The 120,511-nt window shown below is 39.6% G+C and overlaps 17 protein-coding genes and 3 pseudogenes across 31 annotated transcripts; 9 read left to right on the top strand and 11 right to left on the bottom strand.

Moving 5' to 3' along the window:
- The first annotated feature begins 14,937 nt into the window (after positions 1-14,937).
- Positions 14,938-20,722, top strand: LOC116211643 (respiratory burst oxidase homolog protein D). Of its 2 annotated transcripts, XM_031546106.1 has the most exons (12): positions 14,938-15,089; positions 15,299-15,909; positions 16,341-16,503; positions 16,686-16,734; positions 17,195-17,308; positions 17,427-18,239; positions 18,353-18,448; positions 18,546-18,661; positions 18,756-18,858; positions 18,963-19,036; positions 19,380-19,936; positions 20,248-20,722. In XM_031546106.1, the coding sequence occupies exons 2-12, from the start codon at positions 15,306-15,308 to the stop codon at positions 20,355-20,357; spliced, it is 2,799 nt and encodes a 932-aa protein (XP_031401966.1). In that variant the 5' UTR covers positions 14,938-15,089; positions 15,299-15,305; the 3' UTR covers positions 20,358-20,722. The 2 variants fall into 2 exon arrangements, with proteins under 2 accessions (XP_031401966.1, XP_031401965.1); XM_031546105.1 differs by having other exon boundaries at positions 14,949-15,909.
- A 2,553-nt stretch (positions 20,723-23,275) lies between these two features.
- LOC116210626 lies at positions 23,276-25,618 on the bottom strand. The gene is made up of 2 exons (XM_031544573.1): positions 25,186-25,618; positions 23,276-23,940 (listed from the first exon to the last, which is right to left on the bottom strand). Exons 1-2 carry the CDS (start codon positions 25,488-25,490, stop codon positions 23,463-23,465), a joined length of 783 nt encoding a protein of 260 aa, XP_031400433.1. The 5' UTR covers positions 25,491-25,618; the 3' UTR covers positions 23,276-23,462.
- Positions 25,619-26,280: 662 nt separating this feature from the next.
- Positions 26,281-29,919, bottom strand: LOC116210625 (calnexin homolog). Its single transcript, XM_031544572.1, has 7 exons — positions 29,710-29,919; positions 29,525-29,626; positions 29,352-29,421; positions 27,373-28,499; positions 27,212-27,283; positions 26,977-27,090; positions 26,281-26,714 (listed from the first exon to the last, which is right to left on the bottom strand). The coding sequence occupies exons 1-7, from the start codon at positions 29,902-29,904 to the stop codon at positions 26,574-26,576; spliced, it is 1,821 nt and encodes a 606-aa protein (XP_031400432.1). The 5' UTR covers positions 29,905-29,919; the 3' UTR covers positions 26,281-26,573.
- A 501-nt stretch (positions 29,920-30,420) lies between these two features.
- Positions 30,421-32,156, bottom strand: LOC116212490 (probable 3-beta-hydroxysteroid-Delta(8),Delta(7)-isomerase). The gene is made up of 4 exons (XM_031547122.1): positions 31,875-32,156; positions 31,433-31,579; positions 31,232-31,340; positions 30,421-30,821 (listed from the first exon to the last, which is right to left on the bottom strand). Exons 1-4 carry the CDS (start codon positions 32,035-32,037, stop codon positions 30,551-30,553), a joined length of 690 nt encoding a protein of 229 aa, XP_031402982.1. The 5' UTR covers positions 32,038-32,156; the 3' UTR covers positions 30,421-30,550.
- A 1,309-nt stretch (positions 32,157-33,465) lies between these two features.
- Positions 33,466-34,720, bottom strand: LOC116212491 (probable 3-beta-hydroxysteroid-Delta(8),Delta(7)-isomerase). Its single transcript, XM_031547124.1, has 4 exons — positions 34,469-34,720; positions 34,244-34,390; positions 34,041-34,149; positions 33,466-33,807 (listed from the first exon to the last, which is right to left on the bottom strand). The coding sequence occupies exons 1-4, from the start codon at positions 34,623-34,625 to the stop codon at positions 33,537-33,539; spliced, it is 684 nt and encodes a 227-aa protein (XP_031402984.1). The 5' UTR covers positions 34,626-34,720; the 3' UTR covers positions 33,466-33,536.
- Positions 34,721-35,717: 997 nt separating this feature from the next.
- On the bottom strand, positions 35,718-37,214 carry LOC116210403 (annotated as a pseudogene).
- Positions 37,215-38,259: 1,045 nt separating this feature from the next.
- On the bottom strand, positions 38,260-41,159 carry LOC116212482 (annotated as a pseudogene).
- On the bottom strand, positions 40,591-41,313 carry LOC116212285 (light-regulated protein, chloroplastic-like). The gene is made up of 3 exons (XM_031546847.1): positions 41,141-41,313; positions 40,873-41,041; positions 40,591-40,731 (listed from the first exon to the last, which is right to left on the bottom strand). The coding sequence occupies exons 1-3, from the start codon at positions 41,311-41,313 to the stop codon at positions 40,591-40,593; spliced, it is 483 nt and encodes a 160-aa protein (XP_031402707.1).
- A 493-nt stretch (positions 41,314-41,806) lies between these two features.
- Positions 41,807-44,308, bottom strand: LOC116212481 (inactive leucine-rich repeat receptor-like protein kinase CORYNE). Of its 2 annotated transcripts, none has more exons than XM_031547114.1 (2): positions 42,931-44,308; positions 41,807-42,431 (listed from the first exon to the last, which is right to left on the bottom strand). In XM_031547114.1, the coding sequence occupies exons 1-2, from the start codon at positions 43,812-43,814 to the stop codon at positions 42,122-42,124; spliced, it is 1,194 nt and encodes a 397-aa protein (XP_031402974.1). In that variant the 5' UTR covers positions 43,815-44,308; the 3' UTR covers positions 41,807-42,121. The 2 variants fall into 2 exon arrangements, with proteins under 2 accessions (XP_031402974.1, XP_031402973.1); XM_031547113.1 differs by having other exon boundaries at positions 41,807-42,446; positions 42,931-44,300.
- An 875-nt stretch (positions 44,309-45,183) lies between these two features.
- LOC116212480 (ADP-ribosylation factor GTPase-activating protein AGD3) lies at positions 45,184-54,372 on the bottom strand. The gene is made up of 19 exons (XM_031547111.1): positions 53,744-54,372; positions 52,153-52,229; positions 51,470-51,570; positions 51,133-51,203; positions 50,456-50,518; positions 50,015-50,059; positions 49,471-49,536; positions 49,309-49,356; positions 49,124-49,219; positions 48,991-49,032; positions 48,304-48,519; positions 48,044-48,175; positions 47,727-47,951; positions 47,552-47,638; positions 47,135-47,473; positions 46,848-46,984; positions 46,662-46,755; positions 45,986-46,461; positions 45,184-45,901 (listed from the first exon to the last, which is right to left on the bottom strand). Exons 1-19 carry the CDS (start codon positions 53,786-53,788, stop codon positions 45,787-45,789), a joined length of 2,475 nt encoding a protein of 824 aa, XP_031402971.1. The 5' UTR covers positions 53,789-54,372; the 3' UTR covers positions 45,184-45,786.
- Positions 54,373-57,985: 3,613 nt separating this feature from the next.
- LOC116210791 (trihelix transcription factor ASR3) lies at positions 57,986-61,995 on the bottom strand. The gene is made up of 3 exons (XM_031544846.1): positions 60,998-61,995; positions 60,707-60,748; positions 57,986-59,226 (listed from the first exon to the last, which is right to left on the bottom strand). Exons 1-3 carry the CDS (start codon positions 61,737-61,739, stop codon positions 58,931-58,933), a joined length of 1,080 nt encoding a protein of 359 aa, XP_031400706.1. The 5' UTR covers positions 61,740-61,995; the 3' UTR covers positions 57,986-58,930.
- Positions 61,996-65,565: 3,570 nt separating this feature from the next.
- On the bottom strand, positions 65,566-68,076 carry LOC116210790 (golgin subfamily A member 6-like protein 7). Its single transcript, XM_031544845.1, has one exon. The coding sequence runs from the start codon at positions 67,503-67,505 to the stop codon at positions 65,895-65,897; it is 1,611 nt and encodes a 536-aa protein (XP_031400705.1). The 5' UTR covers positions 67,506-68,076; the 3' UTR covers positions 65,566-65,894.
- A 6,020-nt stretch (positions 68,077-74,096) lies between these two features.
- LOC116210641 (protein MEI2-like 4) lies at positions 74,097-82,732 on the top strand. Of its 6 annotated transcripts, none has more exons than XM_031544599.1 (15): positions 74,097-74,622; positions 75,179-75,365; positions 75,518-75,563; positions 77,482-77,796; positions 78,250-78,659; positions 79,000-79,158; positions 79,277-79,393; positions 79,479-79,627; positions 79,796-79,893; positions 79,982-80,389; positions 80,643-81,297; positions 81,439-81,523; positions 81,629-81,697; positions 81,788-81,967; positions 82,084-82,732. In XM_031544599.1, exons 2-15 carry the CDS (start codon positions 75,288-75,290, stop codon positions 82,246-82,248), a joined length of 2,934 nt encoding a protein of 977 aa, XP_031400459.1. In that variant the 5' UTR covers positions 74,097-74,622; positions 75,179-75,287; the 3' UTR covers positions 82,249-82,732. The 6 variants fall into 6 exon arrangements, with proteins under 6 accessions (XP_031400459.1, XP_031400458.1, XP_031400461.1 ...); XM_031544598.1 differs by having other exon boundaries at positions 74,098-74,503; positions 79,982-80,392; XM_031544601.1 differs by having other exon boundaries at positions 74,098-74,622; positions 77,488-77,796; positions 79,982-80,392.
- A 1,040-nt stretch (positions 82,733-83,772) lies between these two features.
- On the top strand, positions 83,773-85,356 carry LOC116210643 (octanoyltransferase LIP2, mitochondrial-like). 2 transcript variants are annotated; one of them, XM_031544606.1, is made up of 2 exons: positions 83,773-84,099; positions 84,499-85,356. In XM_031544606.1, exons 1-2 carry the CDS (start codon positions 84,096-84,098, stop codon positions 85,203-85,205), a joined length of 711 nt encoding a protein of 236 aa, XP_031400466.1. In that variant the 5' UTR covers positions 83,773-84,095; the 3' UTR covers positions 85,206-85,356. The 2 variants fall into 2 exon arrangements, with proteins under 2 accessions (XP_031400466.1, XP_031400467.1); XM_031544607.1 differs by having other exon boundaries at positions 83,777-84,088.
- A 783-nt stretch (positions 85,357-86,139) lies between these two features.
- LOC116210642 lies at positions 86,140-90,279 on the top strand. Of its 4 annotated transcripts, none has more exons than XR_004157536.1 (6): positions 86,140-86,363; positions 87,111-87,618; positions 88,653-88,766; positions 88,912-89,127; positions 89,200-89,270; positions 89,760-90,279. XR_004157536.1 is itself a non-coding variant. In XM_031544605.1 (6 exons), the coding sequence occupies exons 2-6, from the start codon at positions 87,160-87,162 to the stop codon at positions 89,843-89,845; spliced, it is 855 nt and encodes a 284-aa protein (XP_031400465.1). In that variant the 5' UTR covers positions 86,140-86,363; positions 87,111-87,159; the 3' UTR covers positions 89,846-90,279. The 4 variants fall into 4 exon arrangements, 2 of the variants coding, with proteins under 2 accessions (XP_031400465.1, XP_031400464.1); XM_031544605.1 differs by having other exon boundaries at positions 89,003-89,127; XR_004157535.1 differs by having other exon boundaries at positions 86,141-86,363; positions 88,912-89,270.
- Positions 90,280-92,627: 2,348 nt separating this feature from the next.
- Positions 92,628-97,052, top strand: LOC116210640 (ethylene-responsive transcription factor ERF113-like). 4 transcript variants are annotated; one of them, XM_031544595.1, is made up of 3 exons: positions 92,628-93,466; positions 95,479-95,880; positions 95,961-96,548. In XM_031544595.1, the coding sequence occupies exons 1-3, from the start codon at positions 93,322-93,324 to the stop codon at positions 95,990-95,992; spliced, it is 579 nt and encodes a 192-aa protein (XP_031400455.1). In that variant the 5' UTR covers positions 92,628-93,321; the 3' UTR covers positions 95,993-96,548. The 4 variants fall into 4 exon arrangements, with proteins under 4 accessions (XP_031400455.1, XP_031400454.1, XP_031400453.1 ...); XM_031544594.1 differs by lacking the exon at positions 95,961-96,548 and adding an exon at positions 96,585-97,052 and having other exon boundaries at positions 92,629-93,466; XM_031544593.1 differs by having other exon boundaries at positions 92,664-93,466; positions 95,479-96,548.
- LOC116212556 lies at positions 96,544-96,696 on the top strand (annotated as a pseudogene).
- A 7,161-nt stretch (positions 97,053-104,213) lies between the features above and the next one.
- On the top strand, positions 104,214-107,506 carry LOC116210639 (ethylene-responsive transcription factor ERF113-like). Its single transcript, XM_031544592.1, has 2 exons — positions 104,214-104,605; positions 106,696-107,506. The coding sequence occupies exons 1-2, from the start codon at positions 104,461-104,463 to the stop codon at positions 107,226-107,228; spliced, it is 678 nt and encodes a 225-aa protein (XP_031400452.1). The 5' UTR covers positions 104,214-104,460; the 3' UTR covers positions 107,229-107,506.
- Positions 107,507-110,704: 3,198 nt separating this feature from the next.
- LOC116212284 (protein MEI2-like 4) lies at positions 110,705-115,597 on the top strand. Its single transcript, XM_031546846.1, has 11 exons — positions 110,705-111,225; positions 111,402-111,560; positions 111,679-111,794; positions 111,880-112,029; positions 112,198-112,295; positions 112,384-112,754; positions 113,048-113,250; positions 113,396-113,480; positions 114,976-115,044; positions 115,150-115,314; positions 115,433-115,597. Exons 1-11 carry the CDS (start codon positions 111,124-111,126, stop codon positions 115,595-115,597), a joined length of 1,683 nt encoding a protein of 560 aa, XP_031402706.1. The 5' UTR covers positions 110,705-111,123.
- Positions 115,598-117,376: 1,779 nt separating this feature from the next.
- On the top strand, positions 117,377-119,137 carry LOC116210637 (octanoyltransferase LIP2, mitochondrial-like). Its single transcript, XM_031544589.1, has one exon. The coding sequence runs from the start codon at positions 118,301-118,303 to the stop codon at positions 119,003-119,005; it is 705 nt and encodes a 234-aa protein (XP_031400449.1). The 5' UTR covers positions 117,377-118,300; the 3' UTR covers positions 119,006-119,137.
- The last annotated feature ends 1,374 nt before the right edge of the window (positions 119,138-120,511 follow it).

The following is a 120,511-nucleotide window of genomic DNA, read 5'->3' as shown; positions in this document are numbered from 1 at the left end:
ATTCGTGCCCGAATCGTCAATCTATTTATAAGTCCTGTAAAGTTTGGAATTTGGATGATTCTAATGTATCTGTACTTCTACATATACAACTTAATGACCCTCTATATTACTATTATCACCGAAGAAAAAAAAAAAGAAATTGCAGTTATTACGTGTGTGAGACCAATTCGAACTATGAGTATTTGAAAGAAATGATTTGCACGCAATAATTATTTGGTGACTGCTGATATATAGTAGCTAGGATCCATATCTAAAAATATGGCAGATACGAGAGCGTTCCAGCTATATGTCCAATGGAGGCCGATGAGGTGCTGAAATATTTATCAGATCCTTGGGGGTTGTTGGGATATCATATGTCACTATTAGTCTATTAACATCTTCGACCTCTACTATATCCCTCCTGGCTTTTTCCCCTTATTTATTCATTTATTTGTTTATATATTTAATAAATATATAATGTAGTAACAAGTCAAAGATTGCATTTTCGTTCACCCCAAGGTCCCCTAACTGAATTATAAAACACAGCCAAAATAATAATGCCTCGAATTTTTATTATAATATTTTAGCCCACTTTGGTTTTACGATATATTGTCACTCTCATATATATATAGTTAAAAATTACTTGTCACATATACAAAGGTGTGGATATATCATCCCGAGCATATTATACTAACATATTTAAAAATGTATATGTATATATGTTGGAATGGTGTGAAAGTTTTGTGTATATGCAGTATAATAATCATCCACTATTAGTTCATATCTGATGTGAATTTCTCTTTTTTCTCGCGTGGAGATTTTCTTTTTCCTATTTATATGGAGAAAAATGTTTAAATAAAATATGAATGGGTTTACACCATATTAATTCATCTTACACTAAAAATCAGTACTGTCCCGAGTTGATTTGGCGAGTTTTTTTTCTTTGCTGGATAAATATTTCATTAGTGAGAATTAGCAATTACATAGGCCGGTGGATTTAGGTTAGAATACCTTTCAAAAGTACAAAGAAAATGAAAATTTGATTTTGAGCCAAATTGGCTCAAGTCATGGGTAAGGGCATTGTCATCCCTAGGGATCCATGAGCAACACCATTCCGAGAAGTTTTTAAGGCTAGTAATAATATCCGTTACTGTGGTTCTAATCTCCCATGACGAATTATGTGAGTGCAAAATGGCATCTACGAGTATCAAGGTGTCACTTTGTAGCCAAATCTCTGTCATTCCTCTTTCCGTAGCTATTGATGGGACGAGGAGGGCGGCTTGAGCTTCTACTTGGAGCGGCTTGTCGTCATTGGAGATATGGAATCGGGATAGTATCGGTGAGCTATTCGGATGTTATATGATTCTCGAGAAGCATGCTCTGTTGCTATTTCAGGCTGCATTTATGCTGATAATGCTCCAATCCGGTTCAGTGGGTATTCGCGAGTTGACTATTCATGAAATGGTGGGATCTCTCTTAGTATTATTTCACACATGTTTCTTAATTTGTCTCGAACTTGTTTCCTAAAAGTAGCTGGTCAATCAGTTCATCCTCTTATATATATAGCACACTTTTTGGCAAAATAAATACCTAATTTGTTTTCACTTCTACTTGATGCTGAAATATGAAATATATATGGAACTTGTTCTAATAGTTTTTTTTTGAAAAAAAAAACAATTATAGTTAGTCATCTTCTCCGTAAATTGGTTCGATGATGACACTAAATTCAGCACCATATATATCTACAAAAAACAACAATTAGAGGAACGCCTTAGGAGTTCCAAAATTTTAGAGGTATAACCGGTAATTTCATGATATATATTTCAGTATACATTAAACAATCTCTCACTCTCTCTCTCTCTCTCTCTCTATATATGTATACATATATAAATAAAATTTGGTCAAAACTTGAGATTTTGTAAATATTCGACTGATGATTAGTGTCAATCAATGACTTGTAAACGTTATGATCTCGCCGTAAGAAAATATATTCCGACCCAAGCTTCGCGGAAGAACAGTAATTGTTGCCCCCTTACTTTTGACTTAGGCGCTTATTGTAGACGTTATATAGTCGTCACAGTTATTACTATATACTTTTTTTCCAAGTAATTCTTTTATTTCTTAAAAAAATAATTCTTTTATTTATTTAAAACCCAATTTCTTTAGAAAACATAAGTCTCGATCTTCATGGTAATTAAACTGTCAACACCCCCATGAGACTCCCACTTCTCTCAACATCAGATACCACCTGAACCAGATAATGTAGCTTTCAAAGCGCATATCAAAATTTTAAATCTCAAATGTTTTAATAATCCAAATTAAAAGTGGATTCTTAATTTAATTTACAATAAAATGAAAATCACAGCTCTAAAACCGAGTTAACCTACTAATTTCACTTTATACATAAAATATATGCAAAAGGCTGTCCACATATATATTTGTAATTCGGCCAATTCGTTCGACGTACGATAGCTTTATACCAGGCCAACCTGGTGTTGGGATCATCCCCCTCATCCCTCCATCAATGGCCTCCACGTGAATTCTCCATTTATTATTAATTCCATTTCTTCCCCTTTTAAAAATTTTTTGGTAACGAGGCGGAGGTCCGATAGTTTATTAGCTGGGGCAATGTTATAAGACCTCTACGACATTCCCAAATAACAAATTATAATAACCACATTCTGTAATGATCAAAATAAACTATCCTCAAAATAGAAATTGCTGGTGAGAGGAAGAGAGTGTGAGTGCAATTTCGTAGAGACTTATCGGGCAACGTGTTCTCTACTCACACCTCATTAAGCCTATCCTTGTGATACATGATCATTCCCGCGGGTAGGACTTACGTAAGTCCACATTTAAAGATGGCTACTCAATCACGGACGATCAATCGTTCAGTCATCTGATGCTATGTATCGTAGGGGGTGAGGACATTGAGATGGAGTAGACGATGATGAACACGAACACTCTCGAACTCGGATAAACACAATCTCTCGAACTTGTAAAAGGAGAAGACTTCAAGGCCCGTAAAACGATTTCTGAAGAGACTTATTCATCCGCTCACAGAGTTGTTAAAGGATCATGACAAGATTCTCTTAGGATACAATGAAGTTTCAAAAATCTCGACTAGTAATATTTGAAATTTCACACACTCTCGCTCGTATTTCTCGGAAAAGATGAAAATGATTTCGACAATGATTTCTAGCACAAAAGCCTTATATTTATAAAACTCAATGAGAACAAATCGAAAAGACACTTTTGTATGGGACATATACCATGGAAGAGGCACCTGAAAAATAACCATGCTGACCGTACAGACATAACTGTACAAACGGTCAAACGTCGGTTGACCATACGGACAGTCAACTCTTTGATCACAACAATTTTGTAAATAAATTTTCAACCAATTAAACTCATGCCAAATTACACAAAGTACCTGTTTTTTTTTATCGAAATGCATACACAAACGAATTTGCAGTCTAATATTAACATGTATATGGGGTAATCGATCAGGAGCTCAATATGATTGGCTTCAAACTGGTGTTGAGCCGGCCAAATACTGTGCATGAACAATATACGATGTGGTCCAGTGGGGTTGATGCCATGATTGATGCGAAACGTATGTTAGGAGTTGAGACCAAAAAGGAAAGGGGAAATAGAGGTGACTGATGCATACAGTTGGGAGTGGAGGGGTCCGATGATTCGGCCAAAACATGTGGGCAATTTATGAAGGTTTCAATTCTTCAATTTGGTTGGCAGAATGGGGAAGAAAATACTGAAGTTGACGTGAAGCTTAGATTTGAGATTGGCTGAACCTCACGTAGCGCAAGATCCCCTTCTTCCATTATATTAAATGTCTCTTCTGCCGATTTCTCTTTTTTTTTTTTTTTTTTTCTTTTCATTTCCATTATTGAGCTGTCCAATTTGCTTGTGGTTGATGCAGCAGTGGTGCCAAATCGATCAAACTTGTTGTATGCAGTTGTGTTATATTGCTCATGTTAGCTGTCCCGAGGATACCGAGTCGAACCCCAACAATATTGCCCATGCAATAAGACAATGCATCTATACATATATATTCGAGTTTCAGAGCAATAACAGATGCGTGAATGACTTCCGCTGATGCATGTGAAACCGAAAGGAAAGGTTATGCGTAGGGGCTAAAGTAAACTATAAAGTTAAAAGGAAATTAGGTTTGATAAAATGTCCCATACAAACTGAAATACTTCGACGAAAAAAAAATTGAAATACACCTTTCATTGTAATTTTTATTTTGGCCAAATCCAAGAAAAAGCAGTCGTGTCATACACATGCCCCCAAGTATAGGAATTGGACATGTAGGCCATAAATTATTGGGCCATTTAAATTTAGTTAAATATCTCTTTAGTTATATATGTATGTATGTATGCATGCAGCATGCATGCATTTGGGTTATTTACAGGAAAAAAATATCCATGCAATATAATTAAGTCTCCACTTGCATGAAAAGGAAATTATTTTGATGACAAATATTATGTATGTCAGAAAGGCCAATTGAGAACGAAGATTAGCTTTCCTGGTCGAGGACGCAGATACTGACGGGACTTGAAACCCCAGACTTGGATATGCCATAGATGGGTTCCAAAAAAGGGTATAATTTCTAGTATTTTTCTTGGGATTAATAATCAATTAATGTACACCGAAAAAAAAAATCCTTATCTTTACTATGCATTGGAATTGACTATACGAAATTGTAGGAAGAATAATTAGCCACGCCAAGAAAAGTACGGCACAGTTAATTAAGATCAATGGAATCCACCAAAAAAAAAAGAGATAATCTCAGGACTAATCTATGGGTTACATACAAGCATGCGTATACACATAATTAAGAGTCGGTCGAAGAACCATAAAAAGTAAAACGATGTTATTTTAGAGGGACATTTATTTTTATTATTGACCGAGGAGGCATGTAATCTGCTTAGAAAATCGGTCGCGTCTCAAATTGATATAATTCGCAATGCTACAGTGCATCGGATGTTGCTTTCTGTCTTTTTCTGGGTCGGGCACTTGGATGTAATTCGGCCTTCTTGCTTGTAAAGGCCAAATAAAACCAGCTGGAAGAATTCATGGGATGCAGCTAATAAGAGGGAAGCTGTGATAATACACAACTTGTTGGATTCATTAAGCCCAATTTGGCTTCTACTCGACAGTCGAGAACAGCTTTGAAGCCGCGCCTGTCTAATACAAGTTACTATATCAAACATATATTAACAACAATGAAATTCATATAGGTCCAACATGCATCTTTCGGTGATATGTACCAATCAAGGACGTACTTAGGTTTGGGTTTAAGGGGGGCGAGATTCTTATGGGAGCGAACAATAAGATAATATTTATAATTAGAGGGGACGGATATTAACTTTATCAAAATTCAAAGAATTAAGATTTCGCTAAAGCGTGAAGATTTTAGGAAGCGACTGCCCCTCACCTATGGATCCATCGCTAATTGATGGTGTTAGTAGCTCAATAATTAAGATCAATATGAGTAATGAGAATGCTTATACGAAAGAACTGATTAAATTAGATAATTAGTCAAGGCAAGTTCCAAAATGAAGGACCGATTATCTCCCATTTTTATATTACACCACCCGGTATTCAAAAACCCAATTTTAAATATAACTAGATGAAAGACCAATGCCACGGGGAGGCTAATTATCTCTAACAAAAACACATTGTACAATTTGTCTCGAATCCAAATTACAATTGAGGTTTTTGTACTTTTCCCCATTTTTTATAGGATTGTTAGACTTCCTTGAGTAGAAGAATTATGGAGTTTTGTGAATTATGAACCATTAGACGTCCATATGAATTAAGACTTTTGGAATTCTCGTCTATGTAGACTTTACAACTTCCCAAATTAAGTTACGAGATTTTTGGAATTTCACTAATTGTGTGTCACCACTTTATTGTGCCATTTTTCGAAATCTCATATATCATGACTCGAAAAAGTCATTCAACCAGAACCTAGTCTTGTTCTGAGTGGCATCACTTTATATATGGGCGTGGCTTTTATATGTGTAGATGTAAGTGTGATTCTTCTTATGGGAAGAAGCCTCCAATATTCCATAAATAAAGATCAACTCAAAAGGCCTCCGAGCACCCCAAAAGAAGTCCATTAAGAAACCAATTCCTGGGTCCATGGACTTACGTCTAATCTGGTGGGTCCTAAATCTAATCTGAAGTTGTGGGCCCGTGGACTTACATCCCTATTGTGGGCTTACTGGTATTTAGAAGCTGACAGTACTCAGAAAATCTTAAGCCCACATAAATTGGACCTTGGATTTCGTGTTTCAGTCATTGTTTAATTTTGTTTTCTTATGGACGCTTCTCCCTTCTCTATGGGAACGGCGTCGTCTGTTCCCATCAGATCAATTCTAACTGGAGAAAGCCTATAGTACAAAAAGTTGATCCAACCACGGGGTGGAGACTGGTTATTGAGGGGACGGTAGAATTTTCCCGTACCGACATCAATATTCTAAAGCGAGTGGGAAATATTTAAAAAGGAAAATAATTTTACGGTTATGCATGCTCTTGCAGAGTTTGTCAATCCCAATGTATATTTTTTTGACTATGTCTCGTGCATGTGCGTGAAATAAATCAAATCTCAATCTGCAAATTAAACTCGGCCCCAAAAAAAATATTATTGTGATTAATGCATTGGTCAACGCATCCACGGCAGTGCGAGCGGTTGACTATTGGAACGGTAAAACCGAAAAGTTAAGCGGCCGTTGACCAGAAACGACACTTTCCGGGAAATATAGCCTCCATGTTTACATGTCCAAAGAAAAACCGGTTGGTGCGGCCGAATAAAGAAAGTTCTCCACTCAAGCTGATACTTACCTTTTCTTAGCTTAGAGGGGAAAAAAAAAAGGGGATATACCGCGGGTTCGCTAGCATTTCCATCTCCGCGTAACGTATCATAACCGATGTAGAGTGATTCCGATAATGAATTTCTTTCTTGGCTCGAAGGCTCGAACCGTATGTGTACATATATATATAGACAGTATCCCAGTAGTGTCAGTTGGTGATATATCCAATAATATCATTTCAGATGTGGTAGATAGTCCATCTATATGTGTAGAAAAGAGTTGGCAAATCCAGCTGTTGTCATGCTTCAAGCACACGGTCAAAAGTAATTGCCATGCTTAGATCTCTGAACACGTTTATCCAAATGTAAATACTTGAAAGATGTAATAAATGGATATATTACCATATTTAGATATATATGTATATATTCTTCTTTTTTAGCAATAATTTCACCATAAGGGGGGAGAGAGAGAGTGAGTGGGGGAGATTGGACATTTCTTCTGGTTTCCGCGTGGAGATTCCTCATGCGGGGTGTAATTTGAATCCGCGTCTTCGCACATTTTGCGTTTTAAGAGAGGAGGAGGACATATCCGCACATGGGGGCTTGGGTCAACCCTTTCTCATTTGCTTGAGGAGAAAAACATGTGGGGCCCCAACACGCTGCTGATTAGATAATTTTTTCCTCATTTCTTCTTCCTTATTAATGTTGATCAATTTCTAGCTTGTTATCATTAAAGTGATGATTAATGATGAGGTTGCTGTTTCAATTCAATGATGACTCTCTTCATCTAATCCTTCCCACAAGCTAACTCCAAAATTCCCTGATATTCACCAACCGTGGTTTAAATCAAGCAGTTCAACGCTTTTTTCCTCAAGCAATTGTTATTTTTCAATGTGAACAACCCTCTAGTGAAGCGATCCGGTTCAAACTTGAATTAGTCGAGACCCAATTGAACTTTCGGATACTGGCTAGTACACTCCAAGAAGAAAATAAATAAATAAATAAATAAATACATGTACATATACGTCGTACCATTGGTTTTTCAAAAGTGTAATTAGGTGGGGAACTATCTTATATCCTCGGTGAAAGAGTGATGATGCCATTACATACGTGCCTAGCTGGTATCATATGCATTCTCGAACTAGCACAACCATATACTATGTCTCAATTATGAAATATTCCAGGCAATCATTTGATGTTACTTCAAAGATATAATATATGCAAGTAGTCGTTTATTAGAAAATTAGGTTTATTGAAACCGTGCATTGCGCGAGTTTTATGGAAAAAAATTTATAGCACAAAGTTAATTAAGAAAATGATAAATAATATGAATTTATAGTTTTTATTGACATATGCAAAACTTTTATTTTTCATTCAATTCATAAATAAAGAATTTAGTTATAAATTCATGCATCATTTAAATTATCAATCTTATATTTATGAAAGTAATCTTAAATTCCTAAAAATTCAAAATCTTTAGTTTCTATTTATTGAAAGAATGATAATTATAGAATCTTTACAATTTTATAATTTTAGTATTTGCTTGTACTATTCTTCTAACATTACATAAACTAAATTTCATGAATTTGAATAATTTTAGATGAAATGATCCAATCACTTCAATGAAAGATTTACTTAATTAATATTTAATAAGAGTAGCTATATAATACTTTAATTTTTTTAATATAATGAGGTTAATGTAAATAAATTGAGAATAATATACATTTAATAATAATAATAATAATAATGTATATATAATTGGCTTATATATATATACATATCTTCATAAGAATAATTTGTATTACATTTATTTATCATACAAAAAAATTTCAATGTAAAATGTTTTTATGTTAATTAATTGAGTAAATCCTTGCAATTCCATGTATTGTGTAGAACTAACATATCTATAATTAATTTTGTACTTATTGAAAGTAATGCAATTATGTTTATATGAATTAATTATATAAATAATTACAGTTAAATTAATTTCAAACATTTCCTAATTTGACCATAACATATTTCATACTTTACGATTTTACCCATATTTATTAGCTTGTAGTCAAGTTTATATAATATATAAATTATATTAATCTTACAACTAATTAGCCTGCCAAGATTGAAAAAAAATGGATGGATAATTACAAGCCCAATATATATATATTGTCGGTTACAATTGAGGTCTATTGGTCTAATACAATGAAATAAAAACCCTAATATCAAGAGGCGCAAGTAGTTCCACTGAATATCGAACATGCAACTTCTTATTTGTAGGGCGATGGTGTGCGCTACTACGCTACATCCTATTTTTCCCAATATACATACTTGATTGGGATGGAAACGGAAACTACAACTATCTTAATTAAGAACTCCTAATCAAATGTATTAGCAAATGCAAGGGTTTAAAATCGCGGAGGTTTTCGGTTGCTTTATCTTCTCTGATTTCAGTAAAGCAAACGTAGTTCTATATAGGAGACTATGCGGATAGACACGAGAGATGAATACTCTTAGGCGATCGTGCTTTATGTCTCATCGCACCAATTAAGCAGAAGCAGCATGTGTTTTGAAGAAATCATATCAAATCTTTGAATTATAAGCATAACTGTAATTAGTCTTTGAGCGTTTTGATGTAATATACGTATAATATATATATTTCTTCTTAGACAATAGCGCCTTGTAACATACATACACGACAATATATACATAGATTTCCCACAAAGTTTGTTCTTTTCAATTGAGCTTTTGGCGGCATATATATGTATTTATTATGCATATATATATATATATTTATTATGCATACATATATATTTATATATTTATAAAGCGCTTCCGCAAATTAATATCCTTTTGTTATATATTCTTCGATAAAGACAATTGGGTTTTGGTTTCTTTAGACAAATTGGCTTAGGAGTCAAATTTTGGGGCCCATGATGAATGCATTGCACCCATTTTCTCTATGATCGATTTTGATTCCATGATAAAATAATATACATATACATATATATATATATATATATATATATATATATAGAGTTAAGCCACTCCAGCCACCTTCTAGTAAATTTCAGAAAATAGTTCCATGTATTTCCATTTGTTCCTTTTTTTTTTCAGTTTGAAAAGAAAATCGAATGAAGCATAAATGTGATAGCCTTATTTTGATAAAACATGAAGTTTAAACTCGATCTATCAAACCAATGCTCCTACGTTGATATCTTGCATTCATGTACATTTTATTTTGAATTTGGTGTAACTTCTATTGCCGAGGATCCCATGTCTCAATTGTAAAATTAATCAGCTACGATCAATGCGGGTCAAAATTTTCTCGCAAGAAGAGCAAATATGTGCGGTTGGCTCAAACATATCCTAATTACCCATTTCAACGGGGAACTTTTTTTTTTTCATTTTTATTTTTTTTCCTCTTTGCGCAAATGATTAACAAAGTATCGATTTGGAGATGCAGGCCGAATATAATGTTGAAGGCAAAGAAAGAATTGTGTTGTGTCCGTGTGGTCTACTGCCTAGGGTTTTGGATAAATTATTAATTAGTACCACCCATTGCCACCTACCAACCTTTTTTACCCCGTCGGCTTTAGAACCCCAAGCGCCCATAGAATTGATTTGTTCTTCAAAAACCCAACATTGACATATGTATACCTCTCACCAAAAAGGGGGGGAAAAAGTCCAAAATGATATCTCTAGTTTTAGAGATGAGAAATTATACCCGGTCGTATACCCAAAAGGTCCCTTATATGTCTGAGATTGTAAAAAATCTACAATGCGTTTGTTTTCGGAGTTAAAGTCACGAATTTGTGATTGTGATTGTGATTGTAGAAGAAGACAAAAATATATGGGGCTCACCAGTTTGACTTTTGAAATATGAAATGAATGGAAGGTATAGATAATTAATTATAATGAGATTATATTTTAATAATATATGGGGTCCACCAATTTGACTTTTGAAATGTGTGTTTTGTTGTGTAGTGTTTTGAGTTAAAGTTAAAGTTAAAATCTTAAATTACGACTTTGAAAACAAACGGAGCACTAATATCCGAAGGTACAAGGAATATTTTATTGTGGAACCATAAAATTTTTCATTTCAAATTCTAGATCATATTACATGTTACTTAGTTCTTTAAATTTGATGTATGGATACTGAAACTTGTATCGAACCTTTTCGGTGGGCTCGATTTGTAGCCCTTTTTTTTTTTTGCCCCTTTCATCATATTCTATATGAAAACCTCGGGTGAAATACGTTCATATTAGCTTCCTTTAAATAACATTAAAATTTGAAGTGCCAAATACATATATATGGAAAGTATATATCGAAGAATTCATGAGTCCTCCACCAGTGCTTGACCACAATGATGTTGACCAACAAATTAATTAATTATGTAGGGACAATTAAATATGTTTTTTTTACAACAATTAAATATGTTTTTTTGGGTAATCACAAAAAATATGTTTTAATTCCACGAAGAAAGTCCCCAATGATTGTTAGTTGCTTACGGATAAAATGACGTCAGAATTTTTTCTTGGTCATATTTCTGGTCAGTTTGCCGTGCTTAATTAGTTAAATATATTTCCAGCAAAAAAAAATAATTATATAAATAAATATAGAGTTTTTATTCTTCCATATAAGATAATGGGAATGGTTAACAGAAAACCCTCAATGTGAAACTAATTACATATGTCATTGTCGGAAGAGAGAGGTAATATGCTAACCTACCCTAATTTGTACATTGTACTCAATATGATTTAATAAGTGCGCTCTGGCTAGGATATCTATTTAGTAGCTATTTTTTGCGTACCGAATCACGTCTTGTTTGTTATATTACTGCGAATCCTTAAATTTCAAAAATAACGGGTAACTCTCTCTTTATCATATATATGTTATGCTATTTGGTCGAGAATTGGACAGTACACCAAAGGACTCATAACTAGACCAATATTTGTTTCTAATTTAATTTTTTTCGGTAGATTAACGGGGTCAAGGTACAGAGAAAATCAAACAGTGCAGCAACCCCCGAGATATCTTCTAACAACGAGTGACCTAAGCAATTAGGAATAGAAAATAAAGAATGAACGCCCACAGGAAGAGAGACGGTCCATTGAGCTAACCAATCCGCGCACGAGTTCCCTTCATGGAGAGTATGCGGAATTAGCACCTCCTAATCACGTGGAATGAACCTCTTAATGTCCCCCACCAAAAACCTGAGCAAAGGATTGCAAGTCATCTTCCCCTGAATTAAGTCCTGCGCAATCAAAGAGTCCATCTCGAGAACTAGTTTCCGACAACCAGAGTCCCAAGCGATACTCAGCCCTGTGAGGATGCCCCACAGTTCTGCCATCATCGACGAAGCGATATCGATGCTTTGCATAAAACCGCTTACCCAGTTACCTCTCTCGTCACAAATAATACCTCCCGCTCCGGCTGAACCCGGGTTCCCACGTGAAGCACCATCCGTTTTGAGTTTGGGAAGGCCATCATGAGGTCAACATTGCGAGAGAAAGAGCTATGGGATAGAATGGACTCCTGCAGAGATAACATTAAATGTGAGATTAAAAGACCTTGTAAGCCCACTTACATAGGTGACCAGCGACCTGCTTGAACCGAACCCGAGATAAGGTGGGCTAGACGCTCAACGCAGAGAACAACCTACCCATAGAGAAAGCATCCGTCAGACAACCGAACCTGCATGAACGATGACGTAATGTTTCTAATTTAATTTTATCCTGGATATATATAACGTAGTCTTTTTCCTCTGTCGAGTGTTTATATATATTAATTGTATAATTTACAATCAACAATACGGGCATGGCACAAATAAAACGGGATATAGGACAAAACGTTGTACGTAGGAAATGCATGCAAATCTTAGCTTTCCATGCACTTAGTTAATATCAGCAATTAAATCTCACAACTCAGGAGCCAACCGGTTTGTTGTCTTCTCAAAGACCACATATATCATAGTTCAAATGATTTGATGTATTAATATGTTATCCATACGTAGGAAAACGACCAAAAACAAGATATTTAATGTTATGGAAGAGGTAGTAGCGAAAATCTCTATATATTAGAATTCAATAAATTAGCACAACCCACCTAACCGGTTCCATAATTAAACTGTTCGATTAGGACTGCCTACATTTTAATGATTCGATTGAGACAAACTATTCTGCCAGATATCGAGGGAGTCTGTTAATTCAACATGTGCGAGCCTTCATATTGATTAGAATGAGGAGACGGATCTAGGAGTTTAGTCCAAGCTAGGGAGTGAAAGGTAAAGACTTAATAATATCGTAAAAGCAAGGAATGCGAAAAGAGATAATTTCATAAAGACAATGACAAATTTGACATAATACATATGAACAATTGATAACTTTTTTCCGACTCCAAGGGGGCGAATCCATCCTTGATCGATTAGAATGATCAATTACCCAACGTTCGAGCCTCTCTGTTTTTTGTTTTTCGGTTGAACGTTACCACAGATCCTAGGACTAGGAGTCTTGTCTAAAATATTAGTTAATTAGAATGCGCTATACGTTCACGGGTTTATAATCTTAATCAATTTATAAAGTCGTTGCATTCACAACATATATATGAAAATTCACACAAATGTACAAGTCTAGTCAACTTAACTTATGTATATTCGGACGAGTATTGATATTCCTGCTTGATGGTGATGACTATAAGATATCTAGGATGTTAACAAAAGTTGAATCTTAAAATCAGTCGATATACCCAATGAATTAAATTATGCGATCTTCTTCCATCGATCCAGAGACTAATTGATCATTCACTTATCAACGGTGAATTGAATTTTAGGCAAAGAAACATATAAGTTCAGTATGATATGAACAAATTCATTCGAATAAATAATATCAAGATGGTTAGATAATTGAAGTTTGTTTTTTTTAAATAAAATCTCGAACTGCAGTTGACCCTACTCGAATTAAATTAGTCGGAACCTTCAAACTTTCAGATTTAATGATAATAAAAAAAAAAGATATAGACGTCAAGGGTTGTCCTTTCTTAAACATGCGGAACACTTTTAATCATGTTATATAGACATCAAGGGTTGTCCTTTCTTACAGATGCGGAGCACTTTTAAGCATGCTAATACCCTTAAGCAAATATTCGGTGAGTATTACTCAGCTACTTAGCTATATAACATCCAATTAAAATGCCTAAAATTGAAGAGTTAGCCTCACAACGGATCCACAAGTTGTCACTCACAATCTTTTCATTGGTGATAAATGAGTAACACTATTTATTCAATACTGTCGGTGTCCATTATATTGCTAGCTATTTGTACATTATTAATGAGCACAAAAAATGCTATGAAAAGGACAAAGCTATATGTCTTATCCAAATTTGAAAATCCTCATCCAAAGTTTAATTATAATATCAACCCAATTCTAGATTGATTGTATATCATTTACTATAAGACCCTTATTATAAATATATATCATGTTTAATAATTTAATTAGATTTGTGTATGCATTGCTGTATATATATTGACTTTCAAACCCTCAATTAGCTCTTGTAAGTGGGTCTTTGAATATATAGATGTACCTATTTTGTTTGTCTTTATTTACATGATCAATAATATTCTATATCTTTTGAAACCTTCTGTCATTGATATTATCATATAAAAAAAATGTCATGAACGGTATAGTAGCAGGAACCTTCCCCCTCCGGCCCTTCCCCCACCGCAATTTCATTTTTTTTCCCACATAAAAAACCGACATAAACAATTCCAAGATTATATGATTGCAAATATTTATAATATTATATTACAGAGTGTATATATATTTCAGTAAATATTCTTAGCTCGTTAGTTTATACTAATTTTAGCTCCACTGATTACTTGTCTCGACTAAAATGTTTTCACTGAGTTTAAAGTCGTCGCAACACATAAAATTTGCCACGATGGACATTGTTTGTCAACTGAATCATATTTCATGATTATATATATATATATTTTATAATATAATATGTGTATTTTTCTTTACCCAAAAAAAAAGTGTATAAATTATTACGTGATAATGACTGGGTATGGTATGGTTCGTTGGCGATGTATAACCTTCCCCCTTGACCGGCAATGGCATCCCTTTCCTCCAACTTTCTTATGTTTTGATCTCTTCTCTCCATTATAAACTCAGCAACGACTGACTCTCTCTGTATGTCCCCTTCATACGAAAATATATAAATACAGAGCCTCCCTTTGTTCTGAGGAGGACACGACACGAAGCTCAACTTATTGGGGAGGTGCCTAACTCCCTCTCTTCTCTTCTATCTTCGATTCCATTCGGTTCGGTTCAGTTCGTTCAATAAGCACCGACTAATCTACTCATCATACTCCCATATATCCTCTTCTTCCATTCCTTCATTCTTTTTTCAATTCAGTCAAACCAGCTTGTTTCCTTAGATTTGGATATTTCCCGGACTGACTCGAACGTTCGGTTTGAACTGGGAAGATTCGACATGAGGAGTGAAGATGGAACGGGAACCTACTCCGACACGAATTCTGACACGGAGAGCATGGCCAGCGACAGATCGGCCTTCAGCGGCCCTCTGGTGGCCGGCAAGAAGCCCTCCAAGAAGAGCGCGAGGTTCAACCTCCCTGGCGGCTCTGCAAGCAGGCGGGCCAAGGACGATGATGAGACGTACGTGGAGATCACCCTCGACATAAGGGATGACTCTGTGGCGGTGCACAGCGTCCAGGCTGCCGGCGGAGGCGGAGGCGGTCCTGGCCAGGGGATGGAGGACCCGGAGCTGGCGCTGCTGGCGAGGCGGACACTGGAGAAGAAGTCGTCGTTTGGGTCGATGCTGTTGAGGAACACGTCATCTGGCATCCGGCATGTGTCGCAGGAGCTGAAGCGGTTAGCGTCGCTCTCGAGGAGGCCGTCCGCCAGGCAGTTTGACCGAACCAAGTCTGTGGCCGCCCACGCCCTGAAGGGCCTCAAGTTTATTACCTCCAAGACTGGCGGCGGTGCCTCCGGCTGGCCCGCCGTTGAAAAGCGGTTCAACCAGCTCGCCGCCCCCAGCAACGGTCTCCTACACTGTTCCATGTTTGGTGAATGCATCGGTAAAGAGCCAAATCACTGTCTCTCTTTGTCTCCATTATAGTCTTTTAGAAAAGAAAATGAATTATTCTTTAATTTGTATAGCTCAGAAAATAAATGTATTTCTATTTTAAGTAAAAATACTATTTTGTTTTTCTATGAAGTTTCCCTTTTCAGTAAATGGAATGGAATTATTTATATGAATTTGAAAAAAAAATTCCAATTGCATAAATACAGATTACATGTAATGTAATAACTTTTTGCATTTTATAATTTAAATGTATTTACTGGAAAAAAGTGTAAATATGTATAATAAGAGTAATGAACTGACCCTGTGAATTATTATTTTTCATGGCATTAGATCTCCAAAATATTGCCTGTTCTGATATATATTATCTGAAATTATGACCGATCAAACGTATTTGTTTATTGGGAATGAAATTATATAAAACAGGGATGAATAAAGAATCGAAGGAATTCGCTAACGGGCTGTTTCGTGCACTCGCGCAAAGGCGGAACATCTATGGAGACTCGATCAACAAGGAACAGCTCAGAGAGTTCTGGGAGCAAATTGCCGATGAAAGCTTCGATTCTCGACTTCAGACCTTCTTTGACATGTGAGACTACTGGCTCTGACACGTTCTAAACCTAAAACGACCACGAATTACGAGTCAATTGTTTTAATTTTTCAATAATTTCAGCAATGGTCAACCGGCCGGCTGATTGAACTAATAAAGTCTTTTCTTAAACTTGATTTTCGTTAGTTATAAATTAATTAGATTGAGTAATAATAATGCAGGGTGGACAAAGATGCAGATGGAAGAATCACAGAAGAAGAAGTCACTGAGGTAATGTAATGGAAATGAGCTGTAACGATAAATTTGGTCAAACATGACGGCAATTTTTTTAACTGATTAAAATCAAATAAATCTTTAAAAAAATCACAATTAACCAAAAAAAAAATTGAAAGACAAAAAAATAATTGTCAAATAATTTGAAGGATTTAAGGGTGCATTTGGATTCAGAGTTAAAGTAACTTTAATTTTGATTGTGGAAAATGACAAATGAGATGTGATTATGAATTTAACTTGGAAAACGTGTGTTTTTGTTGTGTAGTGCGTTGAGTTAAAGTTAAAGTTAAAATTTTTTAATTGGAAAATGTGTGTTTTTGTTGTGTAGTGTGTTGAGTTAAAGACTTAAAGTTAAAGTTAAAGTTAAATTAAAATTAAGTGTTTGGAAATCCAAACATGACCTAAGAGTTTTTGAGATTGTTTTTTAATTGAGCTTTTTATTTTATTAATTTTGCAGATCATTAGTTTTAGTGCCTCGGCCAACAAGTTGCACACCATCCAGAAGCAAGCCAAGGAGTATGCAGCTCTCATCATGGAAGAGCTTGACCCCGATAATGCCGGTTACATCATGGTACGTGCCCGACTTCCGAAATTTCTACTGTTCACGCCATGCTGATGTCCTCATTCTTTCCCGCTAACCATCCTGATCGGCTAATTATTTGAAATTTCTTTCTTCTGTATGTTAATAGGTCCAGAACTTGGAGATGCTGCTGCTGCAGGCCCCAAACCAGTCGGTCCGAGTGGGGGATAGCCGGGTCCTGAGTCAGCTCCTTAGCCAGAAGCTGAAGCCGACCCAGGAGACCAACCCGCTGACAAGGTGGTACAGCAAGCTCAAGTACTTCCTCATGGACAACTGGCAGCGGGTGTGGATCATGATCCTCTACCTCGCTATCCTCGGCGGCCTCTTCACCTACAAGTTCATTCAGTACCGGAACAAGGCTGCATTTGGGGTCATGGGCTACTGTGTCTGTGTGGCCAAGGGTGGGGCGGAGACGCTCAAGTTCAATATGGCCCTCATCCTTCTCCCCGTGTGCCGGAACACGATCACTTGGCTTAGGAACAAGACGAAGCTGGGAGTCGCAGTCCCATTTGATGACAACCTTAATTTCCATAAGGTGATCGCCACGGGAGTTGTTGTCGGGGTGGGCCTCCACGGGATATCTCATTTGACATGTGACTTCCCCAGGCTCCTCCACGCGACCCCGGACGAGTATGAGCCGATGGAGCCATACTTCGGGAAGGAACAGCCGCCTAACTATTGGTGGTTCGTGAAGGGGGTTGAGGGCGTGACAGGGATTATAATGGTGGTGTTAATGGCCATTGCCTTCACATTGGCGACTCCGTGGTTCCGGCGGAACAAGCTCAACGTGCCCAAGCCCTTCAGACGGCTCACTGGGTTCAACGCCTTCTGGTACTCCCACCACTTGTTCGTGATCGTCTATGCTCTCCTCATTGTTCACGGGATCAAGCTCTACCTTGCCAAGAAATGGTACCAGAAAACGGTATGCTAAGTCCACCGTAGTATCAACTCAGCATATTGATTAAACTTACTTCTAGCAGTATAAGGTAAAGCTTTTGTTTTCTGATGGTTTCGTTCGGAATTCCTTGACTACAGACATGGATGTACTTGGCGGTGCCCGTGACGCTCTATGCCTGTGAGAGGTTGATAAGGGCATTCAGGTCGAGCATCAAGCCTGTGAAGATCCTGAAGGTGAGTAAAAGAACTGGATCCTGCTATCACGTTTCAATGCGTGTCAAATTCTTGACACCAATGTCAACTGATCATGGAAATACCGGGGAATGCACAGGTCGCAGTATATCCCGGGAATGTACTGGCACTGCATATGTCGAAGCCAAACGGGTTCAAGTACAAGAGCGGGCAGTACATGTTTGTCAACTGCTCTGCTGTCTCTCCATTTGAATGGTGGGCTTCTCATCTTCTCTTGCAACAATGTGATTATTCACACACCATTATTTTTATCTTAACTAATTGAATATTATGACATCTGAACGAATAGGCATCCTTTCTCCATCACTTCTGCACCGGGAGACGATTACCTAAGCGTTCACATTCGGACTCTTGGCGACTGGACAAGGCAGCTCAAATCCGTGTTCTCTGAGGTTCGCAATCACCACTTAAGGTTTTCCAATATGAATACATCGAGGCCGTTATATAAATTTGCTTGAAACCATTTCCCTAACATTGTCGGATCTGAAAATTTCAGCTGTGCCAACCTCCGCCCGTTGGGAATAGTGGTATACTGCAAGCAGACTGCAATCAAGGAGGAACTCTTCCAAGGTTAGTGTCTGTACTGTTCTGTTCTGTTTTGGCTGCACAGAAAAGATAAATCCTACACATGAAAGATATTCCTGGAAAGATATGCTGTTTGTTCTCGGTGGTGAATGGGGTTGTTCATATCCGTCGAAAGGGACAATGGCAAGCTCCCATTATTGAAATTGTCAAGCATAGACAAAGCATATGTGCGATGAATTATTCGCAAGGGTAGCCACTAGGAATTATATAATTCAGGTCACATAGTTAGGCAGTGTTATCACTTTCCCTCATCTAATCATCGATGAAGGAGATAATATATATCATATCAAAATGGTTGAGACGATTTATTTTGAAAAATGTTCTGCAGCTTTCCGAAGATATTGATAGATGGTCCCTACGGAGCACCAGCACAAGACTACAAGAAATATGATGTAGTCCTTCTGGTGGGGCTCGGGATCGGGGCCACGCCGATGGTCAGCATTGTGAAAGACATCATCAGCAACATAAAGATCAAGGAAAAGGAAGAGGAGAGCTTGGAGAGCTTGGAGAGCGGGATCGAGAGTGGGAGGGCCGGTTCGGTCATGAACCACAAGCCGAAGAGTGTCAGCAAGGGGTTCAGGACCCAGAAGGCCTACTTCTACTGGGTGACCCGTGAGCAGGGCTCATTCGAGTGGTTCAAGGGGATAATGAACGAGGTGGCAGAGATGGACGAGAAGAGGATGATCGAGCTGCACAACTACTGCACAAGCGTGTACGAGGAAGGGGATGCAAGGTCGGCCCTGATTGCAATGCTGCAGTCGCTCCACCACGCCAAGAGCGGGGTCGACGTCGTCTCTGGGACCCGCGTAAAGTCCCACTTCGCCAAGCCCAACTGGCGCCAGGTCTACAAGAAGATCGCGCTCCACCACCCCGAGACTCGAGTTGGTTAGTATACTCTAAACCACTAAAGCCTCTCCTTTTCCATTCCAGAAAAGACTATAATTCATAGGAAGAATCAATCCGGAAACCTCATGATCCTAACCGAAAGTGTAATGCCATTACACTGAACCCCTTTTTCCAACTACTAAAGCCCTTATTGCTTCCTACCTAACATGTGTAGTTTTAGGTGACCAACACGGGAGAAAACTAATCAACCCATGATGAGAAAAACAATAATTCATCTAATTATCAAAAAATAATATATGTATATTATAATCACTAATTTTTTTCCCCCAAAAAAAAAAATGAAATTGCAGGAGTCTTCTATTGTGGGGCACCGGCACTAACAAAGGAGTTGAGACATCTAGCCTTGGATTTCTCACACAAGACATCCACAAAGTTCGATTTCCACAAGGAGAACTTTTGAAGGAAACATTAACACCTACCTACTACTAATTGTATTTACGTTCTTAGGGTCATCAAGTACAAATTAATTATTTACTTGTTCATACATTTATAGATCTTTGATATACACTAGTTTGCATAATGTAAAGGTGTATGATATATAGAATTTCTTACACTTGAAGAAAGATGAGAGTTCTTTTTTTATTTTTATTTTTCGTTTTACGCTATTTCTGTCAGCTGCAAATTGTAATCTACAATGAGCGAGTTGTTAGTTTGGATTCGTCCTGTAAATCACACGGCAGTGCATCTGTTTTTGGGATGCATTACCGCTCTTGAGCTGTACCGGAAAGTATTAAAGTAATAGTTGAAGAAGAGTATGTTCTCTTATGTTTACAGCTCTGTTTTTTTTTTCTTTTCCTGGGCATTCACGGCACAAGCTGCTCTTATCCCTGAACAGATCGATTAGTTTACGCCAAACGAACGGATCCTAAATTTGGAAAGGAGTGCTTATTCCCCGTTTAATACATACAGCAGCTCGAACCAGAAACTTGGAAGAATTTGATTACGGAAAAGTGGGAGAACGTATTATAATTTGTCACTTCCGCCATACTTCTTCGATTTTTAGAGAAAAAGGTAAACTGTTTTTCGACCAAAATGGATCCAAATCCTATAAATCCTATACTTATCTACATGTCGGCATCTGCATCGCATTGAAATGCAGTTTCTGTATCGTACTCGTGTCTATCTTGAGCTTCGGCCACTTCTTCTCCCCATCAACACCGAAAGCGAAACTCCATGAGTGGAACTCTTAGATGTAATTTGACATCCGAAGTGGGAAAAGATCAACAAGCACTTCTCCTCGGTAGTTAGTGGTGGTGGATGCATGGACCACGTTGATGACCCTGAATGATTCGAACTCTTGACTTCTTGCGGCATGGAACGGGACGCACTTGGAGATTGTCGTTGGGGCTGGGCTAAAACCCCGTGGATCCTAATGATAGATCTTATGACCTGGAAAAGGTCTAGGGGCAAATGAGTCGGAGATGGAAAATTCAAAAGGCTCGAAAAGTGCAATTCAGTTCACGAAGAAAACACCGGGAAGATCCATAAGTGATCTTTTCCTCCAGTAAATGATTGCAGATCAAGTAACAAAACAAATCAAATCCTTTTGTTCAACCAGTTAAAGAATCATCATCCAAATTCCAAACATAAGTGCTAAATTCTTAATCGGCACTAATTTACAAAGCGACACATTATGAACATATTCCTTCGTGCCAAGCAACTGTTTCGTACCGACAGGGACAACTGCATGCTGCCGTGTGTTGAAGGTGTGAACGATCGTTACATCCGTATTTCTACATCTAAAGAATTAGACAACCTCGACTTTTTGCAGTCAGTCTCTGAAATGATCCACTCTATTGTGAAAAGAAGGCAGCTGGAATATTTCATGCCCTTATAACGTGTCCACGGGACAAGTCGGGTCGACCATGGAGGGATCCCCCTTAAACCACTGCAAGTGTAAACCTACTGCTTCCATGATCAGTAACATCAGTTATGTTCCAAGTCCTACGTAATTGGCCCAGAAAGGGTTGTAGAAGCTGGGAAACAAAATCAACGTGGAAAGAGTCGAAATATACTAACACCAAAAAAGTGAAAAGAAAGAAGCAATTCCATCTTACCCAAAGTCAATCAAGAAAAAACATTTTTGGCAGATTTTTCGCATGTAAAAGTGCAACTTTCTTCTTCTATTTCAACGTGGCTTTTGTTACGGTCCTGGAAGTGGACGGGGCCATGTTCCATTGCATGAATGGTGAGGGTATATCTCTCAGGAATGAATATTGAGGGCGATCCGATGGTCCCTTTCCCTCCTAGGACCGTAAATAAGTCGGCTGTAGTACGAGTTGTCGCATCGAAGATGTGGTAGGTGGCACTAACTAATCCACCTAGAGCAGTCGGACAAAATCTTTGAATTTTCATAGAGAAATTTCAAAATGAGTTGCCTCAATTCGTCAAACGCCACCCACAATAACGTTCGTGTTTGCTTCAATTTTCTCTTCCTGCTTCTCAAGTTGCATTCAATGTATTTTTGGTGAAAAATTCAGAGTTCATTCAAGATTTCAGAACATGGCATGAACACATAGAAAACCTTCGTATTTTCTTATAGTCCGACCGACCTAAGGAAGTCAACTCTATTTAAGTTCTTCAATGTTCAAAGTCATAAGTGGGTGAAAGAGAGTCAATGACCGGGAAAGCGTCGTCCCGTGTGGAGTGCTCATCCGCCAAACAAGATTTCATTCCATTCCATCCCTAACCGTCGTAACCAAGACGGACTGGCCGATATGTGCTTACAGCTCGGTGTTTATGTCTCAATGAGTAACGAGTCTTTAGGCTAGGTGTCTACATCGACAGACGCAAGTCTCCTGAACCTGCTGCGTTTCCCGTCCGGGAGTACTTTCACTGTTGTTGGAGAATTGGTGCCATTATTATTCAAAGTCAACCCTTATTTTATATGCAATTGTTCTAGAATATCAGTGCCCTTATTATTCAAAATCCCACCTCGGATTGTCAAGTCAAATTTTGGGTCCAAGAGAGTTCAAGGCATGGTGAGCGCAAGTCCTTCCAGCATACATTTCCTATTACGGTTCTTTATGGGTCCCACCCGTCCGATGATTAGATTATGCTGATCCAACTAGACTAGATTATGCTAATCCAACTAAACTAGATTATGCTAATATATAGAAGACGAAGAAAATGCTGCTTCCTGTTCACACCCAGTCGACCTAGATTGAATCAGAAGCAAGAAGTTTCCCATGGATGTTTGACAACATGAAATCGACCGATCTATTATCCATGGAGCGGTGATACTCTTAATGATAGCAATCCTAACCGATTGAATGAAAGCTATTGAGCTCGGCATATTAGGCATTTGAGACATGGAAGGAAGGCCGAATTGTTAATACAAGACCATTTCTATATAGAAGATCAGATCAGACCTATGGATTCATAAACAGTGTAGCAATACATAATAATCAATGGGGGAAAATAATGAAAGAAGGAAATCTTCTTGTATGCTAACAAGAAGAGAGTATCACGCCATGGGGGTTAGCCTTTACTATGTTTTGCAGTTTCATTCGCTCTTCCTTCTGTCCTTACTTTCTTGCTGGGATGAGCCTGGAGTGTTACTCTGGTCTTCACCGGACCTGGTTCCTGAGGATTCATCAGCCACGATACCACTAGAGTAGCTCTTGATTCTCAAAGAAATCAGGATGCTCGATAATATCCCGAGAAGAGGAAAAACAAAAGACCAAATCCGGGATTTACTGGAGCCTGAAGCTCTGGTCACGGCAGCACCAGCTAGGCTCCCGATGGATGTGTTCTGTAAGATCATTGGAAGGCAACCAATAACTGTTGGAAGCAGAAAATCCAGCACAAACCCCACATTAGTAGCTGCCAGGGCGTAGTTTATGACGTAAGAAGGGATAGGCGAGAATCGGGCGAGAAGCACAAATTTCCACCCATCTCGTTCCACTCCTCTGGAAAGCATGTGGAAGTACTTGTTTCTTTGGGCCCATTCCATAGCCGAACTCGAATTCCTGAACACTAGCCTGGAGAAAAAGCAATATTAGGAAAAGTCGCTTAAAAGCATGGACAGCAAATTACATAACAGTTGAAACATGAAACAATCAGTGATCTATGCCAAAGACATGAGGCCTTATCCCACTTTCCCAGTTCTTGGATGGTTAAGAACAGGAGTGGTTGATCTCCTTAATTTTAACTCTTTGGCAAAGGGTAGAAGCAGACCTTTCTTTCAGTTTCATCAACTGCAACACATAACAACCTAGGAAACCAGTACAGTCTTAAGATGCAAAATGCATAAACTAGGTACGGGCAACCTATATCAACTGCTAAAATAATTGTTTGATATAAGGTGAACATACCAAAGGGAAATCTTCAATAGCAAAAAAATTGCCATGAAATAAATAGGAAAATCAAGCTGATATGGCATATTCGTGAAACTTGTTCTACTTCCATATTCCCAAATACGAATAGCTTTGAACAACCTCGACAGCAATACTGTCAGGACCGTAATATATACTTTGCCCCTGTATATGTATCACTTTTTCCATTTTAAACTCTTGCATAAATGTGCCTGTCAGCGAGTGATCCTCATACCGGCATTAAATCTAGGTTAGTTGTAAACTGTCACAACTCGAAAACTTGGAACTCCACTTATGCAGCCAATCTAACATTTATCAGAATCCTCTGCTCCTAATAAGCAGATTCAAGAGTAAAACCACCGAACTAACCCTCGAGCTTCTTTTCCAACAGGAAAACCCAATTCACCCATGCCCTTTCTTCCTACGTACGTATTAACTCTAACGATCCTGCTGCTGAATAAATACTCAACCAATAATAAACTTTGCCAACAGACTCTCATCGAGATTCATGACAGCCAAGCTCTTCACAATCGACATAAGCAAGGAAGCATCCAAGAGCTACATTATCAAGGGATCCTCTTTTTTTTTTTATCATCCTATGGGCATGGAATCTTTTTAAAGATGACACAGATCGCGTGCCACTGAGGAAAGAGTTCCATGACATGACTAAATCCTCATCACGAGACAAAGAAACCACCCTGTTGCTTCTCATCAATGTTTAATGGAGTAATACACGAGAGCAGCAGCGAGCTCAAGTGATCTACATCTCTTACATCTGGCATTTTGCAAGAACAGGCGATACTTTACTCCTAAAGCAAAGCTAACACTAGACCCAAATCAGCATCACGAGAAATCTGGCATCAGTCTTGAGCAGCTCAGCACTCACAAGAGAATGAATAACAAAGGGCGAACCTGCCGATCCAGAAGGAGAGGGATGCGCCTAGCACCTTGGCGGCGAAGACGCAGAGGACGGCGGTGAAGAAGCCGAAGATGAGAGAGGCGCCGGCCTCGAAGAAGACGGCGTAGGGTAGGCAGAGGGCGAGGGTGAGGGTGTGGACCGCCACGTAGACGGGGATGGCCCAAACGCCCAGCCTTTCGGACATTTCCTCGAAAGCTTTGAGGGCGGTGTCCTTGTCCCATCCGTAACGCCTGTTGGCCTCACTCGCCGCCGCGATTGCCCCCACCGCCGCCGCGATCTTCCACCACCTGCCTGCCATTCTCCTTCGCCGTGCTTTTCCAGCTGCAGCTGGGCGGGTCCAACACGACACAATGGACAGGGACGTACGAGAGGATGGAAAGAAATCAACGCTTTGACTAAGAGAGAGGGTCCTGTCCTGTGCTTATTCGATCTGACCATTGGCCCACACGGACCCTCACTCTAGGGCCTATTGGACCTCTCCGGTGACCCAATTTTTATTGGATAGGCCGAAAGTGCAACTGTTTTATGGGCCAGTCTCACAAACTAAGCACCATATTCTCTTTCATTTGTCTTTACCGTTGTTCGGTGTCTCAGGCCGAGACAACACAATCGATCTGCTTCCTTCTGCTGGCTGTCGGCAATCCCCATGTCAAGATGTTGGTGAAGCGGTAATAATCAATCAATGCATAATCAATATCTTCAGTCGGCAATCCGCGTGTCAATATTTCGATGCAGCGCTATCTCCCGTTTAAATTTTGATGCGGCGATATCCCCATTTACGATTGATTCGTCACACACTTTTTCATTATAGCTGCCGGACACTCTTTCCTTATAGCTGCCTGACTGGCCCAACCGGATGGAAGAAAGATTATTATGTTTTGCAGCTAAGCTTGATGGCTATAGATCTGCAAGAGATGATTCTGGATTTGGTTTTGATTTGCATTAAATCGGTATCTGTCCGGTACTTGATTTATTCAAAGTTCAGATGACAAAATATGATCGTAGAAACTCCCAGCACTTGATTGATGCATTAATTGTTCGTAGTGGTCAGTTGAGACTTTGAGATATGTCAACCAATGAAATACCCGTCGCAAACACAATCAAGATCTAAACATTTGAAGAATATTGTCTGAGTCGTAAATTCAGGTGTACATCAAATTAGATTAAGCAAAATACAGTGCAGTGCAGAGTAAACCACTAATGAATGATGAGTTGCTCTCAACCCTAACAATATAAGAAAACAGAACTTGGAAGAAAGCAAGATCTTCCGGAAAAGATTGTGCTGCAGCTGATTTGCAGCACTAGCAGCTTTGACTAGTTCTACCAAAAATTTCGACATATACGATCTCGAAACATGTCCACTGCAGAGCAGTTTTGTCTTTCAAGTTTCCCTCCTGGTGCTCCTTCTACGAGGGGCATTGCCTTCCTTCTCGCCCTCGTCCTCGTCCTCCTTTTCCACGCTGCTGCCCTGATCATCAGAAGGCTGGGCAGGTGTCTCGGTTGGCTCAGCAACACTGCTCACCTGCAGGTTTACAAGAATTTAATCATATCGAACAGAAGGAACACATCTTTATCAAGTAAATCCTCGTTTAAACCGACTTTTCAGAGTATCCTTTTCACCCAGTTATTCAAAATGTTGATTCGTTGCAGGTCTCAGATCCATACCAACTGATGAGGTGCGATAGAATCTCATGGTAAAGCCAGTGTAAGCTAGAATTCCCCTCTTGATAAGTCGAGGGCATACATTTTGCCACCAAAAAGGAAGTACATTAAAATAACATTACCTTCTTTTTGCCACCAAAGAGGATCTTGAAGAACACCGACAAGATAACAACAGCTACAGCAACGAGAACCCCGAGTGTAATGTTAGGCTGACTCTCAGCCTTCTCGATGAGATCCTGCATGCAACACACCACACTTTGAGGAAATGTGTTCCATGACACAAGCAAGAACAGAAACTTATTATTTAAAAGAAGCTTAGATTAGGAAAATTCCTGTATAACAGGTCTGCTAACTGACCAGAATCTTAGGTTTGTGTGGCTCCAAGAAGGGAAAGTCCGCTATCTTGTAGAGGAGATCAAACACCTTCTTCTGCAAAAGGTAAGCTCACATACCATTAGCTGTCTGCTAACAACTAGCGTAGGGGAGTAATTGGAAAAGAAAGTGAATTGAGTGCTTACGTGTACGCCTGTGAGGCCATCTGAACCTGGGGCCGCATCCTCCTCCTTCTGCTTCTCCTTCTCAACTTCAAACTTAGGCTTCCATGCTGTAGCTCTATACGACTCAGCAACCTTCTCATCACTGGTGATCAGAATATTGTCGAACAGAATACCATCTTGCATGGTCCAGATCTCAATACCCACAGCAGCTATAGGCTCAAAATCGGGTTTGTCGAGCTCAAAGTAGTCTGGGTTGGGGATATCCCGAGGCTTCCAGATACCCTTGTAGTTCGGGTTGTCAATCATAGGAGCATGCCACTTCCCTTTGTAAGCAGGGTTCCTCTTCATTGGTCTCTTCCACTCTCCACAACCAGGACCTGTCTCACACTTGGGGTTGTCGATCTTCGGTGCTTCCCATTCACCATCTTCTTCATCATCCCAGTCCTCGGGCTTAGTAGCCTCAGGATCATCTATCTCCTCAGGCTCATCATCCAACCAACCCTCAGGCTTCACAGCCTCCTCATCTTCGATTTCCATTGGGGCGTCCTCATCCCAATCATCTGGTTTCACTGCGTCAGGATCTGGGATCTTTGCCCTCTCGTCCCAGTCCTCTGGCTTCTTGTCATCAGGATCGGGGATTGTCTTAGCTGGTACAAGGGCAGGCTCAAAATCATCAGCCGAAAGGAAGTTTGCCTTCTTCTTCTCTTCCCCATCAACCAAGATTCTCACTTCATTATCAGGTGTCAAGATTGCAGTGTAAACATGGGTGAGTTTGTCGAGAGGCACAGAAGGTGGGTACTTGAGATGATTCTCGACATATTCTCCAGTCTTGGGGTTTTTGTGCTTCAAGATGAAGTGAACCTTGTTTGTGGCACCACATTTGTCAGGTCCAAACATTATGGTGTACGGAGACTCATTGTTGAATTCCTTGGGCTTCCACCCAGCTTCTTGAGGTCGGAGGTACTTCAAATAGGCACCCCCACATTCAAGACCATTCTGTAAGCGGACCTCATATTGTAGAACAACAGTCCCATCCTTGAGGCTGTAGTTCTCATCCAGCTCTTTCACTATGGCATACTTCTTGGCCTTCTCACTGACAAGAAGCCCATAATCCTCATGTCCCTCACTTTTGGAATGTTTCCATACACCTGAAACAACAAGAGCCCATAGATGTTATTTACCCATCGAAGAATGAAATAATTATCATCAGACCCACTATTTGTCAGCAAAGAAAGAAAAAAACACGAGACAAGCTTATATACGAACAGCTTTCATTAAATACCCAGGTCGGACAGGCAGATGATATATAATTTTTTAATTATTACACAGAATCACAAACTCCAAACAGATAATTAAATACACTACGTTCAGTTCGACAGTATTAACTTAATTCCATCACGGTTTTTATACATCTCATACAATTACAAAGAAATCCTCCCTAATTTGGGCATATAAGTAGCATGAGTAGAATAGGTGAGATTATCAAACACGCAACCCGAATATAAACAAGTCCTACCAAACCGCCCACATGATTATTCTCATCTCTTTTACCATATTTCATTCCTTTTCCTATGCATTGTTCTTGAAAATAACCGCGTTCAATTACTTTGTTTTGAATGGGGTGACAATAACATGCTATTTTGGAATGGGCTTTGAGCATCAGCTCGACATTTCACCATCAGACGCGTCTCATATTCCTACTCATGAAACAAGTGCATCCATGGAGATCGAAGACCAAAATAACACAAGATAGAAATTTGCAGACAGTCGAGAGACAGCTTCAATGGTGTTTATGTGTCTGACTAAAGTGCAACAACACACATTTGAAGCTAATTTCCATTAATACCAGACAATGACAAGAGACAGCTCATATAATGTTTATTTGTCTGACTGTGTAGAAGATGGCAGGAACATACATATGAAGCTCATTTCCATAAAAAGCACAGCATCTCACGTGTTACATTACGACAATGCGCAAAAGCAGAACTCTCGTTTCTCACCTTCGTAGTCCTCCTTCTCAGACACAATCCACCGTCCCTCGAGCGATTCATCAAAGGACTCGTAGAAGATCTAGAACAAAAACACAAATTACATCAGATCAAATCCACAGAACCCGACGAATGCAAGAAAATGCAAAGACACAGGATCGATCGACGCGAATCAGAATGCGTACCACATCAGAGGCGCGGATCTGGAAAGCTAAGCAGCTCAGCACCAGCAGTATCGCGGCAGACGCAAGTCGACCGATCCGCCTCCCCTCCATCGTGAACACTTCCTGAAACAGGAGAACAAGAACGATCAGATGACGGAATCTCGAGCTTCAGCTGAAGATGGAAAGAGATCCGGCGAGGAACTCACCGTCCGATCGAGCAGCGGACGAACACCTACGAACTTTCTAGACGTAATGAGATGTTTCTGCGAGAGAGAGAGAGAGAGAGAGAGAGAGAGAGACCCACTGGCCGGCCTCGGTTGGGTGAAAGAGGTGGGGCGGGAACGTGGGATTATATGTTGCGGGGAGCATCGACGTTGCACGTCACGGAGCTGACTTGGCATCTTTTTATTGGTCCTTATTGCCGAATCGACGTGGCGAATAACAGATTGGCAAATCGTATCGTATACGAGAAAGATAAAAGGGCTCTAGGAAGAGAGGACTTTTGACTTTTGACTTTGGGGTCGGATCTAGTCGTCGGCCCAAAGGAAGGCCAGTCCAATGTGTAGAGTTGTGGTCTGGGCCAGGCCCAATTGTGCGCCTTTCATAGAGCAGTGATCTGACCATCTCATCACTTGCCATTTCATTGCTTTTAGGTGTTGTGCTTAGAGCGTAATTGTCCAAAGAAAGTTATGGCTCTATCGGATTGGCCATCTCCGGTTCAAAACGAAGTTGTTCAATTCCCAACAAAGCATTCCGAGTTATCATCAGGTCACGATAGTTCTTTCCATTCACAAATTGCATTGCAGAATCAAAGTCGGTTGGGAACTCGCTCTGCTAAAGCACCGAGAAGGTGCTACCACTAAGTCACATTAAGCAGAGTTTCTTCGTGACAAGCAGAATAATGAAGCAATCAAAGAGATCACAAAGGAGAGGTTAACAATTCATTCATAAATCTGTCTGCATAAATTTTCCTTAAGTTAACAAAGTCGGAGAAAATCATGGAATTTGAAGTTACATGAACTCTAAAGAACTCCTGATGCCTGCTGCTCAGCGACTTTTAGCCTTCTTTTGGTTTTGGGCTTGGAACTTCACCGCTGCACAGATCTTCTTCCAGCATCTTACGGATATGATTGTTGGGATCAAGACCCAGAAGGAATTTGCAAGCACATAGTACGCGTAGTAATGGAGTTGGCTCGTAGCGAAGTTATCGCCTTCCAAAACTGCAGTAACAAAGTACACAGCAGTTCCATAAAGTTGCCCGAGAGAAATGGCGAACTGTAGGAGGTAGCTGTATGACTTATTAGTAGCTATAGCATACCTGCCATGAATTAGTAATTGAGAAAAATGTCAGCAGTGTAAGGAGCGTACTCGATGTTGAAAAAAAAAAAAAAACAAAGCGGGAGGGGAATGTGAGAAGTAGATGCTACTAGATCCGAGCTTAAATTTGAAATGCATAAATGCTTCGTACATCATTCATATTCCAGGAATAATCTGAAAACGGAGATCTGCTAACGGTGATTAGTGTATCCTGTCTAAACCTATTCATATGCATCAATGATGCCATGCTCAGTACAGGGAAATGAGACATCTTCAAACGAAATAGAGGAATTGACATGGCAAAGTCCGTTGCTTTGCACAAAACATTTTCTCAGATAGCAGAATGAGAATTGAAACAGTTACATTCAGAATAATGAAGTTCAGATGACAGGTAGTCGGTAAAAATCTTACACTGCAAGGATGCAAGCCGGACCTTCAAAAACTGCAGTCAGCCCTTCAACGGAGACAACAGCCGAATCTCTAGCGGCATACCTAGAATCACCTTTGCTGTACTCCTTCCCTGCCATTTTGCAAGCTCATAAGGTTCAGACAGATAGTCGAGTTGCCGGACATAGTAATTTGAAAGGAGGATGTGAGGAGAAGACAGCTTACAAACTTCTGCGAGGTAAAAGCCGGAAGGGTTCTTGTAGAACTCCGGGGAGAAAGCAAAATAGCCCTCGAGGATCATGTGAGTGAGGCCCGTGAAAGCCCACCAACACATGAGCAATCTATCGACTGTCGATCTCCTCGGCGACCCTCCTGCCACGATTAACGAATGAAAAGATCCAATACAATCAAATGTTTCAATCTCACACACACACACAACTGACAACGCCAGATCCAATTCCTCTAACTGTGAGCATCGTATTCGATGAATTCGCACAAATCTGCAAACGCCAACACGTACATGGACGAACACTACACCTATCATGGAGGAAAATGGGATTGCCCAGCTCAAGCCTCAATCACTGACATTTCTCACCGACCATATTGGCGATTGTTTCAGATAGAATCAGAATTAGGGCTACGTAGTGGAAGAGGCAGTGAGTAGTACCGGAGAGGAGCCAAATGAGGGAGGCGACGAGCAACGACGACCCGAGGTAGACGCCCACGATGGTGGACTGGGAGAGGAGGACGGGGACGTAGCCGGGGAGGTTGAGATCTCTGGGGACGTAAGGGTGCGGATGCTGAGCGGCGGCGGGGGCTGCTCCGTCCATCTTCTTCGCCTCCGAAGTCAAAGAGCGATGGAGTTCACAAAGAGTCAACAGAAACCGGAAGCTTTCTGCTTGGAAAGAGTTTGAAACGGATCGACCATTGGCTTTGATTGAATCTGGTAGCCCAAAAAAGGTAACGATTTTTACATGGAGGGCGAACGTACGGTAAGTCGGAGTCGAGGTACATAATCCCGGTGTATATGCACCGGATGCATTGAAGTAAGTCTCGAAGATTGATCAAGCTCGTTTACGGGACTCCATGACTGTCCACGCCAGAAAATCGAGAAATTCCGGGACTATGCTATTCCTTAGATGATGAACGATTTTGGATCGTTGAATTGTTATTGAATTTCCTTGCTTACAAAAGTTGCAGCTAATAAGAAATTTTCAATGCGTTTGGTTTTAGAATTAAGTACAGTTGAATTTTGATTTTAATTGGATTATAATAATTGTGTTGTTGAATTATAAAAAAAAATGTGAAAAATTAATGAATATTTTAAAGAATTTAGTATTAAAAATTAAATTAAATGGTTAAAAAAATTAAAGAAAATAAAAAAATAATAATTGTATTATTGACTTTTATTGTGTAGTGAGTATAGTTAAAATTAGAGTTAAAATTTTAAAAATCGACCCTAAAACTAAACGGGCTATTTGTAATGGACACGATTTGAATATGAAAGAGGGAGGACTAGTTAGCTATTCGGGCCGACAAAAATTCCGGTGTCTTGTCTTAGAAAGCGCATCCAACTGCTTCAACGTCTTTTCATTACTTTCAAACACCATCGAATCCTGGGGGCCCGAGGCCATGCTCGAATCCGGTCCCCTTGGCATTAGCAAATCAAAAAATAAGATTGCTTTAGGTAGAGAGGACCTTTGACTTTAACTTTGGCGTTGAATCTCATCATGGGCCGAGAAACCCAACAGGTCTGATGGGCCCTCTGTGGAGAGGTGAATGGGCTGGCCAGCCCAGGTGCTACTCTTATAGAGCATTAAAGAATTTGCTCTATCAAAGTTTAGCGCTTTCGTTTGGTTTTACAATCAATTTTTAACTCAACTCCACTTAATTTTACTTATCTTCAATTCAATAACATAATTATTAATTTTTTCTTTTTCTTCAATTTTTTTAACCATTCAATTAAATTTTTAATACTAAATTCTATCAACTATTCATTATTTTTTTCACAATTTAATAACACGGTCATTACAAATCAATTATAATCAAAATCCAACTCTACTTAACTCTAAAACCAAACACACCTAGCTTCCTAATCACAAATCACGTTGCATTGCATCGTATAACCAATGTTCGTCGGGAATTCAGTTTGCTAAAACACTGAGAAGTTTTTTATTTTATTTTAGATCTGGGAAGTTACTACAACTTTTAGTCACATTCATGACAAAGAGAATAATAGAGATCATCCAAGGGAGGGGTTAACAATTCAATCAGAAAATCGTGGAATTTGAAGTTACATTAACTCTAAAGTAATCCCGACGTCCCGTGCTCAACGGATTTTTGCCTTTTTCTGGTTTTGGGCCTGGAACTGTACCGCTGCACAAATCTTCTTCCAGCAATTTACGGATATTATCGCAGGGATCAAGATCCAGAAAGAATTCGGGACCAGATAGGAAACATAGTAATAAAACGGGCTCGCTGCGAAGTTATCGCCTTCCAAAACTGCGGTAATGAAGTACACGGCAGTGATGTAAATATGCCCGAGACAATTTGCGAACTGGAGGATGTAGCTGTATGGCTTTTTGGTAGCTATAGCATACCTGCCATGAATCAGTCATTGAGGGAAACGTGAGGTTCTTCAGCATCTGAAAAAGATGAGGCAAGATAAGATATGGTTTGCGAATGCGAGAAACGGATATTCGTATAGTCGGCCCTGTACATCAATCATGTTCCACGAATAATCTAATAAACGTGTTTCTCCGAGAGCAAAATGTAAATGAAATAGTTAGAACCGAGCAATGAAGTTAAGATCATCGGTGATCGAAAATCTTACACTGCAAGGATGCAAGCCGGACCTTCAAAAATCGCAGTCAGCCCTATAATGGAGACAATACACGGATCTCTAGCTGCATACCTCGAGTCACCTCTGCTATACTCCTTCCCTGTCAGTTTGCGAGCTCAAAGGTTCATACAGATCGTCGAGTTGCCGATGTTGTAACCATTAACAAGGATCTTTGTGAAGGAAGGGGAGCTTACAAACTTCGGCGAGGTAAAAGCCAGAAGAGTTCTTGTAGAACTCGGGCGAGAACACGAAATAACCCTCAAGGATCATGTGGGAGAGTCCAGTGAATGCCCACCAGCACATGAGCAATCTATCGACTCTCGATCTCCTAGGCGATCCTCCTGCCACGATTAACAACGGATGTGAATGAGCCAATTCAATCACGACGCGCCGGCGAAGAGGTAGAAGAGTAATAATACCAGAGAGGAGCCAAATGAGGGAGGTGACCAGTAATGCCGCGCCGACGAATACTCCAAAAATGGTGGAGTGGGAGAGGAGGCCGGGGACGTAGCCAGGGAGGCTGAGGTCTCTGGGGACGTAAGGGTGCGGATGCTGAGCGGCGGCGGGTTCTCCCATCTTCTTGGCCTTCGAAGTCAACAGCAATGGAGTTCACGGGGAGTCAACAGCGATGGGAAGCTTTGGGATCGAATGATATCCAAAATTGGTGAGTTGGAGATTCCTGATTTGAATTTTAAAGAACAATTTTTTTTTATTTAAATGGAAGCGATCTTGCCGAGAAGTTGTTGGGTGATCTTATATTATTACGTAGTGTGAGGAGTCACCAATTAAACTACGCGAAATAAAAAAATTAGTACTAATCACTTGAATAATTATCATAATTATTTTTCATTAAATAATTTCTAATAATTCTTCCTCATCACATACAGGATCATTTAAAATTTTCTCAATCTTGCCAACCTTCCGATTATTCCAAGCACATGTAGCTCGAAAGCGGCGCTCAAAGCACGCTATCATTTGCACATACTCCGGTAAAATTGTAGTACAACCAAGAACAACTAAAAAGTACAAAAGACCAACGTGGGTTGGTCCCTAAACAAAAGAGTAGGCCACTGCAATAACTGCACTAAATTAAAGTCCTTTTTATGCGTATAAATACACCCCATAAATTAAATTAAAATATATATGAGGTGAGTTTTATTATAGCAAAATATTATTTCTATAAATATATCATTAACTCGTGGAAATTTTTTAAAGATCAAATTTAATTTATGCCTATAAGTTATAACTCAAATCCACTAGTTTTAAAAAAAAATCGTATCCAAAATTTAAAAAATAAATCAATTCTTTTCAACTGAAAAAAAAAGAAAGAAAAGAAACAGAAAAATCAATGTACTAATCAGTCACTTCTAATGAAATCTTTTGTTGAAGGGGTGCAGTGCAAGATACATTTCAATTTTCGTGATTCGTTTTTGTGTTGCGAATGTGTACCCGTGATTTTTTTTTAAAAAAAAAAAATTCTACTTTAATCTTATATTGAATCCATATTTTCAACCCCGACGAATCCCGCCGTGATCCATCATCCAAAGCCCATATTTATTTAATGATTTTGATTTATTTATATTATTATCTTTTTTACTGGAACCATAATCTGATAATCAATTAAATAATTATCTGGTATAAACAAAAAAAATAGTATTTTCATCAGTGTGCATCAATTTGTAATTTTATATACACATGTCTAACGAGAGTTTATAAGACTCAAATATAGAATCTTATTAGGAAGAAGAAATGCCAAGCCACGAAGAAACATGCCATCCACGATGAACATTGAACTGGAAATCCATATATATATAATTTTCATCAGTAAATGCGACGACAGACTGTGATCCCGTCCCCTACCGCAAATTGTGATATATCAACTCGTGGGTCTGCTGCTATCATTTTGTTGAAGTCGACCGTGGCCTGCCACGCATGCCTCCTCGTCGTCTGAATCGAGGACGGATCGGGAAGCACAACCGTACCACCCCAGAGGGTGTTGTCGTAGACCATCAAGCCCCCGACCCTCACCAGTCTCATTAGCCTCTCGTGATAGTTCTTCAGATTGGCCTTGTCGGCATCCACGAAGGCGAAGTCAAAACTACCTTCATTCTCTTATAAGCGGAAACCACAAAAAAGAAAAAAGAAAAAAAAGGACACATTATATATGAGCCGGCTCGGACATAGCCGATGTCCCCCCCCCCCCCCCCCCCCCCCCCCCCCCCCCCCCCGACTCTGCAGGCCTGGGATATCATCTGGTCTTTCTGATTCCAATTATGGCAATAGGAGTTAGGAGGATTCTAAATTTAGGTATCCAGCTTGCTTACATTTTTTAGCATCAGATCAAGAGCTGGCAAGGCCTGAGACTCGATGAACTCGATCTTGTTCTCGACATTGGCCCTCTTGATAAATGGGAGACCGATGTTCTTATGCACTTCTCGGTCCACGTCAATAGTCAATAGCCACGACCTTTCCATCTTTCGGGATGGAAAGGGCAGTGACGAGGAGAGAGTATCCCGTGAAAACACCGAGCTCGATCGTCTTCTTCGCATTCGTCAGCTTCAAGAGCAACTCAAGGAACTGACCCACATCGGGCGAAGTCGACAAGTAAGCCCTGCATGGATATTGAAATCAATCGGTCCTAGGCCCTAAATAAACTCTGTTTCTAATTGTTATAAAATCAAAACAAGAGATGTTTATAACTTTATATGTATGCTTCGTGCGGGGAAGATCGATAGGAGGCGAGAGAGTTACTGGGGATGGTGAGCGGTGGCATCCCTAAGCTCCTTGAGCAGCTCCGCTTCTCGTGGATACACGCTCGTCTCCAGTATATACTGCAAAAGCCAAATTGAACCGACTAATTACTGTAACATAAGACTACACGCGCGAGTACGGCCAAAGGTCGAGAACTAATATGCCCGAAATACGAGTATGGGGATTGGTTAGACATACCTTGTAGAGCTCATGGCTCTGCAGCAGCCCTGATGGGCCGCTGTACTCTTTCTTCGCCATAGCTGCAGATTCCATTTCCTGTACACACATATACTAATGAACGTACATGATGAAGTTGACTAGTGATTAATCATATAAAAAGTGATCTCAAGGCGAGGCCCGCCAAAGATATAGAAGGATTGCCGTTGGAAGGGAGTTTAATTACGCTATCCGGCCCTAATAGCAGCCGCTTATATAAATTCATTTTTAAGTAACACAGCAATTTTATTTTATTTTGGTTTAGGTCAGGTCAGTGATGCGCACGTGTTTAATTAGGAGTCAAGAGTATTAGGTAACGCAGCTAAACAAGTCGTTAACTAGAAAAGCGGCAACATTATTAGTCGTTACTATGCTAGCTGCAGAGTTCATCGGATCGAAGATCAGGGTGAGAAGCCGGACAGACTTGGAGTCTGACCCAGTGATACAAGCATCCATTACATGTTACAAACTCGGTGAGGTACGTACAGTATTACTAGGATACGATGGCCGGATTTACGGGACATGTAGATGTAGTCGATGGATAGACGTTCACGTTAATCTTCCAGCCAAAAGCTGCTGCCTCAGCAAGTATTCATCAGACAGACTCAACCCTCTGATAATCGGTCACCGCAGAATTCTCCTCTGACATGGAAGTCAGAGCTTATATCGAGCCCGGCCCGATCCAGTATCGTCATAGAGTTCAAATTTATCATGTCCTCACCTACCCATCAAACAGAAAACTCGAGCTCAAGCCTATACCCACGAGATTACTGATTTTTAATGAGGAATTATTTAAAAAAAAAAAACTGAAAAAACAAAGACATCATAAAGGTTTGCATTCGATTTAATCAGCAGGACTTCTCGTGCCTCTTCTTTTAACTTTTCATTTTCCACCTTAAATCTCCACTCTTATAAAAGAAAAAGTAAATTTCTTTTTTTTCTGGATCATAATTCTAAATCTGCGGTTACTTTTAAAATGTGAATTCTGAAGTGATTCATTAGTGCTACGACAATGTCGACATTTGCCTCTCCCACATTAATAAATGCATATATATATATATATATTTGTATTGTTAATGGGAGATTATGGATTAGTCCAATAATAAGAAAAGCGAAATAAAGAGAAATAAAAAATTTTCAACGGCCATGATCGAATTCGATTTTTTTATTTTTATTTCGAGTTGGTGACCTGTACTGTACCATTACATTAATTAAGGCTTGTTCTTTACGTTAATGTGATGACTTTTTAAATGAAGAGAGGTCCATCATATCCATTATCTATTTTAATGTGGCACGCCATTGACCAAACAATTTTGATAGGTTATATCTTCAACGAATGCTGAATATGATCAGAATTTCTCCTTCTATGCATATAATAGGCTAAGGCGTGGTCCACGAACATCGGCTCAACCGTATATCTACGGTTTCGCACAGGACCAACCTCAACAAGCAAGGCAATCCTCATAAGATGTATGGAGCACCACAACAACCTGGCAGTCACTTCAAAGAAGCTCTCGAACATCATGTAGTAGTCGACCAGTGCCCGACTTCGCAATTAGGCTACGAACCAGCTGCGGATCCACCTCCAACACATGAAACTTCTGAGTCCGAGCGACCAGGCTAGTTGAAGGCTCGCGATGACCCCCCAAACTTAAAGCAGAAACAGAGGAAGCAAATGTAATACTAAAAAAATTTAATTAATGACTTGCAATAATAGGTTAGGACATAGCATGACAGATAGATCTGCTTTCGATCGGCATTTAATTAATTACTTGGATGCACTTGGCTACGTTAGAGGAGAAACTTTCATATTGGTTTGCTGAATATTGGAAATTTATTGTCATTTATGAAGTTGGGCGGAACCGTGATTCTGATTTATGAAGGCTTTTTGACTTAAGAAAGAGGAGTTTGTGCGGAGGCACCCGCCCTCGCTTAGGAAGTAATAAGTCTCAGGTTCGAGATCTTACGCCATAGGATTGTCGTACTTGTAGTACTCTCGATCTACGCTATCGTTTTGTTGAACTCGGCAATGTCCTGCCACGATCGCCTCCTTATCAGCAGAGCCGAGGATGCATCGGGAAGCACAGTGTTTCCTCCCCAGAGGGTCTTGTCGTAGACGGTCACGCCTCCGACCCTAACCTGTCTCATCAGCCTCTCGTGATGGTTCTCTTGGTTTGCCCTGTTTGCATCCACTAATGCAACGTCGAAACTGCCTTCGTTCTCTTGCTGCCATACATAGATCAAAGTTTGCATTGCGTATCAATTGTCATAGAACACTAGGGAAGATTGCCAACGGACTAACCGTGGGCCGGAGCTGAAGTGATGCCTGATTTCTCCGGGCCCGGCTCAACCTCGTCCCTAGAAATTAACATTTTTTAATCGGAAACAAACCGCAAAAAAAGAGGAAGAAATGCATAATTGTTTCAGAGTTTGTGTTATAGGGCCGGGCCGGTCGGACGTGATCATTGTCAGTGCCCAGCCGCCCCACGAATTTCAGGCCACCACAGCTTTATTTTTGCCTGAGGGAGGCCCAAATTTATTTGATCAGGTTATGTGCACTAGAGCATAGGTAGGACAGTAGAAGTTTAGTCGCTCAATTACACTTTGTAGCAGCAGATCAAGAGCTGGTAAGGCCTCAGATTCGATGAACTCGATCTTGTTCTTGATGTTAGCCCTCTTGGTAATTGGGAGACCAATGCTCTCGTATGCTTCACGGTCCACACCGATGGCCACAATCTTCCCATCTTGCAGGATGGAAAGGGCAGTTACGAGGAGAGAGTATCCCGTGAAAACACCGAGCTCGATAGTCTCCTTTGCATTCATCAGCTTCAAGATGAACGCTAGGAACTGACTTGTATCAGGCAAACTTGACAAGTCGACTCTACATGATTGTATAAAAAACTTATAGGCTTATATATAAGGTTCATGCTGGGAAGCTCGGTTGGGCGAGAGATTTACTGAGGATGCTGTTTTGTGGCCGCATCCCTGAGATCCTTAAGCAGTCCCGTTCCCGTGGATATACAACTCTCTCCGGCATCCGCTTCAAAGGCCAAATACAAACCGATTATGATAACATACAAGCAGAACCAAAGGTTGAAAAATATGCCCAAAATACGAGAATGACTAATGATAGTCATGGCCCTGCAACTGCCCTGCTGGGTAACCCTGCTACTTCGCCATAGCTGCAGGTTACTGGCAGCAGGGGAGAAGATATATACATATGTATATATACAATGATTATGTTGATACGTGACTAACTATACATGAAATAACTTCCAACTAACGCTTCAGTTTTGTTTGATTTGGGCAAGATAAGGTCAGCGATGTGTGGTTAGGAGCGAAGAACGTTAACTACAAAGTATAGCAATCTTATTTGATTGGCGCCCTCTTCAATCGTGACATGCTACGAACTTCATCAGATCGGATACCAAACTGAGAAGCGAGCACCCTTCATTAACTCAGTCAGGTACATTATCACATGAAAGCCAGATTTACAATACAAGAAAGCCAGATCGACAAGAAATATGTAGCACATAGACATTCGCGTTAATCTCCCAGACTATAAGCTGTTGACTCAGTAGACTCCCTTTTGATAGTCGGCCCCGCAGAATTCTCCTCCGAGATCATCGCAAGCTTCTCCGGGGAACACCCTGCATATGCCAGATACAGCCACGTAAAGCATTAGACGCGTAAAATTTTCACTAAAAAGCTCGAGCTGATAAATATCATGAGTTCAATCATCTTATATACCCAAAATATTCTTTATATTTTTCCGATATGGGACAACCACTCTCAAAAAGACCCTTTCTACTGTATCAAAAGCTAATCAGCAAAACCATGAATATGGGGGAGTTACAAGCATATACGTCTTAGGGCTGTTGTACTCGTAGTACTCTCGATCTACATTTTCTGAGGCAGTCCTTGGCTCGTTCCCATCGGCTTCTGGTGTCAGCTTCACTTCCGGATACATCTCGGCAGCACAGGCGTCTCCTCCAATCGTCTCGCAAGCCTCTGCTGGAAAAACACTGCACAGAGTTCCATATAAAGGACCAAAACCCGAAAGTGAATATCCTGACGTGGTGTGAACCGAAAATATTGCAGGACTAATGAAATATATGACTCACGAGGTGGTGGAGCTATAGTCAACCGCGGATGGGTCGTTCGAGCCAGCGACGGCCCTGATGGTTGGGGGTCGGGAAGCTCTTAACCTTGGAATGGACTTCCATGGAGATGCCAAGGTTTTAGTGGGTTTTAGCAGTGGGAGAGGTTGCGAAACAGAGAAAATTGCTGCCTGCATTTTTGGTTTTGGTGATGGGGTTTGATGAAACTTTGAAATTGCAGTGATGGGGTCGAATTTATAAAGATGATCGTGTTGGGGGCATTGAGGGGATAAGGTGGGAAGATTTTTGTGGGGAGCGGATAAGGTCTGCTTCTTGTTTGACTGGAAATTGTGGTGGGTGAAGCTCTGAGAGGGATTGATGAGCTTGGACCTTCATGCTGTATCCATCCATGTCCATGTGCACGGAAAGATACATATGAAATTGATTGGATTGTGATGGGTGAGCAAGTAAAATTGCAGAGTAGATTTGCTAGCGATCTGCGTTTCGGCTCATCCTTTATTTTCTTATATGGTCACCGGAGGTCTAGAATCGTCCTCTTCCTTTGGGTTGTCGCCATTCTTATGCCCTTCCATGAGGTTGAAATGAAACTCTGGCAGGCTATTCGAATTTGCACTGGGTCGAACAGCGGGAATATATCCAGACATAATAGTTCCTTTGAGAAGATCAACATTAGCAAGAGTGATGCTGACATAATTATAGAAAGGGTTAGAAACTCTGCAAAGATGAGTTCAGCAACGGAAAGACGATCTGCAGGCAAAACTAAGCTACTCGAACAGCCAGCAGCATCTTGTTCTGAGGCATTCCCGAGCAGCTTACAATATGAAGCTCCTGATTAGTGTGTTAGGGAAGAACCTGAAACCAAGACTGACGAGATAGTCGTGTCTCTTTGCAAGCTTCACAACAGCAACTTCCCATTGATTCTGATTTCGAGAAACTCCATACAAGAGGACCACGTACTACAGTTACTAATGTATACATAAATCTTCAGAAACTATGTAGTTGGGTTAGCATTGGGACGAGCTCGTCACTGGAAGGCCGATCGGCGGTCTTATCTGAGAGGCAAACAACAGCTATTCTGATGGCCATCAGCATCTCATCTTCCTTGCCCTCTTCCCCCAGGATGCTCTTGTCCAGTGCCTCGCGGGCCTCCCCTGCCTGTTGAAGTTCGCGAAGCCAACTTCCCATGCTCCCGTTTTGCCCAGTTTCCCCAAAGAATTGATCTGTTGGATCTCTACCAGTTAACAGAAAGCCCAGGATCATCCCAAAGCTGAAGATATCGCTCTTGTCGGTACACCTGTTTCGTCCAACACTAACAAAGATAAAGATCAGTGTAGCCGCTGGTATCACGCCTTGGATGAAAATGTGAACAAAAGGAGCTGTTTTATGGTTCCATGGAGGCTCCATTTCAGTAAAGCATTAAATTGCAAAATTTCGGCATTCTATCTACACGAATGATCTGTCGGCAGATCGCTAAAGGTTTTCACATGGTAACCTGGATTTGCAACAAGCACATATATTTGAGATCAACTGCCTAAATTCTCTAAGTAAATTGGGAAATTTCATGCTAACCACAGCAAAATAGCCAAAAACATCGAGCATATATAAGCGAACAGTTGTAGTGTTTAATTCCTATATCTATTGCTTTGAAACAAGAACCCAGATCGAACTTAATCACCACAACTCAAAGGAATTAGTGCAGATTCCGCATAGCATGTCGTACAAGTCGGAATAACATGCCACTATCAGCTTTGACACTTAAAACCTGTGAACATAGACACAGATACGGCTAGTACCTGGAATTCCGGAAAATCTCCGGCGCGCTGTACTTAGATTTAATTTTATCCAAGTCGGGCATGAGTTTAACCAATCCACAGTCAGCCAGCCTCGGCTTAAACTCTCTATCCAACATCACATTCGTCGGCTTCAGATTGAGATGAAGAATCTGAGGCTTGCAAGTGAAGTGAAGGTACTGAAGCCCCTTGATAACCCCGACAGCAATCCGAAGCCGAGCGTCCCAGTCGAGCTCCAACTGATTCTCCCTAACCCTGTTCATCACATCTTCTAGACTTCCACAAGGGGCATAGTCATAAACCAGAGAGAAACTGTTCTGCTCACGAACATAAGCACGCAGGCTCATCAGGTTCTCGTATCTGAGACCGGCGAGAACTTCGAGCTCCCTCTGGATTCGTCTCTTGACGGATTTGCCCCGCATCCCTGGGGAACAACTTTCGAATGGCTCGAGCCGCTTCACAGCCACGGCGAGCCCATTATCGAGGACGGTCTTGTAGTACCTTCCGTTCGGGCTCGAGCCCAGCAGAAGGTTCTCATTCGCAAGGGCCGCCTGTAGAGTCTTGGGGGAGATTCTCGGGGAGAACACGACGGGGCCTTTGAGGATGGGGGTTCGGTTGAGGTAAAGCACCAGGCCCCTAACGAAGCAAGCACACAGGAGGACACCAATCAGGCCCGTCAGCACTCCTAGAGCAATGCTGAGCACGATTCTCCGGAGACCGAGCTTGAACTCGGGCACCCGCGGCGGAGCAACAGGACTTTCAGCATAGACTCGCCGGAAAATGCGATCATGACGTTCCACCGGGGGCAAGTCCAAGCACAGAACAATCAGCAGAAAAAGAGGTAGGGCTCTCGTGGAGACATGGGCTGTCAACTTTGGATTCACCATGGGAAGAAGAAAAGCTGAAATGATGCCCCAAAAGGAGGGGAAGTATTGAATCCGTACGACGACCTCTGGCGGCGAGGAAAGGCTTGACCTTCAAAAGGACTAACAGAGGGGGAGGGAGGGAGAGAGAAGCTTCGGGTGGAAGACGCAGAGAATCATTCTCATTCCGTCACCCATTTGTCGATGGAATGGAACCACGGAAGATGCAGACATTCCATTCAACAGACAGGAGAATGTCATGTACACCTTAAAGCTCCCTCCTTTCTGTGAAGCAACAATGGAACCCACAGCTCGTCCCCCCACAAGACAGTATCAGAGTAAGCAGCCGGCAAGACACTTGGTCGGCATTTTCTTCACCTCCCAATGGAGAAGAGGAAGGATTTCAACTGTTAGGGATGAGATGATGAAGACTCTCTCTCTCTCTCTCTCTCTACTGTGAAGTGTGTGAGCTTCCTGGGTGTCTGATTGGAAGGGACGGAAACGACCGCATGACCCCAAAAACAACAAAAGAAAAAACAAGACAGGGACTCGCTCCCTTCCTTCCCGCCCTTCTGACCAGATGGGGCCCGCGGGGGAAGGACATAGTGGGGCCCACGTCCACGTTGGAGTAATCTGCAGCCTCGTGTCTCCGTCACGGGGCCGAAAGTCGAAACATGGAACAGCGTGATGGGAAAGGGACAGGGAGATCGTGACCGTCAGATGGTGTCGGGCCGCAAAATCTCGACTGTCGGATGGGAAAGGGGAAACCCTCCCGCTGGGGAGTCGTGCGTGGTCGGGTCCTTGGTGTTAGACAATAGTTCCCTACTAATTGAGAAAAGTAATTAAGTGGTAAAGTTTCCTCTTTTTCTTCCTTTTTCCTCTCCAATCGTATAATTTCATTTCATTTCATTTGCTTTTGTTTCATCAACCACTTTGCCACTTCGATATCCACCCCCCCCCCCCCCCCCCCCCCCAAAACGGTCCATGCAAACATCAGATCACACTAAAAGATTAATTTTATATTTATGATTACTTTGGCAGTTATACTTCAGCAAGCGTGAAACACCCGCACCGGAGATGCCCTCTTCTATGTCAACAGATTCTATAATGATTTATCTTTGTCATCCAAAAAGAATAAGAATCAAGTTAGAATTTGGTGCTAAAGCAACTTCATTATCGTAACGTAAGAGCCTTCCAATTTGAAGAGGCAAAGGCTGATCCATATCGATGGACTCACTCAACCGTGTAAGATATTGATAAAAGTAATTGTGCACGTTCCCGTCCGATGGAGGGAATGTACAGAGCGGAAAGTATAGCCCGCATGAGGTTGTACCAGTGAAGTCGCTGATTCTTTCGCGAAATTCCTAGGAAGAAGAACATATACGCAAAAGAGATGGAAATTTCTGCCGGAAATGCTCCGGTAATGAGTCATTCATAGACAAACCCCCCTTTGCCCTCCAAAATCATACATGTAAATTATCATATATAAAGGAGGAGTTCCATCAACATAACAAAAGCTTCCCATTCCAAAATCACCTAAGCAAGGAACTAATCTACATACAAACAGATGATGACCTAAATTACAACTTTTTCACAGCTACTACCTCGGGGCAAAGGAAGCAAACCGCCAATATAAAACGAGCAACAACCATATAACTGAAGGCCACCCCCAGCGGTCTGGAGCTTTGGTTCCTCTGGTACTCCGACTTGATGAAATGGGAAGGGGGGGCGATTCGTTTTAGATTACAAACTCCTTGGGACTATAATTTGCACAAATAGCAAAGCCTGTGGGGCAGGCACACCTACCTACCACTCATCCTCTCCAAAATCTCATATTGCCTTCCACAAGTCCCCGGCTAACTTGGTAATCCTTTTGCAATCCAATGGAATACAATCATCATTTAAACCCGATAAAAGAAAAGGAGAAAGTACCTTTTTTTTAGACTATGGAGATCTCATGTGCTTGAGCTTTCATTAAATTATCTTGGAAAATATGTCATCCATTTGAATCGGATAGAAGGGCAAGAACTTCGCTGTCTGTGAAGTTCGAATCTGCTGCAATATCGAGGGCAGTTTTGCCTTCTCCATTAAGCGCTTGAGCATCAGCTCCCCTGCAATTTTTATGACCAAGACATGAGCAATGGCAGAGAGATTGGAGACTCATGACAATGAAGGCAGCGAGAAGATGGATTCACCTCGAAAGAAGCAACTTGGCATTCATAGCCTTGCCCTTGATGGTGCAGCGGTGCAGCGGCATATTGCCTCTTGAATCGACAGCATTCACATTCGCCCCGTACTGCAGGAGGAGCTCGAGCATCCCAATGTCCGCAGTTTCACATGCAAGGTGAAGAAGTGTGCACCCATCTAGATCATCCAGGGAAAGACCTTCACCAGCACTGCCAAAGTTGAGAGGGCTTGTGGAGGACCTCTCTGTACCTGGACTATAGGTGAGGCCATGCCCCGTTGGCTCTTGCAGTAGCATTACTTTGGCAAGGGTCAACGAAGAGCTGCTTGACGCTTGCTCGAAGACAGCATTGACAGGTGCTTCGGAGTTGACGATGAGACGGTACACTGCTTTCTTGTCATTAGAACGGACAGCATCCCAGAGCTGCTGTGCAACTGATTGATGCTGACTGTCTTTTGGCTTGCGGACAAATAGCTTTTCCGCATACTGTGAAGCAATATATGGCAAAAAATGGTTAGGGAAAAAAAAGGAACTAAGAAGAATAATCAACTAGACTGTCTAAGTCTAATCTGCAGAGGTAATCCTGGCTGATTTAGTTACTACAAGCTAATTATTGACTAAATCGTGGGAATTAACTAGTAAATGTAAGAGAAGAGCAGCTAAAGCAGTTCAAAAATCTATTGTACCTTTGCGTGGATGAACTTCTCCTTCACCGAGATTGCATCTGAAGGATTCGGTTTGGTAATAAAATGTAATTGTGGCTTGTTGGACTCATATAACCTTCATGGATAACATTAAAATAAACATGAGAATTTTGCAGCCCTCACCAAAGGAAAACTGCATTATCTTTCAGAAAATACAACTTTCTTTACCCTGATGGGACCTGAAAAGCACTTCTAGACTGCAATGATTCCTCCCATACGGAGTTAGCAAAGGCATTACCCAGAGCCTGAAACAAACTTATCACAGAAGGCTCCCACACTTTGACGTCCAGGGTGAGCGACCTCACCTGTAATTACAATAAAAAATAAGAAAATAATATAAGCTCTGAATTTTACAAGTCAACTATAGCTATTACATTCAAAGTCTTGAGTGAAAGCACGACTGATTATGAGGAATCATCCCAACAACATTTAAGCAATCAAACCAAGTCACTTGCCTTTGAGATGTGCACACCAAGGTTACGATGAACACCAGAACATTCAATGCAAACAAGAACTCCGAGATTCAGGGATGCCCAATCCGGTTCAGGAGCTCCACAATCTGCACACCTATCATTCCCACATACTCTTCGCAACACATCGATTGGCTTCTCATGTTTGAGCGAAGACCATTGCTGTTGTGAATTTCTTGAAAAGCGTTCATGATGTGTCGTGCCAATGTTTCTCTCGGATGCAAATTCTTCAGCAGCAGTATGATCGAAGTCGGAACTTTCGAAAGAACTACTCTCACTGGCAGAATGATGATGACCACTTCCCAAATGGCCAGCAGTAAGACTCTGGAATATAATTCAATGTGAGTAATGTATTCAAAATAAAGATATGTGATGAAATTTATGAAGGTCTCTGAGAATCACCCGCTCAGGTGTCTGAGAGCTTAGTAATGAAGCAATAACCCCGGTTATTTTTTCAATCCAATCCATCTGATCTAATGCGCTCTCTGCCTGCACTGACAAGCTCCAATAAGCAATTCTAAGGCTCAACTGCAAAAACAATCAAGCCATGCAACAAGTCTAACAATTATGACTATACCTGCAGGGTATAACTTTTTGTTGGTGAAATGATCCTAAAGCAAAACCGCAGGTCTGATTGGTCAGCATCGACTTTTATTGTTGATGTAAGCAGGTTCACTGTGTGGTGAGCAACTGATTTCTCATCATGTAATCCTCCGTGATAATGAGAAGAAAGCCAGCGACTTAGCAACCCAGATCCAAGCTCTGAACTGTGGCGCACATTAGAAAGTTGAGTAGAAGAACCCTGAAAATACATTCAGAAATTAGAATTTAAATCATTTCTGAAACACATAACAGAATCATTTAACCCTCACCAAAACTAGCATAACAACTTACAGATGGTTTTATACACTGTTTACGATAGTAGTATAGCATTCCTCGGCTATCCAGCACAAAGAACCTCCTTTTCCAGTCACCTCTCAAATTTGACGACCGCTTTGAAAGATAACCTTGGCGGATTGTCTGAACCTGAAAATGGTTGATCCTGGTATTAGGCCAAATTGAGCAAACAAATAAAACTCGAGGCAATCAAGATTAAGAAAAGTATCCAGTAAACTCTTGTGAGTTCTTTCACAATAAAAATAGATTGATTAAACCTTTCCCTTTGCTGCAGATTGCATGACAGCCTCTATCATTTTGTGAGAACTTCTACCAATTGCATGCATACCCTCTCCGTTTGGAGATCCATTTGGACCATTAGATGACCACCTACTCTCACGATCAATCTGCCTTTTGTACTCCTGCATCCTTTCATTAAGAGCTGCCTGCTCATAGTTGGACCTTTCTCGAGACTGCTGAGCATAGGTTAAAACCTGCCATAAATAAAGCAACAACCTTATAGGTATTAATTTCTACATTCAGACAAATATCGAGAGTTGAGAAAATGAATAAACTTACATAGATCTGTCAGATATATATATATATATTATCATATATGAAGCTTTTAAGAGTAACATGACAATATAGATTCATGACACTTCAAAAATTCATCTCTTTCACACAAAATGCAACACCGACAAAATAACTAATATTTGGATAATGCATGTGCCATAACAAAGATTGGTTACATCAAACAAAAATGAACTTTTCTAACATCCTGTGAAGATATGACCTCTAGTCTAGCAAATGAAGTTAAACAGAGGCTGTACATCCAACTTATGGCCATTAAAGGCAAATTACAGCCATTGAAGGACATTCTCAGCCTGTGAGATTAGAAAAGGACAAAGTGCAGGAAGGATGATATAATAAAGGGAAATGCCATGAGGTGTTTTATGGTAACAAACCTGATTAATATAGGGCTCCATCTGATGCAACAGTTCATAGCCCTACAAGTAAAAGAATGAGATAAGTATCTATGTAATTCCTGTCCATAAAATGGTGCTGATAATAATCAAAAAGCCCTATTGTGTTGTTCACCTGTTTGAAGTAACGGAGATGTGCATCCATTGTTCCACTAACAGCTTCCAAGAATTCAAACCTTTTTTTAGCTTCAACATTAGATAGAGCAGTTACCTGGGTAGAGATGGATCAGAATGGTTAAAAGCTAGTGATAAGCATATAACCACATTCAAACTAAGATTATATCAAAAGCAAAATGTTACCAGATTGAAACGAGCTTGTTCAAATGCAGACCTTGCATTGTGAAGTTCCTGAAACAACCACGTTATCCATATTTCTATTATAACCAAGCTTTTTTTGGCCACTATATTATAACCAAGGTCACTCTCATAAAGATGACAGAAGAAGTGCATGTATGTGCTTACCTCCTCTAAGACAACTGCCACATCAGTTTTTGTTCCTTTTCTTAACGAAAGAAACTTCTCACGAGCCTGGCACGACATAACAATTTGAAGTGAGACTGGATTTAACTCAAAATCACATAACTTCATTAAAATCTTTGAGGACAGAACCCTCCCTAACCCTAACGACCATGGTAACATCTCAAAACAGCTGAATAAATTATGAACCAGATCATAAATATAAAGGAACTGTCGTTTCAAACTCTATTAAGTTACAGATGCATAGGAAGGCATAATCATCAAATGAAATTAATAATAACACAAATAAGAAGAAGTTAAGCGTCCAGAGCTTGACGTGCAAAAGATTTAATTGATATGATATTACATAATAAAAGGTTCAGGTCATAATTATTCAACAATAGTACCACTTGATATATTTCGACATGAAGCCGCAGAAAACCAGCTATAGCCAAATGATAGACTTTGAACAGATGGAGATTTCATCTAGGACAGTTACATGAGGATTGAACTAATTGCTGCTAGATTGAAAATAAACAAGGGATTACACCTGATCATAGAGGAGGCTAGCCTTGTCAAAGCGTTTCCGTGCTTCCTGCAAATAATCAAACTTTTAGCAACTGAAAATTTTTGGATGAAAGATATTTAATTTCAAGTAGATATTTTTTCCCTCTGTCAAAACGCAGGTCAAAAGACCAAAACTAGGGAGACTGGTATTCACGACACATTTAGCCACCAATTTGAGAATACAAAATTGTGGTCTCAAAGTCGGCCAACTAATCAAAATTGGGTACAGCCATGCCTTTAATTACAAAAAAAAGTGCAAGAGAAGAAAATGCACAAATTGGTTTGGCCCAATGAAATACACGTGAACAAGCCCCCATTTATTTAGCCACAGCTGGGTAGATATGTCACTGTTATAAACATGCACGTTGTTTCCATCATATTTGACTAAACATGTCCATATGTATCAACTGCCCAGTGTATTTACCTTGACATCATGCAAATCCATGTTCACAAACTGCAGTAACCTGTCATTTAACATATGCTCAACCTGAACCAAAGAAACGAAGAGAACACAACAAAAAGACATCAATTAGTACACATGACAGAAAAGTTTGTAGACACAAATATCATTGAGATGGTACGTTCATCAAGGTCCATAGGTAAGACGTTCCAAACCAGAATATACACTACAATTCTAAGAGCTATAGCCTTGAGTATTAATTCCATCTAACGATATGACTATTAAGACTGCAATTGTTGTAGAGAAAAGTTGACAGAAGAAGAGTTGGAACAGTTCTTGTCTGCATGTAACACTTGATATTATATCTTAAGGAAAGATCAATTAGAATTACTCAGTGTGAAAGCACAGAAAAATTTTGGATTAGACTTCAAATTTCACATGCCATGGAATATCACCACTGTTTCTAAAATTCAATGTGCTCGATAATCTAGAGAACATACTCTGAGGGAAACAAAATTCAATGTTCAATACGGCCTAGGTGCTGCTATTGCATCTGTATGCAATTCAATATACGATAGCAGTTTAGACACATAGGCATCACGATTCATGCATGCTATAACTCTCACGTACATACCAACTGAATTTCCACCCAGCAAATACAAGATTATATAAGCACTTTTACAATGTCAAATCCAACAGACCTGTGACCGCAATACTTCTTTGTACGTCCCAATCTCCCTCAGTGCAATAGTAAATTTGGTCATAACTGGGCCTACAGAAAGAAAGCACATTTTCAATGAATAATTAGATATTTATTCCAGGAAAGAATGATTGCAGAAAAATCTGAGACATCCAAATGAATCCTCTATTTCTGCGAGTTGTCATTATCCTTCCTTTTGTAATAACGTGTAATAACCATCATCACATGACTGAAAAAACTTTATTTGAAAAATAACAGAGTTCGTAATTATTGAGATGTTAACCCCTGCATTTTTATTCCAATTAACATATTAACATATCAAAACAAATTCATCATACCTCCAAAGGCCACACTAATGGGATCATTATGCCCTCCACCGAAAGTTTCCAGAGCACTTGCAAATGCAATATCCCCATCGTATCCCTCACCAAGCCCTTCCCTGCAAATAAACAAAATGTAAATCAATCATCCCTCATAAACTCGGGAATTTGGAACAGCAAAGTATTCAATATCCCATGCACTGTATCTATGCCTTAAGAGCAATGCAGGAAGAAGCATCACCAAGAAGATCTAAAAGGAAATTCAACAAACCTCAAATCTGGACAAATGCAAGGCCTCCTACAATTCTGCTATTAACTACTTGCCCAATGAAAATTGTAGCCTTGTATAATATTAATGCTAAATTTAAATGATTTATTGGCAAGAGACGCGAAAAATACTGAATAGGTTTAGTAAAATCAGTGTATTCTCCAAGTAAAAGCTGAGCAAGTTGAAATGAAACAACGCAAAAATCTATGCAAGAAACAAAGCATCACTTATATGAATGGACAACTGCATGCATAAGAGATAGAAATATCAGATTAAACATAGTTGGACAAGCGCTGCAATGTGAAGGTTGGATTGGACAAAAACATTGTAGTGATATCTACAGTGGTCTATAACTTAAAGTAATTGTGGAAATCATATGGAAAGAAATATAATATCATGCTCTAAACAATAGATGAGAGAAATGCAACCATACGTGTATTTTCTACAGCCTTTGTAAAACTTCAAACTCCGCTCCCGCAGTGATTCAGCACTTTCTTCCAAGCATTGTATCTGTTTCATCAAATAATATTTATAAAAAAAAAACCCTCATAAATTAACTTATCCAAAAAAAAAAATCATAAAATTCTCAGCAAGGAACGCAGCCTGAAGATAATGACTATATGATACAGAAGAATTTGGGAGAATAACGTGAACAGAATCAATGAAATTTTTATCTGCGAGTTTCAGGTGCAAAACAAGGCAAATAATTGCCGCATAGTACTCCCATGCTAAACTAGTAAAATTGAATAAAAAGAATTTACTTGTTGGATAACTTCAGAGTAATTACAATAATGAATCATATGATAAAACTAGCAAGTGTAAATCTATCCTTTTATATACAGATTCAACCCTTTCGGTGCCATAATCTTTTTTTTTTTTGATGAATTAGGGAGGTGCTATAATCAATTCAACAGAGCCTTTATCGACCAAAACGGTTTGAGTATGGGAGCCATTCCATCATCAAGGCAACAAATTAGGGAGAACACCAGAAGAAGCTTCACAAATATTTACTTTGAGAAAGCTTGTATTCTCAAAGTTCCACAAACAATGAGATATTAAAAGATGCTGAGGCCATTAGAGGTGCAAGACTATATAAGATTAATTTGGATTTCCTTATAGTAGTAGGCTTCCCCCACCATTCACCTATCAGCCAGAATGGTCTTAGTAGTCAACAAACTTTTACTAACTGTACTTACACTCAAACAGCTATATAAGATTAATTTGGATTTCCTTATAATAGTAGGCTTCCCCCACCATTCACCTATCAGCTAGAATGGTCTTAGTAGTCAATAAACTTTTACTAACTGTACTTACACTCAAACAGCCATATCTCATTGCAAATGAAATATTTAGATATCAAGGGAACCTCTATGACAAAAAGAAGAATAGAACAAATAAGAACGTATTGTCGGGTGCACTTGTCTCACAAACAGGGCCGGTAAAATACCGCAGCTTTGTAAATATATTTTCTTCTTCTGTACCATGTGATAATCTTAGAGAAGAGAGTAACGATGACACATTCCAGAATAAACCATTCACACTGCTTGATGAACTACACCCAGTTCACTGGAGCTACAAGACCTACACCAATTGCCAATTGACCATATGTGAAGCTCGCATCTAGAGAGCCCGGCAAAATTGATTTATAGCTACAGAACACAGCAACAAGCAAATAGGAAAGCGGGAATTCACTGACAACAAAGAAAAAAATAGAACTTAAGGAGTTGTCATAAATATGGAATGATTGAAAAATCATGGCAGGTGAAGATGATGACTGTCGCTCATTCTGAGAGAAAATGGAGCTTCCATAAATGGCTCTCATGTGCCTTGTCCAACTACAGTGATACCGAGACTGGAATAATTTTCTTCCAAATTTTCCAAAAAAGCAAACCTAACGTCAACAAGTAATTAGCTCAATCGGATAAAAACAGGCTGAAGAGGGCGAATTTTTGAAGAAGGAAAGAGCCGGTCGGACGACAAACTCTTTCCACTTCAAAATGTGAAACGCAGAGTGAGACAAAGACCTGCTTGCGGAACATAGGAGAGTCATCGAGCTTAGCGAAATGCATTGTCGCCGCAATTCTTCGTCTTATACGCCACGAGACGTCAGAGGAGCGTCACATCAGTAGTCGATCATTCCCGATTCGAGCTACCACAGTGAGGAAACCAGTCTTCGCCGACAAGATCTCACGGCAGGCCGTCGATCGCACCGCACGGCACCTCAACAACCGAATGCAAGCTCAAAAGGGACCTCGCACGAGCACTACAATTTGCACCAATGAGGGACGCGTCCACCTCAATCCCGCACCACCGGACGCATGACAGCTCCGAATTCAGCTGCGAAACCCTAGAAGACGGAAAGGAGCTGGAATGGCGGAGCCAGAAAACCTAGGAGGAGCAAGAAGGAGGACAACAACAACAGCAACAGGACGGGAGGAGGAGCTGTTCGCGGGCTCGATCGGGATTGTCAACAGCGCATTGGAGGTAGCTCAGCTTCGGGGGGGAAAAGGATCGGTCAATGGGCGAGTGCTCATTTCGCCATCGTCATCAAACCTGAAGATGTTGAGGTCGAGAGAAAGGCCATTAATGGCGTACGGGGAAGAGAGAGAGAGAGGGACACACACACACACACAGACATGGATAAAAGCAAAGCTCTCTCTCTAATTAGTAATTTCTTGTTTTTATCTCTCTTTTTTTTTCCTTTTTTTTTTAAATTTTGGCTTTTATATACAAAAGCCAATTTAACAGAAGACTGAGATCGTTCGCGCGCACTAAACTGCGTCGTTTCCTCGTCGCCGGGGCCCGGTAACGGCGTCGTAGTGCCTGAGAGCTTTGCTGAGGAGTTCCTGACAGGAGTTCACTTTACAGAGAGGGGTGAGAAAACTCGAGCAGCAGCTCCCCCACCCGCGGCTATCGCGCGTGAAGAGCACTCTGCCAGTGCCAGTGCGGTGTCCGGTCCCGGGAGCCTTCCCAAACCCATGCCACTACCAGTCCGGATAAAGACCGGACTACTAGGTTTGAGAATCACCGAAATTGCCCCAAAAGTTTATCTTTTTTTTTACATTGAGTCCCATGAGTTTCATTTTGATTTTTTCAGTCCTAAAGGTTTGCTCCTTCAGACAATTGCAGTCTTAATCATGACCGACCGTTACCGACTACCAACATGGATAGTAACGGAGTTAAATCATTTTCCATGTATCTAATTTGTCTACATGGAATATAAGAAATACGTGACGTCATTTTTCTGACATTGGTGACATGACCACTTAAATTGAAATATTTTAATTTCCTTAAATACCCCAGAATCCCCAAAATCTCATGAAACACTAAAGAATAGCAGAAACCTAGTATCACAAATTCTCAACCCCCCTTCCTAGCATTCCAAATCAGTCACGATAGGGACTACAATTGTCTGACGGAGCAAATTTTTAGAACTAAAAAAATTAGAATGAAATTTATTGGACCCGATGTCAAAAAAAGATTAATTTATAGGACCATTTTGGTGATTTTTCCTTTTTTATCTCAAGAAAATTATTCTTTTGTATGTAAGAAAAACACGGTAAATCATTTCACGCTGATCTATCATTTATATATTTGAATATATTTTAATATTATTTGTATTTGTCTTATCCGTCTATATTATTTTCTAGAAATTAATCGTTTATTTTCAATTTTTAATTTGTTCATGTAATAAAATTGAGATATTTGTTCAATTTTAGAGGATTTTTATGTTTTCTCTTGGGACGATTTATAATGGGTATAAATTATACTAGCTTGGGATTTTTTTTCTTGAAGATGTGAATGTGAGGAAAAAACATTCACGGATCTGATTTTTCGAGACGGTTTCATGCTTCTAATTAAGTTAGCAAAAATTTCGACTCCGAAAATTAGTTAGAAGTTATGGCTCAATAGGGACCGGACGTGCTCGTCCCGCGCTTTCCGTTGCCTCGGGGGAAATGCCAGTGGCGGGAGCGCGCGTGGTAAAATGTGGGACCCGCATAGATGCTTCTGTCACGCACAGTGGGCACTTTCACGCATAGTGGGGCCCGGGAAGAGGTTTTTTTTTATTCTTTTCCATCCATTTCCTCGCATGACACGAGAAATATTATGATTGCAAAGAAAATAAATGATAAGATATTATATAGAATTTTTTGTGGAATAAATTATATCAGACCACGAATTGTTAGCCCCGCCCACTTAAAAACACCACTAACTAAGATACTTACATAAATATTTAAGATTTAAAAAAAATATCCGAAAAATAATGTCTAAATGCAGTGACACCCCATAAAAATTGAGAGGTTTCGAATTTAATTTTCATTATAAAATTATTTATATCTTTTATTTAGTTATTTATTTTTATGTATTAAATTTGTAAACCTTCCTAGTAATAAAATAAAATTAAAAAGTTCAAAAGGGAAATGTAAGTAGAGCTCTCTTTAAAACATGGTGGGTTCGTATCATTATGAGATGGGATCATTTAAATTTTATCGCCCGAGAGATTATTCGGTGATTTTGTCTCGCCACTTGACATGATGAAAAACTAGTTAAATTACAATAAACTAAATAATAAGTGTTAATCACTCGATTAATTGTGATAACTTTTTTTAATTGAAGTAATTTTATTAATTTTTTTTTATCACGTCATTATGAGGTAGTATTATTTAAAATTTTCTCATCCAAATTGCTCCCTCCTCAACTATGTATTCATGTCCGTCACCTAAACTATTTTAGGTTCTTCTCCAACCTCTCTTCAAAGGAAAATTCATTTATCTTTGGATGTAATACAATGGGAGCTATCAAAATGCATATGGTTAGCTTACAAAATTACTATAAGAAAAACTTACAAAATTAATCGTGTTGAATTATATAATTCAATTCATCATTTGTTCTAACAAATTTTATGATAATCCAACATATCGTTCATAATTGAATATTTTTCAATACTCTCTCCAATCACTCGCATAAGAAGGATATTCTTTCCCATTTTCTTTTAGCAAAGTTTTTCTTTTAGTTCTTTTAGCAAAGTTGGTCAAAATATTAAATTGAAAAGCGTACGGGATCGGGATAATTTGAGTTATAAGGTTTGGTTTCGTGTTAGTTTACTAATCAAGATTTGCTTTCATTTCAGTGTTGCGTGCAGTTCTTTCAATTAACGCCATAGAACAAATAAAAATGATCCATGAATAAGGAAATATATATATATATATATATATACACCACTTCATGTCCATCTTCTGATAGATCTCGTTACTCCGATGCATGGTATTTATTGACATGAGTTTCATCAATGAGCAAATATACCACTTCATCTATCCCCTCATAGATCTCTGTAACTCCAATTCATTCCGCTATTCATTAAGCTCGAGCTTCTCTTTTCATGGATTTCGGATGCCATCTTCCGCGCCTGTCAGTCGTACGTTGAGTTAGTCACAAGAGGCACGATTTCACCTTTCCTGCTAAATTTGTATTGCAATCATTTGATGAATGGATTAGTTTTCTTTACAATATATTTAGAAGATCTCAATGAACTAAATTACTTGACTTTGCTAAAGACACGGCCACAGGCAATGAATCTTTACTTTTCACATTGGCTAGCAATTTTTCTCCAATTAAAAGGGTAAAGAATGCATGACAATTCCGTAGACAAGTAGATGGCTGCGTAGATTATATATTATTAAATTTAAATTTAAAAAAAAAAAATTCTTTGAGAGATGATAGAAGGGACTTTGATGACTGCTATGGCCTATTATTCTTTACTTTTTTGACGACTCGGGCCTTTCTTTTTCTATGTTCACAATATAAATTTGCTGGCCGAAAGCCTTTCCCTTTCTTAACAACATATCATCGAATCTGAGTTGCTCTTGTATAACCATCCATCCATAAGGAAAATGATATCCCGAAATCCTTTTCGATGAAATAGGAAGTTCTTGAAGCCGCCTCGAATCTTGAATCCTAACACGCTCTTGTAGAAAACTGTGCTTTACATTTCATTGATTCCTCTGAGAATCTTATGCTATACGTCAGGAAACTCGTGGTAAAAAGACACCGAGTGAAAGGGGCTCACGGCGTAGAGATTCGGAACAATAGGACAGTCGGCATATTTGAAGATACTCCACAGCGTGTTAAACCACCTTACCCTCTTGGTGAAATTGATCAATGGCAAACCTATGAGAGGATTTGGTGGGCATCAAGAGTCAAGAAAGGGCAATACAAAAAAAAAAAAAAAAGTAATGTTCATCGCTGGGCTTGCTGATGCTTTATAATTTTTTAAAATTAAATCCCAGAAAAAGGGAATTATCATTAGTTTTAGTAAATAAATATAAAATAATATAAAGAAAAAAGGAATCAAAAGCACGAAGTAAAGGGCCGACAGACAGGGACACCTCATTAGCAACGGCCAGCCCTGTCTTTGCTTTTCTTTCCTTAAAACTGTCGTGCTGCATAGAAAAAACCTCAGTTCAGACACCACCTCTCATATGAGGATCAAAGGAGAGGACTAACATGGCTAGTACTGGGCTTCTCAATCTTCCCGGGCCGCATCATCGTAGACCGGGCCCGATCGACATAGGCCAAGGATATGTAATTCCGCAACGTTATCATCCCTGCATTTGCTTCCATCTCATTCCATTCAACTCTATCAGAAGTCATTCGTGATCAGCTCAATAGATAAAGGGATGAAAAAGTAGATCAAGCAGAAAGTTTGTTCTATGTATCGAACATCATCATCGCTTACATCGTCTGTACAAGCACACGAATCTCGAAGAGAGACGATGGTTTTAAGATTGATGCAAATACAATTCTACTGAGCAGCAGAAACCTCTCCAGAAGCATTTCTAGAAGTGATTCTAAGCTAACCAACCTATTCAACAGCCAATTCTTAGTTCGTCCCTAATTCAACTCCAATAGAGGAAGTACACAGACGTGGTAATTAACAGGTTGCTAAACGTTCTTATTATCTTTTTGTACAGCAGAACAATCTCGATAACTGACAATAATGGGAGACGAAATATATATTAGTTATGAAGAGAATCGGGCGTACGCTTGGGTAAATGCGCCTCCGCAGACACTGTAGCAATGTGTTGTACCTATTTGAGACCACCTCTCCTTTCATTGGTATATCCTTTGTCGTCTTGAGTATAGAATAGATTTCTATGCTGCTATGCACAGTTAGAAAGATAGTCTCCTTGTAACCGGCTAGACTCCTTGTGTTATAACTTCTCGGCAATTCTCACGAGCGCGTCAGTGAGCTTGTTGAGAATAGCGAGCAAGCCATCGGCCTGATCCTTTCTCTGCTCCCGATCCAACTGGGAGTTCTTGTTCTGAGCTTCGAGCTGGGCAATTAGCAGTTTCCCATTCCTCTCGAGAGCATCGACCAAATGATACTGCAAACTGGTGGTCGTTGCTTCCTCTTGATCATCAGTTGCCACCCGTTTTCTCTTCCAAGCCTCTTGTGAAGTGGAGCCTAGCTCCGGGTTCCCAGGTGGCTGTTCTTCGTTTGAAGTGCCTGGAGATTGAGAATAGAATCACAAATTTGCAGGGCAGTCACGAAAATATTGAGGGATGGATAACTTGTTGGTTTGTTTTACGGAAAGCATTTCCAAAGTCGTAAATAGAAACTACTTTCAAGCGCTTTGGAAAACAATTTCCAGGGAAAACATTCCTTATGACAACAGAACTCCACTTTGCACCAGATCAGAAAATTGTCAACATTACCACTGACCATCGTTAGCACCACTAGTCACTCTTTGTCGAACACTGTCAACTTCAATCTGAAAAAAGCAACTAAACAATTTTTGAAATTAATCACTAAATCAAGATTTAGGACATTTTTGCAGGTTATCTGATGTCGGGATTACGAACCAAAAATTTGAGAACAGGTAAAAAACCGCTACAACTTTATGCCAGCTTAAGTATATTTGGAATATCATTCCAGAGAGTATTGAGCGGCTTCTTGATAGCTGGGGCTCAAGTTTTTCAGAAATCAAGATCCAAAGACTATTCAAAAATGTGCAGCACCAGTTCTCTCAATATGACTGTCACTGACCCATCTTTAAGCTCTAAATGAGCAAATCTACAACATTTCAGAAGTTGCTTTTAGATTCCTGATTGAACGATAAGATGATCTCAGATGTATGAGATGGCCCGACTATTAAATTAAACGAGCTGACAGACATAATCAAGAATGATCGAAAGACTTAAGTTATGCCATTCGATGAAACTCAAGTCGAAAATCGGGTAGATTTTTATCACCCACCAGCATCATACTAATGTGATAGGAATATGCCCTTGCTTTCGCACGCATTTGCAACAAACATGACCATTTTTGTTTTCAGGACTTCAGCTAGCCACTGCAGAGGAAGGAGGGAAAGGTGCTGCTTGGCATCGAAAGTTACAAGACAAACTTAACGAACCAGACCAACAAAGGCAAGGGGAGTTCATTTATTTTCTTCAAATCAAATCAAATAATGGAACCTAAATCAATGGAGCGCTAAGAGGGGAAGTACTAGCAACAATGCAGACTTGCATTGGCTTTTGACATACCACCTAAAAGCACAAATACAGTAGACCTTGGTTCGGCAAATCTACATTTCGTCTTTCCAGCTGATTAGTCCTTACCGCGAGAGTTTACTTGTTTTTCATGTATGGAAAATAAGTAGCGGGCCCCGAAAAAATTTAGTGAAACTTGCCATGTCCCCAGTTGACTACTAAGGCTCAAGCTGATTGAATAGACTAGTTGTCAAATTCATCACTTTAGATTAAAACAACATACAACTGCAGATATGAAGCATACAGGCTAAACTGCCAAATGGTTCAGACTTCAGAGTGGCTATAATCTATCGAGAGACGGAAACATGATCCATCAAGACCGTCTAATTCTAGTCCTCAAGATATCTACGGTTAAAGAAACTAAGAAACAACAAAATTTTGGATTAATGCAGTTGAAGCAATAAAATGACTAATGCAGTTGAAATAGTTCGACTCACCTTGCACTCGAGAGCCCCGAAAAACCGATTCAAACTGCTTCTCTGCAGTGAGAATCAACAAAGAGTGAATTCAGAATACCAAAGGGAATACGGCATTCTGTGATCTTCCCAGATTTTAAGTCACAAACTTCAGAATAACCAGTCATTAAATGTGATCTCCCAACACAAGCCTGGTCTATAATACCGATGTCCGACTGCAATGCTCTGTTTCTTTTATGACAGCTCGAACTTTCTACGCTGGAATTCGATCAAATGGGACCATATAATCAAACCGTATGAATCCGCCTTTACCTGATATCGGCTCTGGAGCAGCTGGCACTTCCTCCGCCTCTGCCGCAGCTGCTGCCCCTTTGTCTGGGGTGCTGCCCTCCTCCGGCTCGAAATCTGAGAACAAGCCATCCTCAGCAGCAGCTCCACCACGGCTGCTATCGAACACGGCCTCACCTTCCGCATCCGCCTCCTCTGCTGCTTGAGCCTTCTTCTCCGGCTCCACATCCATAGCCGCCGGACCTAGGGCCAAGTCCAGCCCCGGCGCAGCAGCTGGGGCCGACGACGAGGGGCCCCTGTCGAGGATGTCGTACACTTCGCGGTCAAAGAACCCGGGGAGCCTCCTCTCCCTCCTCAGATCGTTCCTCATGATCCAAAACGACTCTGTGTCGTCCCTAATCCTCGCCTCCCACTCCTTGATCTTCTTGTAGTCTCCCGCCAAGTTGCTCCACCGCTTCCGGCACTGCACCGGCCCCCTGTTCACCCCGTGCCGCTTGCAGTAGTTCGACACCGACGACCACTTCGACTCCGCTGGGCCGGACCCCGTCGCCAGCCCGGAGCTCCGGCCCCTCCGGACCCGGTTCTCCGCCACCTTCTTCCCCTGTATGAGCACCAGAATCTCCTGCCTCGTCCATCGGGGGAGCCTCGGAGTCCTCCCCCCGTCGTCGGCGCCGTCAGCGGACGCCGCTGGGCGGCTCTCGGCGCCGTTAGCCGCGCCGTCTGGGTCAGCTCTGGCAGGGCCCAGGCTCAGCTGCTCCAGAGCCATGGGATGGGATTAAACGGACAGGTTCCGGAAAGTCCGTTACGGCGCCTCGAGGGGGTAACGGCGTTCACTCGGATAGTCCGTTACGGCGTTTAGGGGGGAGAATTATGGGGTTTAAGGCCCCTTAAGAGCCCAACCCCCCCTTAAGAAAAAGTAGAGAGAGAGAGAGAGAGAGAGAGAGAGCGGAGAGGAACAGAAGAGGAGAGAGAGAGTGTGTGTGTGTGTGTGTGAGAGAGAGAGAGAGAGAGAAGGGAAAGGACTTTTGGGGTTGGGGAGGTTTTTAGATAATTTTTAGTGGCAAGTTTCTTTTTGCAATTATCATCCTAATTATTGTAACTTATTAATGGCTGAATGGTGGACAATATGGTATGGAGTTATTTGACCATTGGCAGTTAATTAGGAAATAATCTCGAATTATCCTCGATCCCATGATTCCAACGATCGACCAATCAAAACTAAATACTCTAATTCAATTACGTTTTATCGTGTCGTAAGATATCATCGAGACATTTCTTTGTAACGAGGGTTATTGTCTCTTTAAATTGGACTACTGATATTACTTATAAATGGCTAATAGAGGAGCAAATTCAAGTGATTCTATGTCGATAGTGGTACAATAAAGTATTAATAGAATTATGAGACATGGCCAATTTGATTAGAATTTTATTTGATTTTTCCTTACCATGTCTTTGTGAGAAAGTACCATTTAAAATGTATAGGCTATATAGTTTTGACCATCGAGAATTAATAACAGAAAAATCTCGAAGTATATCCTTCATTCCAATGATATAATGATACGCATGAATAAAATTCTTTCATAATTATATGCTCATGTATCCATTTATAATTCCGTTGGTACTTTCTCATATCGTATGATTACATAAGATTAGCAAACAATTTACTATCGAGTTACGGATCACTGTCCTTTTCATTTTTGCTAAATTGGATTGAGATCTTTTTATTTCTCAACGGGCTGTCCGTTTCCTAATCTAGGGGCATCCCTTTTCTTGTATTGGACGATTGTCAAATCCGTAAGGGTAGCCTTCTTATCTCTAATTCCATTTTCTGAAATTCTAAACAAAGAGGTCTCCTTTTCTAATGGAATATATTTAATCATATGTGTCCCATTTTTTAATCTGAAATAATATTTTGTTTTGATATGCCAAATAGGCCAAATACTTTAATCTTTTTGTAATGAAATGAAATCTCTCATTTTCTATAATAAATTAAGAATGTGTTTGTTTTAACTTAATTAAATAAGTGCTTAAAAACTAATTATAAGAGAAAATAAATATAAGAAAGAGAGAAAGATGAGAGATAATGATCTAGACTACTTAAACATATCACATAATGAAATAAGTAAAAAAATTTAACTTAATGAAATAAGTCACTATTTATTTATTCATACTCTTTTATTTCTCACAAAACTTTTCTCATTCTTATTCATTTCTCTATTCTTCCTATGCATTTTCTTTTAACTAATTAAGCGTTTAATTTTTAAGCATTTAATTTATCAAACACTGTCTAAGAAGATTATTTTCTTATTTTGATACCCCAAATCCTCAAGGGTCCCTATCTTCATCATCATAGTCATAGGAGCCATGTACGTTCAACTCGCTCCTGCGTCGAATTTTCGCTCTGTACTCTAGTAGGCTGAGCAGATAATTACCTGCAATTAAGATAATATTCATTACGCGCTAACTTGTCGGTTACTTCGAGGAGTTAAAAAGGCACCGATCCTCGTCTTGTTCGGTCACTTTCATCGAGAAGAATATTTGGTACTTGTTGTTCTTTAATTGAATCAAGAACTTATATATGTTGCATATGGTCCAACTCAATTTTAATTTTGACCGGGTAACCGAGTTTTGAATGGTGATTGATAGGAGGGGGGCACCCTGCCCTACCAATTAAGCTAAGTTTTGATTACAAAACAATAATATCTTTCTTCTCCACTACTCTAACCCCTCTTTGAATCATTTTGCCCTAATCCCCACTTAATGGCTAATCCTAATCATGTCTCCCCCCCCAAAATAAATAAATAAAACTTTCAGATAAATCCTTGGAGCGCCCCCCCGCTCTATTAATGCCACTTTCTCTTTTATTTAGAGACACAAAATTGTTTATAATAAATTTTAATAATTTCTCTTCTTGATTTTTGGGTAGATAATAATTAATAGACTTATTAATCATAATGAGAAGCTTACAAAGGGATAGGATTCGGAGGCATACGCGCTCTGATTGAGTAGTGGAGATTTGGGAAAGAGGGGTTAGTAGAGGGTCACAGTCTGCTTGTGATCCCGTGGGGACCTAATGGATGTTATTGTTAAAGAGCCTATTCCATTAGGAATAAGATTTTTAATTAAGTGTCCGTTCAACGACCACATAAATCACAGCCATCTCGATCCGGGCAGGTGTGGTCCATACCGGAATTCTGTAATAAGCCGTACTTTAAGTTGCTCCGAATGGATAATCCTCTCTTTAGGAAAAACTGTCTTTTACGAATGATATAATTGTGCAGACTATGTTTAAAGTGGACAAGACCTCCTCGAGGCGACAGTAGCAAGCAAGCCTTCAAAATGATCCTGTCTCTGCTCCCGATCCAACCGAGAGGTCTTGTTCTGAGCTTCGAGCCGGCAACTAGCAGTTTGCTGTTCCTCTCCATTCTCCAGAGCATTGACCCAGTGATACTGCAATCTGGATGTGGTCGTTGCTTCCTCTTGAGAAGTGGATCCTAACTCGGGGTCTAGGAGCTGTTCTTCTTCGCTAAAAAAATGGAGCGGGTCCTAAATGTTGGGATTACAAACCAAAAATTCGAGAAATAGTTTCAATTGAGGCTCTGGAGTTACTAGGGGTAAAGGTCATCTCCCAAGTAGCGAAGAGCTGCTAAAATTCTAGTCCTGCTGAAATATGTTTGCTGTATCATCCGAGACAGCACCGTGCAGCACCTTGAGGGCTGGTGGAGGCTCCAGATCTTCAGAAATCGAGATCTGAAGTCTGTCAAAGGATGTGTAGCGCTGGTTCTCTCGATACGACAATCACTCACCGATCTCAAAAAACTTAAACGAGCGCTTAGATTCCTAATGGGATAACAAACATGGCCAAGAAAGAGCGGAGGACCTCAATTTAGCCATTTGATGGAAACTCAAATTGAAATCAGGCAGATATTGACTAGTAGGGCCCCCAAGATGGAAATAGCCCGAGTACCCAGCTGATTATCGAGGCTCGAGCTGGTCGCATCGAATAGCTTCCAAGTTCATCGCTTTTACATTAAAACAACAAAGAACCGCAGCCATGAAACGCGCAGACTAAAACTGACCAATGGATCAAGCTTAAGATCAGTGGCTATAATCCATCGAGAGGGAACATGACCCAGCGAGATCCTCTAATTCTAGACCTCGAGATATCTGCACAGAATGAAAAGGACCAAGAAGCAGTATAATTTCGGATTAATGCAGCTGAATAATTCGACTCACGCTCGAGTGCCCTGAGAAAACCGGATCATACTACTCTGCCATGAGAATCAATAAACCGGAATTTCAGAATACTAAAAGGAAGACGGCATTCTATTATCTTAACTGCTTCTTGATGACAAATTTACAGGGTTCCAAATAGCAGGTCAGTTAATGTATCTCCCGATGCAAGCATTAATGGATGGCTTGTTCACGGTATAGCCAAAACAAGAACTCCCAGTTGGATCGAGAGAAGATAAAGGATTAGGCTACTGGCTTGCTCGCAATCATTTGCTTGCTAGTCTACGGACCAAGCAAGATGGCCAGTGTTTGAATGTGCTCGAGGTGACATGCGATATAATCATATAAGTAGCAGCCTGGGAAGAGAATTGATCGATTTTGACAAGCATGAAAAGAAACATGGATGAAAAACAAAAGGTATTAACTGTACTTGCAAGTCGATGTTTCTGTCATCCTATGTCGCTTTTGATTCACCGTCGGCACCTACATATCCCATATCTATACCAGGCTAAGCTAGAGATCACACTTCGGTTTTACTCTAAACATCCTATGATAATATACCATCCGCGTCGTACTAATGGTTAGAACTGCAAGATATCTACATATATTTATTCACACCTAAGTTATTTGCATAGCAATGCTAATGGCTGATCAGACTCGTCTAGACCGAAGTCAGTCACGTGGAATCTTACTCACCCTCTTCTTTGCAGGCCGGTGCTGAGGACTGAGTTAGCCTTCCGGAGCGTCTAAGCTTCTGGGGACGATCTGAAGGTTTCACATTGCCTGAAGAAGACAGCCTCTTCTTCCCGGCTTCTGCTGCCGATGCTCGGACAAGTTCTTGCTCTCGCAGTTTAAAATCCTTCAGCTGCCGTTCAAACTCCTTTTCCTTTGATGCAAGAATCTCGGAGCACGCTTCTATCTCGGCCTTCATTTCGCAATACCGCTGCTCCCTGGACTCGATGTCTCGGTAGCACTGGTCTCTCTTCTCCATGGCCATACTGCGTTCCACTTTAAGCCCTTCAATGGACTTGATCATCAACCTGAGTTGAGTCTGCTTCTTCTCAAGCAGGGCCGAACATGCCTTGAGTTTGTCTTGCACGCGCTTGAAGCTCCCAGATTTATTCTCCAGCTCCCTTGAGCGCTCATCAATCGAAGTCTGCAGGTTGTGCAGCTTCTCTTCCATCGCCTTATCCTCTTCGAAATGAGCTGCCATCCTCGCCTCAAGCGATTCTAGCTCCTGCTTTTTCAGCCTTAACCTCACGTAGAGTTCCTTGGTCGACTCCATAATCGATCTCAGCTCCTCTGATTTCACCCCAATCACATGGTCATGCTCTTCGAGAGAATTACGCATCAAGATCAAGATCACCTGACCCTCCAGCGTGAGCTGTGTCTGCTTCGTCTCGAGCTGGGCCGAACACGCGTTGAGTTCGTCTTGCACGAGCTTCAAGCTCTCAGCTTTATCCTCCAGTTCCATAGAGCACTCCTTGACCGAACGCTGCAGGCTTCGCCGCTTCTCTTCCATGGCCTTATCCTCTTTGAAACGAGCTGCCATCCTCGCCTCGAGCGACTCGAGCTCCTGCTTCTTCAGCCGGGACTTCGTGCAGAGTTCCTCGGTCGACTCCTTGATCGACCTCAGCTCCTCCGCCTTCTCCCCGATCTCGTGATTGTACTCTTGAAGAGAATCACGCATCAGGATCACCCGACCCTTCTTCTTCGTAATCTCATTCTCGAGCTTCTGGAGCCGCTCTTCAGCCAGAGCCAGCTGCTCCGACTTCAAGTCGAGATCTCTCGACCTCGCCTCGACCAATCCGAGCTGCTCCTGCGCAGCATTCGCCAAGGACCTCAGCTCCTCCTCCTTAACCGCGATTTCCCGATTGCATTCTTCAATCTTCCCCCGCACGGAGCGAAGCTCCTCCTCCCTGGACTCGATCTCCCGGGAGCGCACCTCCAGGGACCTCTCCCTCTCCCTGAGGGACCCCAGCAACTCGGAGAAGGTCTTGGCGATGGAGTCGTAGTGATCTTCGAGCTCCTTCCACTGGGCAGCGAAGAAGAGGTACGAGGAAGCCTGAGCGTCGAACTTCTCGTACGCCTTGTGGAGGCCGTCCTTCTTCAGGCCGCCAACCCTCAGCTCCTCCGCCATTTCCTCCATCACCAACGGCCGGAGAAGAAACCGTCGTTCAGCAGAAGCAGGGAGAGTTGAAAGAGAAGGCTTAGTCGAAGATCGGAAGGCCCCATTGAAGGGTTTAGGTGGGCCCCCCACGTTTATCAGGTCTTCTGCAGAATATCTTCCCGATTTCATGGAACCGTTGGGTCCAGGCACCTATCGGACAAAAAAATCTGATTCTGCACGGGTCCGCGCGGAATCACGAGGGCGTCTCCCGTCCCGTTAGGTGGCATGGCGCGTATGGTCCTCGTCGATGTTGATCTTTTTCGACACACCCTGCGATTTTGAACGGGAGCGCGAATCGCTGGATCAGTTATATGACGTGTCTAATTGTTTCAAGTCGACCTTAGGCGCCATGAATGGTCTTCACCATCGAGAGTTCGGGATGTCGAGATGATAGTTACGAAAGTGTCGGATTGTTTGAAGTCGAAACTGTAAGGTGGCGTGAAAGGTCCTTGCCATTGGTCTCAGATGCGCTCACTGCAGTTTCAAAAAAGAGGGTCGAACGTGTCTAATTGGTTTGGGTCCAACTTCAGGGGTTGCATGGATAGTTCTTTCTTGCTACTCATCGGAGCCGCATCCTCTGAGGTTTTAAATTAAATAGGCCCAGGAATAGCTGGTTCCAACATGCGAAGATGATGTTTACAAAGGAGAGTCAACTTGTTTTATGTCGAATTAAGAGCGTTTGACTCAACTCTAACGAGTTTGGCCTAGTGGTAAGGAGGAGCTTAACTATTCATCTTATTCGGGTTCGAAACCCCTTAGAACTACCGGAGTGCATTTAACGTAATTACCTATTTCGTGCGTCGTCAGGGGCTCACGGAGCCTCGGGGATTAGTTGGACGAAGCCCGGCGGCGGTTCATGAAGCCACGGGATTAGTTGGGCGAAACCCGGACACTCCGGGTTAGACAAAAAAAAAAAGGAGCATTTGACTCGCGTAAACCGAATCAAAATAAATTTATGCCAACCATACCAAACCTAATTCGGTTAGGTTGTTTAGGCTCGCACGCTCAGTCCAATCCATGGATTACGGGACTAGCTTCGTAATCGATCAGATGATGGAAAAAAGCTGATATTGTCGAACTCAAGTTTTCAGAACTTGAATTAACGTATAATCCTCAACACGCAGAAGTCCAAGCTCATAGCTCCTCCAAACCATATGTAAATTGCATGAACCATCATTGGGCCCATTCTGCCCATCAGTTCTCCCCATCAGGCCGCTGTAAAGCCTGCGCCCAGCCCAAGATGGCCCATAAGAACTTTCCTACTCAACCTGTGGAGGCCCTAACCAGATTTTCGAGTCGGGGTAACGAGCATCGCTATCTCCTCTAACGACTCAGACTAGGATTGGAATTACCGGAAAAAAGATACATATTAAATCTTATCGGTATGACTGGATCCGGTTCCAAGTCCCTGCTCTTCCACCCGAAGATGGTAAAGCCGATGGTCTCGACAGACCTTGACTCATTCGACTATGTTGCCAGAAGACCTTCAAAGATTGAAAGTGATATCCTATCGAAAAACTTGGCTAGTAGGCGTGTGAGATTTTGAACAAAACGAGTCATTTTCAAGAGAAAAGGAACCTAGAAGATGGGAATTGTTGCCCATTGGAGTAAAGCGATAAAAGGAATATTTCTATTTCACCATAAAATACAAAATGACGAAAATGTTAAGGAAGGATAACATAATGCAGTATCATGCTAATTATAACACATACCGTCCGGAAAAGCAATAGGTCGAATTCTTCTATGTTTTCATTACCTGGTGTTTTCATAATTTCATATGGTTAAATTGGAGATTGCCATTTTTTTTGGATTAAATTATTAATTTATAGGAAAAATTTTGAAAACAGAATGGATCAAGAAATTCATTGGGATACGAGTAAAACGAGGAAATAGAAATACATAAAACGCACGTGAAAGTAAAAAAAAAAAAGTAAAGGGAAAAACAGTAGGGGAGAATCTCATACTGTCGTAGGGTGACTAATCAAATCAGATGTGAACCAAAAAAAAAAAAACCCCCCAAATCATTACCTGCACATGTTCCTCTCCAATCAATCTCTTTTTTTTAACCCAAATTTTTAATTTTTTTGTTGTCGAAGAAGTTTTTTTTTATTTAATCTTTATCTGTACCTTTGTTTTCCTTTTTCAAATTGATAACTACCGGATGCGCTGAAATTATCATCAAAGCCCCATATGGGCATACTGACATACAATACGAGCATTCAGAATTCACTAAAAATATCTTATGATTAAAAAAATTACATGATAAAAAAAGATTAATTTTAATTAATAAATTGAAAATTTCCTGTAATCTCACTAGATAAAGCAAAGTGACAGGTCATTTTCTTCCTTCCTGCCAACAGTTAATGGTTCCTTGTAATCCAGACAATTGGATGACTTCCCTGTCTCAGCATAATTTTATAATGATAAATTCATTACAAAACCAATTTCATAATTAATTATAGCAGACGCAAAAGAAAAAGAAAAGGGGAATAAAGAAAATCGCAAAAAATTTTATACTCGAAGAACCAGGCTGGCTTCTTTTCGTAATTATATTATTATTAATATTAGTTCGCCGTTTATTTCCGGCAGCTTCGCTGAAACCAAGGAGAAAGGGATAAGGGAAAGCATTCCATCATGGAAAAAAAAAAGCTATTTGTAGTGTTTCATGAGCTGCAAATGATCTTTAATTAAGTTTTCCATGTTCTCATAATAGTACTAAAAACTATTACATTTGCCCTTGTATCAATTTCTCTCGTACCAAGAAAATTTAGTTCCGCGATAATCTAAACAATCGCTCTCTATTTTTTTTTTCTAATCATAGCGTGGTAGTAAATTGTATGTTGCATGCTTGAACTCTCGAGCAGCTGACAGTCCCTCCCTCGTCTTATGTCGATTTGATAACGACAAATATAAAAATTAAAAAATGTTCAAATTAGAGATTAGCTAGGAGCACAGTAAGATTTTTTTTTATATCATAATATAAGAATTGAAAAATATTGTATAAATTTTTATTATCGGACAAAATGGTTGATCGGCATATAATCTTATAAACTAGTGTTGCATTTCATTCTTTATTCACACTTCTTTCATCTAGTATCTTTAAAAATTATTAGTGAGAATAGTATTAGAAGCGTATAAGGTTAAAATAAATGCTTTTTTATTAATACGAATTAGTTTGAACGATTCGACGCCTCTTTTTCTTAAGTAATTCTGTGAATGAAAAAAAATATTAGTTTTACTCATTAGTAGTTTTTTTTAAAAATACCAATTTGTGCATTCCGAAGAAGATAAAACGTTTTTCTTCCTAAATCAAAAGTGCCCGAATATATGGGCAAGTAACTTCTATTTTTGCAGGCACCGGTGAATTAATTGCGTGGGAAATCTTGGCAAAAAGGACAAAGATAATAATTATATGAACATGTGCACGAACGAGTGTTCTTCCAAAAAAAATGCATGATAATTGAATGGCCTTCTTTTTGCGCCATGGAACAAAACAAAAAATGCACGCAAAAGGGAATTTCTTGATTGAGACGTACACAAAAACCAAATGGGAGAATATGCTCTATCGGTTGAACGAAGAGACCAGGGAAAAGTATAATTAGGAGTAAAATAATAGAGGATAATATGATTATTATTTTACGGAGAATCGGTAGGATTATACATTAAATTGAATTGCCTAGTATTCCAAAGAAACTTTGTTTGGTGGTCGTGAATGTGGCATCCATATTTACGAGTCGAGTTCATATCCTCTTAAGATCAGATCACGAGGTTTTTTTGTGAATCCTCAGATTATCAAACTTGTTATTTTAATTGTAACATGGCAAAGATAGTTGATGAATAAACAACATGTATCTCATTTTCTCGAGTCAAGGGGGAAAAAAGAAAAAGAAGTTTTCCTAAGCAGCATACTGTCCTTGATTAGTTATGATTAGAGTATGGCATGCTAATTAAACAATGACGCATTATTCCTAATTTTACTTCGAGAAGTGGGATGTATTTCTACCTAATATAAAATACTTGTACGGAAAACATGTTTTTCATCTAAATAACTTAAATTTTAAATTAAAATCCATCCTCCCACATTGTTTGAATTAACTTCAAAATTGCATATTGGTCATCCTCATATATTTTCAAATGACTAGTATCTCAGACCTTATCCTATACCTAATGGATCACCTTTACGAACACTGGGATCAAACTTATGCTTGTTTTGTGAGCTCGTAAAGACAATGAAAATTAATTGGGCAAATTTGAATTAAAAGAAACAATTGATAAACATTTAGAAGTACACATTTATTTCGATGTGCATCTTGGTACTCGAAAAGTCAAGATTTGAACTAATCCAATTCGAATTGAATTAGCCTACTAATTAAGAGGTAAAGATCTGCGATGGTAAATTTTTTCTATTTACGAAGGGTTAAGAAAAACAAGCATTAAACAACTTAAAATAACTGACGTAGTAAAAATGATTTATTTATTTATTTGTTGAAAAAGATGCGGCAACTTATACGTACTAAAATATGATTGGAGGCCGTTTCTGACACTTTCTGCAAACCCACTGAGCTGACGACACGTCAAAGTCCAATGTTTTTTTCACTATCCGGTTTTATCCGATTGGGTGATGGGCCGAAACCTGTCGCTTTATCGGCCTTCTAGAACGACAGCGGCCCCCCGCGTCCGTGCAGCTCCGCGGGCCCCCATCAATGTGGGCCCTAAATGACACGTGTCAGGAGCTGGAGCGGGCTTTGATCTAACAGTTCGACACGGAACTGTGAGCTTAACTCCGTCCCCATGTCTAAGGTGCCCGCGGAAAATCTCTCATAATGTTCGCAACGTGAATCCGATAAGATTCACATGATTTCTTCGCGTACGCACAACCGTTTCCTCCACTGTCGACGCGCCACGTGGCGGATGCGCCCGGCTCCTTCTTCCCTGGACCACAGCTTTGTGTTTCTCCTGGAACCGGGAGCAGCAGATCATCTCCCTGACAGTTTTATTTTTAAAAAAAAGAAAAAAATGAATAAACCTTTTCTTTTTTTGAACACGACACGTATCTCAAGGCCCACTTTTTTTTTCCCCCTTTTTTTTTCTTTTCCTAAATGCGAACTCTAAGCCAACTTATAATTTGAATGGGATTTGCCCTTTCGGATTGATAATAAATTCTATCAAAATGTGCTTGTAAGCATCATCCGAGCGAGATACTCTGCCGTTGTGATTGTTTCACATAAATCCACGATCCATGTCATTATAATGGTTGAAAAAACTGTAATGACAGAATTATCAGAACTAATTAAGACATTTTTTTCTCTAATAATTTTCTTCTTAAAAGAAATTATACATTATTTTAACCGACAAAATCTCAGCTTTACAATACCACAAAGTCATTTAAATAAAGGGACCGCAAGTGAAATTCATCTAGTTGATTTTGTTGTCTCGAGACTTTGGGAAATGTAATCATTGCCCTGAATGAATTCCTAAGTGGATTTATTCAAGGATGGAATCTAGCAAGAAGTGGAAAAAGAAGGGGTCATTGGTGGAGCTCTTCATGGAAACACGCTTTTCTTAATATTATCCGATAATTTGTATTCAACCATATTCGTATTATCTAATTTTAATTTGTGGTGGTATTCTACGAAGCACGGTTTACCAAAACCCTTTATTAAAAGATAAAAATTAGTTTAAGTATATAAGCGCTCGAATTGACAGTTTCCAGCCTTGTGATAATATTTTGCCGTGCACTTGATTCGGATGCTTTAATTTTGTATATATGTACCGTATTATATTTCTTCTTAGGCTCTTCATTATTTACGAATTTTGTTGACTATATACATACATTACATATTCACCAAAAAAAAAATATACATACGTTACAATAGTATCTAATCCGCTTGCGTTCGGTACGAAGTAAAATTCCTAGGATAAGGTGTGGACCTCACCAAACTTCCTTTCCCTTATGCGAGAGAGCTCTAAATGGTACCTAAATCCAACATGCCATTTGGGGCAACTCCTTTACCCATACCACTTTCCTACTTCCTACTTACCCATAAAGCGATACAACCATCAATGTCCATCATGGCACACAAAGGGCAATCCCGTCATTCCACGCAAAAACTCCTCAAAAACCAAATCCGGTGGGTACTTCGTTCAACGAATTGGGATAAACGAGCGACCCATCGGTACCTAGTACATGCTAGATATTAAAATAAGTAAACATCGATATCAAGTTCCACAAGGTCGGGGACCGATCACTAGGGCACCCTTGCATTTGCTGTGGGTGCTAAGGTAGATACCATGTATAGCAGAAAAAAAATTATCGTTGAACATTAGTTATCATAAACAGTCTGCCATTTTTTTTTTTGTGTGAGGGGGAAACTTACTTATAATTGATAATTGATAATAATAATAATTATTATTATCATCATTTATAATTAATTAAAAGAGGGGCTATTAAAGACAGAGTGTTTTCTAATTATTGATATTGACACTTTGCAGCATACATAGAGGAGATTTTCCCCAATATTCGTTTTTGTCATTAATAGACATTCATGGACTTGGAGGAAAAAAAAAACATACAGAGTTGGGGCAGGAGACTTCACTTTGGCTTTTTTTTTAATTTAATAAAAATTGAAAAAAATTGAGACCGGACCAACGGATTACGGGACGGCCTCCTAACACCGTTAAAGCTCCCAACGGCGGAAATCTCTCTCTCATGTTTGTCGGGCCGTCAGATTTTTCTCTCCGTTTTCCTCTCCAATTCTCTCTCCCCCTCTCCCATCACCCCAAGGAAAAAAAAAAAAAAGCTTCTGGTCCAATTTGTCTTCTTCCCGGTTCTCCTTCTCCGGCGAGAATCTGAGTCTCGCCGACGCAGAGGCCGCCATAGATTCCGATCGGCGGGTACGTGCTCCGGTGAAGAGGAGAGAGAAGATGGTTTTCGTACTGAGGTTGATAAAAAAAGATTAGGAGGTCAGCTGCTGCAGGGGGAGAAGGAAGGAAGAGAAGGATAAAAAAAAAATGGAGGTTAACGTGCAATGCAGGGAAAAGGGAATCGAAGGTTAGGGCCATTGGAGGATCTTGCACGGCACAGATTCCGAGATGATCCATTGCTGAGTTTCTTCTTGCCTTATGCCGTAATTCATTCTATTCCCCCCAACCTCTGTTCTCCCTCCCTCCGTTTAAATTCCATCTTCACCCCTCCTCTCTCTCCTCCGTCTGGCTCTCCTCGTTCCACCTGACTTCGGAACACGAGGTGCGTTTTTGTCTTTGTCGTTTCGGCAGGTGAATTGCGGTTGCATTTCTGTAAATTCGCGAGCTGGGTTCTTTGATCGGCTCTTTTTTGAGCTGAAGTTTGGATTTTCTCGACAATTCATGGAAGCTCCCGAGCTGAATTGGGGTTCTATTATGTCGTGAGGCTTATGACTGTAGCTGATTGAACGTTTTTTATATGCTTTTGTGCTTGTTCTTGGCCTTTCCGGTGGTTTGCCATGCGATCCTTCTGTTGTCGGTGCGAATTTCAGTTGAATCCTGCAATGAGTCCAACCATGGTCATTTGTTGATTAGACAGGGCACTCATTCTCTCTGATTTCGTGTACTTTGAGGGTTTCTTGTTAACGGTTGGTTTTAAAACAGCCTCCTTGTCTTAATTATATGGTTTTATTCAAGATCTTTGGTTAGGTGGTGCTCAAGGTTCTTCTTTTATTGTTTGTTTTGCTTGAATTGCTATTGTAACTGTGATTTTCTCTCTCCCCTTTGAAAGAGCTGGGTGTTGCACCAGAAGATTTGAACAAATGTGTTAACTTGTGCAGTAGAGAGTGCTGCAGAGGTTAAGATTCGAATTATCTATTGAAGGTTTGGGCTTGTGACTTGTCTGAAATCGAGAAGTACCAGGGTTTTGTTAGATTCAAGGGTTTTATCATGCCATCCCCATTGATAGACTTAAAGGGGTTCTCCTCACCATCTCAATTTTCTGAAGATCCGTCCTTTCCTGGCGAGGTATCGATCAACGGACTTTTTCCCATTTGGTTTCATGGGGTCACTGGAATTGCACCCACTTGCTTGTTTTTTCTTCTGATTTACTTTAATATTTTATGCATCAGAAATATAAGCTTTGAAATTGTTCTGATTCTTTACCTTGTTCTTTACAGAGGCAGGTCGGATTTTGGAAGTCGGAGACTATGCCTGATAAAAATGGTCAGTGTCTAGCTGCTGCCAATCTCCATGCTTTGTTTTCTCATACGGCTAACGGAGCTGCACAGTTTCTCATTTTCCTTTGGCTTTGCCGTTCGGCTCTGCGCTCTCTTACCTGTATTTTGGTTTTATTGTCAATCATTAATATTGGAAGGAATGCTAAAAGGAAGGACCTTTGAAATATTTGCTGGTTTAGTTCGACGATTCTTGAGATCAGCATTCCTTTGCTTGACGTTGGCTTCTCTAGAATTGAGCCAGCATGACTTGTTTTATCGTCATAATTGTAGAAACTGAGGCATCAGAGGTCAAACATGCAATGCGATAACAGTTCAAGGTCTATCTAACTGATCTGCCCGTTTCAATTTACGCTTGTGGAAAAATTAATTGTAGAATATGGCTCGTAAAATCTATATATTCACGTGATCTCTGTTTGTCTTGTCAAAATGCTTGTGTTTTATCCCTTTTGAATTACTTCTGTTCAAAGTTAACATCCATCTTCTAGAAGCTCCGCCACTCACAACTTCTCACACTTTGATATGTGAAATCTGAACCTATAGTAAATGTGATATGGAAATATGCTTGATTTTCTATGTTATTATTTATAAAGAGAAACCTCGGTTACTTCTCCCATTGATTGAGCCATGCAGTGCATAGCTTATATTTCGCAGTTGTTTTTGTGTTGATCATTAAATATGGACAAACAAGATGGAGAAGCTAACGAGCAAAACTTCTTTCCTTCTGTTGCATCAAGTTTAGCCCACAACGATCTACATATATTAGGACCAATGAATGTTCATGGGTTCTTTATAATTTTTATTATTCAGTTACTCAGAACTGATTCCTAAAATGTCTTCTTCTTCCTTGCAACTTATCTAGCTTGGAATTTTCAATAAGAGGAAGCTTATTTTTCAAACTTTAAGGCATAAGTGAACTGGTAGTCTCACTTGATAAAATCTGCAAATTTGGCCTTTGGGCAACGGTATACTGGAATATGTAAACGCCTTAAAAAACTAGGCCATTTTACTAATTCTCAGGATCATTGCAGAAATATGGAGCAAATTATCCTCTATTGGTGCATTTTCTCTAACTAGCATCTATTAACTATATAGCTTTCAAGAAATAAAGTTTGTGTTTTGGCACTTTTGCGGCCTTACAGTTGCTTTAAATTGATGTGCTATCATAATTCCGTCCTGTTCGAGGTTGACATGATACACAAAATAGAAAAAGTTTTCTTACTTGTATATTTGTATCTGTTAGGCAAGAGATATTGCTTACATAAAATTCACCAGGCCATACGTTACTTCTCTTTTAGTCTTATGACCATGATGTCATAGCATGTTTGCACTTCATCAATAATTATCGTGGTTTTAGACCATGCCTTTCTATAATTTAGTAATTAGTAATTAGGGGGATCTGGATGTAGATTTAGCGATTGCTCGCGACATTGAGGATATTAAGCCCTTCTGTTAATGCAGGAATGTCATTCCTGGTTGGCCATCAAAACTGTAATCTCTGGTCTGAAATAAAACTGTAATATCTCCGGTCTGAAATAGAATGGTGCTGATCGAGAAACTTTAATTAATTTGTATTTATTTGTCATGAAATTAGGAAAGCAGTTGCCGCAATCACTTCATCGACTGCCTTTCCTTTCATTCTTTGATGAACAACTCATATTTTTTCTGGTTTTTAGATAAGGAAAATGTAGTATAGGTTGAGCGTAGAAGAAATTTTGGATAGCTCCCAATTGGAGCGAATTTATTTATTTAATTAATACATATAAATGTAACTGAGTAATTGGATTTACCTATCTAAATATTGAATCTAATTCCACCTGGCTTCACTTTTATATTCTTGCCGCGTTAGATTGCATCAAAGTCACGTAATCATTATATTACTAAAACGCGAGATTTGTTGATGTCAGGAACAGCTGGCGGAAAGTTTGCCTCATCAACTAGATCAAATTCGAAACTTATATCTGCAGGATCACCGATTATGACCTCTCTGCATCATCCCGAAGTTTTCATGGTTCAGCAACAGAAAGTGAATTTCACCGACAAAGCAGCTAATGGGGCATTGCCTTCATTGAAAACCACAGGCCTCGACCAGGGATTGGGATATAATCTAAATGCACCGACAACAGCATACTTCACGGAAGGCAATGGAATTAACATGATGGGAAGTCGCTATGAAAATAGCTTATTCTCCAGCTCTTTGTCCGAGTTGTTTAGCCGGAAGAGTAAGTTGTCTTCTTCCTTTTCATATTAATAAAGAGAAGAGAGTGAAAATGACAAGCTTAAGGCTTATGAGCTTTTTGAACTAGGGATTGTCTCAATCTAGCCTTCCTTTTTCAAAGTGAATTGTCTTACCCTCTTTTTTCGTTAATTTATGAAATTTTCCAGTTTTTCATCTTCATCTTTCAAGATGACAAATATGAGCCCCATAAATTACTCTTCTTTGTTTCTTGGTGATAAAGAAATCACGAGAAAGTTTTTATCACCAGAGATGCTCCTATGCACCTTAATATTTAATGAAGTTGAATTTGGATTTACACAAAAAAATGTTTTTGACAAAAATGAAATTTGATTCATTACCAGTGCCACACGGATGCCTAGTATTATTTTAGAGCACGCATTGCTTGAGATTGCCAGTGGAAACTGTTCATCACATGAGATTTTATTTGTTGCTGCAGTGAAAATAACATCAAACAATGGCTTATACGGGCATTCTATCGATACTGTTGCCTCTCACTATGAAGGAGAAGAACCACTCGAGTCCATGGATGATATCGAAGCTCATATGATCGGAAACCTCCTCCCCAACGACGATGAGCTCCTATCCGGAGTGACTGATGGGCTTGAGTTTTCCATGCCGTCTAAAGGTGCTGATGACATGGAGGAATTAGATCTCTTTAATAGTGTCGGAGGAATGGATTTGGAAGAGGATGGCTCTTCTGATGGACACAAGAAATTTGAATATCTTGGAGATGGTAATGGTTCAATGAACAGTGAGCACCCTTACGGTGAGCACCCTTCTAGAACGTTGTTTGTGAGAAATATAAATAGCAACGTCGAGGATTCTGAATTACGGGCCCTTTTCGAGGTTTGCTCTCTCCCATGTTTCTCTGTCATTTTATTTGTTTTTCTTCGGTTAAGGTTCATAGAAAACCTGATATTTGTCTGAGCGGTTGAAATAGTGGGCTCAAGCATCGCAGTATGTTTCGAGTTTGACTTTGAATGGCCTAGTGTAATATGGCGCGGCCCCATTGGCTACCTGAATGAGTTTTGTGAAGAAGCCTAAAATACATAATTCCATGGGCCCGTAGGTTTCATGGGCTTATGTTGGCTTTATAAAGAGTCCATCAACAGACAAGGAAAGGTTGGTTTTGGCTTTGGATCCAGTAAGCATGATATCTGAAGTGAATCTTGTTTTTAATGTGCAGCAATATGGAGATATCCGTACACTTTATACGGCGTGCAAGCATCGCGGTTTTGTTATGATATCCTATTATGACATTAGAGCTGCTCGCACTGCTATGAAGGCTCTGCAGAGCAAACCGCTGAGGCGAAGGAAACTTGACATCCATTACTCAATTCCAAAGGTAACCTGTTACCTTGTTAGCTATCAGTTCCTAATATCCACTTCTTAATGTGATGAATGTGCCATCACTTTGTGGTCATCAACTCAACTAATCTTTGAGTTGTATTATTTTCTCTCAGGACAACCCAACAGAGAAAGATATTAATCAGGGCACACTTGTGGTCTTCAACCTCGACTCTTCCGTTTCAAATGAAGAACTCCATCACATATTTGGTGCTTATGGAGAAATCAAAGAGGTGGAAATATCTTTCGTGAACTTGAACAGGTTTTCTTTGGGAGATTATTGTGAGATCGACTGACACTTCTTTCCTTGGATCACAGATACGTGAGACCCCACATAGAAATAATCACAAGTTTATCGAATTTTATGATGTTAGAGCTGCAGAAGCTGCTCTTCATGAGTTGAACAGGAGCGATATTGCTGGGAAGCAAATTAAACTTGAGCCAAGCCGTCCCGGAGGTGTAAGACGGTAATTTCAAAACTCATTTCATTAGTTAGGTATAGTATCAATGAATTAGAATAGTAGGTGCCTCCAATGAACTTAACCAATATAGTATGAGGTGATGAAAAGCAATCTTCTTCTTGATGATTATTTTGGATCCTGATGGAATTTACTTGCTTGTTTTGCCTGCTGTAGTTTTGCACCAAATAATCCTCTGGAGTCAGAACAAGAGGAGTTTGATCTTTTTGTGCGTCAGAATAGCCCTGCAAACAACTCGAATGCTGGACTTTCTGGTAAGCTAGTCAAATTGCTATGTTCCTTATACTTTTTCTTCATGTTGAATTTTTTTCTCATAAAGCTCTTCATATGCTGGTAAACCAGGTCCTTTTCCTTCAGGGTCAGTCAAGCCTAGTAGTACTGATGATGGAACTATCCTGGGCTTTCAATCTTCAATGCGTTCCTCATTTCTCGAAAGTGCATTCCATCCTGGGGTTTCTTCGAGCGTCCCAAACAGCTTGCCATCTCTGATGAGAGCCGGGTCAGTTGGCAGTCATCCTGGACTCGCTGATTCAGGCCACTCAATGGGCCATTTAAAGTTTGACATCAGACCAACACAGAATATTCATCCTCATTCACTACCCGACTATCATGATGCTTTGGTGAATGGCATTCACTGCAGTTCTCCTAGTACCATGGTGTCCACCATTAATTCTAGATCTATGGAGAGAATTGATAACAGGCAGTTGTGCAGAGTAGGTTCGAATGGACGCACTTTGGAACTTAAAGAAGGTGGTAAGTTTGAGTAAATTTTTTTATTTCTATGTCTTACTGATATGATATTTAGACCTTTTGGCTATTTCATGTAATAAAAATTTTCAAGCCACCTATTTCATCTGTTAATTTTGCGGGCATTTGATTTTTCAAAAGTCTAAAGTTTAACATACTCATTTTTTCTTTTGTCAAAATCCCGTTACCTACACATTTTTGTATTTCTATTATTTTCCCTTTTTGTTAATTTCTTTTTATGAGCTTCTTTGATCAGTTTTTGGATCTGCGGGGAAGGGGAGCTGCACTCTTCCTCGACAGTACCCATGGGGCAATCATTCCTACCAACCTCAGCCTTCGAGCATGATGTGGCCCAACTCTCCATCCTTTGTTAACGGAATTCATGCTGCCCATCCCCCTTCCAGACTGCCTGGGATTTCTGGGCCACCATCCCAAATGCTGAACCCAGTCATGCCCATGAAACCCCATCACGTCGGGTCTGCACCGGCTGTGAACCATGCCATGTGGGAGCCCCTGCATAGCTTTGCAGGAGAATCCTCTGAGAGTTTGAGCTTTCACCATCCGGTCTCTCTTGGGAACATGCGGGTGCCAAACAACTCTATGCCTTCAATGGACTTTGTTCCCCACAACATGTTCCCACAACTCGGGGGCAACTCTATGGATTTCCCTGTTGGCCCTAAGAATGTAGGGTTCCAAGCTCATCATCAGAGGGGCATGATGTTTCCAGGAAGAGGCCAAATGGTTCAACTCCCAAGTTCATTCGAGGCTCCAAACGAGCGAATGAGAAGCCGAAGAAATGAAGGCACTTCTAATCCAGTGGACAACAAGAAGCAGTATGAGCTCGATATTGACCGCATAATGAGAGGAGAGGACAATAGAACGACGCTAATGATCAAGAACATTCCTAACAAGTATGTCAATTATTTTGAATGTTGCAATTATTATCTCTTTGAAGCAATTGAGAGCATCTCTAAGACCTTTTGGTAAAATAGTCTGATATTTTTGGGAAACACCTGCTGATTTTATGATACTCTGTACGGTGAAATTTACAGGTACACTTCAAAAATGCTGTTAGCTGCAATTGATGAACGCCACCGAGGAACTTATGATTTCATATACTTGCCAATTGATTTTAAGGTAACTGTTCTTTTCTCGACTAGTCTTCCAATTTTTGTATATTTCCTACTTTTAAGTCATCATTTGTTAATTGACTCGATACGCGATTGTTTTTTTTCCTTGCAGAACAAATGCAATGTTGGGTATGCCTTCATCAACATGACTGATCCAAGCCAAATCATCCCGTTCTATAAGGTGAGTGCTTTTATATTATTAAGTTGAAAATATAGCCTATATCAGATAAGGGAAGGCTTAGGAGTTGGAGATGCTTCTGCTTCTGAATAGGCATTCGATGGGAAGAAATGGGAGAAATTCAACAGCGAGAAAGTGGCTTCCCTTGCATATGCTCGTATACAAGGAAAGGCTGCCCTCATCGCGCATTTCCAGAACTCAAGCTTGATGAATGAAGATAAACGATGCCGTCCTATTCTCTTCAACACAGAAGGTCCCAATGCCGGGGATCAGGTAAAATTTCTCTTCAAAACCTGAGTAGGAATGATGTATATATTCCATAGGATGCTGAGTTGAATAAATATTTGATTTTGCATTGGGTCTTCACTTCACTGTTCTTCAATTGACAGGTCCCTTTTCCAATGGGGGTGAATGTCCGAACTAGACCTGGGAAGTCACGGACTAGCAATCCCGAGGACAACAGTCAAGGGAACCGATCGAGTCTACTAAACGGGGAAGATTCTTCTCATGGACATGGAGACACATCTACAAGCTGTGGAAAGGAATCAGACTGAGGAGTTTGCCTCGAGTTTTTAGCGGGGACCCATTAACCAACCTTACAGAGAGTAACTTACCTTCACATCCACCCCGAAACTCTTTTACCTGTATTAGGGCGTGGGTAGTAAATGGATCTTCTCAACTTTGTGGGAGGCCTCTAAGAGTTATAGAGAAGTAAGAAGCGCTTAGCAAATGCCAAGCAATTAGTGAGATATTCTCCGGGATGACTAAGAACTGATAAAGATAAAGCGAAACTTTGTGGTTGCAGAGGAGCACTTGTCGGAGCTTCAAAATTTTGGGTCGGTCTGCTATTGAACTATAGTAACATTTGATCATGGTGGTCTTTTTTGTTTTTGGGATGATTTTAGTTGTCTGTAATCTGTAGGTGTTGGAGCCCTCTGTAATTGTTAAGGTGAGAAACAGAGAGAGCTTTGTTGATTGAAAATTTTGGGATCTGAGCTTAAGATTCTAATGAATGCTTCTTCCGCAATAATCCCTTTCTGATCTGAAGCGTGAGATGCTTTTGGCAGTTCATCGGCATGGTTTTGTTCAGCAACTCCTGCTTCTTCTCTGATCTTTGTTAGATCCCAAGGAGGTTCAACTCCACAATAGAGATTCTAAGATGAAATACAATACGAATTCCGGCCAAACGAACGAACGAACATTTAAAGGTTATTTCGAGGCAGAGACCTGAAATATTTCACCGGAGTCATAGCTAAAATATTGAATCCCAAAGCGCTTAAGATTAAGCTATGTACTTCTAAAGGAACGATAAATTACCTAAGGAATTCGGGTTGTGTGTAGCACAGAAAGCTTGGCCTATGAATGTTAAGAGCGCGAGAGACGTGTCTCTTCTACTACGTGATGCATCACGAGCACAACGTTTTTGTCTTGTGCGATGTAATTGGCCTGAATGTAGTAGATCTATCACTTGATTGATGATGATCTCGTCTATCCCAAATGATCAATTAATAGCCCAGCTGATTGCATTGCCTCCTATCCAAGTAAAGATAATCTCTTGCCTAATTTATCTACTAGCAATTACGTAAATATATAAAAAATATATCTTACTTCTTGAATCTAGCAGCTGAATGTTTAGTCGCTGCGTTTCGTACGAAATATTTTCTTATTTAGAGAATAACGTTTCGTATAATGACAATAACGTTTCATACAAAATAATCAATCGACTGAATTAATATTTCGTACGAGGAAAATAACGTTTTAGGTATAAACTAAATATTAAGGAAAATAACATTTCACAGTGGTGTTAGTGGTCGGAGCAGAGCTGCAACGAGTAGGGGTGACAAACGATCACGGGTGCCTAATTTTGCAAAAATCCATTTTTTGATTAATTATTCCCCGTTACAATTTTACCCTCTACAAATTAATATGTGATCAGCACGTGACTTGTTTTGGTTCGAGAGTTACATTACTTATTTTTGGATTAGCTAACACCCTGCCAAATTTCAAAGATTGGGGGCAAACTTAATTTTACCTGGTAAGTCGGGAGTTAAAATCCATTTAATCCATTAATTTATTAAGATTGGGCTCGGATTGTGACTCCATCACTTCCTTCAAGCTTCAAGCTTCAAGCTTCAACCTTTCATCTCCAGCTGTTTTCCCTCTCCCTTGTCGTGAAATCGATGGTCTCTTTAGGGCGTTGTCTTTGTTGACAATGGCAGCGCCAAATGGTCGAACGACACCATGTCTCTAGGACAGTTCGGGGACAACCTCAGTGCATCCCCGGTCGAGATTATCTGAGCTGAGATCTCCCTCGGGCGAATCGGTGAAGGTTGAAATCCGGTCGGACAAGTGGCGAGTTCGCGGCTTCGAATCTGTTCTCTGCACAAAAAACAGGTAACCGATGGGTACGGCTTCTTCCATTACTTCCCCGTTTCCATTAGCACGGCGTTGTTGGTATCTGTCTTCATCGATCAAGCGATATTTCATGGGACGCTTCGAAAATGTAGCTTGAGTTTAGTTTCAGTTAATTGATGGATATGAAATCGAACTGGGGGGAGTTGCACGGTGCGAAAAGATGCGAGAAAGCTGCCACATTTCATATGAGAGTTTGATTTGTGGAGCTACTTTGTTATTCGGGTTAGTTCTGTGGTTCGAGCTACACTGTGAAGGATTGATGGAGTTTGGGAGGGATTAAAAATCTGGAAATTGATCAGATATGAACTATTGGAATTCACCCGGAGGATCTTGTCGGTGTCGAGTTCTCGATCATAACTGAGTCGAAGTTCGAAACATGTACTTTGTAGGGATGAGAGCGCGGAGAGTCCTCGAAATCTGCAGGATGGGGGTGATCAACTATGCGGATGCGCTTAAGCTGCAGGAGAAGCTCGTGCTTGACCGGAAGGCCGGTATTATCCCCGACACGATTCTGTCCCTGCAGCACCCTCCGACGTACACTCTGGGGAAGCGCAGAACCGATCACAACTTGTTGATCCCTCTATCAGACCTCAAGAAGATTGGAGCCCAACTTCACTACACCCAAAGAGGAGGGGATATTACCTTCCATGGGCCACGCCAAGCGATCCTGTACCCTATTATCGCCCTTCGGGAGATGGGGCTTGGTGCCAGGTTGTACGTCGAGAAGCTCGAGCGGACTATGATCGAGCTGTCTTCTCAGTACGGAGTGAGGGCTTCTCCTGGAAAATCTGGCGAGACAGGAGTCTGGGTTGAGGAGAGGAAGATTGGCGCCATTGGAGTCCGAATCTCAAATGGCATAACCTCTCATGGACTGGCATACAATATTGATCCTGATCTGAGATACTTCGAGCATATCGTGCCTTGCGGCATCGCCAATAAGGAAGTCACGTCCTTGAAGAGGGAGGCAGAGGTTGAACTTCCGGCAGAAGATGTTGTCCAGGATCGGTTGGTCTCCTGCTTTGTTGAAATATTTGGGTATGATAGTACTGTTTGGAAGGACAGCGATTCCCTTATGGTTAGTGAAGGAGAGACCTAAATGAGGTTGTGTTGTTTTGTCATAGTTACCTCGTACATCTGTTGACGATTTCTTCGATTCGGTGATCGATTCATTGTTCCATAAGTATGACACAATTCCTTTCATTGTTGATAGAAAAATTGATCTGGTGAAGTTCTCTTGTTGAAATGTAGGTTTGTTCGTTTGTGTGTTCTCTATATCAATACGGCGATGAAGGTCTGCATACATATGGAAAAACTGTCGAATTAATAGAATTCGATGGCAGAAAAGCATTCTACCTAGCTCGGTTTGTTCGGTCTGAGCACACTGGGCCAACAGTATTACTTTTAGCGTAGTAATACCGATCATCACATCGAAGTGGCTATACACACAACCTCCAAAGAGTCAAGTGTGTGGACTTACATCTTCTCACCCGCCTTTTTAAACCTCAACAATCCCTTTTCACAACAACGATTGGCTCTCATACCATGGCCCTTCGCTGCCACGGACGAGGTCGCTGGCAGCCGGGGCCAGCCACCGGTGATTCTCTATGTCGGCAGCAAGGCTATGGGTCAGTGGCACGCTGATTAAGAAATACAAGGAGCCTTAATTGAGAATATGGCTTAAATATACAAAATTTATTCATCACCATATATTTTTCTTTAAAATATCGGCATCCGAAGGCAGTCTCTCCTAGCTGTATTAGGACACTCCGATGCAACCTAGGGGACAATCTAATCGGCGATAATCTGTCTTGCCGACTATTCGAATCGTCCTACAAGATTAGAAGATAGGCGAAGCCATGAAGATAAAATTGAAGGAAGATGATGAATGAAAATATAAATGTACTTATCGAAAACGGAAAAATAATTAATGTTAGCTCTTTGACCATTAAGAATTAATTACCTTTTAAAGCAAAAAAAAGACCAAAGAGAATTGGTTCTTATTTTATTTTATTTTTGTCAATTTCCTTTTTCTGGTTTTGTTAGTGACGGTGACCCGCCGGTACCTGTGGATTACCCTCTCTGCATCGGAAATTGTTTCCTCGTCGCCTGCTCTGCTCCCACTGAGGCTTTCGTCCGCCGTTGCTTCAGTCGAGCTCTGCGGCGGGAAGCCTGCCTTCGCCGGCGAGGGAGGAGTGTCACTCGCACTCACTCACCCGCCACTCCTTCGGGGCTGCGTTGGCGGAAAAATCTCTTGGTAACGTTCTGACCATCCCGTTTGGCGTTTCCGTTTCCCTCGAGAAGGTTTTCAATCTTAGGAACCCTAATTGGAGCTCGGTGACCAATTACATGGTCGACTCGTGAATGTTAGTGCCGCGATTCCTGGTACAAGTTTGCTAGCTGACTGGTCTGTTAGTCAGATTGTAGGAGAAGTCGATCACCCCCCCCTAATTTCCGAATATTCAATTGCTGGCTTGCATTTTCTAGGGCCAGTGACGTTATATCGGCCTTTGGGGAAAATTGTATGGGATGTGCAAGTATTTGTTTGACATGATCAATCTAATGACTCGGTTTTGCCCGTGGCACACCAGTTAGGAACCAAATGCAGCATTTCTATGAGGTTCTTGGTCCTTAGAATCTTATCCTGCCGGCAAGTTCAGAGAAGCGAGGATTCTAGGCGTGTCAATATACACATTTGACTTTCATATCATTTAGATTTATCTCTCCGCTGGAAAATATGACAATTTCTTGGTGAAATTTTGCAGCTTTGAAAGAATAAAGAGACCATAAGTAGCTTGCGGAGCCACCATTGTAGAAACTTTTCCCTGAAACCCCACCGCACGAGAGCCACACTGTACTCACTCAACCATAAGAAAAGAAAAGTTAAACAAAATAAGGGGCTATCTTAGCAAGCTCATGAAAAAGTTCATGGCAAATACTTCTCCATGTGTGATTGAATTAGCTTTTTATGGTCGTCATAGACTACATTTTGTATGTGCTACAGATTGTGAATGGCTTAGAAGTAAAGAAAGACGCAAAGAAGTGGTAAAGAGATGTCATCCAAGGACTGGAATGGTGATATGAAGACGGTAAATAGCTCCATAAAGGAGAATTTGTTGCAGATCAAAGTAGCTTCCGCTCCTCTAACTGCCCAATCATCAAGATCAATCCTCTGTTCTGGGGAAGTAGCAATTGGTCATGTTGCTGCATGTCGTCCTGATGTAATTGGAGGGGTCATTCCAGTTGGAGGAGGAAGTGAAAGAGTACACAGTGACGAACCAATTGCAGGGTTCATTTTTATGTGTAGTGGGAAGACAAAACCAGAGTGTTTTATGTATCGTGTTTTTGGACTACCAACGGGAAAACTGGAAGATGTAAAGAAAATACAGCCAAGCATGAAGCTCTTCTTGTACGATTTTGACTTGAAGCTTCTCTATGGAGTTTATGAGGCAACTTCATATGGACGGCTGAACTTGGAACCATTGGCTTTCGCTCAGAGATTTCCTTCCCAGGTGTCAAAGTATCTTTACTTTATCTTTGTGAATCTATTGCTTGCTTTTAGAAGGTTGTAATTTTCTATCTGGTTATTATTTTGGGGTAAATTTGTCACATTACTTGTCAGTCATTGCTCATTGGAACTTGCTACTATTCGAAGCAAAAACTTTTCCTCGTTGTAGAGCACCATGATGCCGTGATCTGAACTTGGGCATTGGAATCTTTCCGCTTGAATCACTCTTATCACTACCATTCTTATATATATATATATATATATATAATGATCTTGGCTATTTAACTTAGTATGGAATAGGCTTGACTTGAGCTGGGTGCATTTGGACCAGCAAGCCTCTGCTTGAACACTTCTTTTATTTAATGTAACCTAGAAATGCATTTAGCATATATTTCATATTGACACAGGTATATGCAACTTCGATGGTCTCACCATTTGAGGTTCATTAAATTGTGAAATGGCAAAACAGAGTGGCTGTTGTAGCTATATTGATACCCCCATCAATAGCTGCTTATTCAGTCCAATTGTGATCTGAGTGTTTTTAGTCATGGTGGCTATCAATTAGGTATCGATGGTGGCTATACTTGAGGTGATGATATGACTCGTGGATGTGAATTAGCTGTTGATTTCCCTATCTTAAGGCAGTTAGTGATGTTGGGAGTAAAAGTGTAAAAATACACCAAGAGATGGTATTATAATGCTAAACTATGGTGACTATTTTAGGCTTCCAAATTCATGAGCTACTTAGGTATGAAAGTGTTATTTGTGCTTAACATCAGGATATTGTACCATGTTATTGTTGGTCTTGCTTATGCTCATTGGCATTTTCATGGCTTAGTCAAGATTGCGGATTTTTCTCATTGTTGTTAACTGATATTTTGAACAAGTGAAACTAAGATTAATCTCAGTTCCTCAATTTTGTCTGGTTGTTACTGCTCTGATGCCAATACAGATCCTCCTATCACAAGCATTATTGAATATTTATGCCTCATCAATGCAGAGACATGTTCTGACAGGGATAATGCATCTCTGGTGTAGGTAACATTTAAAATTTTCAAGGATTGTTTACCAGTCCCTGAGTGTGTCTTCAGGCATGCCATCAAAGAAAATTACAGTGGTTCTAAATTTAAGCAAGAGCTTCAAAGTAATCAGGTAGGATTCTGTTTCATGCTGCTGAGGAATTTTTTGCGGAGCTGTTCTTGCTCGCTTTCTAATGTGGTCACTTACTCAAGTAATAAGTAAAGAAAATGTAGCTGCTACTCTTTTGATTGCTGTTTTTTTCTTCTTGTGGTCGCAGGTGAATTCTCTCATGGAACTGTTTCGACCTATAGATATCATGCCACCTGCTACCAATACTCTCCATCCATTAACAAGGTTGCCTCCTGCAGATAGCACATATGTATCTGGGGCTCATCATACTGGTCCTCTGCATATGCCTAGGCATTATCAACCTTAACGTGCAAACAGTTGTTTGCCATATGAACAGTATATGCCTGAGTCCTGAGCTCTTGAGGTACAATCTGTGGCAGAGCCTCAGTATCACATTCAGAAAGTTGCTTATGTTCATCCAAACCAAAATCTTCAGGGGTCACACGACTCACACCCGCCATACTTTCCTAAGGAGCCACGTTTATCAAGAACTGATACATATGGAAGGTACTTGCCATTAACTGTGCATAATCATTTTCTCATAGCATTTTCATACACTTCTTTTAACGAGACGGGCTCCAAGAAAGATAGAGGCAGTTTGAGCCTGAGGAAATTTAAAGCAATGAAGGAGCTTGGAGTAGCCAAGGAGTTCTTAGGTGAACTTGTTGATAATCTTCGTTTAGCTGACTTCGTTGTTTTGGTGGCTGGGGTTAGGACTGATAGGTTGGTTCTGGTCTTTCAAAAATTTGGAGTTTCATGTGATACCAGCGCTGAACCTTCGGTTCAAGCCTCACAAGGCTCACTTTCCTCCATTTATTCGAGGGGACCACCAAATAGTAAATAATGCCTTAAAGAGTTTCATTTGCGATCAAGCCTGCATAATCTCCAAGTTCGCTCATCTGCCTTCCAATTAACCAAGGATTGGGCCTTTTTTGATTAGTATCAATTTGCCAAGTCCATAAAATATGTATCTTAATCCTAGAACTGTAACTACAGGGTGGCAGTTGCAGCGGAGATGGCTCCCATCCAGCAGGCACTCGGATATGTTGACGCATATTATATATCAGACCAGCCAAGAGTGATGCAAACGGTCAGCTATCATAGTCAACAGGCTGCAACTGCTGCAGTTTCCTATGCTTCCACGTCGTCAGCTACACTTTCGAATGGTTCAGTTCCCTCATACGTGCAGCCTCCTCCATATTATGCACACTGGGACCCCCGTATTCTAATGACATTACGTGGGCGTGCCGCGACCTCTGTATTCCCTGGTATCTTGTAATGAGTAACGACCCCGTGAATTCAACGAAAACCCGATACATGATTGGCGGAATACATGTTATATTAAATTTTTTTAGATATTTTGGGGCAATATCGAGTCAACGCTAGTAGCTGTCTAAAAGCAGAAAGGTCAACTTGATGTGGACCAGGGGAGTGTTCAACAAGGCATGTGGGTCGATCGTGATTTTCTCGTAGCTACTTGCAAGCATGGGCATAATATGATTTTTTTTTCTGTCCATGTCCTTATCGATTGAAGTTGAATATAAGTATGCACATAGTATAATGTAGGGACAATTATTATATGTCATAGTTTAATGATTTGGCAATATAATTATTCCTTCGCTTAGTGCGAAACTTACTTTTATTTATTATATCTTAGTATCACAATTTTAGAATTTGGAAAAGTGAGGTTAATACAATAGTAGTTAGGTGACATTTGGCATACTAAAAAGGAATGAAATAAGTTTTATAAAAATAAATATAATTATATATATTGAGGGAACATATATTCTTTTTTAATAAATTTGAATATACAAAGGAGTTTAAATAAAAAAAACTTATTTTCAAAAATAAAAATATTCAATAAAATATCTTTATCATATGTATATATATAAAAGAATTTAAAAGAAAATATATGACAGTTGTATTAAAATTAAGGGTAAATTACACTGGTGGTCCAAAAAGTTTTAATAATATATCAGGTTGGTCTAAAAAGTTTTTTTTGTTATTTGATTGTACAAAATGTTTGAAGTTGTAACATGATAGTACAAACCGTTATCTCGCCATTGACGCCGTCATCTCGCCATTGACATGGGTGGACCTTTAAGTTAATTAAAGAAACATTTTGTACCATTATGTTACATCTGTAAAACATTTTGGACCATTAAGTGACAACTTCAAAAGAGTTTGAACCATCATGTAACGTTCTATCAACTCCTAAAAACATATCAGAGCCACGTATCGGCCACGTTTCGGCCACGTCAGCTTCACTTGACGGCGTCAATGGTGAGATAACGGTTTATACTATCATGTTACAACTTTGAAACATTTTGTACTATCAAGTAGCAAAAAAAACTTTTTGGACCAACCAGATACATTGTTAAAACTTTTTGGACCACCAGTGTAATTTACCCTAAAATTAATTGGAATGGTGGAGTGAGTAATATTTAAGTTCTATAAAGAAATGATCATTTCATTAAGTTTGGGAAAAATGAAATGATGTTTCCAACTCATTGTAAATAACAAATAAAGTATATGATAACATATTTATCCATTTCATTGTGGTGTACCAAATATATATATATTTATATATAGTTTTCATATTAATTCTCATCAATAGAATTTTTTGTATTTTTTTTGGGTGAAGTGGTACTCATTATTTTCTCTTCCCCAATCCCGGTGGATCTATGGATTTTCTTATAAACGGGTAAAAAAACAAAAAGTTTCGCACATAAATATTTATGTTTGAACAAACAATTGACCTTCCAACTACGCACAAAAAGAATAGGAAGTGTTTACTTCATAATCGCGTAAGTTATAAGTTTGAAAGGAAAATTGAAAACGATATATGAATTATATTGGAGTTTTTTCCGTCTCTTAAAATTTTGACTTTATAAATCTTGTTGGGTTACCGTGAAGGGCAATCACGATGAATATGCCAAGCCAAACGTAGATGACAACCTTATTGACGGAGAGAGATGATCGGGTATGAGTTTCAAATATCTTTTCCATATATTTGATATATGTGGAGAGAGAGTTCCAAGACCTTCTTGATATATTTAAATTATGTATGATTACGAAAGGGTATGTCGACTAGTAAACGCTCCTTTCTTTGACTCTAATAGCCATTTGCACTCTTTAATAATTATTCACTTTTGACTTTTCTCATCTTATTTTGTTTGAATATGGCCAAATTTGTCCCATTACGATTTCCAAAGATGCTGACTATTTTGGTCGCCTGGCGATTCTGTTTTCACGAAATCGATTTGGAGAATTATGACATCTATATATACATGTATATACACAACTCAGGATGCTCCTTGCTGTAGCCTCGTGTCTGTTCTTTTCTTTTTCCTTTTTTCGGTAGATTGTTCCTTTTTTTTTTCCTTCTATCCCTTATGTCTGAGAAGGGAAAACCTATTTTTCCCTTCTTTTTATTTTATTTTATTTTATGAAAACCTCTTTTTCCTTTTTCGTTCTTTTAAGCTCCTACTAGATCACACCAATTTTCTTGTTTGTCTGTGATCATTTCTTGGATGAGAAGATTGCATGGCGGAGACTCGCATTAATCAATTTTTCAATGTAGATTTTCCTATTGGATCCTGCACTTAATAAAAATTGAATGGATTTATAATATTAAACACAAGGTTAATATGAAGAGTAGTGATTTTTTTTCGGTGTATGAAGATTAGTGATCTTCAGTCAAGAGAAAGAGTGACGATCTTATGAGCCTCCCTAGTAAAAGGAAAAAAAATAATCTTATTTTTTTTTACTGTTTTGAAACGAGTTTTAGTTTTGATTTTTCTATGTTATAACTTTTAAGATTATTTTATTTAGTGCATTAGCATTGTCTAATTTATCTCAATAAAAAATCAATTACCATTACATTAATTTATAAATTTTCTCATAAATGTACTTAGAAAATAAAGTGACTCGAGAAATACCAAAATATAAGGGTCAAATGTAGAATCTTGAACCCTTCTTTCCTTTGCTACAAATTCATTAGGAAAAAAAAGAGCAAGTCTACCCAAACAGTTATATATAGCATATATAATATAACACATTAATTTTCTGAGGAAAAAAATCAAATAGGGCATGTAGCGTAGTGACACATGCTCTTATTTAGTAATTAAGATGTTTCATGCATGCATGTTCGATACTCGTAATAAGACTGCTATACTCATTTATTAGCTATTAGGCTTTTTATTTTATTATACTAAGCCTACGAGACCCTCTTGTAATGGGAGAAAGAAAAAAAAGAAGTGCACACCTTTTTTTAGGTAGATTATTATTTTTTTAGGTAGATAGAGGTGCACACCTTTTATGCCCTAGAAAACAACCTCTACGCAGATACACAGAAGCGCATTCTGAAGGGCTTAGAAGACCAGCTAGCTAGCTAATTGATCAATAAGCATCAAGAGTTAGAAAGGTGGATCATCGGAGGCATGGAAAGAGGCCACTTCCTTCGGAAACATCGGTGGAGAAGAAGACCGACGAACAAGAAAACGAGTTCACCACTTATGGCTACTCATCTTCTTGGTCGGAAACCGATGCTTCAGCTATGGTAACGGTTCTCGCTCAAGTCATGGGAAGCAGTCCCCATGATCAAAGGCCGGTGACTATGATTGATTCAACCCGGATGGCAGTTCCAAGAGTAGCTCACATCGAGAGGGAGACAGCCTCGTCTCATCTCATTCCAGATCAAGGTATGGGCTGATCGATATGTATAAACATCTAAACGACATCTTAGGTGTTATATATATCAGATGAAAATTGCCAGAACTACTGCTTACATCAAACTTCTTTTCCCTAGTCGATCTGGCATTAAGCTTTAATCTCCTTTTTCAAGGGGGTCCTTTAACATAATATCTAAGTTAGAAGCCCGGATTTACAAGTATCTGATTTCAGATCGAAATATATATGTATATATACAAATATCTTGCTCAAAACCCTTCTTTTCATGATGTCTATTCCTTTTCCTTGCGACATGGTTGACACTTTGCTATGCAACTCCGAGTCATATATCCGTGGAACTCAGAGCGTTCGGGAACCTGTCCCTACTTCTCGTTAATGGCGGTTTATAATATTATGATCTCGGTATAGCTAGATTGTAAAACCTCAAGAAGTAATTACTTGCCGATCCTTGGAACTCAATTTCTTCTCTTTTAGTTCATCGGATTTTCCCCGTCCTCTGTACTCGATAAAAATAAAATGATATTTCCCCGTTTCTGGTTTTATATCTGTGGTGCAATTCAACCACATCAGTGTAATAGAGAGCAACTATATTATAACGAATCGGCGCATTCCACACATTTTTCAAATTTGTTTTATGATTAATACATCACGCGATATATGCAATGAAAGTATAAAATATTTTCTTAGGATGGGCAACCTGATAAGATTGAAACATTTATTGATATAGATTGAATATGGATATATCCTTCAATGCATATCCAAAAGTTCAGAATCCTATATATATATAGCGAAAATACATATATAATATATCTTATATTTAGTTCAATGCATATCCAAAAGTTTACGTGAAGAACTCTCTCTCTACACCCTTAAGATATATATGCTTGAATTAATCAAGCCAGCACTTTGAATTCAGTATAAAATTATTTGATTACTTACCCCCAAAAAAAATTATTTTATTGCAATACTCTTTTTTTCCCCTCATTAGTAAGGCATCAAACAAATGGAACTATGTCGACCCCGCGTCTCAGCCATATCGATGCATGGAACACAAGATAACAATGTGTATATATACAGGGTCGCACCCAGGATTTCAATTGAGGGAAGCAAACTCTTTGAGAAAAGTATAAAATGATAATACTTTTGATTTAGAGATGTGAAAATAAGGATTTGCATAAAAAAATAAACTATAATATATAAATTTTCTTATAACGTCAAAATTTTGGAAGGCAGTCAATCGATTCCTGTATACGTATCTTTGTCATGCATGTTTTTCTCATTTATAAAATCATTTTTTATGTACATATTCTTTATTTGTTTTAGTTTTTCTTGTACTTTACTCCCTACATGATATCTTCTTATACATATTACATGTTGATTTGCTCTATACATGTCTGTGGAAGTCGCATCATATATATATATATATATATATATATATATTTTTTTTGCTATTATAATTTTCACTCCTTACATCTTTCACATATAATTTATAGTACGGTGATATCTACTTGGTACATATATGTTTTCTACTTATTTTTATTCACGTCATATGTGTTGATTATTTATATTTAGTTATAAAAAAAAGTTTGATAAAATATTACCGCACAATACACGGGTTTCAACTAGTTTCGATCTAATTGACATGACATTCCTCCTTATTAGATCTAATGTTTGAATCCACAACCAAATCAGATCATGAATCTTTAACTTGATGGGGTGCGACGGACTTTATTAGAAATGACACACGTATTTATTCATATCTTCTATTATATGGAGAGATTGTATCAAACCGTAAGTGATTCTGCTCTAGTTTAATTACTCAAAGTTTTGAATTCGTATTCTATTAAAAAGCCGTGAGAAATAATTCTTATATGCTCGGATCGACTTAGAGAGGAAATTATTCTAATCATGCAAAAGAAAGTTATGGATTTTTCGAGATTTTAGATGGTATAAGAACATTAATTATATTTCATGCATGTCGGTCGTGTTGTCTTACTCACACTTCAACATTCATTTGAACCAGAGAGCACCATGAGGAGAAGACATTACAGGGGAGTGAGGCAAAGGCCTTGGGGGAAATGGGCAGCGGAGATTCGTGACCCGAAAAAGGCCGCTCGGGTTTGGCTTGGGACCTTCGAGACAGCTGAGGAAGCAGCCATGGCCTATGATACAGCTGCTCTCAGGTTTAAAGGCGCCAAGGCTAAGTTGAATTTCCCCGAAAGAGTTCAAGGGCTTGGCTATTACGATACTCCCGAGCTCGTGATGAGCTCCTCCCAAGCAAATAATCCTCCCATTTCTATGCCATCGCGGGAAGCTCATTTCCCAGACTTGATTCAGTACGCGAAACTTTTGTCGAGCAATAACACTGATATCCCTCTCCTCGATAATTCGAATATCAGCTTCGTGAGTCAAGGAACAACTCCTGGTATGCATACTTCTTCGCCTTCTTCTTCTTCTTCTTCTTCATCCTCAATCTCATCTTCTTCCACAACTTCGACTCAGCAGCAGGGGTCGTCGAGTTCAGATTTTCGAGGTAAGGGAAAGAGCTTGGATCCTGGTTATTAAGGCAGAGCTATGAAGCGAAAGGTTTTATTAGAACTTGTATTGGATATACTTAAATATGCATGCAATTCTCCCGAAAATGAAAAGGCATGCAATTGATTAAGGTTCAATTTTTGTTTTGAAATTCTTTTTTATTGTAGGCCAGTTTATTTCGACATTTCCTTTTGGTTTCTTTTGCCAAACTACCACAAAAAAAATTTCCATGGCATAATTCTATTTATGTGAAAATGAAAATTCTATAATTTCGCAATGAGAATTGAACCTAAAATCTGTTGTTTGACAAGTGATGGCGTGTATCATTGCGCGGCGCTAACATCCTCTTTCGCTGCTTCCCATTCTTTATGTGAAGTCCTTTTGGAGTTCAATGGAGCCATGCACGGTCCATTATTTTCGATAATTAAGATTACGAGACATTGAGAAAGAAGGTGTATTGTAGTTGCATACGCTTTCGCTTGTCAATTAGGAGATTGTAAATTCGATTCTCAATGTAAAATTACTAGTACGTGGTCTTTTATTAACTATTTGAATTTCTATTTGGAGACATCTGATAAAATTTGAACGACACAGAGAAGATTAGCATCGCCCCTTATGCCAGAACCAAAAAAAAGGAGGGGAGGGGGAATTAGCACCGCCCCTGTGGAAGGATGACATGCACCAATGATAAATAATGAAGAGATTGGTTCTTGGATATGCCCCACTTGCCCGAAAAGGCAAGTTGAGGTCGTCCTATAAGTGCCGTGTTTCATCTCCAAAGAGCCGAAATCTTTTTCGGCTTTCCCACCAAGGAAAAGGACTTTAATCAAAAGTAAAGCATACATATGTTCAACGATATTAAATAGCTCGGATTTAGCCTATTACATATATTATTGTCAAAGTTTCCGGCCATTTTTGGTTGTGCAATTTAAAATCAATCGGGTGGTGGATTATGGAGCTGGATTGCTGCGGTGGGCTAATGACTTGTGGGCCGGATTCACATATTGCTGCTATTGTTTGTCGGTCTATGTTCTAATCATCATAATTAAGTTTTGCTTTATATATATATATATATATATATATATATTCCTGAATCTGAATGTTTACATTTGAATTTTGACTTCCAGTTTCAACCACATCTCTAGTTCTCGACCTATATCATGATTCATGACGAAAGGATATTCGGTCATACATATGAGCGCTAAAAAATATCCAGAAAACCGAATCGAAATCAATTCGAAAAATCGAATATCCAAAATAATGGTTTTGTTATGTTGCGATTTTTCTTAAAATTTATGGATTTGGTGATGGTGTGATCTTTCTTAAAATTTTTGAATATGGTGGGGAAAATTATACAAGTGATATAAAAGTTTTGATAAGTCTCACGATTGATACGATTTTTTTCTCAATAACAGTACAAAAAGTTTGAAAAATGTAACAATTAACTATATTCCGTCAATTTAAGCTTAACATCGTCAGCTTCTGCCTACGAGGCGAATGATGTGTCTCACCGCTTCCAGCGTGGCCCAAAAAAAAAAATCATTTTGTGAATTTTTAATTAAAAATCTAATTAAAAAAATCTCTCATCTCTCTTACCTCTCTCAATCTCTCTCTCTCCTTTCTCTTGCGTCTATCTCTCCTCTCGTTCAAAACTCATTTCATTAGTTAGGTATAATATTGATGAATTAGAATAGTAGGTGCCCCCGATGAACTTAACCAATATAGCATGAGGTGATGAAAGGCAATCTTCTTCTTGATGATTATTTTGGATCGTGATGGAATTTACTTGCTAAGGTGAGTGCTGTTCCATTGTTAAGTTGAAAATATAGCCTATATCAGATAAGGGAGGTCTTAAGAGTTGGAGATGCTTCTGCTTCTGAAGAGGCATTCGATGGGAAGAAATGGGAGAAATTCAACAGCGAGAAAGTGGCTTCCCTTGCATACGCTCGTATACAAGGAAAGGCTGCCCTCATCGCACGTTTCCGGAACTCAAGCTTGATGAATGGAGATAAACGATGCCGTCCTATTCTCTTCGATACAGAAGGTCCCAATGCCGGGGATCAGGTAAAAATTCTCTTTGAAACCTTAGTAGGAATGATGTAGATCTTCCATAGGATGCAGAGTTCACGACTCTGTTCTTCAATTGACAGGTCCCTTTTCCAATGGGGGTGAATGTCCGAGCTAGACCTGGGAAGTCACGGACTGGCAATCCCGAGGACAACAATCAAGGGAACCGATCAAGTCTACCAAACGGGGAAGATTCTTCTCATGGACATCTGGACACATCTACAGGCTGTGCGAAGGAATCGGACTGAGAAGTTTGCCTCGAGTAACTTACATTCACATCCACCCCGACCCCGAAACTCTTTTACCTGTGTTAGGGCGTGGGTGGTAAACGGATCTTCTCAACCTTGTGGAAGGCCTCTAAGAGTTTATGGAGAAGTAAGAAGCGCTTAGCAAATGCCAAGCAATTAGTGAGATATTCTCCGGGAAGACTAAGAACTGTTAAAGATAAAGCAAAACTTTGTGGTTGCAGAGGAGCACTTGTCGGAGCTCCAAATTTTTGGGGTCGGTCTGCTATTGAACTATAGTAACATTTGATCATGGCGGTCCTCTTTTTTTGGGATGATTTTAGTTGTCTGTAATCTGTAGGTGTTGGAGCCCCGTGTAATTGTTAAGGTGAGAAACAGAGAGAGCTTGCTTTGTGGATTGAAAATTTTGGGATCTGAGCTAAGATTCTAACGAATGCTTCTTCTGCAATAATCCCTTTCTGATCTGAAGCGTGACATGCTTTTGGCAGTTCCGCGGTATGTTTTTGTTCAGCAACTCCTGGTTCTTCTTCGATCTTTGTTAGATCCCAAGGAGGTTCAACTTCACAATAGAGATTCCAAGATGAAATACAATACGAATTCCGGCCAAACGAACAAACTTTTAAAGGTTATTTCGAGGCAGAGACTCGAAATATTTCACCGGAGTTGTAGCCCCGAGCGCTTAAGATTCAGCTACGTACTTTCAAAGAAATGATAAAGGTGTTTGGTTTTAAAGTTTAGTAGAGTTGAATTTTGATTTTAATTAGATTGTAATGATTATGTTGTTGAACTATGAGAAAAAATATGAAAAAGTAATAAATAGTTAAGAGGAAATAATGATTGTATTGTTGGATTATTGAAAATGTAATTAATAATTGAGAGAATTTAATATTTTAAATTAGATTTAATATAATGGAGTTGTATGTAGGTTGATATATGGGGTCCATTTTTTTGAATTGAAAGTGTTGATTTTTGTTATGTAGCGAGTAAAGTTAAAGTTAGAGTTAAAATCTTAAAATCAGAGTGATGCAAGCGGTCGACTATCACAGTCAACAGGCTGCAACTGCTGCAGTTTCCTGTGCTTCTGCATCGTCAGCTACACTTTTGAATGGTTCAGTTCCCTCGTACGTGCAGCCTGCTCCATATTATGCACACTGGGACTCATCGTCATCCTGAGGAAATTTAAAGCAATGAAGGAGCTTGGAGTAGTCAAGGAATTCTTAGGTGAACTTGTTGATAATTTTCCTTTTGCTGACTTCGTTGTTTCGGTGGTTGGGGTCAGGACTGACAGGTTGGTTCTGTTCTCTAAAAAATTTGGAGTTTCATGCGATACCAGCACTGAACCTTTGGTTCAAGCCTCACAAGGCTCACTTCCCTCCCTTTTATTTGAGTGGACTTGGAGATTATGCAGGCTTGATCGCAGCAACTGTGCTCGGAACTGCTAATAGCTCAAACGAGGCAAGTGCCCTCCTTTCTTCTCTATATGCCTTTCCTGGCGTTGCTCCAACTTTCCACTGATTGAGGCGTGAGAATCACTATCTTCTGGAGACTGGGTTGAATGCAGTTTCTTTTGCATGCAGTGACGACCTTTTCGTACTAAGGTTATGTTTAAGTTAATCAGTACAGTGGAGGTTGAATTTGTACAGCATCTAATCTGGTCATTAAACTTGCTGAACCAAAGAACGGTTTTTCTCGTTTTTCACCCGATGTGCGTAGGACTCTATATAGAGATGGTGATGGTGCTAACTTGTGTTCAGACTCAGTTCCACTTGTTGGAATTTTGAATTTCTGGCTCGGCAACTATTCTTTAAGTACTTCACCTGAAACCGGAGGTAGCACAGCCCATTGAGGTCGCATTCTTCGAGATTTCTACGGTTGTACACGCTGTTTATTTCAGGTTCCTGCGGTAAATAGAATGGCTGATAAATCCACATTTCAAGTTTAGCCTTGCGAGCGCATAATGCTTGGGATCTTGAGATCCATCCTTTTATGAGATGGGACATTCGTATAGTCCATTGAGATCTGGAGATTGATGTGGCGTTGATCTCCCATATATGCTGCGACCTCTGTATTCTTAGGTATCTTGTAATGAATAACGGCCCCGTGAGTTTGACGAAAACCCGATACATGATTGGCGGAATGCATGTTATATTAATTTTTTTTTAGATATTTTGGTGCAATATCGAGTAAACTCTAGTGGCGGTCTAAAAGGAAAGAGGTCAACTTGATGTGGACCGGGGGAGTGTTCAACAAGGCATGGGGGTCGATCACGATCTTCTCGTAGCTACTGGAAAGCATGGGCATAAATATATGATATATATATGATATATATATATATATATATATATTTGTCCATATCGATTGACGTTGAATATAAGTATGCACATAGTACAATGTTGGGACAAATATTATATGCCATAGTTTAATGATTTGGCAATATAATGATTCCTTCGCTTAGTCCGAAAGTACTTTTACTTATCATATCTTAGTATCATAATCTTAGAATTTGGAAAGTGAGGTTAATACAATAGTAATTAGGTCACATTTGGCATGCTAAAATGGAATGTTATAAGTTCTATAAAAGGAAATATAATTATATATATTGAGGGAACATATATTCTTTTTTAATAAATTTGAATATATAAAGAAGTGTAATTGAAAAAAAGACTTATTTTCAAAAATAAAAAATTCAATAAAATATCATGATCGTGTATAATATATAAGAACATAAACGAAAATCTATAATAGTTGTATTAAAAATAAGAGTAAATTACACTGTGGATCCAAAATGTTTTACAAATGTTTCATTATAGTCCAAAAAGTTTTTTTCGCTACGTGATGGTACAAAATGTTTCAAAATTATTTCATGATTGTACAAACCGTCAATTGGCCCTAACGCCGTTAACATTTTGCTGACGTGGCACGTCCTATGTGTCACTTTTATTACGTGCAACCAATCATAGTGCGCCACGTCATTTAAGAGAAAATAAAATTTTAAAAAGTCCAAAAAAATACAAAAAAAACAAAAAGAGTACAAATTTAGAAAAAAAATTTAAAAAATTTAAAAATTTAAAATTATTTTTAAATAATTTTATAAAAAATTAACTTTTAATATTAAAATTATTTTAAATTTTAAATTATAAGTTTAAAATTATTTTTAGAATGATTTTTAAAAGTTTTAAAATTTTTAAATTTTTAGAATTATTTAAAATTTTTCGGCCACGTCAACAATGAGGTGACACGTAGTAGTTACGTCAGCGTCGGCTTGACGGCGTCAAGCTCGAGTTGACGGTTTGTACCATCATAAATCAACTTTGAAACATTTTGTACCATCATGTAGCGAAAAAAAATTTTTGGACTATAATGAAATATTTGTAAAACATTTTGAACTACCAGTGCAATTTACCCTAAAAATAATTAAAAATGAAATGATGTTTCTAACTCATTGTAAATAATAAATAAAGTATATGATGACATATTCATTCATTTCATTTAGGTGTACTATATATATAGTTTTCATATCAATTCTCATCAATTGAATCTTTTTGGTACTTTTTTTGGTGAAGTTGTACTCGTCATTTTCTCTTCTCCAATCCCGGCGGATCTATGGACTTCCTTATAAACAAGTAGAAAAACAAAAACTTTCATACATAGATATTTATGTTTGAATAAACAATTGACCATCTAACTACGCACAAAAAGAATAGGAAGTGCTCGCTTCAAATCGCGTAAGTTATAAGTTTGAAAGGAAAATTAAGAAAACGTTATGCGAATTATATCAGAGTTTTCTCCATCTCTTAAAATTTTGACTTTATAAATCTTGTCGCGTTATAGTGAAGAGCAATCGCGATAAACGTGCCGGCGAAACGTAGACGACAACGTTCTTGGAGGAGAGAGATCGATCGGGAATGAGTTTCAAATATCTTTTCGAGTAAATTGATGAATTGTCCTCCAGAAGAGATTGAATGTACATCAAATTTACCTTAAGAAATTTTTTGCATGAGTTTAGATCTTCACTTAGTAATTGTACATTACATTCATCATTTCGTCCAAATTCTTGACCGACCCATCCTAGGTTGACCTAATTTTTATTCTTTACTCTGTCCTCCTTTCTTCTTCTTTGTTTTGGCTGAATATCACTCCCCTTTTTGATTCCTCAGTTTCTCGAAATATTTTTTTATTCACACCAAAGGCACCCTCTCGCCAGCTATAACAAAAGACTTATGAGACTTAAATCATCACAACACAGCATAAAAAAAAAATTAACACCTGATTTTATGCAGGATTTGGAAGAGCCTAAAATTACCCAAACAGTACAAGATGAGCACAAAAAACAAAAAAAAAGAGCGAAAGCCGAAGTAAATTTAATTCAAGCAAAGCCTGGACTTGATAGATCAGAAAAAGGACTTGATAGATCAGAAAAAAGAGAGCAGAGGCTTCCGTTTCGTTTCCGCACTGGGGCTGAAGCGTCAGAGTACCCGATTGGTGGAGCCGGAGACCGATCTCACCGTTTCGCAGCTCAGCTCCGGGGATCTGCTCCTCCTCCACGATTACTTTAATCGGTGAGGGTTTCTGTGCCTCTCGCAGCAGTTGAATCTGGTCCAGAATTTCTTTCCCTCTGCTTCTTGCGGGTGAATGTGTGACTGATTTTGATTTGAGCATTGAAAGTTTGGCGTTACTTAATGATATGATTAATCTATGGGGGATTTGAGGTTTGCCCCTTTGATTAGTCAAGGATTTGGACGGAATTGGACGGAACGATGAATGTGATGCACAATTATTAAGTGAAGGTCTAAAATGATGTAAAAAAAATTTCAAAATAAATGTGACGTATATTCAATCTCCTCTGGAGGACCAATTCGTCAATTTACTCTTGTCAATTTACTCTTATCTATTCCTTATCATCCTATCATTATGTATGAATTAAACGCTCCTTTCTTTGACTCCGATAGCCATCGCACTCTTTAATAATTGTTCACTTTTGACTTTTCTCAATTACGATTTCCGACAATGCTGACTATTTTGGTCGCCGGGCGATTTTGTTTACACGCAATCATTTGGAGAATTATGACATCTTTTTTTTTTTTTTGGTTCCCTTCTATCTTTTATGTCTGAAGAAGGGAAAACCTGTTTTTCCTTTTCCGTTCTTTTAAGCTCCTGCTAGATCACAACAGTTTTCTAGTTTACCTGTGATCATTTCTCGGATGAGAAGATCTCATGGCGGAGATTCGCATTAATCAATTTTTCAACGTAGATTTTCCTATATGATCATGCACTTAATAAAAGTTATACGAGTTTATAATACTGAATACAAGGTTAATATGAAGAGTAGTGATTTTTTTTTCGGTATATGAAGATTAGTGATCTAAGTAGTGTTTATAATCTTATTAATTTTTTTTACAGTTTTAAAATGAATTTTAGTTTTTTTTTCTATGTTATAGCTTTTAAGATTATTTTATTTAGTGTATTAACATTGTCTAATTTATCTCAATAAAAAAATAATTACCATTACATTAATTTATAAATTTTCTCATAAATATACTTAGAAAATAGAGTGACTCAAGAAATCCCAAATATAAGGATCAAACGTAGAGTCTCGAACCCTTCTTTCCTTTGCTACAAATTCATTAGGGAAAAAAAAAGAGCAAGTCTACCCAAACAATTATATATGTATATATATATATATATTGCCTATATAATATAACACAACAATTTTCTGAGGGAAAAAAAAATTAAACGGGGCATGTAGCATAGTGGCACATGCTCATACTTGATAATTAAGATGTTTCATGCATGCATGTTCGATACTCATAATGAGACTGCCATACCCATTTATTAGCTATTAGATTTTTTATTTCATTATAGTAAACCTACGAGCCCCTCTTGTAATCGGAGAAAGAAAAAAAAAGAAGTGCACACCTTTTATGCCCTAGAAAACAAACCCTACGCAAGTTACACAAGCGCATTCATAGGGATTTAGAAGACCAGCTAGCTAGCTAATTGATCGATAAGCATCAAGAGTTCGAAAGGTGGATCATCGGAGGCATGGAAAGAGGCCACTTCCTTCGGAAGCATCGGTGGAGAAGAAGACTGACGAACAAGAAAACGAGTTTGCCACTTATGGCTACTCATCTTCTTGGTCGGAAACCGATGCTTCAGCTATGGTAACGGTTCTTGCTCAAGTCATGGGAAGCAGTCCTCATGATCAAAGGCCGGTGACTATGATTGATTCAACCCATATGGCAGTTCCAAGAGTAGCTCACGTCGAGAGGGAGACTGCCTCGTCTCATCTCATTCCAGATCGAGGTATGGTGCTGATCGATATATATAACCATCTAAACGACATCTTAGGTGTTATATATATCAGATGAAAATCGCCAGAACTACTGCTTGCGTCAAACTTCTTTTCCCTAGTCGATCTGGCATCAAGCTTTAATCTCCTTTTTAAAGGAGCCCGGGTTTACAAATATCTTGCTCAAAACCCTTGTTTTTCATGATGTCTATTCCTTTTCCTTACGACATGGTTGACACTTTGCTATGCAACTCTGAGTCATATATCCGAGAAACTCAGAACGTACGAGAACCTGTCCCTACTGCTCGCTAATGGCGGTTTATAATATTATGATCTCGGTATAGCTAGATTGTAAAACCTTAAGAAGTAATTACTTGCCGATCATTGGAACTCAATTTCTTCTCTTTTAGTTGCTCTCTATTACACTGATGTGGTTGAATTGCACCACAGCTATAAAACCAGAAACGGGGAAATATCATATATAATATACTTATATTTAGTTCAATGCATATCCAGCACTTGGAATTCAGTATAAAATTATTTGATTGCTTACACCCAAAAGAAATTATTTTATTGCAATACTCTTTTTTTCCCCTCATTAGTAAGGCATCAAACAAATGGAACTATGTCGACCCCGCGTCTCAGCCATATCGATGCATGGAACACAAGACAACAATGTGTATATATACAGGGTCCCCCAGGATTTCAATTGAGGGAAGCAAACTCTTTGGGGAAGATATAAAATGATAATATTTTTTATTTAAAAACGTGAAAATAAAGATTTTCATAAAAAAAATTAAACTATAATATATAAATTTCTTTATAACGTCAAAATTTTGGAACGTCAGTCTATCCCTGTATACATATCTTTGTCATGCATGTTTTTCACATTTATATTGTTGGCAATGAGAATGCATTCCTAGGGATTGCTCTACAATGATGGCATTTGGAAATATTCAGGCCACCTACACAATAAACGATTTTTTTTTAAATAGGTACCTTTTACATATATGATTGTGCATTAGTCACTTGAGCTTATAAACAAAACCAATCAATTATTATAACATATGAAAGATGCGGAATGATGTTGCACAAAGTAATCGAGTCAAATTATAAATTCCCTAAGTTACCTTTCAAATTCAATTAAATGATGAGTCTTCACCATATTTTATTTGTGTTATATTCAAGAAATACTTGATATATATGTCGATAGTATTTGCATCAATTAAGATATAATTAGGTGCCCTTTTTAATAAATAAAAACTTCTTCTCAATAATTCACAAGAATTCTTCTAGATACTATATATTACTTCAGATTCCTTGCACTAAATATCGTATAAATTGATCAAACATAAAATCATTTTTTTATGTACATATTCTTTATTTGTTTTAGTTTTTCCTGTACTTTTTTTTTTTGTGAAAGTTTTTCCTGGACTTTACTCCCTACATGATAACTTCCTATACATATTACATGTTGATTTGCTCTATACATGTCTGTGGGAGTCGCATCATATATATATATATATTTGCTATTATAATTTTCACTCCTTACATCTTTCACATATAATTTATAGTACTGTGATATCTAATTGGTACATATATGTTTTCTACTTATTTTTATTCGCATTATATGTGTTGATTATTTATATTTAGTTATAAAAAAAGTTTGATAAAATATTACCGCACAATACACGGGTTTCAACTAGTTTCGATCTAATTGACATGACATTCCTCCTTATTTGATCTCATGTTTGAATCCACAACCAAATCAGATCATGAATCTTTAACTTGATGGGGTGCGACGGACTTTATTAGAAATGACACACGTATATATTCATATCTTCTATTATATGGAGAGATTGTATCAAACAGTAAGTGATTCTGCTCTAGTTTAATTACTCAAAGTTTTGAATTCGTGATCTATTAAAAAGCCGTGAGAAATAATTCTTATATGCTTGGATCGACTTAGAGAGGAAATTATTCTAATCATGCAAAAGAAAGTTATGGATTTTTTCGAGATTTTAGATGGTATAAGAACATTAATTATATTTCATGCATGTCGGTCGTGTTGTCTTACTCACTCTTCAACATTCATTCGAACCAGAGAGCACCATGAGGAGAAGACATTACAGGGGAGTGAGGCAAAGGCCTTGGGGGAAATGGGCAGCGGAGATTCGTGACCCGAAAAAGGCCGCTCGGGTTTGGCTTGGGACCTTCGAGACGGCTGAGGAAGCAGCCATGGCCTATGATACAGCTGCTCTCAGGTTTAAAGGCGCCAAGGCTAAGTTGAATTTCCCGGAAAGAGTTCAAGGGCTTGGATATTACGATACTTCCGAGCTCGTGATGAGCTCCTCCCAAGCAAATAATCCTCCCATTTCTATGCCATCGCGGGAAGATCATTTCCCAGACTTGATTCAGTATGCGCAACTTTTGTCGAGCAATAACACTGATATCCCTCTCGATAATTCGAATATCAGCTTCGTGAGTCAAGGAACAACTCCTGGTATGCATACTTCTTCGCCTTCTTCTTCTTCTTCTTCATCCTCAACCTCATCTTCTTCCACAACTTCGACTCAGCAGCAGGGGTTGTCGAGTTCAGATTTTCGAGGTAAGGGAAAGAGCTTGGATCCTGGTTAATAAGGCAGAGCTATGAAGCGAAAGGTTTTATTAGAACTTGTATTGGATATACTTAAATATGCATGCAATTCTGCCGAAAATGAAAGGCATGCAATTGATTAAGGTTCGATTTTTGTTTTGAAATTCTTTTTTATTGTAGGCCAGTTTATTTCGACATTTCCTTTTGGTTTCTTTTGCCATACTACCACAAAAAAATTTCCATGGCATAATTCTATTTATGTCAAAATGAAAATTCTATAATTTTACAATGAGAATTGAACCTAGAATCTGTTGGCTGACAAGTGATGGCGTGTATCATTGCGCCTTATGCCAGAACCAAAAAAAAGGAGGGGAGGGGGAATTAGCACCGCCCCTGTGAAAGGATGACATGCACCGATGATAAATAATGAAGAGATTGGTTCTTGGATATGCCCCACTTGCCCGAAAAGGCAAGTTGAGGTCGTCCAACAAATTACAGGCTACTTCAGTAATCCCATTGCCATGAACGGAAGGAAGTCCTCCTCCTCTGCCACTCACTCGTTTTGCAATTCTACGAACAGTGGAAATGTTGGTTGATTTGACAGGAACATTATAATTTTCCCATAAGTGCCGTCTTTCATCTCCAAAGAGCCGAAATCTTTTTCGGCTTTCCCACCAAGGAAAAGGACTTTAATCAAAAGTAAAGCATACGTATGTTTAACTATATTAATGTCATGATTGAATTTCCAAATAATTAATTTTAATTTTAATTATAATTTTAACTCAATGCACTACGCAATAAAAATACACATTTTTCAATTCAAAATTTTTAACTTTAACTTTAACTCAACACACTACACAATAAAAATACACGTTTTTCAAGTGAAATTTATAATCACATCTCATTTGTCCTTTTCCACAATCAAAATCAAAATCAAAGTTACTTTAACTCTGAATCCAAACGCACCATAAATAGCTCGGATTTAGCCTATTACATATATTATTGTCAAAGTTTCCGGCCATTTTTGGTTGTGCAATTTAAAATCAATCGGGTGGTGGATTATGGAGCTGGATTGCTGCGGTGGGCTGATGACTTGAGGGCCGAATTCACATATTGCTGCTATTGTTTGTCGGTCTATGTTCTAATCATCATAATTAAGTTTTGCTTTATATATATATATATATATATTTTTTTTTTTTCCTGAATCTGAATGTTTACATTTGAATTTTGACTTCCAGCTTCAACCGCATCTCTTGTTCTCGACCTATATTATGATTCATGACGAAAGGATACTCGGTCCTACATATGAGCGCTAAAAAATATCCGGAAAACCGAATCGAAACCAATTCGAAAAATCGAATATCCAAAATAATGGTTTTGTTATGTTGCGTCAATTTAAGTTTGAAAAATGTAACAATTAACTATATTTCGTCAATTTAAACTTAACATCGTCAGCTTTTTCCTACGAGGCGAATGACATGTCTCACCGCTTCCAACGTGGCGCAAAAAAAATAAAAAAATTTATTTTGTGAATTTTTAATTAAAAATAAATTAAAAAAATCTATCTCTCTTACCTCTCTCAATCTCTCTCTCTCCTTTCTCTTGCGTCTATCTCTCCTCTCTTTCTCAGTCTTTCTTTCCCGTATCTCTCTTTGTCTCTCTCTTTCTCTCTCCTTCTGTCTTTCATGTTTATTTCTCTCCTTTGTCAGGCTCTCTCTCCGTCTTTCTCCCTCATCTCCTTCGTTAAACTCTCTCCTCTCCTTCGTTATACGGTCCCCTATGGCACCTGAGCCACCCAGGGTCTCTACGAACACAGTCCCCCCAAGCTTGGGCTAGTTCCCAAGGCTCACGGCCCCCCGGGTTGGGTTCTCGACCCCAGCACAACCCACCCGTGGTTGTCGCGAGCCCTTGGTTGCTCAATGAGTTTGCATCAAAAAGGAAAATGAAAAGCTTGTAATGGGTCTTTTCTGGTCGGTTGGCAGAACATCGATGGGATTTGAAGTCGGAATTTTCACTGTTCATCTCTGCAATTGTTGTAGCAAGAGATTAGAATGTGAATCTGTGATGTGTTTCCTCTCAATTTCTTTTTTGACTTATTTCTTCAACATTGTGACACACAGAGGAGAGAGAGGAAAGAGAGAGACATGTGTCAGAGAAGAGAGAGAAGATAAAGAGAGAGGAGAGATATGACAAAGAGAGAAGAGAAAGAGAGCAGAGAGATGAGAGAGAATAGAGAGACGTGTGACAGAGAGAGAAGAGAGACGAGGCAAAGAGAGAGGAAGAAAGAGAGAATCGAGAGAGAGAGAGAAAAGAGAAAATTAACGTGACAGAGAAAGAATAGAGAGAAGGGGGAGAGAAGAGAGGAGAAAAAATGGATTTTGTTTTATTTATTTTTAATTAAAAATTTACAAAATGATCTTTTATTATTTATTTGTGCAATGTTGGAAGTGGTGAGACATATCATTCGTCACGTAGGCAGAAGCTGAGAATGTTAAGCCTAAATTGACGGAATATAATTAATTGTTATGTTTTTCAAACTTTTTATATTGTTGGTGAGAAAAAAAAAAATTTTGTACCAATCGGGAGACTTTTCAAATTTTTTTGTATCTTTGGTGCAATTTTTCCAAATGTGGTGACCATACTGTATATATTTTGAACTTTTATTTATGTGAGCCTTATTACAACTTTCACACATTTTACTAAAAGCATCATGAAACATTGAGCCCACAATCCAACTTAGTCCATATTTTAAGTGAATGACAAGATTAAGGGAAAAATTAATCAATGCGACGCTTCAAATTCAATGCTTCTCAACTCATGTTGATGGATTATTATGTATGATTGAAGGACTATCGAACTTATGTAAAGGGAATGCGGTTATTTAGTTAACCGAATCGAAAAAATCGAATTTTGTGATTTAGTTTTATTTTTGAAAAACCATTTTTGGATATGAATATGATTTTTAATTTTCAAAAAATCGAATTTATGGTTTGATTATGTTTTAAGCCAAAAATCACACCAAACCGAACTTGAGCACCGCCAGTCCTATAACACTGTCCCATCCACTATTAATTGGCAGATCAATGGTTTTAACTCGACTCACGTTACAAAAAGTTGATATGTGTGTCGAAGCTCAAATTCCTCGGCGGCCTGCTGCAATGAGTTGTTGGGTCAGCTATTTTGAAGTCGAGTGGAAATGGTATCTGAGTTTGGGCCATCGTGGGCCGATTGGCTTTTTCTCTGCTGGACCGCTGGGCCCATATAATGGATTAATGCAGGAAATATGCGGATCTGGCGCTGTCAAACCGTTTTGTTTTGAGAAAACATTCAATTTGGTTCTCAGAGGACTAGTTTGCCAACAATTTGCTTCATCAATGAATTTCGCCAGCAATTTGGTTCACGAAATATTAGTTGGCCAACAATTTGATCCTCGAAAGAATTTTACCAATAATTTTACCTTAATATTTAATGTAGTTGAATTTGGGTTTACACTAAAAATGTTTTTGACAGAAATGAAATTTGATTCATTACCAGTGCCACGCGGATGCCTATTATTTTTTTGGAGCACGCGTTGCACGAGATTGCCCGTGGAAACTGTTCATCACATGAGATTTTATTTGTTGCTGCAGTGAAAATAACATAAAAAATGGCTTATACAGGCATTCTTTCGATACTGTTGCCTCTCACTATGAAGGAGAAGAACCTCTCAAGTCCATGGATGATATCGAAGCTCATATGATCGGAAACCTCCTCCCTGACAACGATGAGCTCCAATCCGGAGTGACTAATGGGCTTGAGTTTTCCATGCCGTCTAAAGGTGCTGATGACATGGAGGAATTAGATCTCTTTAATAGTGTCGGAGGAATGGATTTGGAAGAGGATGTCTCCTCTGATGGACACAAGAAATATGAATATCTTGCAGATGGTAATGGTTAAATGAACGGCGAGCACCCTTACGGTGGGCACCCTTCTAGAACATTGTTTGTGAGAAATATAAATAGCAACGTCGAGGATTCTGAATTACGGGCCCTTTTCGAGGTTTGCTCTCTCCCATGTTTCTCTGTCATTTTATTTGTTTGTCTTCAGTTAAGGTTCATGGAAAACCTGATATTTGCCTGAGTGATTGAAATAGCGGACTCAAGCATCGCAGTATGGTTTTGGCTTCGGATATTGTAAGCATGATATCTGAAGCGAATCTTGTTTTTAATGTGCAGCGACATGGAGAAATCTGTATACTTTATACGGCGTGCAAGCATCGCGGTTTTGTTATGATATTCTATTATGACATCAGAGCTGCTCGCACTGCTATGAAGGCTCTGCAGAGCAAACCGCTGAGGCAAAGGAAACTTGACATCCATTACTCAATTCCAAAGGTAACCTGTTACCTTGTTAGCTATCAGTTCCTAATATCCACTTCTTAATGTGATGAATGTGCTATCACTTTATGGTCATCAACTCAACTAATCTTTGAGTTGTATTATTTTCTCTCAGGACAACCCGACGAAGAAAGATATTAATCAGGGCACCCTTGTGGTCTTCAATCTCGACTCTTCCGTTTCGAATGAAGAACTCCATCACATATTTGGTGCTTATGGAGAAATCAAAGAGGTGAAGATATCCTTCGTGAACTTGAACAGGTTTTCTTTGGGAGATTATAGCGAGATCGACTGACAGTACTTTCCTTGGATCACGGATACGTGAGACCCCGCATAGAAATAATCGCAAGTTTATCAAATTTTATGATGTTAGAGCTGCAGAAGCTGCTCTTCATGAGTTGAACAGGAGCGGTATTGCTGGGAAGCAAATTAAACTTGAGCCAAGCTGTCCCGGAGGTGTAAGACAGTAATTTCAAAACTCATTTCATTAGTTAGGTATAATATTGATGAATTAGAATAGTAGGTGCCTCCGATGAACTTAACCAATATAGCATGAGGTGATGAAAGGCAATCTTCTTCTTGATGATTATTTTGGATCCTGATGGAATTTACTTGCTAGCTTTGCCTACTGTAGTTTTGCACAAAATAATCCTCTGGAGTCAGAGCAAGAGGAGTTCGATCTTTTTGTGCGTCGGAATAGCCCTGCAAACAACTCGAATGCTGGACTTTCTGGTAAGCTAGTCAAATTGCTATGTTTTTTGTACCTTTTCTTCTTGTCGAATTTTTTTCACATAAAGCTCTTCATATGCTGGTAAACCAGGTCCTTTTCCTTCAGGGTCAGTCAAGCCTAGTAGTACTGATGATGGAACTATCATGGGCTTTCAATCTTCAATGCATTCCTCAATTCTCGAAAGTGCATTCCATCCTGGGGTTTCTTCGAGCGTCCCAAACAGCTTGCCGTCTTTGATGAGAGCCGGATCAGTTGGCAGTCATCCTGGACTCGCTGATTCAGGCCACTCAATGGGCCATTTAAAGTTTGACATCAGACCAACACAGAATGTTCATCCTCATTCACTACCCGACTATCATGATGCTTTGGTGAATGGCATTCACTGCAGTTCTCCTCGTACCATGGTGTCCACCATTAATTCTAGATATATGGAGAGAATTGATAACAGGCAGTTGTGCAGAGTAGGTTCGAATGGACGCACTTTGGAACTTAAAGAAGGCGGTAAGTTTGAGTAAATTTTTTTATTTCTATGTCTTACTGATATGATATTTAGACCTTTTGGCTATATCGTGTAATAAAATTTTTCAAGCCACCTATTTCATCTGTTAATTTTGCGGGCATTTGATTGTTCAAAAGTCTAAAGTTTAACAATACTCATTTTTTCTTTTGTCAAAATCCCATTACCTACACATTTTTGTATTTGTATTATTTTCCCCTTTTGTTAATTTCTCTTTATGAAATTCTTTGATCTGTTTTTGGATCTGCGGGGAAGGGGAGCTGCACTCTTCCTGGACAGTACCCATGGGGCAATCATTCCTACCAACCTCAGCCTTCGAGCATGATGTGGCCCAACTCTCCATCCTTTGTTAACAAGAAGCAGTATGAGCTCGATATTGACCGCATAATGAGAGGAGAGGACAATAGAACGACGCTAATGATCAAGAACATTCCTAACAAGTACGTCAATTATTTTGAATATTGCAATTATTATCTCTTTGAAGCAATTGAGAGCATCTCTAAGACCTTTTGGTAAAATAGTCTGATCTTTTTGGGAAACACCTGCTGATTTTATGATAGGCTCGCTGTACGGTGAAATTTACAGGTACCCTTCAAAAATGCTGTTAGCTGCAATTGATGAATGCCACCGAGGAACTTATGATTTCATATACTTGCCAATTGATTTTAAGGTAACTGTTCTTTTCTCGACTAGTCTTCCAATTTTTGTATATTTCCCACTTTTAAGTCATCATTTGTTTTTTTTGGATAAATGGTAGAGACTTTCATTAAACAAAAGAATTTATATCAAGTGTCATTTATTCAACAAAACTACCAACAGAACTACCAACAAAGCTACCAAAAACAACAGCTATCTATGAGCTATATCAAGAGGGTTAAACATATGATTGACTATGATAGAATTTACAATTTTGTGAGAGAGTCGAGGGTAAACACAGAGTTTTGCTTTCACATCTGCAAAAATCTTCCGAACTATAGTCTCTGGAGATAAGCTTTGCCTTTGACAAATCCTTGCGTTCCTCTCACACCATATGCAGTAGATGTAGTGAGTCCATAGAAGCTTCAAACAAATTACATCGAGCATCTTGCCCCGAAGAGAAGAAATCCAACAAAATTCCGTATTCCAACTCACCAAATTACGTTGCAGGCCAACTCGAGCCAACAAACTTCTCCAAATTTCCTGGGTGACTAGAAATTCAAAAAAGAGATGTTCACGAGTTTCCCACTGTGTGTTGCAGAATTCGCATTCAACTGACGCAATCTGAATCCTCCATGTTGATAGTCGGTCCGTAGTAGCTAATCTATTATGAAAACAAAGCCAACTGATGAAAGAAGATCGCGGGAGCTGTCCATCAAACCAAATCGCATTACTCCATTCCAAAGTCGGGCTTCTAACTCGTAAACACTTCCAGGCATCGGCAGTGGAGAACTGCCCAGATTTGTGGGGGGGTCCATAAGACTGTATCCTGGTTGGAAAGATCAAGAGCTGCAGCTAGGTCCCGGATCAAAGCGGCTTGTGGGTCCGAGCTCCGCGGCCAGTGCCATTGTCCTTGCGAGAGAACTGCGCTAACTTTTGCATGTTCACTGAGGGTAGGGAAACATTGTAGTCCTTGACAACAAAATTTAATCAATGGGCCAACTGGTAACCAGGCATCATACCAAAAACATACAGTAATACCTGAACCAACTCTGCAGCTAGTATAAGGGGAAATCAGTGCTCTCAGCTGCATTAGTTTTCTCCAGTTCCAGGAGCAGTCTCCAGGAATCCGTAAAGACCAAATACTGCGACCCTTTGTAAGGTATTTAGTAGTCCAAGCCACCCAGAGAGACCCCGAACTTAGAAGAAGGGACCATAAATTCTTCAACACACATACCTTGTTCCACAAAGTTAGATCCCTGATGCCAAGACCTCCCTCGCCTTTTGGAAGGCAGACGGTTTCCCAACTGACCTTGCTACCACCGGCGTGTTTGTCAAGACCCTTCCACAGAAAAGATCGACATTTTTGTTTCACAAGTTTTATAACTCTTTTTGGGAGAATGAAGTGGCTACACTAGTAGTTGGCCATACTGAAGAGAACGGAGTTAATCAATTGTACCCTACCTGCATAAGACAGTCATCATTTGTTAATTGACTCGATACACGATTGTTTTTTTTTTTCCTTGCAGAACAAATGCAATGTTGGGTATGCCTTCATCAACATGACTGATCCTAGCCAAATCATCCCGTTCTATAAGGTGAGTGCTGTTCCATTATTAAGTTGAAAATATAGCCTATCTCAGATAAGGGAGGGCTTAAGAGTTGGAGATGCTTCTGCTTCTGAATGGGCATTCGATGGGAAGAAATGGGAGAAATTCAACAGCGAGAAAGTGGCTTCCCTTGCAAACGCTCGTATACAAGGAAAGGCTGCCCTCATCGCACATTTCCGGAACTCAAGCTTGATGAATGAAGATAAGCGATGCCGTCCTATTCTCTTCAACACAGAAGGTCCCAATGCCGGGGATCAGGTAAAATTTCTCTTCGAAACCTTAGTAGGAATGATGCATATATATTCCACAGGATGCTGAGTTGAATAAATATTTGATTTTGCATTGGGTCTTCACGTCTCTGTTCTTCAATTGACAGGTCCCTTTTACAATGGGGGTGAATGTCCGAACTAGACCTGGGAAGTCACGGACCGGCAATCCCGAGGACAACGATCAAGGGAACCGATCGAGTCTACCAAACGGGGAAGATTCTTCTCATGGACATGTGGACACATCTACAGGCTGTGGAAAGGAATCAGACTGAGAAGTTTGCCTCGAGTTTTTAGCGGGGACCCATTAACCAACCTTACAGAGAGTAACTTACATTCACATCCACCCCGAAACTCTTTTACCTGTATTAGGGCGTGGGTAGTAAACGGATCTTCTCAACCTTGTGGAACGCCTCTAAGAGTTTATAGAGAAGTAAGAAGCGCTTAGCAAATGCCAAGCAATTAGTGAGATGTTATCCGGGACGACTAAGAACTGATAAAGATAAAGCGAAACTTTGTGGTTGCAGAGGAGCACTTGTCGGAGCTCCAAAATTTTGGGTCGGTCTGCTATTGAACTATAGTAACATTTGATCATGGTGGTCCTCCTTTTTTTTTGGGATGATTTTAGTTGTCTGCAATCTGAAGGTGTTGGAGCCCTGTGTAATTGTTAAGGTGAGAAACAGAGAGAGCTTGCTTTGTGGATCGAAAATTTTGGGATCTGAGCTAAGATTCTAACGAATGCTTCTTCTGCAATAATCCCTTTCTGATATGAAGCGTGACATGCTTTTGGCAGTTCATCGGTATGGTTTTGTTCAGCAATTCCTGGGTTCTTCTTCGATCTTTGTTAGATCCCAAGGAGGTTCAACTGCACAATAGAGATTCTAAGCTGAAATACAATACGAATTCCGGCCAAACCAATGAACTTTTAAAGGTTATTTCGAGACAAAGACTCGAAATATTTCACCGGAGTCGTAGCTCAGAGCGCTTAAGATTCAGCTATATACTTCCAAAGAAACGATAAATTACCGAAGGAATTCAGGTTGTGCATAGCACGGTGAGCTTGGCCTATGAATGTTAAGAGCGCGAGAGACGAGTCTCTTCTACTACGTGATGCATCACGAGCACAATGTTTTTGTCTTGTGCGATGTAATTGGCCTGATGTCATAGATCTATCGCTTGATTGAAGATGATCTCGCCTGTCCCAAATGATCAATTAATAGCCCAGCTGATTGCATTGCCTCCTATCCAAGTAAAAGATAATTTTATCAAAAGAGGGTTGTAATATAGTGGTGCACACCTTAGTCTGTTGATCTAAAGGTCGCAGATTTGATATCTAGTGAGACTATCCGTGCCATCTTATTAGTTATTTAGGATTTATCTTTCATTGCATTAGGTATTGGCCTTCCTTTGTAATAAAAAAAAAAGTAAAAATAATCTCCCGCCTAATTTATCTATTGGCAATTACATAAATATATCAAAAAATATATTTTACTTCTTGAATACAGTAGCTGAATATTCAGTCGTTATGTACGAAATATTTTCGTATTTAGAGAATAATTTTTCCTACAAGGAGAATAACGTTTTCTATAAAATAATCGGTCAACTTAATTAATATTTCGTATAAAGATAATAACGTTTGATACGGGTGTTAGCCAAATATTCATCCGCTATCCCCCGTCACACCCCTCCTATATCGAAGTACAAATCAATTTATTAAGATTGGGCTCGGATTCCGACTCCATCACTTCCTTCAAGCTTCAACCTTTCATTTCCAGCTGCGGGAAAATTGCACAATTCGTACAATAAGTTTTGAAAAGTTCTAAGATTGGTACAAAAAATTAAAAAATTACACTAATGATATAAAATGTTTGAAAAACGTAACAAGCAGGTATATTTCGTAAATTTTGGATTAATGGCGACAATTTCTGCTTACGTGACAGATAACGTATCACTTGTCATTCGACGGGGTGTGGTTAATATAATAAAAAAATTATTTTCTAAATTTTCAATTAATATAAATAAATTAAAAATCAAATAAATAAAAAAAAGACTCTCTCCCCGCTCGCTCTTCTCTCTCCTGTCGAACTCTTCTCTCTCTCCTCTCACTCTCTCCGTCTCCTCTCTCCCATGTTTGTCCCCTTCACAGTTGCAGCGAACAAAGAAGGAATCTGCCCACAAAATTCGACTTGTAATTTTGTGGGCTTTCGGTTCGCTTCTGCTTGATGATGATTTCTGATTGTAAATTAAGGTTTAGCTGCTATCCTCTTCTCCTCTTTCCTTCCCTCTCTGTCTCATCTTTCTTTTAATCGAGTTTCTTTTTATCTCTTCCTAGAACTCTCAAGTTATCGAGTTCTGGGGACGTCTGGGTGGGGGCGCCACTACCCCGAGATCCCCTCAATCTAAAACCCTAATTCATTGCAATACGCAGCCCGAATTGGCTTTTGAGATCCCCAATTTCATGTTTTCCTTCCGTTAGTTTCGATTTTGTGAGCTTAGGCTCGGGTTTTCTGTACGATTCTTGTTGAATCTTTCGTGGTTGTGGAGTTCCGGTCATTCCAGGTTTCTGATTTTTTGTTCTCGATTTTTCATGTCGCATGCATGCCACTGGAGCTGATTGGGTTAAAAAGTCGAGAGTCTGTTTCGATTTTGTCCATCCCGTTTCCTTTTGCGGAATGATTGCCTTATTTGCTTTGGTGAGTGGAGATGATTGATGACCAATATGTAAGATCTGTAGAGAGAGAAGGGGGGAGACATGTGTGTGTGTGTGTGTGAGAGAGAGAGAGAGAGAGAGAGAGAGAGAGAGAGATCGAACATGAGAACATGAGACTGAGAGCTCGAGCTCTGGGCTAATCTATGGGAGTGGTAGATCAAAGAAGACAGCTTCTTCTTCAACAGGAATCTGACGAGCAAGTGGACTAGGCCAAAGACGAACTCAGGGGGGAGAGAGAGACGAGAGAGATGTAGCTGAGTTTGTAGGGATGAGAGCGCGGAGAGTCCTCGAAATCTGCAGGATGGGGGTGATCAACTACGCGGATGCGCTCAAGCTGCAGGAGAAGCTCGTGCTCGACCGGAAGGCCGGTATTATCCCAGACACGTTACTGTCCCTGCAGCACCCCCCGACGTACACTCTGGGGAAACGTAGAACCGATAACAACTTGTTGATCCCTCTATCGGACCTCAAGAAGATCGGAGCCCAACTCCACTACACCCAAAGAGGAGGGGATATTACCTTCCACGGGCCACGCCAAGCGATCCTGTACCCTATTATCGCCCTTCGGGAGATGGGGCTTGGTGCCAGGTTGTACGTCGAGAAGCTCGAGCGGACTATGATCGAGTTGTCTTCTCAGTACGGAGTGAGGGCTTCTCCTGGAAAATCTGGCGAGACAGGAGTCTGGGTTGAGGACAGGAAAATTGGCGCCATTGGAGTCCGAATCTCAAATGGCATAACCTCTCATGGACTGGCATACAATATTGATCCTGATCTGAGATATTTCAAGCATATTGTGCCTTGCGGCATCGCCAATAAGGAAGTCACGTCCTTGAAGAGGGAGGCAGAGGTTGAACTTCCGGCAGAAGATGTTGTCCAGGATCGGTTGGTCTCCTGCTTTGTTGAGATATTTGGGTATGATAGTACTGTTTGGAAGGGCAGCGATTCCCTTGTGGTTACTAAAGGAGAGACCTAAATGAGGTTGTGTTGTTTTGTCATAGTTACCACGTATATCTATTGACGATTTCTTCGATTCGGTGATCGATTCATTGTTCCATAACTATGACACAATTCTTTTCATTGTTGATGGAAAAATTGATCTGATGAAGTTCACTTGTTGAGATGTAGGTTTGTTCGTTTGTGTGTTCTCTCGATCAATATGGGGATGAAGGTCTGCATACATACGGAAAAGCTGTCGAATTAATGGAATTCGATGGCAGAAAAGCATTCTACCGAATTCGGTTTGTTCGATCTGAGCACACCGGGCCAACAGTATTGCTTTTAGCGTAGTAATACCGATCATCACATCGAAGTGGCTATACACACAACCTCCAAAGAGCCAAGTGTGTGGACTTACATCTTCTCACCCGCTTTTTTAAACCTCAACAATCCCTTTTCCCAGCAACGATTGGTTCTCATACCATGGCCCTTCGCTGCCATGGACGAGGTCGCTGGTAGCCGGGGCCAGCCACCGGTGATTCTCTATGTCGGCAGCAAGGCTATGGGGCAGTGGCACGCTAATTAAGAAACACGAGGAGCCTTAATTGAGAATATGGCTTAAATATACAAAATTTATTCATCACCATATATTTTTCTTTAAAATATCGGCATCCGAAGGCAGTCTCTCCTAGCCTTATTAGGACACTCTGATGCAACTTAGGGGACAATTTAATCGGTGATAATCTGTCTTGCCGACTATCCGAATCGTCCCACAAGATAATGAAAAATAAGGGGCTATCTTAACAAAGCTCATGGCAAATACTTCTCCATGTGTGATTGAATTAGCTTCTTATGGTCGTCATAGACTACTTTTTGTATGTGCTACAGATAGTGAATGGCTTAGAAGTAAAGAAAGACACGAAGAAGCGGTAAAGAGATGTCATCCACGAACTGGAATGGTGATATGAGGACGGTGAATAGCTCCATAAAGGAGAATTCGTTGCAGATCAAAGTAGCTTCTGCTCCTCTAACTGCCCAATCATCAAGATCAATCCTCTGTTCTGGGGAAGCTGCAGCAATTGGTCATGTTGCTGCATGTCATCCTGATGTGATTGGGGGGGTCATTCCAGTTGGAGGAGATGATAGATTACACAGTGACGAACCGATTGCAGGGTTCATTTTTATGTGTAGTGGGAAGACAAAACCAGAGCGTTTCATGTATCGTGTTTTTGGACTGCCTACAGGAAAGCTGGAAGATGTAAGGAAAATACAGCCTGGCATGAAGCTCTTCTTTTACGATTTTGACTTGGAGCTTCTCTATGGAGTTTATGAGGCAACTTCATATGGACAGCTAAACTTGGAACCAATGGCTTTCACTCAGAGATTTCCCTCCCAGGCGTCAAAGTATCTTTACTTTCTCTTTGTGAATCCATTGCTTGCTTTTAGAAGGTTGTAATTTTCTATCTGGTTATTATTTTGGGATAATTTTTTCACATTACTTGTCATTCATTGCTCATTTGAACTCGCTACTATTTGAAGCAAA

Source organism: Punica granatum, chromosome 6, assembly GCF_007655135.1.
Source record: "Punica granatum isolate Tunisia-2019 chromosome 6, ASM765513v2, whole genome shotgun sequence".
In the NCBI taxonomy this organism is placed as follows: Eukaryota; Viridiplantae; Streptophyta; class Magnoliopsida; order Myrtales; family Lythraceae; genus Punica; species Punica granatum.
This window is presented reverse-complemented; position numbering and strand designations above follow the sequence as displayed.

Bases quoted from the DNA above. Each gene is read 5' to 3' on its own strand.
- LOC116211643 (XM_031546106.1), top strand. From the start codon at position 15,306: ATGAGGAGTGAAGATGGAACGGGAACCTACTCCGACACGAATTCTGAC. The intron at 16,735-17,194 runs GTAATGTAATGG...TTAATTTTGCAG, and splicing joins CAGAAGAAGAAGTCACTGAG to ATCATTAGTTTTAGTGCCTC. The intron at 18,449-18,545 runs GTGAGTAAAAGA...GGGAATGCACAG, and splicing joins AGCCTGTGAAGATCCTGAAG to GTCGCAGTATATCCCGGGAA.
- LOC116210626 (XM_031544573.1), bottom strand. From the start codon at position 25,490: ATGGCAGGCAGGTGGTGGAAGATCGCGGCGGCGGTGGGGGCAATCGCG. The intron at 23,941-25,185 runs GTTCGCCCTTTG...CTTTTTCTCCAG, and splicing joins CTCTCCTTCTGGATCGGCAG to GCTAGTGTTCAGGAATTCGA.
- LOC116210625 (XM_031544572.1), bottom strand. From the start codon at position 29,904: ATGCCAAGTCAGCTCCGTGACGTGCAACGTCGATGCTCCCCGCAACAT. The intron at 28,500-29,351 runs GTGAGAAACGAG...TTGTTGTTTCAG, and splicing joins TGAGAAGGAGGACTACGAAG to GTGTATGGAAACATTCCAAA. The intron at 27,284-27,372 runs GTAAGCACTCAA...TACCTTTTGCAG, and splicing joins ATGGCCTCACAGGCGTACAC to AAGAAGGTGTTTGATCTCCT.
- LOC116212490 (XM_031547122.1), bottom strand. From the start codon at position 32,037: ATGGACGGAGCAGCCCCCGCCGCCGCTCAGCATCCGCACCCTTACGTC. The intron at 31,580-31,874 runs GTACTACTCACT...TAATCGTGGCAG, and splicing joins CCTCATTTGGCTCCTCTCCG to GAGGGTCGCCGAGGAGATCG. The intron at 30,822-31,231 runs GTAAGATTTTTA...AATTCATGGCAG, and splicing joins CCGGCTTGCATCCTTGCAGT to GTATGCTATAGCTACTAATA.
- LOC116212491 (XM_031547124.1), bottom strand. From the start codon at position 34,625: ATGGGAGAACCCGCCGCCGCTCAGCATCCGCACCCTTACGTCCCCAGA. The intron at 34,391-34,468 runs GTATTATTACTC...TAATCGTGGCAG, and splicing joins CCTCATTTGGCTCCTCTCTG to GAGGATCGCCTAGGAGATCG. The intron at 33,808-34,040 runs GTAAGATTTTCG...GATTCATGGCAG, and splicing joins CCGGCTTGCATCCTTGCAGT to GTATGCTATAGCTACCAAAA.
- LOC116212285 (XM_031546847.1), bottom strand. From the start codon at position 41,313: ATGCAGGCAGCAATTTTCTCTGTTTCGCAACCTCTCCCACTGCTAAAA. The intron at 41,042-41,140 runs GTGAGTCATATA...AACTCTGTGCAG, and splicing joins GACTATAGCTCCACCACCTC to TGTTTTTCCAGCAGAGGCTT. The intron at 40,732-40,872 runs GTAACTCCCCCA...GATATTTATCAG, and splicing joins GCCCTAAGACGTATATGCTT to CTCGAGCTTTTTAGTGAAAA.
- LOC116212481 (XM_031547113.1), bottom strand. From the start codon at position 43,814: ATGGTGAATCCAAAGTTGACAGCCCATGTCTCCACGAGAGCCCTACCT. The intron at 42,447-42,930 runs GTACTAGCCGTA...TATCTTTGTTAG, and splicing joins GAGATTTTCCGGAATTCCAG to TGTTGGACGAAACAGGTGTA.
- LOC116212480 (XM_031547111.1), bottom strand. From the start codon at position 53,788: ATGCATTTCGCTAAGCTCGATGACTCTCCTATGTTCCGCAAGCAG. The intron at 50,060-50,455 runs GTAAATACACTG...GATTATTTGCAG, and splicing joins TGGATTTGCATGATGTCAAG to GAAGCACGGAAACGCTTTGA. The intron at 46,756-46,847 runs GTAAAGAAAGTT...TTATCCATGAAG, and splicing joins GCTTTTCAGGTCCCATCAGG to GTTATATGAGTCCAACAAGC.
- LOC116210791 (XM_031544846.1), bottom strand. From the start codon at position 61,739: ATGGCTCTGGAGCAGCTGAGCCTGGGCCCTGCCAGAGCTGACCCAGAC. The intron at 60,749-60,997 runs GTAAAGGCGGAT...TTCTCACTGCAG, and splicing joins TGCTCCAGAGCCGATATCAG to AGAAGCAGTTTGAATCGGTT. The intron at 59,227-60,706 runs GTGAGTCGAACT...CTCAATCTCCAG, and splicing joins TCGGGGCTCTCGAGTGCAAG to GCACTTCAAACGAAGAACAG.
- LOC116210790 (XM_031544845.1), bottom strand. From the start codon at position 67,505: ATGAAATCGGGAAGATATTCTGCAGAAGACCTGATAAACGTGGGGGGC.
- LOC116210641 (XM_031544598.1), top strand. From the start codon at position 75,288: ATGCCATCCCCATTGATAGACTTAAAGGGGTTCTCCTCACCATCTCAA. The intron at 77,797-78,249 runs GTAAGTTGTCTT...TTGTTGCTGCAG, and splicing joins CGAGTTGTTTAGCCGGAAGA to TGAAAATAACATCAAACAAT. The intron at 79,628-79,795 runs GTAATTTCAAAA...TGCCTGCTGTAG, and splicing joins CGTCCCGGAGGTGTAAGACG to TTTTGCACCAAATAATCCTC.
- LOC116210642 (XM_031544604.1), top strand. From the start codon at position 87,160: ATGTCATCCAAGGACTGGAATGGTGATATGAAGACGGTAAATAGCTCC. The intron at 88,767-89,002 runs GTAGGATTCTGT...TGCCTCCTGCAG, and splicing joins AAGAGCTTCAAAGTAATCAG to ATAGCACATATGTATCTGGG. The intron at 89,271-89,759 runs GTACTTGCCATT...CTGTAACTACAG, and splicing joins AGAACTGATACATATGGAAG to GGTGGCAGTTGCAGCGGAGA.
- LOC116210640 (XM_031544593.1), top strand. From the start codon at position 93,322: ATGGTAACGGTTCTCGCTCAAGTCATGGGAAGCAGTCCCCATGATCAA. The intron at 93,467-95,478 runs GTATGGGCTGAT...CATTTGAACCAG, and splicing joins TCATCTCATTCCAGATCAAG to AGAGCACCATGAGGAGAAGA.
- LOC116210639 (XM_031544592.1), top strand. From the start codon at position 104,461: ATGGTAACGGTTCTTGCTCAAGTCATGGGAAGCAGTCCTCATGATCAA. The intron at 104,606-106,695 runs GTATGGTGCTGA...CATTCGAACCAG, and splicing joins TCATCTCATTCCAGATCGAG to AGAGCACCATGAGGAGAAGA.
- LOC116212284 (XM_031546846.1), top strand. From the start codon at position 111,124: ATGAACGGCGAGCACCCTTACGGTGGGCACCCTTCTAGAACATTGTTT. The intron at 112,030-112,197 runs GTAATTTCAAAA...TGCCTACTGTAG, and splicing joins TGTCCCGGAGGTGTAAGACA to TTTTGCACAAAATAATCCTC. The intron at 115,315-115,432 runs GTAAAATTTCTC...TTCAATTGACAG, and splicing joins GTCCCAATGCCGGGGATCAG to GTCCCTTTTACAATGGGGGT.
- LOC116210637 (XM_031544589.1), top strand. From the start codon at position 118,301: ATGAGAGCGCGGAGAGTCCTCGAAATCTGCAGGATGGGGGTGATCAAC.